The sequence below is a fragment of the Capra hircus genome, chromosome 27, assembly GCF_001704415.2.
Source record: "Capra hircus breed San Clemente chromosome 27, ASM170441v1, whole genome shotgun sequence".
Classification (NCBI taxonomy): domain Eukaryota; kingdom Metazoa; phylum Chordata; class Mammalia; order Artiodactyla; family Bovidae; genus Capra; species Capra hircus.
In genome coordinates this window covers 10,437,698-10,581,876 of record NC_030834.1, presented here as the reverse complement: position 1 = coordinate 10,581,876, position 144,179 = coordinate 10,437,698, and the positions used below count along the sequence as shown (strand labels likewise).

General features: G+C 41.8%; 2 protein-coding genes across 4 annotated transcripts; both read left to right on the top strand.

Moving 5' to 3' along the window:
• On the top strand, positions 7,323-20,063 carry IDO1 (indoleamine 2,3-dioxygenase 1). Its single transcript, NM_001314289.1, is given in 10 exon segments — positions 7,323-7,421; positions 11,922-12,017; positions 12,132-12,251; positions 12,717-12,835; positions 13,554-13,568; positions 16,104-16,203; positions 16,743-16,860; positions 18,092-18,143; positions 18,585-18,733; positions 19,699-20,063. Coding segments are annotated over 10 exon segments (1,233 nt in total).
• Positions 32,146-101,115, top strand: IDO2 (indoleamine 2,3-dioxygenase 2). 3 transcript variants are annotated; one of them, XM_005698880.3, is made up of 10 exons: positions 32,146-32,368; positions 55,199-55,294; positions 62,303-62,422; positions 67,060-67,178; positions 68,632-68,646; positions 70,568-70,667; positions 72,108-72,225; positions 89,968-90,019; positions 98,140-98,288; positions 100,374-101,115. In XM_005698880.3, the coding sequence occupies exons 1-10, from the start codon at positions 32,270-32,272 to the stop codon at positions 100,727-100,729; spliced, it is 1,224 nt and encodes a 407-aa protein (XP_005698937.1). In that variant the 5' UTR covers positions 32,146-32,269; the 3' UTR covers positions 100,730-101,115. The 3 variants fall into 3 exon arrangements, with proteins under 3 accessions (XP_005698937.1, XP_005698938.1, XP_017897623.1); XM_005698881.3 differs by lacking the exon at positions 55,199-55,294; XM_018042134.1 differs by lacking the exons at positions 32,146-32,368; positions 55,199-55,294 and adding an exon at positions 56,550-57,200.

The window sequence follows — 144,179 nt, the reverse complement described above, 5'->3', positions numbered from 1 at the left end:
TATGATTTATTTCCTTCTACTAACCCTGGGGTTCTTCGATTCTTCTTTTTATAGTTGCTTTAGGTGTAAAGTTAAGCTATTTGTTTGATTTTTCTCTTGTTTCTTGAGGTAAGCTTGTATTGCTATGAACCTTCCTCTTGGCACTGCATTTACTGAATCCCATAGGTTTTGGGTTGTCGTGTTTTCATTTTCATTTATTTCTATGCATATTTTGATTTCTTTTTATTTCTTTTGTGATTTGTTGGTTATTCAGAAGTGTGTTGTTTAGCTTCCATATGTTTGTATTTTTGGTAGGTTTTTTTTTTTTCCCTGTAGTTGGCAGCTAATCTTACCACGTTGTGATCAGAAATGATGCTTGAAGTGATTTCAATTTTTTGAATTTACCAAGACTAGATTTATGGCCCAGGATGTGATCTATCCTGGAGAATGTTCCGTGTGCACTTATGAAAAAGCTGAAGTTCATTGTGTTGGGGTCAAATGTCCTATAGATATCAATTATTTGGATGTCTTTTATCTTTTTCTTATTTGGTTGCTGTGACTCAGACTTCCCATATTATGTTGAGTAGAAGTGGCAGTTGTGGGCAACTTTGCCTTGCTCTTGATCTTAAAGGGAATACTTTCAGTTTTATAGCATTGACTATGTTGTCATCAGTGAGTTTTTCACCAGTGCCTTTTTGTTGTTGTTGTTAAGATGATTTCCTCCTATTCAGGAAATTTGTCATGTCATTTTATAATAAAATGCATGTTGAAATTTTTCAAATTATTTTTCTGCATCAGTTGACACAATCATTTGATTTTTATTCTTCATTCTCTTAATGTGGTATATCATGTTGGCTTATTTCATGTATTAAATCATTCTTGTGTTCCTGGGATAAATCCCACTTGGTCATAGTTTATGATATTTTTAATGTGCTGTTAAATTTGATTTGCTTGTATTTTGTTGAGGATTTCTGCACCCATATTCAGTCAAGAATTGAATCAACCAATTCAGTCTTTCCCTGTTTTGTTTTTATTGCACATTGCTCTGCACATTTCCTTTTACTGTTTAATATGTTGAGATTTCTAGATACAGTTATGTTGGGTTCTCTGACTGAAAATCTATTTTCTGAATTTGAAAATTATCTGTAGAGTGTGGACTCTTTGAGTTATTAGCAAATAATGACATACTAGCATAAAATTCACAGAACTGCCACAATGTGTAACTAGTTTGTAGAAATACCCCTCTGGAAACTCATGTTCCTTGTTAAAACTAAGAGTAAAAGAATTAAAAAAAAAAAAAAAAAAAAGGCAATGCTTTTTTATCTCTTCTCTTTAGAAAGTTTGTACATCATAATGGTCTTAAGATCATGGGTTCTTTTTTATTATACTTTATTTTATTTGCTTTATTTTTTAATTAAAAATTTTAATTGGAGGATAATTAATAGCTTTACAATATTGTGTTGGTTTCTTCCCTACAGCAACACGAATTGGTCATAATTATGCATGTATCCCTTTCCTGTTGAACCTTCCTCCCCACTCCCATCACATCTTCCTACATCATCAGAGATGAATCTATTTGCAAGATCATGGATTCTTGAGTCAGATTGCTTAGACTAAAATACTGTCTTTCCACTTACTAGCTTTGAGATTGGTAAATTACTTAAATTCTACATGTCTTATATTTATCATCAAGAAAATAAGGATAACATATGCACCCTTTAAGATATGTGTAAGAATGGAATGGGTTAACATTTGTAAGTTGTTTAGGAAAATGCTGTCTAAGTGTTTGATAATTAAAATGTTCATAATTATTTGATTTTCATAGCATTCTTTCAGAGACAGATTAGGGACATGTAGTTATTAAAGGAAATATTTACTCTATCTTGCAATTCTTTTTGGTTAACGCTTACAACAACAAAAGTGTGACTCAGACTCTCACCAGAATATTAATCTATTTGTAATTACTGTAGCATTGTAGTGATGTTCCCTTTTTAATTCTTGACATTAAATATTGTGCCTCTCTTTTTTCTCTATTAGTCTTATTAAGGGTTTATAATTTTTTTCAAATATAAGTATATACTTTTCTATTTCACTAATGTCTTCACTCATTTATTTCTTTTTTCATTATTTTTTCCCTTTTACATTCTTTGAGCTTAATGTGGTGTTTGTTTTCCAAAATCGTGAGACAGAAGCATAGCCTTTGTTTTAAACAATCTATACCTTTTAGATAATATAAAGTTTCCTTGAAGTATGCCATGAGCTGTGTCCTAGACATTTTGTTATTTTAAACCATTACTCAAGTAAAAATAGTTTCTAGGCTCTGTTTTGTCAGGAATTTTTGACTTGTAATTTATATAAAAATGTTTCTTCATTTTAAACATATGGGGATTTTCAGTTTTGCTATTTATTTACATCATATTTGTCTTGGTTAAAATATATATTCTTTATGATTCATTCAATCTTATGAAATTTTTGAGATTTATTTATGAGCCTGCATATATAGGGTCAATTTTTTTTAATGTTCCAGCATACTTGAACGTAACATGTATCTTGAAATTGTTGAGTTTGATAGTATCTGTATTTTAAGTAAACTAATTTCATCAATTCTGTTTCTAAAACTGCACACATATTCAGTGACTTATGGCTACCTTGTTGCACCTCCACCAACTTTACTTTACTTATTTTGAGGTTATGTTATTGAATGTACAGAAATTTTTAATTGGCAAACCCTGGTAAATTGAATGCTTTATGTTATAAAATACTCTCCTGAGATCACTGTGATGATTAGTTTTATGTTGCGTTGCCTATGCTATAGTACCAATTTCCTAAATTAAACATAAACACTAATCTAGGTTGCTGCGGAGGTATTTTGTAGGTGTGACTAACATTTACGTGTGTGTGTGTGTGTGTGTGTGTGTGCACATGCTCAGTTGTGTCCGACTCTTTGCAACCCCATGGACTATACATCACCAGACTCCTTTGTCCATACAACTGTCCAGGCCAGAATACTGGAAAGGGTTGCCATTTTCTACTCCAGGGGCTCTACCTGACTCAGGGATTGATCATGGGTCTCTTGAGCCTCCTATATTGGCAAGTGGATTATTGATCACTATGCCACCTGACAAGCTCCACATCCATTGTTAGCTTTAAATAAAGGAGATTAGGCCTAATAATTTGAATGGGCCTTATCCAATTAGTTGAAAGGTCTTGAGAACAAAAACATAGGAGAAAGTCTGCCTATGGACTGCAGCACTAGATTCTATCAGAGATTTTCCACTATACTGTCTCTACCTCTGGATTTCAGGCTTCCTAGTGCCCACAGTCATATCATATATCAATACCTTGATATGTATTTATCTATAATCTAGTTATATCTATCTAAAATATTTCCTACTTACTGGTTCTGTTTCTCTGGAGAATCCTGACTGATATGATTGTTAATGATACTTTTAGCCTTTAATGCTTAATTGCTCAGTCATGTCTGACTCTTTCTGACCCTATGAACTGTAGCCCTCCAGGCTCCTCTGTCCATGGGGATTCTCCAGGCAAAAATACTGGAGTGGGCTGCCATGCCCTCCTCCAGGGGAACTTCCCAACCCAAGAATCGAACCAGGATCTCCCACACTGCAGGCGGATTCTTTGCCATCTGAGCTACCAGGGAAGCCCTTTTGCCTTTAAGTCTTCACTAAATATTTGCATAACTATGCTAGTTATGCAAGGAAATCCAACCAGTCAATCCTAAAAGATATCAACCCTGAATATTCATTGGAAGAACTGATGCTGAAGCTTAAGCTCCAATACTTTGGCGACTTTGTAAAAAGCTGACGCATTGGAAAAGACCCTAATGCTGGGAAAGATTGAACACAAAAGGAGAAGAGGGCAGCAGAGGATGACATGGTTAGATAGCATCACTGATTCAATGGACATGAATTTGAGCAAACTCCAGGAGATAGTGAATGACAGGAAAGCCTCGCATGCTGCAATCCATGCAGATCACAAAGAGTCAGACACGGCATAGTGACTGACCAACAGCAAATGACATATATTTTTATCATTTTATTTTTCAACCTTTCTGCAGCTTTACAGTTTGGATTTTAAACAAATATAAATGTGATTTTTTAAAAGCCTTGCCTGATAACCTTTGTAGTTTTATATTGCAATGCTTAGTCAATTTACATATATTTATTGATAGATATGATTGCAGATTTACCATGGAACTATTTGTATTCTTTGTGATAGTTGTGTTGGCATCCTTTTTCCCCCTTTTTATGTCTTCTCTTATATTGATTAGGATTTAATCAACATTTTTTATTAACCAGTTTTTTCCATGTATTGGCTTATTGCTTATGATTGTAATAGTATTTATTTATTGTTTACCCTAAAGAGTAGAACAAACATCAGTAACTTTTCAAAACTGTTATTTATAAACAGTTGTCATTTATTGTTCCAGAAAATGCAAGAATTTTAATAATATGTATATCTATTCTCATATCCATGCTATCATTGTGATATATTCTATCATGTAACTATATAAATAAATAAATAAAAATTTGCTGGTGTTTTTAACCTCTATATGGATATGATAGGTGAACTTCCCTGGTAGCTCAGTCCTGCCTGCAATGCAGGAGACCTAGGTTCGATCTCAGGGTTGGGAAGATCCCTTGGAGAAAGAAATGGCATCCCCCTTGAGTGTTCTTGCTTAGGAAATCCTTTGGATAGAGATATCTGGTGGGCTACAGTCCATGGGGTCACAAGACAAGTACACAGCTTAACCACTAGACCACCACCATGAATATGATAGGCTAGCATCATATTTTTTTGTTTGTAATTGTTTTCCCTTGAATCTGATTTCAGCAGTCTTAGTCTCATGAACCATTCATTTTTATTTTTATTTTCTATTGAAGTATAGTTGGCTTACAATGTTGTGCTAATTTCTGTTGTACAGCAGCATTCTTGTTTAAAAAATACTCTTTTCTGGTATGGTTTATTAAAGGAAATTGACTGTAGTTTCCTGTGCTATACAGTAAAACGTTGTGGCTTAACCATTATCTCTATAAAAGCTTACATGTGCTAACCCTAATCTCCACTCCATCCCTCCCCCAACCACCTCCCCCCACTACTTTGGCAATCAAGTCTGTTCCCTATGTCTGTGAGTCTGTTTCTGCTTGAAAGATAGGTTCCTTTGTGTCATATTTTAGATTACACATATAAGTGATATCATATGTTAGTGTGATCATCTCAAGATGCATGTATGTTGCAGCAAATGGCATTATTTTGCTCTTTATTTTGGCTGCTGCTGCTGCTGCTGCTAAGTCACTTCAGTCGTGTCCGACTCTATGCGACCCCGTAGACAGCAGCCCACCAGACTCCCCCATCTGTGGGATTCTCCAGGCAAGAACCCTGGAGTGGGTTGCCATTTCCTTCTCCAATGCATGAAAGTGAGAAGTGAAAGTGAAGTCACTCAGTCATGTCCAACTCTTAGCGACCTCATGGACTGCAGCCTACCAGGCTCCTCCGTCCATGGGATTTTCCAAGCAAGAGTACTAGAGTGGGGTGCCACTGATTTTGGCTGAGAGGTATTCAATTGTACCATGTCTTCTTTATCCATTCATCTGTCAATGAACAGTTAGGTTGTTTCCAACAACCTTGGCTATTGTGAACAGCACTGCCATGAACATAAGGGTACATGTATCTTTTTGAATTAGAGTTTTGTCTGGAAATATGCCCAGAAGTGGGATTGCTGGATTATATGGCAACTCTATTTTTAGTTTTCTGAGGAACCTGCATACTCTTTTGGATATTAACTGTCCCAATTTACATTCCTACCAGCAGTGTAGGAGGACAAATTTTAAAGAAGAATAGCCATTTGTGTTCTTCTGGCTGTGTAATTTTAGTTTCAACTTCCTTTACCTTTACAATAAAGGAAACCTATTCTCACAAAACAAACATCTTTATCGAAAGCCATTATGTACTTAGGAATAATAATGTTTATCAAAAGCCATGACATGATTAGGAAGAATACTGTGAGAACCATTCTAGAATGGGGTCATTGCAATGCAATGTATTGTTAAAATCTATTGTAAGTACTGAAACCTGAATGACAATATTGCATTGTCTGTTAATGTACTGAACACTCACTTCTCTTTTCTCCTTTTGACCATCATAATGAACAGGATGGCTTCTTCTCTTGCTTCAGCTTTGTGTATAAGATCAAACGATCTTATAGGTAAATGACCACAGACCTCCAGACACTCTGAAAACCTCTATCAAATGCAACCTTAATTTGCATTTTGAAAGAACTATTTTCAAGATAGATTTTTATAATTTATTTCAACTTTAAGCATATTCTAGAGTCTCCAAATGTGGCCTATTGCCTTACTAGTCCCTTAGAGATCATATACAGTAGAGATGCAAGAAAATCTTCCACAGTTGGGGAGGGAGAGTGTGAAAAAAATTGAGACAGTAGCACTGAAACATTAACATACACACTACTAGGGTAAAATAGATAGCTAGAGGGAAGCAGATGTATCACACAGGGAGCTCAAGCCACTGTTCTGTGATGCTCTAGAGGGATGAGATGGGGGGTGGGTTGCGAAGGAGGCTCAAGATGGAGGGGATATATGCATACATATAGCTGATTCACATTGTTGTATGGCAGAAACCAACACAACATTGTAAAGCAACTATCCTCCAATTAAAAACATTTTTAAAAAGAACAGTATTGAGAAACTTATGGAATCTGGGTAAGAAAAATGGGACTAGAGGGGTTAAGAGATGCTATGCTTCTAAATTCTTCATGTGCTTGCATTTTTTTTTTCTTTTTTCTATTTCAGAGACACTAACTCTGGGTACCCAAAATTTTTTTTCCATGGCTGCTGAAACGAGACACTAATATGTTCAAAGAACCCTGGGGGTTTAAAAGAAAGCCAATGAATACAATAACTAAAAGATGGTTTAGGCCATTAGGCTCTGTTAAATTCATTATTCTAATTCAAAGTTTCAATAGTTCTCATAAAATAAAAATGTTCTTTCTGGCCACTTATTTTCATGTTTTTTTGTTATTTCAGTCAGGCCCTTTCCAACTCCCCTTAGGCAGTAAGGAAATGCTGTTCCCAGAAATGTTTGATATGGAGTATACACTTTCAGTTTCTTCATGTGATGAACAGTTGTGCTTTTGTAGTTTTATTTTTCATCAAACTACAAATAAAGAAAGTAGAAAATGAAACTATTCCAAAAGTGGAAGTCGTTTCCTACTGCCTATGTGGTGAGTTGTGGCAACCTCTGTAATAAATAGATGCTCTGAAACTACTCTAGCCTGAGGAGGAACAGAGCAGACTGCAAGAATGGCAGCTGACAAGTCATCTCCTGTGGAAAAGTCATGGACCATCTTTAAGGAATACCATATAGATGAAGATGTGGGCTTTGCTCTTCCACTTCCACTGGTAAGAGAGGACGCTGGAATATGGGCAAAATTATTTTCTTATCTTGACTTACCTGGACAAGTCAACTTCTACTGAATAAATGTGATTCAGTAATTTCTTTGGAGGCAGAGTTTGAATAAAGGGATCTCAGTTAACTTTTTTAAAATTTTCTTCCTAGAAACTTAGCCTTAGAGGCACTTCTTACTCACCTTACACAGGTACAGAGAGTGATGAGAGAAGGTAACTATAGAGGTATTTTAGTTTAAGACAATCACATTTCAGGGGGTATTTTGAAAAAAAATTTTTAAAAAGTAATAAATGACCCATGAGTCAAAGGAACCCACTTTCTCAGCAAAGCATGTGTTCCTGCTTTGATGTTTTTGAGGTGGGGCATCAAGCAACTTTGTGTTGTATTAATATTGTTTGGTATTTACTAAGCCTACGTTTCAGGCTTAGAGAGAGTTAGACCTGCTAGACCTGCATGCTTTTTCCACAGGTTTTGCTACAAAGGGCAAGGCATTAGAATAAATGTGTGTCTTAAGACTACAGTTTCCTAAGTTATCTTCCCAAGAATGCTGTGAAAAGCCTCTTATCTTTAATATTTTAATCATCACACACTTTTATCTCATTTTTAGCAATTTACAAATGTTAACTTACTCCATCTTTACAACCATCCTGAAAGGTATGTATGCTATTAATCTCATTTTCCTGATGAGAAAGTAAGCCATGCAGATTTTAAGTAATTAGCCAAACTTACACAGCTAGTAATAACAGGGATAGGAAGTGAGTCTAATCAGTCTGGTTCCAGAATCCATTGTCTGAAAACCATTATCTATTATGCTACACTGCCTAACTCAAGAGAAGGAAAGAGCACAAGACATTATTTTGGTTTTTGGTTATTGTTTGTTTTCCTACTCTTGGTTTTAATGAAGTTCATGAGATTCCAGGAGAGGATTTCTGGAAGCCAGTAACATGTTGTGACAATGCTGTATACCAGGATGTACCTGTTTACTTGTAACTGGAACAGAATCCAGACTCTAGAGATAACCTTTAAGTGTGACAAATACATATTTTAGTCAGAATCTAACTATATTTAGAAATCACACCTAGTAAATACCTTGGTTGATACAGGCAAATCTAAAGCAAATTCTTTGTCACAATCTAATTTTCACATGATTAAGTTAATTGAAGAAAATGAAGCAGATGTTTTAATTTTATTGCTAAAAGCAACTGGCTTACTTTATATTTTCAAATCAATAATATTCAGACTTACTCTCTCTTCACTAAAGTGCACAAGTGCCAAGACTGGATGTTTTGAGGAAATATTTATCAATGATATTAAAAGAAAAAAAACTTTTTCAGAAACTGAAAATTCTTATATCAAATTTATTTTTTATTTCCCTATAAAGTTAGTTCTCTTATAAAAGAAAATAATCACAATAATTATGTGAATGAGTAAGTGAAATTTGTTCAGTTGTGTCTGACTCTTTTCTACCCCATGGACTGTAGCCCACCAGGCTCCTCTGTCCATGGAATTCTACAGGCAAGAAAACTGGAGTGGATTGCCATTCCCTTCTCCAGGGAATCTTCCCTACTCAGGGATTGAACCTGGGTCTCCTACATTGCAGGCAGATTCTTTATCATCTGAGCCACCAAGGAAGCCACAAGTAATTATGTAGACCTCTAAAACAGAGTCCAAGGGCTAAACCCCAAAACTAAATCAAAATAAAACACTTCCTGAGCTATTTAAAAAACAATGCTGCTACTTGAGATGCCTATGAAATTAGATTTTGTATCCTGAAACAGGATGAAAACAAAATTAGAGGTTACTTTTATTTCCTCACTGAAGATCTTTCCTGGAAATTAGAGGTTCAAAAATACCCATTTCATCTTTTATAATCTATCACCTTCCAACTGTAAAGCCAAATAATTTGTCTTCTGGTTTCACGTAGATGCAAAATGCATTCTCTCATCTATCAGGAGTTGAATGACCCTCTATGTTACCCTTTATTAATTTATAATATATCATTCAGGCATCCTTTGAACCAGAAGGATATTATTGATTGAATTTTACATTTGTTGAAAATTCTGTCCAATAAGACACTAATCTGGACACATAATAAAGTACTTCTGTTATTTGGGGAAAGTAGCCCCAATAAGAATTTCAGACGTGCTACACAAACCACAGGTGAAACACAGAATAGAAAAAATATGTATGTATTACTAAAACCATCAGAGCACAGTAGTTTTGTGGTTAGGGAGAAAAAATTCAGAGCAAACACAAGAAAGGTGATTATCTAGTGAATATACTGCCTAGACCTTTCATTCCTAAGAATTTGCCCTGACTAATTCTAGCCAATTCTCTGCAGCCCCTGAACAGGTTTGAAGTTTTTATTACATTTGTCTTCATACTTTATAGCTTCCTTATAATATTAACTTGGTTTTGAAGCTTAAAGCCTCACTCACCTTGGTTTCAGGTAAACTCAATTTATGCCCTCTCCCCTTAATTCGGTATTGGTGCCCCCAAGAGCACATCTGGAAGCAGCTTAATGAAGAAGGCCTGGGGAGTTTCAGGACTCTGAATCTCATTTCAGGCTATGACTTAATTCTTTGGTTTTTATGTTTTCCCTTGAGACACGATTAGAAACAACACCCAGGGAGGCACTTATTAAAAACAAAAACCAACTGAGTAAAATTTAAAACGTCATTGGCTTCCTTCAGAGATTCATGAAATGGGCATCATCCCAACCAGCAGGAAGGAAAGTACTCTGAGGAGCTGTACAAAAATGAAAGACTTTTATAGGCTGAAGAGAGCAGAAACAAGGAAGTCATCCCCACAGAATGGATTGGTTGTATCGAGGTCACATTTCTTTAGAGAAAAGCAGGTCTCTATGAGCAGATCGGTTCACTACTGCTGGCCAGGGGATTCCGGAGTGACTGGTTTAGGATTCCACTCTGGGAGAGGCAGAAACTGTAATTAAGTATTGTCTCCATTTAGTGACATGGGACTTAAGTTACTAGATTCTGGGTTTTGGGGTCTTTTTTAAAAAAATTTTTTATTTTGTATTGGAGTATAGCCAATTAACATTGTTATAATAGTTTCAGTCGATCAGTTCAGTCGCTCAGTCGTGTCTGATTCCCATGAATGGCAGCACGCCAGGTTTCCCTGTCCAACACCAACTCCCAGAGCTTGCTCAAACTCATGTCCATCATGTCCGTGATACCATCTAACCATCTCATCCCCTGTCGTCCGCTTCTCCTGCATTCAATGACCTCAGCATCGGGGTCATTCTTCAGCATCAGATGGCCAAAGAATTGGAGTTTCAGCTTCAGCGTCAGTCCTTCCATGAATATTCAGAATGGATTTCCTTTAGTTTCAGGCAGACAGCAAAGGGATTTAGCCATACATACACATTTATCCATTCTCCTCCAAACTCCCCTCCCATCCAGGCTGCCACATAACACTGACCAGTCTTATTTATAACACTCTTTTATTTGAATTTCATTATTACATACTTGACCAAAAATTTTCCTGTTGTACCATATACATATATATACATATACACACACATATATATACATATATATGCACATATATACAACAAATATACAGCATCTCTTGCATGTCTAGTACTGTGCTAAGAAATACAGAATTAAAAATATGATATGATCCTTGCCTCCAGATAGTGAGATGTAAAAAGAGAAAACATCTTTTAGAAGTTGGAAATCCTTATGTTTGCATTACAATGAACTATGTGCACAAAACTAGCCATAAATCTGCCTGAGCCTTGCTTGTCTTATTTATGACATGGAGATAACTTTGGGGGCCATTATAATAATTAAACAAGAAATAATTAAACAAAAAATTGAAGCAAAACAGCCTCATTGCTGACATTTAATAAATCTCATTTTCCTTCTATTCAAAAAAAAATTAACATCTAGCTGAGGAGGTAAAAATATAGCAGACAGCAATAAATTACTTAGGGTTTCCCGGGTAGCTCAGCAATAAGGAATCTGCCTGCCAATGCAGAATACTTGGGTTCAATCCCTGGGTTGGGAAGATCCCCTGGAGAAGGAAAGGCAACCCACTGCAGTATTCTTGCCTGGGAAATCCCATGGACAGGGAAACTTGGCAGGCTAAGTCCACGGGGTCTTAAAGAGTTGGACACAACTGACTACACAACAACAACAATAATAAATCACTTAATGTGAAAGGGTATAATTCATAGGATTCCTCATTGAAGGCATACCTAATAGAATGGAATAGTCAGGAAGATGTCAATGAAATGTTCCAAGGGTTCTTTGCAAAGGAGACAGATGAGAGGAAGAAGAGGAGCACAGAGAAGGTCCTGAGCTCTTCGTGTGCAGGTGACAATGCCTGGCCTGCTGGCCCTAGACAGGTGAAGTGTGTGTCAGCATTGCACGGCATTGATACAGAGGCAACATGGACCATCAGTGGAGGCACCACTATTGGATAAGACCTTCCATTGGTGAACCAAAGCCCTGTTTCTTCTTTTTAAGGAGGAGCTCCCTCATCCTTATGATGCCTGGATCTCTATTGCTAGAAATCTGCCTGAACTGATCAACAACAACCAACTACGTGTGGAAGTTGAGAAGGTTTGGAAAAAATATTACACGTTTTCTATTTCAGCTTCTTAAAAGCATTAACTTGGTTTTGTGGCAATCGCATCAAATATTTTGAGTTGAGTCTATCTCTCCATTTATTCTCAGTTAGCAACGCTCAGCATTGATGGCCTCCGAGGCCACAAGGCACAGCGCCTGGCACACTTGGTTCTGGGATACATCACCATGGCGTATGTGTGGGGTCGAGGCGATGGAGACATCCGCAAGGTCTGGAGATTTTAATGTATTCTTTTATGCTAACACAACAGACTGACATCCAGTTGACATTTGATGTAAACGAACTCTAAGAGTATTGTCACGGCATTTGTGAAGCTTGAGGATCTTGTGCAGAGGAGTTGCCTAACAAATATTTGGGGAATGGATGGATGCTTGAGCGAATGGTTGCAAATGATTCCCAGGCCATTAGAAAGTCAAGAATACATCCTTGATTTCCTCTGGTCCTCTAGTTAAGCTTTGTTCTCTCTATGCCCAGATTATGTCCACATCATCACAAATCTCAAATGTAAGGGTTTAATGAGTACCGGGCTTAAGTTACGAAATGAGGAAGAGGCAATGACATTGGTTTGGTTTCACAGGGCCCTTGTGTAGAACAGTTAGTCTTTTGACACTGAGAAAGCAGAAGCGAAGGTGAGACATTTCAGAGGTTAATACTAAAAGTCATGTTTTCAATAGGTCTTGCCAAGCAATATCGCTGTTCCTTACTGCCAGCTGTCTGAGAAGCTGGGACTGCCTCCTATTCTGCTTTATGCGGATTGTGTCTTGGCAAACTGGAAGAAAAAAGATCCCAATGGGTATGTAAACAGTGATTATAACAGGAATTAAAGGTGTTCGCAGTATTTTAATCAAAAGGGAATTGGTCATTTGTTTAATCTTTGGCAGCATGTCTTTCTTCTCTGTTGTTAAGATGTAAAATATACATGCATGTGAGAGAGAGAGGTGTGTTGTCAACATACAGTGAAATGTACATATCGTAAGTGTTCAGTTTGATCAGTTTGACTGGCTTCTTTTGAGATTCTACAAATTTCAATTTTAACTATTGAGTCGAATCAACACATCTTTGGCAGTAGAAGTGGCAATGTCTGGGCTTTCAAAAGAGTCTGCTTAGAATCTCGGCCCTTCCTAAGCATTGACTAATGAATCTGCTACAATGAAGGGTCAGAGGCTTTGGGTGTGTATCCGCAGAGGCGTGTTCTAGATGCGGGAGTACCGCAAAATGAAATGATTTGATCTTGAAAATTTCTTATTAGTAACAAGGTTTCCGATTGGTTTTGACAATCCACCTGTGTTCCTTGCATGTTTAATTGTTTCTTTCACTAATAAAGTCCTAAATTAAATGTGCGTGACACCTGCTTGACAAATATTGAAAAAACACACCTTTACAATTTATGTATTTTTTTACCTTTGCTAGATCAGTAGTATTAAATGAAATAACTCAAAACCATTTAATCTTTACATTGGTTTCCTTTCCGTCTTCTAATTGATCCACGGCTTCATGGCTGCTCTCCTAAGGCCCATGACTTACGAGTAAGTACTCCATCTTTTTTACTTGAAGAATTACTATTACTCAAAGTAAATAAGGATGTATCACTACCCTCAAAGTGCATTCTTTTAAAAGACCAATTGATTTTAGGCAAAAAATACAAAAATCTTATTTGCATATGCAGATGATACCTGACTTAAGGATGGTTCAACTTACGATTTTTTGACCTTGCTGCTGCTACTGCTGCTAAGTCCCTTCAGTCATGTCTGACTCTGTGCGACCCCATAGATGGCAGCCCGCCAGGCTCTCCTGTCCCTGGGACCTTAGGATGATGCAAAAGTGATATACGTTCACTAGAAACTCAGTTTGAATTTTGAATTTTGATCTTTCCCTAAGCAGATGTGCAGTGCATACTCTCCTGTGATCCTGGGCAGGGCAGTGTAGCTCCCAGGCAGCCTCACTGTCAAGAGGGTAAACAACTGATACACTTACAACCATCACGCACCCAGACAACCATTCTGTTTTTCACTTTCAGTATTCAATAAATCACAAGAGATATTCCACACTTTACTATAAACTAGATTTTGTATTAGGTGATTTTGCCCAACTCTAGGCTAACGCAAATGTTCTAAGCACATTTACCGTAGGCTAGGCTAAACTCTGGGGCACCCAGGTGGGCCAGTGGTAAAGAATCCAATCTGCCTGCCAATGCAGGGGACACAGGAGAAGTGGGTTCGAGTCCTGGGTCAGGAAGATCCTCTGGAGGAGGAAATGGCAATCTACTCCAGTATTCTTGTCTGGAAAATCCCATGGACAGAGGAGCCTGGTGGGCTACTGTCCTTGGGATCACAATGACTGTGACCCCAGTGAGACAGACACAACTTGAGTCAGACACAACTTAGCAGGACCACAAGGCTAATATTTGATAGGCTAATATCTGATATTTGGTAGGTTAGGTATATTGAATGAATTTTCAACTTATCTTCAACTGAAGATGGATTTATTGATATATAACACCATTGTAAGTTTAAGACGATCTGTAGATAAATATGGAGAAGGCAATGGCACCCCACTCCAGCACTCTTGCCTGGAAAATCCCACAGACAGAGGAGCCTGGTGGGCCACAGTCGATGGGGTCGCTAAGAACATACATACATACAAAATGCACATACATCTGTGTATCCATGACCCCATGACCTCAGTGGCCAGAGGTAATAAAACTGTTCTTTTTGACCCAATTTTTACTATTTTTGGCCTAGGTACTTAACAGAGGCTAAGAGCTAAGGAAGCTAAAGTAAATACAGGAATAAGCTTACCCTCATGAAACTGGGTTAATCTGGAGGAAAGAAGATGCATGAAAATTATGTAAATTGTTATATGATCAAGAGAAGAATTAAGGAATTAAAGGGCTATGAGTTCAAGTCAAATAAAAGGCACAAGGAAAGAATCCTATAGCAAGGAATTTAAGCTGGATTTGAAGAGTGACTAGGCATAGGTTAGAAGAAGGAAAACCTGGGACTTCCCTGGTGGTCCAGTGGTTAAGATTCTGACTTCCAGTGCATGGCATGTTCCCTATCCCTGGTTGGGGAACTAAGATCCCATGTGTCATGTGGCCAGAAAAAGTAAAGGAAGAAGAAGGAAAAGTTGAGCATGTTCACAGTGGAGGAAACAGCAAGAATGAGGGCTTTGAAATGACAAAAATCTTAGTGCATTTTCAGAACTGAAGGAAGGCTCGTGTCACTGATACATCATAAATAAAGAAGGTAACAGTATAGAAAGGGGATGAAGAAATAAGCTATAGAAATATCATATAGGACTTTGGGCTCTGATAAGGGGTTAAAACAGTATCTTTAAAGGGGAAGCTATGGAAGGTTTTTAAAGGGAAAATGATTTCATCAGCCCCATTTGAGGCTGAAACTGATGAAATATCTTATTCAATGAGCCCCAGGAAGTTAGGTGTGGAAATGGTTTGAGACCATACATTTAACTGCCATGAAACTCAAAGGTGTACTGATGCTGAGACCATATTTGCATCAACACAAAACTTCAGTGCAAAAGAAAATAAGGTGTAATAAATTATTTGAATTTCCCAATCAATTCCTTTGTAAGGCAGGATATATCACTGAGAAATTGAGTCAGGCTCACAGATAAAAATATGGATACTATGTTTATTTAATTCAAAAATCTACTTTTGTAAACAATATCTCACAGATATCTCTATAAACCCTGAGTTTATAAATTTGTGAAAAATTGATGAGATGATAGAAAAAGAAATGCTCTTGAAGTTTCTAGTTTCAAGCTCTAGAATGGAATTTCAAGTTCCAGCTTAAAGTACTGTTAATTTTATGACCTTAGACAACAGACCTAACATTAATATTCCTAACTACATAATGGATATAGTAAACCTGCCATACTTATCTCACAAGATTATTTTGAAAATGGAGGGTAAATAAAAGTCTTGAAAATGAATAAGAATCCAACAAATAGATCAATATTGTTACTAAATTTTTCTTCTTCTTTTTAGCTTTTCTTTCTTTTATTTTTACTAAATTCTTGACTTCCTGGATTAATTTTCTTAGGAACATGGACATTCTATTCTCATTTCCTGGTGGGGACTGCGGCAAAGGCTTCTTTCTGGTTTCTCTGTTGGTGGAAATAGCAGCTGCCTCTGCAATCAAAGTATGTCAGTCCAGAAAAATGGGCATTTTGATTCACTTAAGCAGGACAATTACTTAACAGCAGATCACTATTATGCATAAAGTAACTTGATCCTGACTGAATAGAGGATTTTATGATTGAATTGGAGATTAAAGTATCCCCTGGTACAAATAAATACTTCATTTTTTTTGTCTCTTCTAAAATATAAAATGTAAGAGCCATATAATTAGAATCAAATTTGAAGCCCTAATAAGAGAGAAATATTTTCAACGCAACTTGCCATTGGAATTTTGTCTCACAGTGACAAAAAGCTAATGATTTTTTGCCTTAGAGATAGAAATACATAAAACTATATAAACTTATCTCTAAGTGATACATTAATAAAGACAAACGCAAGTTTAATTAAACATATAGAAATTAGCCAAACAATCCAAGAGTATCCAATCCAAGAAAGAAATGGAAATACCAAATTTAATGTGGGCATTAAGATTTAGAAGAACTTTATTCTATGCCAATATTTATTTATGAAATCTGAAGTGTTTGTCTTCTTTTTTTTTAAGGTAATCCCCAATATATTTGATGCAGTACAACGTGAAGACACAGATACTTTGCAGAAGGCACTGCTTGACATATCTTCCAGCCTGCACAAAGCCCGGGAAGCATTTTCTCAAATTCATGGCAAGTATTGTGTGCCTTGCAAATGCTAGACCATGCTCAGATGTTTCTGGTTATCTAGATGTAGTCTTGCAGAGAAATGGAAGCAAAATCAACTCTCACATAGTGGGTGTGCTTGTGTTTTCTTTTATCTCACTGAATTATTTTGTGTACTTTCCATGTGGTGGGTTTTATTATATTCAGAGAATCTAAATTTTGAGAGAGAAGATAAATGATGCAAGATGATATAAGTAGTAAACAGGGAAGCTAGAATTCCACTAAAAATTCTGGAACAACTTGCCAAAGGTGCAGGATATGTAAGTTCTGAAAAACTTAGCTTCTGCTTGATAAGAACTCTCTATGAATTCTGCTTTTACATAAATTAACTAGAAAGCCATCTAAAACAGCCATGGGGTTCGAAAGTTATCATAAAATTAACAGCTAAAAATGATAACAAAAAGAGTACATAAACAAGGATTTGCAAAAGGAAATGTCCCCTACTGGATGTGCCTAACAAATACGTGACTGCGTATCACTGGGCTTTGGTATGAAGACTGGCCTTCAAACCAAAGACATTAGCAGGCTTTGGAGAGGGACATCCAGAGGTGTGGTCCCTAGGGCTCCAGGAGGTTCTGTTTTATTTTCATTTTTTGTGTTTAGGTTTGGGGTTTCTTTATGTAAGTAATTTATCAGTTATGCCCCAGTAAAAACATGTTGCTGTTGTTTAGTCTCTAAATCATGTCCAACTTTTTACAATCCCATGGACTATAGCCCACCAGGCTTCTCTGTCTATGGGATTCTCCAGGCAAGAATACCAGGGTGGGTTGCCATTCCCTTCTCCAGGGAATCTTCTTGACCCAGGAACCCAACCTGCATCTCCTTCACTGGCAGGCGGATTCTTTGCCGCTGAGCCACAAGGGAAGCCCAGTAAACATATGAAGCATCCTTAAGTAAATGTTGGCAGTCTAGTTGGTCTCCTGAGGATAAGTGGTGAATGGGCCCGGGCTCTTTGTCACAAGATATGTGCTGCTCCCGTAGTAGACCCCATTCAGTGTACACAGGTGATAGAGGGCAGGTGAGTGAAAGCTTGACCTCAGGGAATTTTTCTGCACAGACTGACATAGTACCTTTCTTGTGTCCTATACTGAAATCCAGGATCAGTTGTTTATAACACCTTCATTTTTCCCAATATATCTAATTCTTCTTAATTAGGTGTATCTCATCTTTTTTGTTTTATTTATTTTTTTTTTTTTAGAATATGTGGACCCAAACCTATTTTTCAATGTTCTTCGAATATACTTGTCTGGGTATGTAGCCTTATGCTTGGTTCTGTTTCCACTTAGACAATTAACAACAAATTTCCACTGATGGAACCCACTATCAATCCAGTTTAAGAAACCATTTATATCCTAAAATACATGTTGCAAGAAACAATAGGCTATTCTCTTAGTTACTACTTGGGCAGGCACACACTGGAGTATGAACAAGAAAGCTAGTCATTTTAAAGAGAGTGAAATACCCTTTGGTAGTGAAAGGTAAGATTTGACTTATAGAATCCTTATGCTGAATTTGCTCAGAACCATATTAATTATTATTCTCTTGCTTGAACATGAGTAGAAGGAGGAGTATGGGAGAAGTACAATGAAGCCTAGCTCATTTCACGTTCCACTCATCCTCTGTTGCAAGATTTGACATACAAAAATTTGGCAATTGATAAAATACTGATTATTCTTCCCTTCCTGATTTAGTTGGAAAGGCAACCCCTTGCTGTCAGAGGGTCTGCTGTATGAAGGCGTCTGGGACACCCCAAAGAAGTTTGCTGGAGGCAGTGCAGCCCAAAGCAGCATCTTTCAGTGCTTTGATGTTCTCCTGGGCATTCAGCACACTGTTGGTGGAGGTGAGTGGCAAATGACAAACGACCAGAATCACTTAAGCTAATAGGATAGTATCTAAAAAGTGCCTTCCCATCAGCATCTTATCTGAGCTTATCAGATACTTTTAGAAGAATCAGTAGAGACTTTACTGCAATCATCTTATTACACCATGAAGAAGCAGAAACTGAAAGAGGCTCATAAACAGACTCCCTGTTTACCAACTAAAAAGCAGGGAGGCCAGAACTCAAACCAAGTTCAACACCATCTTGATCTTGATATTTGAACATGTCTATGAGGTCTGATTGAGTGGTGAAGCCAATATCACCTGAACATGTAAGGTCAGATTTAGAAAGAGAAAGAAAGTTTGCGAATGAGATAAGACCACAAGCGGAAGCTGGAGAGTGGAGAGGCTTGGCACTGTTCTAGTTCCCTGACCTACCCCACAGGGAGCCCAGGGCCAACACGTGCACCAAAGTTTAAAGATGAACCACCTTCATTATATTCCTTCTAGGGGGTTAAGGGAGCAGAGGAAGAAGCTCCAGGAAGAACTTCTTTCTGCTTTTCTTTCTTTCCTAAACTTCTATTGAACAGTCAAAGGGGAAAGCTTTGGGTTGCATGACAGTAAGTTTATTTGTTTGTTTTTTTCTGAGCTCATTCTCTTATTTTAAAATGATCCCTTTAATTCTCCTGGACTCAGCATCACAGTCTATCAAGTATAGTACATCTACCCTGTCCTTAGAAGGATCAAATCCAGTAGGAACATGAGAAAGGAAGCAAAAAAAAAAAAAAAAAAAAAAGAATGAGTTTAGCTCATACAGTTTTTAAAAGTAAGTGTTTTTTGCAGTAATTACCATTACTAGTAGCAAGATTAGTAGGATGCTGACTTGATGGTTATAAATTCATAGCCACCCACTCTGGCCCCACTTGGCCCTCCCTCCCTTGACTGGAGACTGCTTCAGACTCCTTACTAACTCATCTTTGTCTTCAGTCCCTTCAGACTTTGCTGCTGAATTTCTCCAGGAGATGAGAACATACATGCCACCAGCTCACCAGAGCTTTCTCCTCTCATTAAAGGCAAAGCCCTCGGTCCGTGAGTTTGTTCTTTCAAAAGGCAATGCTACCCTGCAGAAAATTTACAATGAGTGCGTGGAAGCTATGGTCTCCTTGAGAAACTACCATTTGCAAATAGTAGCTAAATACATCATGATTCCTGCAAGCCGGCAATCCAAGGTGGAAAGAAGCTCGGAAGAAGCTTCAGAGTCAGAAAGTAAAGGAACTGGAGGCACCAATATCATGGACTTTCTGAAGACTGTAAGAGTTAAAACTGTGAACTGCCTGTTGAAGGAAGATTAATTGTAATCCAAGAAAGTAAATTTTTGGCATATTTTGTTTATTTTGACGTGTTAATTATCACTGTCCATTTTATCAGAAATAGCATTGACATTCATCATTTGAGGAGAGAAAAATGAAACTTATGTCCATACAAAAGCCTGCACAGGGATGTTTATTGCAGCTTTATCATAATCACCCAAACTTGGAAACATCCAAGATGTCCTTCAATGGCTGAATGGATGAACAAATCTAAGTACATCCCGACAATAGAATATTTTTCAGGGCTGAAAAGAAATGAGTGCTGTGTGACAACCTAGAGGGGTGGGATTGGGTGAGAGGAAGATTTGAGAGGCAGGGACATATGTATACCTATGGCAGATTCATGATTTATTGCAGAAAATTACACAAGATTGTAAAGCAATCATCCTACAATTAAAAAATAAAATTTAAAAATTTTCTAAAAAAGAAATGAGTGTGGTGTATTTCTTCCTGGTTCAGTAAAAAATGTTGAAAATGAACTTATTTACAAAATACAAACAGACACATAGACTTTGAAAGCAAATTCTGGTTACCAAAGTGGAAAGGTGGTGTGTGGGGGGCGGGGGTGGTGATGGTGGTGGTGGTGGTAAATTAAGAGTTTGGGATTAACATATACACACTGCTGCTGCTGCCGCTGCTGCTAAGTCATGTCAGTCATTTGCGACTCTGTGCAACTCCATAGATGGCAGCCCACCAGGTTCCCCCGTCCCTGGGATTCTCCAGGCAAGAACGATGGAGTGGGTTGCCATTTTCTTCTCCAATGCATGAAAGTGAAAAGTGAAAGTGAAGTCGCTCATTTGTGTCCAAATCTTAGCAACCCCATGGACTGCAGCCTACCAGGCTCCTCTGTCCATGGGATTTTCCAGGTAAGAGTACTGGAGTGGGTCGCCATTGCCTTCTCCCAACATATACACACTGCTATATATAAAGTAGAAAATCAACATCAAACTATTGTAGAGCACAGGGAAATCTATTCAATATTCTGTAATAACCTATTTGGGAAAATATGAAAAAGAATAGATATTATGTATAAGTGAATCAATCATTTTGCTATACTCCTGAAACTAACACAACATTGTAAATCAACCATACCCCAATATAAAATTAAAAATATTAAAAAAAAATAAATGAGTGATCAAGCGATGACAAGACATGAAGAAACATAACATGCATATGACTAAGTAAAAGAGGTCACTCTGAAAAGGCTACAGACTGAGATTCCCACTATATGACATATGATTAAATCCTCTATGTGATCTGAAAGTTCATCCAGATGTTATGTTAGATGCTATATTCTGGAAAAAGGTCAAAACCATGGAGGCACGAAAAGGATCAGGGATTGCCAGGGGTTAGGACAGAGGGAGTGATGAACAGGAGGAACACAGAGGATGTTTAGTTCAGTGAAACTACTCTGTATGATAGAATAACAGTAGATACATGACATGCATTTCCCAAACCCCATAGGACATATAACACCAGGAGTGAACCCTAATGTAAGCTGTGGACTTTGAATAATCATAATCTATCAATGTAGGTTTATCAGCTGGAACAAGTGCACCATTCTAATGTGCAAAACTAAGCATGTCTGGGGAAGAAGGTATATGGGGACTCTGTGATTTCTGCTTAATTTTGCTTTGGGCATAAATAAACTCTAAAAAGTTAAAGTCTATTAAAAAGAAAACCATTCTGTGGCCTTCAATGATTCGCTTAACCTCTCTGGTCTGTTTTTGCACACCCAAATTAATGTGAGATAAATAGATTAAGGTGCTTTCCAATTCTATGATTAAATCCTCTATGTGATCTGAAAGTTCATCCAGATGTTATGTTAGTTCAGTTCAGTTCAGTTCAGTCGCTCAGTCGTGTCCGACTCTTTGCTACCTCATGAATCGCAGCACGCCAGGCCTCCCTGTCCATCATCAACTACCAGAGTTCACTCAGAATCACGTCCATCGAGTCAGTGATGCCATCCAGCCATCTCATCCTCTGTCGTCCCCTTCTCTTCCTGCCCCCAATCCCTCCCAGCATCAGAGTCTTTTCCAATGAGTCAACTCTTCGCATGAGGTGGCCAAAGTACTGGAGGTTCAGCTTTAGCATCATTCCTTCCAAAGAAATCCCAGGGTTGATCTCCTTCAGAATGGACTGGTTGGGTCTCCTTGCAGTCCAAGGGACTCTCAAGAGTCTTCTCCAACACCACAGTTCAAAAGCATCAATTCTTCGGCGCTCAGCCTTCTTCACAGTCTAATTCTGACATCCATACATGACTACTGAAAAAATCATAGCCTTGACTAGATGGACCTTAGTTGGCAAAGTAATGTCTCTGCTTTTGAATATGCTATTTAGTTTGGTCATAACTTTTCTTCCAAGGAGTAAGCAGCTGTGCTTTGCTGGAGCAGCCATGAAGAGATTCCCCATGCCCAAGGTAAGAGAAACCCAAGTAAGATGGTAGGTGTTGCAAGAGGGCATCAGAGGACAGACACACTGAAGCCATACTCACAGAAAACTAGTCAATCTAATCACACAAGGACCACAGCCTTGTCTAACTCAATGAAACTAAGCTATGCCCATGGGGCAACCCAAAATGGGCTGTTCATGGTGGAGAGGTCTGACAGAAGGTGGTCCACTGGAGAAGGGAATGGCAAACCACTTCAGTATTCTTGCCTTGAGAACCCAATGAACAGTATGAAAAGGAAAAATAATGGGATACTGAAAGAGGTGCTCCCCAGGTCAGCAGGTGCCCAATATGCTACTGGAGGTCAGTGGAGAAATAACCCCAGAAAGAATGAAGGGATGGAGCCAAAGCAAAAACAATACCCAGCTGTGGATGTGACTGGTGATAGAAACAAGGTCCAATGCTATAAAGAGCATATTGCATAGGAACCTGAAATGTCAGGTCCATGAATCTAGGCAAATTGGAAGTGGTCAAACAGGAGATGGCAAGAGTAAACGTCGACATTCTAGGAATTAGCGAACTAAAAAGGACTGGAATGGATGAATTTAACTCAGATGACCATTATATCTACTACTGCGGGCAGGAATCCCTTAGAAGAAATGCAGTAGCCATCATGGTCAACAGAAGAGTCCGATATGCAGTACTTGGATGCAATCTCAAAAACAACAGAATGATCTCTGCTCGTTTCTAAGGCAAACCATTCAATAACACAGTAATCCAAGTCTATGCCCCAACCAGTAATGCTGAAGAAGCTGAAGTTGAACAGTTCTATGAAGACCTACAAGACCTTTTAGAACTAACACCCAAAAAAGATGTCCTTTTCATTATAGGGGACTGGAATGCAAAAGTAGGAAGTCAAGAAACACCTGGAGTAACAGCCAAATTTGGCCTTGGAATACCGAATGAGGCAGGGCAAAGACTAATAGAGTTTTGCCAAGATAATGCACTGGTCATAGCAAACACCCTCTTCCAACAACACAAGAGAAGACTCTACACATGGACATCACCAGATGGTCAACACCGAAATCAGATTGATTATATTCTGTGCAGCCAAAGATGGAGAAGCTCTATACAGTCAACAAAAACAAGACCAGGAGCTGACTGTGGCTCACACCATGAACTCCTTATTACCAAATTCAGATTCAAATTGAAGAAAATAGGGAAAACCACTAGACCATTCAGGTATGACCTAAATCAAATCCCTTATGATTATATAGTGGAAGTGAGAAATAGATTTAAGGGCCTAGATCTGATAGATAGAGTGCCTGATGAACTATGGAATGAGGTTCATGACATTGTACAGGAGACAGGGATCAAGACCATTCTCATGGAAAAGAAATGCAAAAAAGCAAAATGGCTGTCTGGGGAAGCCTTACAAATAGCTGTGAAAAGAAGAGAAGTGAAAAGCCAAGGAGAAAAGGAAAGATATAAGCATCTGAATGCAGAGTTCCAAAGAATAACAAGAAGAGATAAGAAAGCCTTCTTCAGCGATCAATGCAAAGAAATAGAGGAAAACAACAGAATGCGAAAGACTAGAGATCTCTTCAAGAAAATTAGAAATACCAAGGGAACATTTCATGCAAAGATGGGCTTGATAAAGGACAGAAATGGTATGGACCTAGCAGAAGCAGAAGATATTAAGAAGAGGTGGCAAGAATACACGGAAGAACTGTAAAAAAGGATCTTCACGACCCAGATAATCACGATGGTGTGACCACTCATCTAGAGCCAGACATCTTGGAATGTGAAGTCAAGTGGGCCTTAGAAAGCATCACTACAAACAAAGCTAGTGGAGGTGAAGGTATTCCAGTAGAGTTATTTCAAATCCTGAAAGATGATGCTGTGAAAGTGCTGCACTCAATAAGCCAGCAAATTTGGAAAACTCAGCAGTGGCCACAGGACTGGAAAAGGTCAGTTTTCATTCCAATCCCAAAGAGAGGCAATGCCAAAGAATGCTCAAACTACCGCACAATTGCACTCATCTCACACGCTAGTAAAGTAATGCTCAAAATTCTCCAAGCCAGGCTTCAGCAATACGTGAACCATGAACTCCCTGATGTTCAAGCTGGTTTTAGAAATGGCAGAGGAACCAGAGATCAAATTGCCAATATCTGCTGGATCATGGAAAAAGCAAGAGAGTTCCAGAAAATCATCTATTTCTGCTTTATTGACTATGCTACAGCCTTTGACTGTGTGGATCACAAGAAACTGTGGAAAATTCTTCAAGAGATGGGAATACCAGACCACCTGACCTGCCTCTTGAGAAATCTGTATGCAGGCCAGGAAGCAACAGTTAGAACTGGACATGGAACAACAGACTGGTTCCAAATAGGAAAAGGAGTACGTCAAGGCTGTATATTGTCACCCTGCTTATTTAACTTCTATGCAGAGTACATCATGAGAAACGCTGGGCTGGAAGAAACACAAGCTGGAGTCAATACTGCTGGGAGAAATATCAATAACTTCAGATATGCAGATGACACCCCCCTTATGGCAGAAAGTGAAGAGGAACTAAAAAGCCTCTTGATGAAAGTAAAAGAGGAGAGTGAAAAAGTTGGCTTAAAGCTCAACATTCAGAAAACGAAGATCATGGCATCCAGTCCCATCACTTCATGGGAAATAGATGGAGAAACAGTGGAAACAGTGTCAGACTTTATTTTTTGGGGCTCCAAAATCACTGCAGATGGTGACTGCAGCCATGAAATTAAAAGATGCTTACTCCTTGGAAGAAAAGATGTTATGTTAAGCTATGGAAAAGTGAAAGTGAAGTCGCTCAGTGGTATCTGACTCTTTGCAATCCGGTGGACTGTAGCCTACGAGGTCCTCTGTCCATGGGATTCTCCAGGCAAGAATACTGGAGTGGGTTGCCATTTCCTTCTCCAGGGGATCTTCCCGATCCAGGGATCGAACCCAGGTCTCCCACATTGCTTGCAGATGCTTTAACCTCTCGGCTATGGAAGCTACGGAAAATTTAAACAACACATGTTCAAAAGTATAATAGCATCTCTATTATAAGGCCGGACCCCAGGAGCCATGATGGGCAGCCCCTCCTCTCCCTCCAGCCGGCGGGGGAAGTCCCTTACGGAAGGAGCCTCCCAGATCCCGGGTACCAATGACAGCACATTTCACCAGCTAAAGCCTCCCCACTCCAGCCACATAAAAGGACATATCAGCCCGTGATGCCTCGGCCTGGCGACCTATCCGAACCCCCACCCATCAACCTGACCATCCCTCACAACAAACATATAAGCCGCTTCTAACACAGTCCTGGTGCGGGCTTCCTCGACCTGCCTCGTTGGGGTCTGGGAACCACCCCCCCTCTCCGGGAGCACTTCGCCTTTAAAAAGCCTGTTAGACACTCTTTTGGTGTCCTGATAGTCTTTACCTAACATCTATTTCTTCCAGATCATAAAGACAATGATTTTGATGTAAGAATTATTTTATATATTTCTAACTTTTAAAATCTTACAACAGGTTTTCCCTCAGTATCTTTGTTTCCTGACAATATCAGTAAGTCAGAATAGGAATTATTTTTCTATTTTGTGGTGGTGGTTTTTTAAAGTGTTGGAGGCAGAGTGAATGAGAATGATTGTACTTAAAACAGTCAAGGTGACTCTCATCAGTCAGATTACTGATGACTAATTGCAAGATGATCATCAGAGTAACCTGTGCTTTTTCTGCATGTAGCCCACTCTGTCTACAAATGCTCTAACCCGCTGATTGTTGATGCGAGTGTTGTAGGGGGGCGGGGGAGTCAGTCTTTGGACAGGAGTCTGTCCTCCTGTCCTCCTGTCCCTACACCCAGTTGCTGGCATCCAAAATAAAGCAAACTTTGCTTTCCACCAAAAAGAAAAGTTTGTGGTAAGAATAGATTTTCCTAGATAAGACAATTCGTGAGATGAGTTTTAAAAGATGATTAGTATACTATATGCAAATAAAAGGCTAGAAAAGTGCAGGAAGAGAAAGAAGAGTGTTTAAGAATAGCAGCATAGCAAGGTCTACTGAGGAAGCCCACACAGCTCAATATGACTGAAGCATAGAAGAAGAAAAATGGAGATGGACTGATTAAGCTAACTTACGATTGGCTTCCAGGGCCATGCAATAAAAGAATTTCAGTTTATTGTGAGAACAAAAAGAATAATTTTAAGCAGAGAAATGACTTCATTATATTTTTATATTTAAATTCTATTTAAGTGAAGCATTGCCGAGTATAAAGGAAAGTGAAAGTCACTCAGCCATGTCCGACTTATCGCAACCCCATGGACTATATAGGCCGTGGAATTCTCCAGGCCAGAATACTGGAGTGGACAGTCTTTCCCTTCCCCAAGATATCTTCCCAACTCAGTGATCAAACCCAGGTTTCCTGAATTGTAGGCTGATTCTTTACCAACTGAGCCACAAGGGAAGCCCACTGTAAAGAAATAAGTATTTAAATGACTCTGGTAGTAGTTGGGGGAAAAATTGTAAGGGTAGGATAAAATAGGGATTGATCATAAAGGCAGGGTAATGAGCTTGTAAAAGTCATCCAAGCCTGCAATGATGGTAAAGTATTATGGGCTTAGATTTGGGGCAAAGATCAGTTTAAGGATTAGAATATATAATATTTCAGTAGTAAATGGCTATTGAAAACAATGGCAGTGAGATTGAAGATAAGGGAAACGTAAGAAATATTACTGCAGTAGGAGGTGCAAGACCAGAGTTCTGTTGGATGAGATGGAGAGACAACTTTCAGGTCTCCAGCTGGTGAGCTAGAGCCATCTTCATGGACCTTCAGCCCATGTTGTCAGATAGGATTTTGTCTGCAGAAGGGTCCATCCTTGGCTTCATGCTCAACTGTTTCTCTTGTGAAATTCTGAATAATTTTGAACAAGGGTCCTTATGTTTTTATTCTTCCCTGGGCCCCACAAATTATACCACCAGTTCTGAAAGATACCATTCACCAAGACATGGAATAGGAGGGAAAGATGAGCCTAGTTCTTATCATCAGAGAATAAGTAATAAGTAAGCCTTGAATTTATCTCTTGGCAGTAGGCTGTCTGTTCAAGACCTTGAACCTTGATGCAGGTCTTCTAAGCGTTTTCCTGGGTCTTCATGAAAAGTATACAGCACATGTTGGGTGCGTTAAGGTATTTCTTAGGAAGCTTCTACAGCAGTCCAGTAAAGATGTCTAGTAGATGACAGAAGAGATCCAACTAGAAATGAAATGCTGGGAGTCCTCAGCTGAAGATGATGGTTGAACTCTGAAGAGAGATGACCACCCAAGGAGAGGGTAATCAGGACCTGAGCTAGGGAGACCACCAGTGGTAAACTGTAACTAGAACAACAAGAGAGGAAAACCCAAAAAGGGAAGCCATGCCTTCATGGTTAAAGGCAACGATTTTGGCTCCAGGTGGCTCCAGCCCTGACATGAACACTTATGAAGAAGTATGGCCTTAGGCTCTTACTTAACTTCCCCATGCTGCAGGTTCCTCAGCCGAATGATGGGAATAATAGTGACTCACTTACAGGGCTGTTTGGGAAGGTTAAATCAGATACTCTATGGAAGATGCTTACCTTAGGACTTGGAACAGACGAAAACGATCAGTGAGTGTTAACTGTCAGTTTTTTCTTTTAATACAGTTTTAAATACAGTCCAACCAGAAGGGATACGTTTCATCCAGTTCATTTCAGTCGCTCAGTCATGTCCGACTCTTTATGACCCCATGGACGACAGCATGCAAGGCTACCCTGTCCATCACCAACTCTGGAGCCTACTCAAACTCATGTCCATTGAGTCAGTGATGCCATCCAACAATCTCATTCTCTGTCATCCTCCTCTCCTCCTGCTTTCAATCTTTCCCAGGATCAAGGTCTTTTCTGATGAATCAGTTCCTTGCTTCAGGTGGCCAAAGTGATGGAGTTTCAGCTTTGCCATCAGTCCTTTCAATGAATATTTCCTTTAAGATAGACTGGTTTGATCTCCTTGCAGTCCAAGGGACTCTTAAGAGTCTTCTCTAACACCACAGTTCAAAAGCATTAATTCTTCAATGCTCAGCTTTCTTTATAATCCAACTGTCACATCAATCAATACATGACTACTGGGAAAACCATAACTTTGACTAGATGGACCTTTGTTAGTAAAGTAATGCCTCTGCTTGTTAATATGCTATCTAGGTTGGTCATAGCTTTTTTTCCCAAGGAGCAAGTATTTCATAGGAAAGGTCAAAAGGAGAAGAGAGTTTTAAAAAATTAGTAAAGCAAATTGCCAGATGCTTGAACTGTTAATCAGAAAGGACTAAGAAGTTCCATTGAATTTATGAACAAAGGAGTAATTAATGAGCTGTACAGAATGACCTGAGTGTACTGCTGTTTGGGCTGATGGAGTTTGATAACTCAGGTTTTAGACTTATCAACTTGAAATTAAAACTAAGTATAACTGAAATTGTACCAGAAAACATGTAAATCCTAAATACTTCCATTGTGAATGCTTTTTTTCTTTTTCAGAATATTTCTTGGTGCATTTCCAAAAGACCCTAATACCCAGTTTAAGAAAAGGGGAAACTTTGTTGTATACTGAAATTATAATAATTCACCCAAAAGCTGATTATAAAACCCAGGACTCTGAAATGGCAAGCCTTACTATTAGCAAAGGAAGATCTTGAACACAGTTTCCTCTTGGTAAATAAGAAACATATCAAACAAATCTTCATGAGGTCACTGTGTTCCCTACTTCAGAGTACACCTCTGGTCTGGGACTACAATGGAGTTACAGAACAGCACAAACTTCTACTTGGCATCAAGACACCAAATCCAAAAATGAGATGCCAGGAGAGATAATTCATTTCATAAACATTTATTGAACTCTAGACACTGGGCTTGCTGCTAAAGGCAAATACAAAGTTGGGTTAAATAAGGCTTGGTCAAGGAACTTACAATCTGATAGAAAAGATTAGATAAATACAATGTTTGGATGTCAGTCGCTGTCAAACCAGGTTTGACATGATGCTTGAAACATGATGCAAAAGAGGTTCAAGGTGATAGTAGAATTTTGCACAGCTAGAGGGTATTTAGAGGTCAACTGAAGGACATCCTTGAACGCCAGGCCAAGGACATTTGAACTTTGACTTACAATGAGACGTTCTTAATGATTTTGCGGCAGAACCTGAGATGTTCAGTGACACACAGGTTCCATGGGCCTAGACCTTGGAAGTAAGAAAGGTCAAGATTGAACATGCAGACTGGAGTACATGCACATAGAACTGATGGTTAAGATAAGGTGGAAATACATAACACTGAGGTGGGGAAGTGGTTACAGTAATACTGCAAATATCTATACACCTTGACCTGAAGTGGGAAAAGAAGTTAGTGACTAAAAAAGAAAAGATCCAGTCAGGAAGAGAGGGAAGAAAGCTAGAAAAAATATATATTAAAAATGGATTTCTAGAAAGGGGGGAGAACATGAGGAAAATAGTATTTACTGTTACCCATCTGATAAGAGCTTCAGTTAACGTTCCTCATTTATCCACTGAGATAAACATTACTATTTCCTACAGATGTAGAAACAGAAGCTTAAAATTTTAAGCCACTTGTTAAAATAGCCACATAAGCTAATAGGAGATGAGATAGAAATTCCCACTCAGGGAGGCCTGGCAATTGGGCAGAGTGGAAAATTCTGGGCTGAGAGGCAGCAAGTCCAAATTCTAGACCAATTCTGATGGCAACCCCATCAGAATGACATTTGCTAAGTCACTTCCCTCCCACCAACCTCAGGATTTTCTTATGTTTCCTGAGAGTTTGAATTAGATTATGTATTCTATAATGTTCTTTTCAGTTTGAGTATTTTGATGTCAAACTTTAATAATGTTACAATAAATTCTTATGAGAATACAGAGAGAATGGATGAAAAATAGCTAGACCAGCATAAAAAACAAACAAACAAAGAAAAACCTGCTCCTTCTTTTTAATCTGAGATTGAATGAAAGGACAAGAAGATGATTCAGCATATGCAATTTGATAAATTGCATGTAGGAGGCATAAGAAACTGATCTTCAAAACTGGACGGATATTGGTCTAAGAGGAAGTAGATAGTTTTAAAGGAAAGGAAAGGAAAGTGAAGTCGCTCAGTGGTGCCCAACTCTCTGCAACCCCATAGCCCACCAGGCTCCTCCATCCATGGGATTTTCCAGGCAAGAGTACTGGAGTGGGTTGCCATTCCCTTCTCCAGGATTTCTTCCTGACCCAGGGATGGAACCTGGGTCTTCCGCATTGTGGGCAGATGCTTTTACCGTCTGAGCCACCAGGGAAGTTGGATAGTTTTTAAAAATTACTTTATTTATTTATTCATCTAATTTTTTTTTTTTTTTTTTTTAGCTGTGCTGGGTCTTCGTTGCTGCTTGCGGGCTTCCTCTAATTGCTGCCAGCAGGAGCTACTCTTTGCTGTGGTGCTCAGGCTTCTCATTGCAGACGCTTCTCTTATTGCAGAGCACAAGCTGTAAGGTATGCAGGCTTCAGTAATTGCAGCACTCAGGCTCAGTAGTTCCTGTTCATGGGCTTAACCACTCTAAGGCATGTGGGATCTTCAGGGAATTGTTACATGAATTATCAGAGTACTTCCTACGTTCAGCTTTTGGACTTATCATAGAGAAGCAGAGGGAGGAGAAGATGTGTAAGGACAAGTCAGCCTCCAACTAGGTTTGTTGACAACCTGGCAACCTAAGTTCAGGGTCCAACTGGACCAAAAGGTAGAATCTTTGGAATTTTCACAGTGCAAATCTATCATCTGGAGCTTATCACTGGGCTCCATGTTTCAGTGAATTCAAACCATCATGGCACCTTTAACAGACAGCCTTGCAGCCTGATCAAGTGAACAGAGAAATAGCTTGGAGACAAAGATACCTCAGCTTTAGTCCATAATTAGTGGAGATGCAATGGACAGGGTTATTTACATGTGCGTACTTCAGTTTACTAAGCTGTAAAGTAGATCTGGTAGTACCTGGTTCATAGGTAAAGTCACCCATTTTATAGGTCGATTTTCAAACTATGTTTAATAAACATAGAGGGTTAAACAGATGATACATTAGGCTTTTCTTGAATTTGTTAATATCTGCTACCTTGTTTATCAAACTTCACGAAACATATATTCTTTGAGTGTCATTGAAGTTTAAAAAAAAAATTAAACAGTATTTCTTAATGTCATTCAAAGTAATTATAATCTTGGAATACGCTGTTCAAACTACACACAGAACTCTTCCGAGGTTCTGATATGCCCACAGAGTCCTTGTCCCCCTCTACTCATGGCAATCACTGACATGTCTGTCTGAAAGTAACTGACTTCTGGTTTTAATAGTTTACGCCCAAGATCCAGTTGTCAAAGTTCATCATGGAACAGGTTCTGTCAGAGTGTTTGGGATCAACAAAAACTCTTGTTTATTTCCCTTTTTCTAAAGAAGAGCAGATTTTTCTCTGGGTTTAAAATCAATCTTCTTGTATACACATGTAAGAATTTGTGTGTGTGTGATGTAATTTTGATGGCCTATTTGTTTTAACCAGCAGTCTTTAGCTGTTTACTCAGCTTTGTGTCAGAGAAAGTCCATGGTAATGTGAAATTTAACCTCAGAGCAAGGTTCTCCCCTGTTCCTGAGATAACTGGACAGCTAAATGCGAGGAGGAAATGCTATTCTGAAGCTCCCTGTGTCTTTGACATATTTGGAGCAGTTGTCTCTTCAGTAGCAGTCTCGGCACAGATACTTCAAACAACATTATGGAGCCTCAAAGTCAGAATTTGAAGACAGCACCATTCTTGACTTTAGGAAGATTTCACATTTCTGAAGATTATGGCTTTCTTCTCCCAAATCCTCTGGTAAGGCTAGGGTCTTAGAGCAAATCAGCATAGTTTTCTTGAGATGCTTATTTGTGTGTGTGTTTGTTTAATGACGTAGTCATTAAGAGAGATGCAACATAAATGCCAAGTCTGTGATGTGGGATGGATAATACAAATAAGTGCAAGTTGCTCAGTCATGTCCAACTCTGCGACCCCATGGACTATACAGTCCATAGAATTCTCTAGGCCAGAATACTGAAGTGGGTAGCCTCTCCCTTCTCTAAGGGATCTTCCCAACCCAGGGATCAAACCCAGGTCTCCTGCACTGCAGGTGGATTCTTTACCAGCTGAGTTACCAGGGAAGCCCAACAATAGTGGAATGGGGAGCCTATCCCTTCTCCAGTGGGTCTTCCTGACTCAGGGATTGAACCAGGGTCTCCTGCATTGCAGGCGGATTCTTTACCAACAATACAAATAAGGCACAGGGTGATTACCAGCAAAGGCAAGTGACAGCTACAGCAGGGAGAGAGCAAGTGAAAGGTTTTAATGTCAGGTTGTTTGTTTGTTTAATGATTTCCAGTCATTCCAGTGATTTGTGAGCAAATGTGCAGTTATCAAAAGGAGAGAGAGAATTAGATAAAGATCAGTTATATGATCCCTGGGTCTGGAAGATCCCCTGGAGAAGGGAATGGCTATCCCTCCAGTATCCTTGCCTGGAGAGTCCCGTGGACAGAGGAGCCTGGTGTGCTACCCTAGTTCATGGGGTCATACAGAGTCAGACATGACCGAGCGACTAAGCACTAGGGCAAGAAATTCGGCTTATTTTGCCTGGCTGCTGCTGCTGCTGCTAAGTCGCTTCAGTCGTGTCCAACTCTATGAGACCCCATAGACGGCAGCCCACCAGGCTCCCCCGTCCCTGGGATTCTCCAGCCAAGAACACTCGAGTGGGTTGCCATTTTCTTCTCCAGTGCATGAAAGTGAAAAGTAAAAGTGAAGTCGCTCAGTCATGTCCGACTCTTCACGACCCCGTGGACTGCAGCCTACCAGGCTCCTCCATCCATGGGATTTTCCAGGCAAGGGTACTGGAGTGGGGTGCCAGTGCCTTCTCTGATCTTGCCTGGCTAGTGGCAGAGAAAAAAGAACACAATGGACCTCAGGTGTGTTTGAGGATAGTAGGAGGGATTAGATATTCACAGATATGGCTGTGAAGAGGAAAATGCCTTTGAGAACAAACTGCAACTATTTCTTAATTGTTCTTAATGCAGTTCCTTTTCAACACTGTTTAAATCTTTGAATGTGGTTGAGATAAAAAATGTTAAAACTGCAAGAGTGCTTAGAAACTGAAGACCAGAAGTGGCTTGCTCAAAGTCATATTACTGGAAAAAGCAGAAGTACTCAGGACTCTTGATTTCTTTTTTTCTACTATGTTATAAATAAGGGCCAAGACGACTCAGCTAAAAATCTAGAGACCCAGTGTTACAATCACTGCAATCATTTATTAGATGTAATTTTTCCTTCTACGGACCTAATTGGTGATTTAATCATGATTAATGATTGACCTAGAATTTAATGAACTTTTATGGAATTCCTACTTCTAAGTGTGATAGAGGAATGCAGATGAAGATAGGATCTATTTGCTGATCCCCAGTACTACTCTGTAGAGCTGTTAGTTTTGAAATCAAGTCACAGATCTGCAAGAAACTTGAGCATTAATAATGACTCCAGGGTGTTATAACAGATGACAGTTGTGGCCCAGAACACTGGACTGTGTTCTCTGACCTTGCCACTAGGCTGACCAAGAATGTCCATTTGCTAGAGGCCAAAGGGGATTCCAAGAAGCAGGATTTTCTATGCTAAGCCAGGAAAGTCCTGAACAAACCAGAATACTTGAGTCATCCAAAGTTTTACTAACTAACTCTTGTGACCTAGAATGAATCATCAGCATTGCCTGACCCTCAGTTTTCACAGGCACTGGAAGAGATCTAGCCCCACTCCCACTGGACTCCTGTGAAGCATGGAAGCACTTTCAGAAATCCAATGGACTGCTAGAAGCCAATTTGCCTGACCCTCAGTCCAGAGCTTATTCAAAATTTCATTCTGTGTATATAACTTGATTCAGGCACATTAAGATCATCTCTAGTTCACAAGAAAGAGCCAATCTACAGGCCAACACACTCTTATTGGGATTAAATATATACACTGAACTGAGAAAAATAATATTAAAATTATTGGGTTGGCCGAAAAGCTTTTTTGGGTTTTTCAATAACATTTTATGTGTGAACATTGGGTGGGGCCACCATGATTGTATTCCCTTCTTTGCTGTTTCCTTTCTTATAAATAAGAAAACCAGATGGGAAACAATAACAACAAGTGCGTGTGACTCTCTGAGACAATACAAGACCCTGTCTGCCCTGTGGTCTGGTTGATGCATACTCCTTAGAAGAAATTTCCATTCTGGAACTCAGATAGAAATTTGCTGGCAAACTGGCTCTGTTCTCACAGTCATTTGCCAGAGTTCTAAAGATTGCACGTCTTTGTTTCAGTTTTAATTTTCTCTCCTAAACACCTCCCTTTCTGGGAAGAGGTAGGGGAGAAGTGTTGACACCAGAATCTGTCTCAGGTTAACTCAGCTGAGAATCCCTCACCCACTACCAAATAGCAGTGGTGTCACAACAGATCACAGATTGAGAAATATCAGCTTGGTTTTGCTAAGGGCTTTGTTTGCTTTTAGGGAACTGATGGGGTGGCTATTCCATTATGTCAATCAGACCAAAGATGCCCTTCCAGCAAGCTTGGTTGTTTACCATAAATACTTAGAGCATGTGAGTATAATTATGTACCACAGGTAGTAAATATCATTATGTTCCAATGATTTTAATAGCATTTTTAGGTAGAGCTAATAAATACAAGAAATGGTTCTGATTTTTATCAATAACAAAGAAGAAAAGAAAGCACAGTCAAACTAATGAACAAGCAGTCATTCTGGCTCTGCGGAAAGGGGCTGACTTGGTTTAACATACTCTACCCTACTGTTTGTATAAACTCTCAAACGTCTGTAGGGTCTAACATTTCAGTGAGGAAAATGTGTCTCTTTTAGTCCCATAGGAAAGTCACAAAAATTGCTTGCCAGTCATGTAATCTGTGTGTGTATGTGCTTGGGTGGGTGGGTGGGGAGAAATTTTTCTTAAAAGAATTTGAGCAAATCACCTGGACAGAAAAGGAGGGGCCAAGATAGATGATAGCAGATTAGATTGGGGTGAGACCAAGGGAACTCAAATGTTAAGCTCAGGAATTTGGATTTCACACATCTGATAAATGTCTTATGCAATGGCGTGTGAATGTATTCCTAGCAGGTTAAGTGCAGGCAATGTTCTGACAGTGATTCCTGGATTGTGTACCAAAATTAGCTGGGGAGCCTAAATAAATACTGATGCCAGAACCCTAGCAAGGAGTTAAATCAGAACCTCTAGGCTAACTTGCTCAGTACTTGTAAGTGACAGAATCTATAAAAGACAGTGGAGGTTCACATGAGCAATGAGGGTTTTTAGAGGTTGTTTTTGGAAAGAAATGTGTGCCTAACTATGAGAAACAGTGAGAAGGGCTTGCATGCATACTAAGTCACTTCAGTAGTGTCTGACTCTTTGCGACCCCATGGACTGCAGCCCACCAGACTCCTCTCTCCATGGGATTCTTCAGGCAAGAATACTGGAGTGGGTTGCCATGCTCTTCTCCAGGGGATCTTCTGGACCCAGGGACCAAACCTGGGTCTTTTAAGAAAAATAAATATACATATACTCTCCTATAAAAATTTAAAGCACTTGTGAGAAGCAGTGGACTATATCTGTTTAGAAAGAAGAGTAAAAAAATAATTAACACAGAAGACTATCGTTTTTGAATGGAAAGTAGAGGTAGGAAGAAATCTAATATTTCCTTGAGAAAAAGCTACCATTATTTGCTAGTATCTGAGCTATATGCCTGACCATGTCAAATGAGATTTGAGGCAATGATGGTTATATTTAGCTTAGTTCAGTTGCTCAGTCGTGTCTGACTCTTTGCAACCCTATGGACTGCAGCATGCCAGGCTTTCCTGTCCATCACCAACTCCCGAAGCTTGCTCACACACATCTCCATGCTTTATTTTATTTATTACATATTATATTACATACATATACATGGTTTATTACATACTATATAGCCATATAAATGGTCATATTACCAATAGATATATTATTATATCTACTATATTGCAGAGTTACACACAAAGAGATCAGATTTCGGAACACTGAATGTAGATTAATAAAGAAAGGTGAATTTGGGGGTGGGGAGGGTTGGACAGGATGTGGATTTCCATGCCAAAGTTAAGAAACCAAGAGAAAGGTGAGGCAAGCCGATGGGGAAGTAGTTGGACAATGGGGATAAAAATGGGGAAAAAAAGGCCAAAATGGTCCTAGAAACTGGAATCTGAAACAACAAAACCGCTCAGAGTTTTTCACCCTCAGGGTATCAAAGCTGTAGAAAAGCTTAAGACAATACGGGGGGAGCTGAGCTGAGTCATCTAAGAAAGGATGAAAAAATCATGCATCAGGGAAATTACATATCTGCTATTCTCAATCAAAATGAGGCTCTGGAAGTGAATTAATTTCCTAGGGTTGATGTCAAAATTACCAAAAACATGTCGGTGGCTTAAAGCAAGAGAAATGTTCTTTCTTAGACTTCTGGAGGGAAGAAGTCTGAAATTAGGGTGTTGGCAGCACACTCCTGCCCCAGCAAAGTCTCTCAGGGAGAATCCTTCTTGGCCTCCTCCATCTTCTTGTGGCGTCCTTGCTCCCAGGAGAAGGACTCCACTCTCTGCTCCATCTTCACGTGGCCTTCTTCTCTGCTCTGCAATCTTCCTCCCTCTCTCCCCGTCTTCTCTTATAAGGACACATGTCATCACATCCAGGCTTCCCAGGTGAAGTTAGTGGTAAAGAACCTGCCTGCCAATGCATGAGACATAAGAGACATGGGTTTGGTCCCCTGGGTCGGGAAGATCCCCTGGAGGAGGGCATGGCAGTCTGCCCACTCCAGTATTCTCACCTGGAGAATCTCATGGACAGAGGAGCCTGGTGGGCTACCATCCACATCATCGCAAAAGAGTCAGACAGGACTAAAGCGACTTAGCACACATCATCACATCCATGCTAATCCAAGGTGTTCTTATCTTGTGGTGCCTAACTAAATGATATCAGCAGAGACCCATTTCCAATTAAGGTCACTTTCACAGTTTCCAAGCAGACATGTCTTTTGGGGAGAAAAGGGTTGGCACAAGCCATTCGGCTCACTATAGGAAGTGAAGCAGAAAGATGAACAGTTACATAAAGGGAGATCCTGGGTGATGGAAACCAAAGTCTTGTTAAGTTTTTTTTTTTTTTTATAATTATTGATCAATTGATTTTTTTTTTTTTTTTTTTGGCTGTGGTGGGCTTCACTGCTGTGAGAGCTTTTCTTTAGCTGTGGCAAGTGGGTTTCTCCTTGTGGCGGCCTCTCTTACTGTGGAACACAGGCTCTAGGGTGCTCAGGCTTCAGTGGTTGCAGTCCTCAGCATCTAGAGCACAGGTGCAACAGTTGTGGTGCACAGGCTTAGCTGCGTCACAGCAACTGGGATCTTCCCAGACCAAGGATTGAACCCATGTCTCCCGCATTGGCGGGTGGATTCTTTACCACTGAGCCACAAGGGAAGCCCCAAAGGTTTGTTTTGCCCTGAGATCCCCAGAGCTGACCAGACAGGAGGGTAAATGGCAATAAAATGTGAAGGTACAAAACACAAAATGATCAAGGAAGGACGAGGGGATGGTTAAATATTGACTGGTTTTGTTGGTGGATTATTAACTTGTGTTCACCACTCTATGATCTCAATGTTCTGAAAAAACTGAAGAATATTCACATGCTCTGCTGAAAATTGTAGCTTTAAGATGAGAGAAAAGCTGGAATATGAGAAAACATCTTATGAGCCAAGGGTAGACAGCTAAACTAGCCCACATGAGCTCAAAGTCCAGCCTTCTTTTTCAAATGTGAGCACAGTAATCAGGTGACCACAGTTATATTGGAAAGCAGTCTCCATGTCAGAAAATTTGGAAAACTCAGCAGTGGCCACAGGACTGGAAAAGGTCAGTTTTCATTCCAATCCCAAAGAAAGGCAATGCCAAAGAATGCTCAGACTAGGGCACAATTGCACTCATCTCACATGCTAGTAAAGTAATGCTCAAAATTCTCCAAGCCAGGCCTCAGCAATACATGAACCATGAACTGCCAGATGTTCAACCTGGTTTTAGAAAAGGCAGAGGAACCAGAGATCAAATTGCCAGCATCCCCTGGATCATCAAAAAAGCAAGAGAGTTCCAGAAAAACATCTATTCCTGCTTCATTGGCTATGCCAAAGCCTTTGATGTGTGGATCATGAGAAACTGTGGAAAATTCTGAAAGAGATGGGAATACCAGACCACCTGACTTGCCTCTTGATAAACCTGAATGCAGGTCAGGTACAACAGTTAGAACTGGACATGGAACAACAGACTGGTTCCAAATAAGGAACAGAGTACCTTAAGGTTGTATATTGTCACCCTGCTCCTTTAACTTATATGCAGAGTACATCATGAGAAATGTCAGGCTGGATGAACCACAAGCTGAAGTCAAGATTGCCGGGAGAAATATCAGTAACCTCAGATATGCAGATGACACCAGTCTTATGGCGGAAAGTGAAGAAGAACTAAAAAGCCTCTTGATGAAAGTGAAAGAGGAGAGTGAAAAACTTGGCTTAAAACTCAACATTCACAAAACTAAGATCATGGCATCTGGTCCCATCACTTCATGGCAAATAGATGGGGAAACTGTGGAAACAGTGGTTGACTATTTGGGGCGGGGGGGGGCGGTGCTCCAAAATCACTGCAGATGGTGATCGCAGCCATGAAATTAAAAGATGCTTACTCCTTGGCAGGAAAGTTATGACCAATCTAGACAGCATGTTAAAAAGCAGAGACATTACTTTGTCAACAAAGCTCTGTCTAGTCAAGGCTACGGTTTTTCCAGTAGTCATGTATGGATGTGAGAGTTGGACTATAAAGAAAGCTGAATGCAGAAGAATTGATGCTTTTGAACTGTGGTGTTAGAAGAGACTTTTGAGAGACCCTTGGACTGCAAGGAGATCCAACCAGTCCATCCTAAAGGAAATCAGTCCTGGTTGTTCATTGGAGGGACTGATGTTGAAGCTGAAACTCCAATACTTTGGCCACCTGATGCAAAGAACTGACTCATTTGAAAAGACCCTGATGTTGGGAAAGATTGAAGGCAGGAGGAGAAGGGGACGACAGAGGATGAGATTGTTGGATGGCATCACTGACTCGATGGACATGAGTTTGGGTAAACTCTGGGAGCTGGTGATGGACAGGGAGGCCTGGCGTGCTGCAGTGCATGGGGTCGCAAAGAGTTGGACACGACTGAGCAACTGAACTGAACTGAACTGTCCTGTATAAATATTGTGAAAGTGAAAGTGAAGTTGCTCAGTCGTGTCCAACTCTTTACAACCCTGTGGACTGTAGCCTACCAGGCTCCTCTGTCCATTGGATTTTCCAGGCAATATTACTGGAGTGGATTGCCATTTCCTTCTCCAGGGGATCTTCCCAACCCAGGGATTGAACCCAGGTCTCCCGCATTGTAGACAGATGCTTTACCGTCTGAGCCACCAGGGAAGTCTGTATTGGAATATAATTGCATTGCAATGTTGTGTTTGTTTTTGCAGTAAAAAAATGCAAATTATCCATATATATGTACATATATATGTATGTGTGTGTGTGTGTATATATATATATATATATATATATATATATATATGTATGTATATACATATATATCCCATTCCTTTAGAGCTGCCCACACACACCCCAATCTCACCCCTCTAGGTCATCATAGAACAGCAGGCTCGGTGCCCTGTGCTACAGCAGTCTCCACTAGCTATCGATTTTAGTAGCTATCGATTTTACCAGCTATCAGTTTTATGCATAGTAGTATATATACATCAGTCCTACTTTCTCAGTTTGTCCCATCCTCTCTTTCCTCTGCTGTGTCCATAAGTCCATTCTCTGCATCTGTATCTCTATTCCTTCCCTGCAAATAGGTTCATCAGTACCATTTTTCTAGGTTCCATACATACTTATTAATATACTGTATTTGTTTTCCTGACTTACTTCACTCTGTGTAATAGATTTATATTCTTGCATGTCTGTTCAACTGACTCATATTTGTTTCTTTTTATGGCTGAGTAATATCCCGTCGTATATACGTACCACAACTTCTTTATCCATTCATCTGTCAATGGACACCTAGGCTGGTTCCATCTCCTGGCTATTATAAATAGTGCTGCAATGAACAATGGGGTACATATGTCTTTTTGAATTATGATTTTCTCAGGATATATGTTGAGTAATGGGATTGCTGGATCATACAGTTGTTTCATTCCTAGTTTTTTAAGGAACCTCCATACTGTTTTGCATACTGGCAGTATCAATTTACATTTCCACCAACAGTGTAAGAGGGCTCCCTTTTCTCCACATGCTCTCCAGCATTTATTGTTTGCAGATGTTTTGATGATGGCCATTCTGACCAGTGTGAGGTGATACATCATTGTGGTTGTCGTTCACATTTCTCATAATGAGCAATGTACATCTTTTCATGTTTTTGTTGGCCAACTGTATGTCTTCTTTGGAGAAATGTCTGTTTAGGTCTTCCACTCATTTATTAATTGGCTTTTTTGTTTTTCCAATATTGACCTGTATAAATCTAAAAGGATAATCTAGAATCATTTTTCTGAAACTGTGGGTTGTGGAGTGGGGAGATGGAAGAGGAGTAAAGATGTGTTCCTATGGATGCATAAATGCTGAGATGTTTAGTATTGTGTTTCTAATCTCTGATTAGATATAGAAAGAAATGTTTTATATCACAGAGATAATTTGCAGTGTAAAAACATTTTCCATTAAAAAGATTTTGGTTTCCTTCTTTTTTCCAACTCAGGTCTTTGAATCTTTGGGAAATTATTCTCTGGGATTCATGAAAATTATTCCTTAAAGGCAATTTTATACATTGCTTTAGTTGAGTAACAGTAGATGATTAACATTACAAATTCTGGTTAACAGCACCGACAATACTATAATAGTCACTTTGATGTGAATTTGAAGTCTAGATAAATCTCTTACTAGTTTTAAAACTAGCAAGTCATATTTGCTCTCTTTTTACCTGCTTTGCTTGTGTAAAGATAACATGTCATGGGCATATGAGGAGGATCAAATTAAGAAAACCCCTCATAATGCTGACACTCTGTAATTTCAGTCTGAAACTAAAGACTAAGCCAGGCCCAGCTCCAGGTCCTGTTGACAACAGGATAAGTTACTACTATATAATATAGATTTTCTAAATCATGACCAATTTGAGAAGGAATATTTTATCATATTTCATACCACAATTATATCAATATTTATGAAATTATGTCCTAATTTGATTTTGAAGCATATAATTACCATAATTATCTCCCAACTGCTTTTAATCACAACTTAAGACCCCATTATTGATAAAAATATTCTTTCAATTATATATAATATCAGGTTAATATGTACTATAAATTGACCATCCTATGCTTGAAATCTTACTTCAAACTCCTTTTATTGAATATTTGTTTTATTATTAATCTTTAGAAATTAGGAGACTACTAAAATTCAGTGGCACATCATTAGTGACAAGATTTTTTATGAAAAAAAAATTTAAATGTGACTATTTTGTTACCAACTTAATAAATTCATATCAAGTTCATATTTGAAGATTCTTAAAAGTAGGAATTGATTATTCATAACTCTACAAAAAAATCAATATACCTTAGGTATCTGGGGAAAATTTATCTAAGGGTGTATATGTTTGGCTATGTATTTGTCTGTATATATATGTGTGTCTATATGTTGGCAAAGCTGCCAAGTTGTACTTCTATTGCATATCTAAACCTGCATTGTGTGTTTTTAACTCAATGCTATAAAATAAAACTGCCTGAAATTAATCAGTCTTAACAATATAATTTTAATGGTTTCATTAAATCCTATTTGCATGATAAAACATTGCAATTTAATGGCATTAGACATTTTGGTTAATTTTAATTTTCCCTCTATAAATACAGCCAATATATGAAACTTCTGATGGTTTAATTCAAACCAAGTCATTCCCACAAAAATTGCTTATCTTGTTCCTAAAATTAACTTGTAATCATGAGCTAATTTTGAGGACATTTGCTTAGGATGCTTCCCAATTCTTCATTCTAGCCTCTGGGCATTCACTCTCTCTAGTGTGAGATTAATGTACCTCCCGGAGCTAATTCACTATTTCTTCAATTTTTCTTGCTGAAATTTTTTTTATCATTTCAGCCTGCTGCATATTTTTGTACTACTTTTAATGTTTCAGAACACTTAGTTTACAGATGTGAATTAATGTGAACTCTCTGCTCCCAGCTTAGAAAACAATTTTGATGGAGGATGAGACCAGAACAAAAGATACAGTTCCCCTAGGTGGATGAATCAATTTGTCACCAATGAAAATTTTTAATTCTTGTCCAATCTTCATCATAGAAATGCCTGAGCTCTTATTCTAAATGAAGACAGGTGGGCAGAGATGGTGAACCCCTCTCTGTAGCAGCTGCTGCCCAAAGCCACAGAACCTCAGTCCCAAATCTGTTTACATCCTCCAGAAAAAAAAGAAAGAAAGAAAGAAAGAAACAGTTAAAAAAAAAAAAGAAAATTTATCATTGCCAAGTTCTGCCTTGGAGGGCATTTTAACATCCATTTATTGTTACTTTTGGGCATCCCTGGTAGCTCAGACGGTAAAGAATCCACCTACAGTGTGCGAGACCTAGATTTGATCCCTGGATTGGGAAGATCCCCTGGAGAAGGAAATGGCAACCCACTCCAGTATTCTTGCCTGGAGAATCCCCATGGACAGAGGAGCCTGGTGGGCTGCAGTTCAAGGAGTCACAAAGAGTTGGACATGACTGAGCAACTAAGCACAGCACATTGTTACTTTGGCATGCTCTCAAACAACTTATCAAAATATTCTTTCTAAACCTTTTCTATACTTTTTCTTGGCTTTTCTGATTTTATGTATCGTAACAACTTTCCAGGGGCCCCCCTGGCAGCTCAGTGATAAAGAATCCACATGCAGTGCATGAGATGTGAGTTCAGTCCCTAGGTGGGGAAGATCCCATGGAAGAGGAAATGATAACTCACTCTAGTCTTCTTGCCCAGGAAATCTCACAGACAAAGGAACTTGGCTAGCTCCAGTTTATGGGGTTGCAAAAGAGTTGGATATGTCTTAGCAATTAAAAGACAACAACAACTTTCCAGTGTCAAAATATACTCACAGTAATGCCAAACTTGGGTTGGTCTTTTATACTAATGAATTCAGTTTGATAATATCTTATTTAAGAATTACCTTTTTGTATTCATACACCGCAGTAGTGTTACAGTTTCAGGGGTTAGTCCTGAGAGTCTGTTGTCTTCACAAATTGCATTAAGTGCTTTCTCATCTTCATCTATTCTCTGGAACAGATAATATATCATCATTCTTAAGAAAGGACAGATTTTAGGTGATAAGTTTTTAATTATATTTTTCATTTCCTCTATGCTTATTGGTCTAGAAGCTTATTTCACCTAGAAGATTTCATACTTCTAGGTGAAAAAAGAACAAACAAAAAACGACCTTTTACAGTTTTTCACTTGGGGTTTCAATTTAGATTTTCAAAGTATTAGCAAAATTTATTGATATAATTCTTCTATATTTCATTAAGAATGGAATTTTTTTTAGTTCCTATGCTAAGTCACTTCAGTGGTGTCCAACTCTGTGCGACCCGATAGACAGCAGCCCACCAGGCTCCCCCGTCCCTGGGATTCTCCAGGCAAGAACACTGGAGTAGATTGCCATTTCCTTCTCCAATGCATGAAAGTGAAAAGTCAAAGCGAAGTCACTCAGTCGTGTCCGACCCTCAGCCTACCAGGCTTCTCCATCCATGGGATTTTCCAGGCAAGAGTACTGGAGTAGGGTGCCATAGTTATTTTATAGTAGCAACTATTATTTAGTCAGTGTTCACTTTGTACTAGACCTGTGTTAACCTTAGCTACATATTTTGTAATTGAGTCTTCTTGCAATGATCTTCATTATTCTCTAATGACTCCTGTGAACAAATTCATCCCTGTCTCTGAAATCTCTCTCTCGGCTGCTCACCTTTCTTGTTTCCACCCTAGTGCAATCCACCACCATTTCTTCCTGGACTGTTGCTTTGTAACCTGTCTTTATTTCCCCTCTTGCCCAACTATAATACATACCCTGCATGGCAGTCAGAGTGACCCTTAAATTAAAAAAAAAATCAAACCACATAACTCCTCTCTTTAAAACAAAATCCTATACTTTGGTGTATCCTCAGAGGCTGCTCATGATGCCTACCCATCTCTTCAAAGTCATCTAATATTTTTGTTTCCTCTTTACTTGGCAGCTATGTCACACCAGCCTCTTTCCATTTTTCCAGTCTTTTATTTCCCTAAAAATCTCTTTCAAATTCTACTCAGTCTAATAGATCACATTCTAATTTTTATAATACTAATAGTATCATCCAACTTTTCCTTACTGACATTTGAATGGTTTAATTTCACTTAAACTTTTAATTTTTTTATAGCTTTCTGTACTATTTTCTTAACCAGAAGCTGATTTCGTGAACCAGTATAATACAGTTTATGTTTCTATGAAATACATGACATCTATAAAATCTGTTCTTTTTCAGATTACAAATGTATTAAGAAGAACTATCCAAAGCAGAATGAAAGGAGGGCTGAGTTTTAGTCAATATCACCTGGAGCCCTGTCTAATTAGCAATTTCACTTTAGGATTACTTAATTACCTTCCTTAAGAACTATGCTCCTTTTTTGACATGCTGCTTACTATTGAGTAGGACTGAATCTCTGAAACTACATGTTAACTTGCAAATTTTTGCTCAAAAGAGCTGCAAGTGATTTCTGTTGAGTAGAAAATATAACCCTAAAGTTTGTGACGGTTGTGCCACAGAAGACATTAACCCATTACCATGTCTTTTAACTTAACAATTAATTTTTTAGCATTCGTTTTTTAAAAACTCTAAACACTTCAGTCTGTCAAATGCTTTTGAAGGAACTTGGCCATCCTGCTGAGTTTCTCATTAATAAACTAAATTTATTTTGGACATGCATTTCATATTTGCGTGAGTCATATTTCAACTTTTGAAAACTATACTTTGACAGATATAAAAGTCCAGAAAAAGAATAATATCAAATAGGAAATTGAAAAAAAAAATAGAAAAAAAGGCCACAGATTTTATTATTTCTGTCCATCCAATTTCTGGGTCTTCTTATCACTGGAATAAGGGGAAGAAAAGCATGTCAAGTTTCTCTGGACTTCTTATTCCCTTGCACTAAACATCTCACCATTCTCCATGTGTTTACTCTCAGGAGGTGCTGGAAAGTACACTGAACTTTGAGTCAGAAGTGGTTTGGCCTGACCACCAACGAGATGCATAACCTTGGGAAAGTTACTTAATTTCTCTGGCTTGAACTTCCTCTATTTTGAAAGTGCACTAATGAGATAATCAATCCTAACTCACAACACAAGTGTAGATAGATTAAAGAAGTAAGCATCAACAGTTACACTAGAAATATTCTAAAAAGAAGTAATATTGGGACAAAAAGAACTTTCTAAGTATAACCAAAAACCCAATGCATAAATGAAAATGCTGGCTCACTTGACTACTCTGATATGAATGGCAGTTTCATACCTGCACCCAAAATGCAATGACAAAGCATAAGACAAGATATTCAAACTCATCAAAAATTATAGAAATGTAAACAATACAATCATAACATGCAAAATTTCTGGAAAACCACACAAACTTCCGAGGGTCATTACTGCTAGATGAGAGGATGAGAACAAGAGTAATTTTACTTTCCACCTTCTAAATTCTGTGCTTTTTGACTGTCTTGCCATCAACATTGACTACATTATTTTAATCATCATTTTTGAGAAAGGAATATTTTTGGATGCTTATTTTATTATTAAATATTAAAATAACTATAGAATTTTAGTGCAAAGAATCCAATGTATGTAGCTTTAAAAATAACAACAAAAAAGTTTGGTAATGCTCAACCTTGTTAGAATTATAAATAAACTGACACTCCCATTATATATTACATATTATAAAAATGCAACTATCAATTCATGTAACTTTTCTGTAAGAAAACCAAGAAGTAGCTCTCCACCATTCCACGTGCAAAAATCTTTCATTCAGTAAATCCACATTTATAAATTTATCCTGTTAATGAGACAATACCTAAAAATGCACATATAGGAATGACTGTTTCAGATTTGTTAATGATGGCCAAAAATTGTAAGCAATTACCAATATTCATTCATAGCACATTAGGATTGTCTGCAGGTGTTGAAACAGATGTGATAGAGAAGTATTAACTAACACCAAAAGGGATGCTGTGTAGAGAAATACTCTTCAGCTGGTCCTGCCCCCAACACTGTAACTTAAAAAAGAATCTGGCAGTCAGAAAGTAATGAAAATAATTCAATATTTTATTCAGCTGCTAGAGGAAAAACCCGCAGGAAGGGTGGGTACTTAACAAAAAAAGTTGTTGGTTTATTTAAGTTTTATTTTTGGTTGCTCTGGGTCTTCACTGCTGTGCGTGGGCTTCCTCTAGTTGCGGGGAGTGGGGAACTATCCTTCCTTGCAGGGTGCTGACTTTCTATCATCATGGTGGCTTCTATGGTTGCGGAGTACAGACTCTAGGCACCCAGGCTTCAGCAGTCACAGGGCATCAGCTCAGATGCTCCTCAGCATGTGGAATATTCCCAGATCAGCAATCAAACCCATGCCCCCTGCATTAACAGGTGGATTCTCAACCACTAGACCACCAAGGAAACCCTGGTGGGTACATTTTTAATGGATTGTAAACTAGCTTTAACATCCTTCCTCCCTTCACTTTTGAGGTCCCCACATCAGTGGTTTTCAAACTTTTGGTTACATTAGCTTCACCTACAGGGCTTGCTAAAACACAGAGGCTGGGTCCCAGCCCTGAGTTTTGGGTTCAATATGTCTGGCAAGGAGTCCCCCAAATTTGCATATCTAACAAGTTTTCACATCATCCCAGTGCTGCCGGACGGGAACTGCATTTGGAGAACCCAGAGGTTCTCAAAGCTCACTGTTTTCTTATATTTGCGGGGTGATACGGGAGTCCAAACACTTGAACTGTTTGAAGAAGGGAGAGGATGAAAAAGAGGAAGAAGGGTAAGAAGCATCTAGGAGTCTAAGGGGAAAGGAGGTATTAAAGAATAGAGGGTGGCTTAGATTGAGGAACAATGGAGTATTTAAAGATTTCAATGCAAGCCCAGAAACAAAAATCCAGGATGCTGTATATATTATTATGTTATATTATGTTTTATAATATATTATATATTATAATATAATATAGTAATTATTATACTAATATATAATTTATATATGTAATTATAATTATATATATATACATATGTATATACGTATATATATAACTGAGTTCAGTGCCTAGTGTGAGAACTACAATCCCACATGTGTCACGTGGTTTGTGGGATTGTAGTTCCCACATGAGGTATTAAACTCAGGCCACCAGTGTGAAAGTACCAAGTCCTAACCACACGGAATTCCCCAGGGTGCTTTAATTCTCAGAATATAAACCCTTTTCTAGGTACCAAAGAAAGAAAGCCAGAGGTGATGACTGACTTACAGCTTTTTCTCAAAACCATTTTAAAAAGACCTCCTGAATACTATGAGTCTCCTTCTGTGATTTCCTTTGAAAATATTATATTCCCTTGTCTCTGTTGCTACATTCAATTGTTGTTGGTAAAACAGGAGAAAAACAAGTTGCCAGTTCAGAGTCAGTTAACCATAAATCTCTCTGCCTCTGTGAGTGTGAGCATTCTCGACTCCACCCCCACTCTGTAAATCCCCAAGCCTGGGTCAGTTATCAGCTTTCTTCAATTCTGCGTCACTGCTAGGGAAAATGACCATTATGCTTATAAGTGTTTTTCACTCTGGGAGACTAGGGGAGTGTAGTGGACTCTACCTTGAGAAATTGAGGAACAGAGTGAAGAATACATGAGGAGAAAATGGTACAGTTTCTTCTTTGTGAATACCCATATTGTTGGGGCCCTGGGCAAGTCACCCCTGAATATGCCTCACTCATATTGATTATTTGTCTTCTGTTCTTTACATTCTTTTTTTTTTTTTTTTGATGTGGACTACTTTTAAAGTCTTTCTTTAATTTTGTTACCATATTGCTTCTGCTTTATGTTTTGACTCTGACTACAAAGCATGTAGGATCTTCATTTCCCAACAAGGGCTTGAAGCCACACCACCTGCGTTGGAAGGCAAAATCCCAACCACTGGACCAGCAGGGAAGTCCTTCATAGTGATTATACTGAACTAAAGTTACTAAAGAGACAGTCAGGGTGGGAAGTGGGAGGGAGGATCATATATATACCCATGGCTGATTCATGTCAACATATGGCAGAAACCAACACAATATTGTAAAGCAATTATCCTCCAATTAAAAGCAAATTTTAAAAAATAAAAGAAAAAGACCATTTAAAAACAGAAAGAAACAGTAAGTTCAAACGGAACTTTGACCCTCTTTTCTGTCTCCCTAGAATCAGGAAATAAATCTCTCCTATGAAAGATGCCCTCCTTGCATATGGAAATAGGAAGACACCCTTATCACTATAGGCAGGGAATTTGAGCCTAGAAGCCTAAGTAAATAAAACATAAAACCCTGTTAGTTCTTTAATTGATGACCCCAGGACAAGACTGAATAGATTCTTCACTAAATTCCTGAAGCCCAAGGTTCATTGTCTTGTCCATTCATCACAGATTTATCGTTACTTTGTCTAAAAAGAATAAAAGGTGCCTGCTGTGGTCACTTCTCAGGTCCCATTTCTTTGGTCCCATTTCTAATAGTCTGTATGCATAAGCTATTAATAACATTCCTTTCTTTTTCTCCTGTTAATCTGTTTTGTGTCAATTTACTGTGAGTCCAAACTCAAGAACTTAGGAAAGGTAGAGGGGAAAATTCCGCCCCCCCTGACAATATCTATATTAAAAATTTTAAATTATGAAATTATGATAATCTGGTATAATTTGAGAAAGCTACAAAAGGGTGCCCCAATTTGTCCTGAATTGATAGAAGATAGAAAGCAGAGGATTAAATAAAGTCTATAATTTTCACAGGTTGTGCATTGGATGTTAAATTCACCCAGTTTTATTTTACTTTCTGACAAATAAGTGACTTATTGGTAACTTATAGACCTATAGCTCTCCAAACTAATTGTTTTCAAACTTCCCTGGGTTTTCTAAGTCATGATACTGCATTATAATATACCTACTATGCATTGTGATATATTTGTATTTTGTGTTTAATTTCCTGTTCTCCTTCTCCTACAATGAATTTAACACACACCTCTCTCCTCAAATCATACAACCTGACTCTACACTACCGTTTGCTGAGAAATTAAGTTCATAAGAAATGAATTCCTTCATACTTCAGACTTTCTTGTTCTCTTTAGTTAAAAAAAATTATTGATTTTTATTTTTGGCTGTGCTGGGTCTTCATTGCTGCTCGGGATTTTCCTAGTTACAGCGAGCTGGGCCTACTGTCTCCTTGTGTTGCACAGGCTTCTCTTGCTGTGGCTCTAGGACATGTGGCTCAGTAGTTGTGGCTCCCCGGCTCTGGAGCACAGACTCATCAGTTGTGGCACATGGACTTAGTTGCTGTGAGGCATATGGGAACTTCCCAGACCAGGGATGGAACTCTGTCTCCTGCATTGGCAGGCAGATTCTTTACCACTAAGCCACCAGGGCAGCCCTCCTATTCCTTTAACTATGTTCCATCGGGGCTCTTTCTCTCCTCCTCCCCTTCCTCATGATTCTTTTCTTTTTTATTTCCTCTCTCCTTTTTCTTTAGTCTGTGCTTCTTGAGTAGCAGACTGTAAACCCACTCACATCGTTTATTCTTCAGTGGAAACAGCTCTCAAACACAAACTTCCCCCTTGTTAATGCCCTATGCTGTTGTTTCATCGCTAAGTCGTGTCTGACTCTTTGCGACCCCATGGACTGTAGCCTACCTGGCTTCTCTACTCATGGGATATTCCAGGCAAGAATACTGGAGTGGGTTGCCATTTCCTTCTCAAGGGGATCTTCCTGACCCAGGGATTGAACCTGCGTCTCCTGCTTTGGCAGGTGGATTCTTTACCACTGAGCCACCTGGGAAGCCCTAATACCTTATGGTGCTCCCAAAAAAGTAATTCACGTATTCAGTCTCTATGCTTTTACCTCTTTAGCACACTATACTCAAACCCTGTTTCCATGACCCCCATCTGAATTGGTGTGTATGTGTTAGTGATGTTTCAGTCTTTATTTTAAACAGGTAACCTTACCTAAAATGATGCATTTGGCCATTTGATAGATAAATCACTGTTGTTGTTCACTCACTCAGTTATGTCCGACTCTTTGAGACTCTATGGACTGCAGCAAGTCAGACTTCCTTGTTCTTAACCATCTCCCAGAGTTTGCTCAAACTCATGTCCATTGAGTCAATGATACCATCCAACCACCTAATCCTCTGTTGCCTCCCTTACCCCCTGCCTTCAGTCATTCCCAGTATCAGGGTCTTTTCCAGTGAGTCAGCTGTTCACATCAGGTGGCCGAAGTATTGGAGCTTCAGCTTCAGCATGAGGCCTTCCAATGACTATTTCAGGTTGATTTCTTTTAGGATTGACTAGTTTGATCTCCTTGCAATCCAAGGGATTCTCAAGAGTCTTCTCTAGCAACCAGTTCAAAAGCATCAATTCTTTGGCTCTCAGCCTTTTTGTTGTTGTTGTTGGTTATCTATTTTTTTTCTATTTTAAAATTTTATTTTTACTTTATTTTGCTTTACAATACTGTATTGGTTTTGCCATACATTGACATGAATCAGCCACGGGTGTACATGAGTTCCCAATCCTGAGCCCCTCTCCCATCTCCCAGCCCATATCATCTCTCTGGATCTTCCTCGTGCACCAGCCCCAAGCATCCTGTATCCTGTATTGAACATAGACTGGAGATTCGTTTCAGCAGATGAATGGCTCTCAGCCTTTTTTATGATCCAACTCTCACATCCAGAGAACCCTGACTACTGGAAAAGCCATAGCTTTGACTATACAAAACATTGTTGGCAAATTGATGCCTCTGCCTTTAATATGCTGTCTAGGTTGGTCATAGCTTTTCTTCCAAGAAGCAAGTGTCTTTTAATTTCATGGTTGCAGTCACCATCTGAGGTGGTTTTGGAGGTCAAGAAAATAAAGTCTGTCACTGTTTCCATTTTTTTCCCCATTTATTTGTCATGAAGTGATGGAACCAGATGCCATGATCTTAGTTTTTGAATGTTGAGTTTTAAGCCAGCTTTTTCACTCTCTTTCACTTTCATCAAGAGGCTCTTTAGTTCCTTTTTGCTTTCTGCCATTAGGGTGGTATCTACATATTTGATGTTATTGATATTTCTCCCAGCAATCTTGATTCCAGTTAGTGTTCCATCCAGCCTGGCATTTCACATGATGTGAAATGCATAGAAGTTAAATAAGTAGGGTGACAATATTTAGCCTTGACATACTCCTTTCCCAATTTGGAACTGGTCTATTGCTTCATGTCCAGTTCTAATTGCTGCTTCTTGACCTGCATGCAAATTTCTCAGGAAGCTGGTAAGGTGGTCTGGTATTCCCATCTCTTCAAGAATTTTCCAGAGTTTGTTGTCTTCCACAGAGTCAAAGGCTTTAGCATAGTCAATGAAGTAGAAGTAGGTGCTTTTTTAAAATTCCCTTGCTTCTTCCATGAGCCAACAGATGTTGACAATTTGACCTCTGGTTCCTCTGCCTTTTCTGAATCTAGCTTGTACATCTGAAAATTCTCAGTTGGTGTACTGTTGAAGCCTAGCTTGAAGGATTTTGAGCATTACCTTGCTAGCACATGAAATGAGCACAATTGTAAGGTAGTTTGAATATTCTTTAGGATTGGAATGAAAATTTACCTTTTCCAGTCTATGGCTACTGCTAAGATTTCCAAACTTGCTGGCATGTTGAGTGCAACACTTTAACAGCATCATCTTTTAGGATTTCAAATAGCACAACTGGAATCCCATCATCTCCACTAGCTTTATTCATAGTGATACTTTCTAAGGCCTTCCCACTTGACTTCACACTCCAGGATGTCTGGCTCTAGGTGAGTGATCATGCCATTGCAGCTATCTGGGTCATAAAGATCTTTTTTGTATAGTTCTTCTGTATATTCTTGCCACCTCTTCTTAATATTCTCTGTTTCTGTTACATCCATACTGTTTCTGTCCTTTATTGTGCCCACCTTTGCATGAAATGTGCCTTTGGTATTTCTAATTTTCTTGATGAGATCTCTAATCTTTCCCATTCTATTGTTTTCCTCTATTTCTTTACATTGTTCACTTAAGAAGTCTTAAAAGATGTCTGGCTCTCCAAGAAACCCTCTAATGTCTTGACTTCCATAGGGTGGTTCTTTTCTGGCTCATTGAGCCTCTGTGCATGTCTTCATAATCTGAATTGCTGGATTTATTTTCTCTGCCTGCCTTGTAAGATTCCCCAGTGCATTGATCTAAGCCTTCCCTTTTCACTTTGCAACTTCTCCTGAATTATCTTTGTATACTCTTGCCATTTTAACCACAAAGTGGAATTTGCACTACTATGATACTCCCAATTGCATATTTCTAACGTTAATTTTCTCCTGAACTCCCAATTGTATATCCAGCTGCCCAGTATATAGCCATATCTTGACATTCCATGGATATTTTAGGTGACATTCCATGGATTTTTTAGACAGATCTAAAAATAAATTCAGTTCTAATGAGGTGGATGAAACTGGAGCCTATTATACAGAGTGAAGTAAGCTAGAAAGAAAAACACCAATACAGTATACTAACACATATATATGGAATTTAAAAAGATGGTAACGATAACCCTGTATGCGAGACAGCAAAAGAGACACAGATGTATAGAACAGTCTTTTGGACTCTGTGGGAGAGGGAGAGGGTGGGATAATTTGGGAGAATGGCATTGAAACATGTACAATACCATACATGAAATGAATCGCCAGTCCAGGTTCGATGCATGATACTGGATGCTTGGGGCTGGTGCACTGGGATGACCCAGAGGGATGGCACAGGGAGGGAGGAGGGAGGAGGGTTCAGGATGGGGAACACATGTATACCTGTGGTGGATTCATGCTGATGTATGGCAAAACCAATACAATATTGTAAAGTAATTAACCTCCAATTAAAATAAATAAATTTATATTTTAAAGTATATAGAATAAATAAACAAATAAATATAAATAAATTCAGTATTATATGCCCTGTCTGTGACTCCACCTGTATTTCTGTTTCAATTCATGGTGTTCTCACCAATTCATCCAATCACCTGATCCATGGAAATCATCCTCATTGCCTCTACCTTTTTTTTCCCCCAATTTCTTTTAAATCGGAGGATAATTGCTTCACAATGTTGTGTTGGTTTCAGCTGTACAACAATGTGAATCATCCATAAGCGTACATATATCCCCTCTCTCTTGAAACTCCCTCCCACCTCCCCCCATGCCACCCCCTAGGTCATCACATAGTGCCGGGCTGGGCTCCCTGTGTTATATAGAAGCTTCCCACTAGCTTTCTATTTTATGCAGAGTAATGTGTAAATATCAGTGCTACTCCCTCACTTGGTCCCACCCTCTCCTTCTCCTGATGTGTCTACAAGTCCATTCTCTGTGTCTCTATTCTTGTCCTGCAAATGGGTTCATTAGCACCACCTTTTTAGATTTCTTATGTGTGAGTTAATACATGATAGCTCTTTTTCTCCTTCTGACTTACTTCATTCTGTATAACAGGCTCTAGGTTCATCCACCTCACTAATGGATGAGTGACTTCCATTTGTTATGAGTCATTTGTCATTACTTTGTCATTTCTCTTAAACTTTAGATTTGAGTAATACTGAATGATCTGTAATCCCAAGAACAGATGATTTATCCATCATCTGCTCTGTTTCAAAACATGCCTTCTCATCCTCAAATTGCCAACTAGAAAAGCCACTTTCAGACCCTAATACTGGCCCCATCTGTCATGTTTCTCTGACCATTTCCCTTTAATCCTCTAGAATAACCAACAGAATTAACCACTTCCTCCTCTTCTAGTTCTTAAGTGTACTGTGCCATGTTAAGTCACTTGAGTAGTGTCCAGCTCTTTGTGACCACATGGACTGTAACCCTCCAGGCTCCTCTGTCCATGGGAATTCTCCAGACAAGAATACTGGAGTGGGTTGCCATGCTTTTCTCCATGGGATCTTCCTGACCCAGGGATCAAACCCACATCTCCTGCGGCTCCTGCATTGTAGGCAGATTCTTTACCACTGAGCCCCCAGGGGAGCCCTTTCTTAAGCTTACACACAGCCATAATCAAACATATTATACTGCATTGGTTATGTCTGATGACACTTTATTTATCCCTTAGTAGTCACATGCTCCTAACCGCAAGCACTGTATTTTAGTCACCTGTGTATCAATGCCTCACATCGGATTCAGTGAATTCTCAGTATTTGTTGAATAGAATTGATCTGAATTCTGCCTTAAGACTGAAATCTGAAAGTGGCAATGAGGCTGCTTCACAGAGAGGTCTGAAATACTGAGACATTTGAATTTTCTGAATGCAGAGAGAACTCCCTGGTCACTATAGTCCTTGGATGGAAATTGCCAACAGACTTCCCCAGCTGATTGAGAGCCACCAGCTTCGAGCTCAAGTAAACGAGGTACAACATTTTGTGTTCTTCTCCTTGACCCTTTCTCACTACCCTATTTTCATCCTCTCATCACTTTTCTTTCTCAACATTGTAGACATGGATCAGCTGACCACTCACTATGGTGACTTCATCCACAGAACTAAAACAATCTCACTCCTGGTGATGAGTGGAATAACACTTGCTTCTGGTATGATGTGTGTTTCCCTAAAATTTCCAGAGCCTACACAGAACAATTCCTGGACTATATTATATGAAGCACTCAAGAAATATTTGTTTTTTAAATAAAGAAGGCAATCTGGTTGAGAATTGTCAGGAAATTGATGGATAAGATGTAGCTGGGTCAGGATAGGCATGGAATTCTCAGTGTCCTCACGCCAAGGCCCATTGTCAGGGTTCCCCTCCCTCTGGGTGAAGTCACACTGATTTATTGTTGGAGTCCTAAAAAAGAGTTGAGCCAAGAGACTTTCTCAGTTATACAGCCAGTGTTAGCAGATTCTTCAGAAATCATTGATAAGCCTTAATCAGAAAGGAATAACAACGAAACTAGGGGACTTACAGAGAAATATAGGACTATTTATCTATGATAATAAGTACTAAAAGGTAATTTAACACCTATTTGAACAGCTAACATTTTTTAAAATCTGGCAATAGCAAACACTGGTGATGATATATGCAAAGAGACTCTCATTCACATTGCTGATGAGAATGCAAAATATCACAGCTACCCTGGAAGATGGTCTGCAAAATATCACAGCTACCCTGGAAGATGGTCTGCAAAATATCACAGCTACCCTGGAAGAAGGCCTGCAAAATATCACAGCTACCCTGGCAGGTTCTTTTTAAAAAAAAAAAAAAAAAAAACATATAATTTTGTGTTAAGGTATAGCTCTGATGGCTCAGAAAGATCTCTGCCTGCAATGGGGGAGACCCAGGTTTTATCCCTGGGTTAGGAAGAGCCCCTGGAGAAGGGAATAGCTACCCCACTGCCAGTATTCTTGCCTAGAGAATTATATGGACAGAGGAGCCTGGCAGGCTACAGTCCAAGGAGTCTCAAAGAGTTGGACACAACTGAGTGACTAACACTTTCACTTTCACTCATAGCCAATTAACAATGTTATGATAGTTTCCGGTGAACAGGAAAGAGGCTTAACCATACACATACATGTGTCCATTCTCAAACTCCCCTTCCATCGAGGTGGCAGATTCAAATAAAGAATTACCATATGACCCAGCAATCACATTACTACATATTTACCCAAGTAAACTGAAATTTTGTGTTCATGCAAAAGCTGATGTGTAAGTGATTACCTAAACCAGAAACCACCAAGATGTCCCTCAACAGGGGAATTTCAAACTGAGTACAAAGGCCTGAACATTTGTGTGGTTCCCAAATTCATACATTGAAATCCTAATCCCCAATGTGATGGTGTTAGGAGGCAGAGCCTTTGGAGGTGATTAGTCAGAGATCTCCTGAGAAACAGACTCTTTTCTTTTCCTATCTATCCAGAAAGAGACTTATTAGGAGGGATTGACTCACATGATTACCTAGGCTGAAAAGTCCCACAATCTGCCACCTGCAAGTTGGAGGAGGCCCAGGAAAGCTGAGAACCCATGAGCCAGTGGTGCAAGTTCCAGGCTGAGTCTGAAGATCTAAGAACTAGGAGTGCTAATGCTAGGGGTCAGGGAAGTGGCTGTCCCAGCTTAAACAGAGCAAAGTCATCCTTTCTCCACTATTTTGTTCTATTCAGGCCCTAAACGGAGCAGTGATTCCACCGGAGCTGGTGAGGTGAGGTTCCTTACTCAGTCTCCACATCTCTTCCAGAACCTCTCAGAGACACACCCCAAAATGTTTACCAGCCATCTGGGCTTCTCTTAACCTAGTCCAACTGATGCATCAAATCGACCAACACCCAAGGTAATCAGATCATGAGAGAAGAAGGGGATAGTCATAAATGGGATGGGTGCCCTTATCAGAGTGACCCCAGGGCTCTATGACACTCTGTTGCTGTCATGGGAAGATTCAGCAAGAAGATAGCAAGATGGTTCTCAACAGAACCCAATCATGCTGGCACCCTGATCTTGGACTGCCAGCTTCCAAAATCAAAATAATTAAATTTCCATTGTTCATAAGCCATCTAGCCTGTGGTACTTTGTTACAGCAGTCTGGAAGACACTGAGTTGTCTTCATATGATGGAATGCTATTCAGTGGCAAAGAGGAATAAGCTATTGGTTTATTCAACAATATGGATGAACTTTATGTACATTTTGCTAAATGAAACATGTCAGAACCGAAAAGTTACATATCCCGATTCCATTCATGTGACATTGCAGAGAAGGTGAACACTATAAGGACAGAACAGAGGTCAATGGTGATGAGGGGCTGAGGAGAAATGATTACAAAAGGGGGATTTTAGGATAACATGACTGTCATCTATGGTATTCTGGTGGTGGATACGTGCTTTTATGCATTTGCGAAACCCATAGAATTGTACATCACATAGTGAAGCGTCTGCAAATTTTAAACTATTAACCAGAATGTTGGGAGATGCTGGAATGGAATGCAGACAATAACACCTAGGTGAATCTAGCTGTCTTACAGATGCATAACATCATTTTAGGGAAGAGGGTAGGGAAGAGGAGGTGACCTAAGTTACTCAGGAAAGTGATGCTGTGACTGGTGCTGGGTTAAAAAAGAACCATTTGTAATCACTGTGCTCAAGCTGGTGAATTTGTTTTGCAAAGCAGTACAGTTGAACAATTCTGAAACCACTGTGTGCGTGTGTGTGTGTGTGTACACACACTCGGCTGAGCAAATAAATAAATGGCTTGTGGATGATATTTTACTGTCAGAGATGCAAGTCATACATCAGCAAGGGAGGGAAATGAGATCAACCTGCGACACCAGGTTAGAGTGGAGACATCTGACATGTTTAGCATTTTAGCATCATTTATGTGGATTCTTTGGAGAAGGAAATGGCAACCCACTCCCGTATTGTTGCCTTGAGAATCCCATGGACAGAGGAACAGACCCGGCTACAGTCCATGGGGTCGCAAGAGTCGGACACAACTCTGACTAAACCACGATCACCATGTGGGTTCTTTACCCCTAGCGCCACCTGGGACGCCCTTATATACACACGCATGCACACTGATACATAGATGGACAAATAAAGTTATGTGGATAAACAGTGTATCTAATAGGTGTACGGGCTTGCCAGGTAGCTCAGTGGTAAAGAATCTTCCTGTCAAGCAGGAGATGCGAGTTCTATCCCTAGGTAAGGAAATACCCTGGAGAAGGAAATGGCAGCCCAATTCAGTATTCTTGCCTAGGAAATCCCATCGACAAAGGAGCTTGGTGGCCTATAGCCCACGGGATTGCAAAAGAGTTGGACACGGCTTAGGGACTAAACAGCAGCAGCAGCATAACAAGTGTACACACACACAACTTGCTGCTTATTCATCCAGTCGTGTCAGACTCTTTGCAACCACATACACTGCAGCCCTTGAGGCTCCTCTTTCCATTGGATTCTCTAGGCAAGAATATTGGAGTGGATTCCTATGTCCCCGTCCAGGGGATCTTCCTGACCCAGGGATGGAACCCAGGTCTCCTGCATTGCAGGCAGATTCTTTACCCCTGAGCAACCAGGGCACACCTCCACCCCCATACACATGCATTATTTCCTAACTTTGCCCACTGTGAGAATCTAGAAACAGTGGGATCACAGTAGCAAAGAGCAAACCCAGTGTCCATTTATTTGAACTCTTTTCCAATCAATGGAAGTAGAGCTCCTTGGAGAAAGAGTTGATTATAAATCCTGAGCTAGGAAAAATAGAAGGTGACCCCAGAACATCTTGGGACTTTATTCCTTTACCTTGAGGCTGCAGGGTAGGTAGCCAATAGCCACTCATGGGCACTGAGCCCTTGAAATATGACTGGGACAAATTAACATGTCAGATATCCATTGGATTTTGAAGACTTACTATAAAAGGAGAGTGTAAAATATCTCAATATTTTTAATATTGATCATGTGTTAACATTTTGCATATATTAACCTTGATAAAATGTTATTAAAATTAATTCCAATTTAGTGTTTTTTTTTCTTTCCTATTTTTATAAAATGTGGCTGATAGAAAATGTAAAATGACACATATGGCTTTCAGATTTCCATCTGGCAGAGCACAGGGCGGTGGCCCACAGAACTGAACTGGAACCCTGGCTCAGCCCCTCCTGGCTCTGTTCAGTTCAGTTCAGTTCAGTTGCTCAGCCGTGTCCAACTCTTTGTGACCCCATGAATCGCAGCACACCAGGCCTCCCTGTCCATCACCAACTCCCGGAGTTCACTCAGACTCACGTCCATAGAGTCAGTGATGCCATCCAGCCCATCTCATCCTCTGTTGTCCCCTTCTCCTCCTGCCCCCAATCTCTCCCAGCATCAGAGTCTTTTCCAGTGAGTCAACTCTTTGCCTGAGGTGGCCAAAGTACTGGAGTTTCAGCTTTAGCATTATTCCTTCCAAAGAAACCCCAGGGCTGATCTCCTTCAGAATGGACTGCTTGGATCTCCTTGCAGTCCAAGGGCTCTCAAGAGTCTTCTCCAACACCACAGTTCAGAAGCATCAATTCTTCGGTGCTCAGCCTTCTTCACAGTCCAACTCTCACATCCATACATGACCAAAGGAGAAACCATAGCCTTGACTAGACGGACCTTAGGCGGCAAAGTAATGTCTCCGCTTTTGAATATGCTTTCTAGATTGGTCATAACTTTTCTTCCAAGGAGTAAACGTCTTTTAATTTCATGGCTGCAATCACCATCTGCACTGATTTTGAAGCCCCAAAAAATAAAGTCTGACACTGTTTCCACTGTTTCTCCATCTATTTCCCATGAAGTGATGGAACCAGATGCCATGATCTTCGTTTTCTGAATTGTGAGCTTTAAGCCAACTTTTTCACTTTCATCAGGAGGCTTTTTAGCTCCTCTTCACTTTCTGCCGTAAGGGGGGTGTCATCTGCATATCTGAGGTTATTGATATTTCTCCCGGCAATCTTGATTCCAGCTTGTGTTTCTTCCAGCCCAGCGTTTCTCATGATGTACTCTGCATATAAGTTAAATAAACAGGGTGACAATATACAGCCTTGATGTACTCCTTTTTCTATTTGGAACCAGTCTGTTGTTCCATGTCCAGTTCTAACTGTTGCTTCCTGGCCTGCATACAGATTTCTCAAGAGGCAGGTCAGGTGGTCTGGTATTCCCCTCTCTTGAAGAATTTTCCACAGTTTCTTGTGATCCACACAGTCAAAGGTTTTGGCCTAGTCAATAAAGCAGAAATAGATGTTTCTCTGGAACTCTCTTGCTTTTTCCATGATCCAGCAGATGTTGGCAATTTGATCTCTGGTTCCTCTGCCTTTTCTAAAACCAGCTTGAACATCAGGAAGTTCACGGTTCACATGTTGAAGCCTGGATTGGAGAATTTTGAGCATTACTTTACTAGCGTGTGAGATGAGTGCAATTGTGTGGTAGTTTGAGCATTCTTTGGCATTGCCTTTCTTTGGGATTGGAAAGAAAATTGACCTTTTCCAGTCCTGTGGCCACTGTTGAGTTTTCCAAATTTGCTGGCATATTGTAACCTTGGGCAAGTATCTTACCCTCACTGATCCTCAGTTCTGGCCTGTGGGTCTTGGGAAATAGATGGGATACCAACCTGAGTGAGAAGCTTTTAGCATCAAGGCTTGGACACTTTAATAACTGCCTTAGAGTAAGTACTGAATAAATAACTGTGGTTGTAATTTTCAGGCTGGCTCTTGTTAAAATGCAATATCTCAGTGGTCCCCCCAACGCTGCCTTTCCCCTCTTCCCTCCCTTCCCCGCCCACACCCCCCTAATGCACAGAACTTTCAAGATTGTATCTCAGCCGATTTTTAGGGCAAAATGTGGCATCTGGTACAAATCGGAAGACAGGGAAAGGCTGCCCCTAGCGGACCATGGAGGAAGGGGTCCCATCGCAGAGGCAGAAGCTTCTGCGAGGCGGTGGGCGATAGGACCCCTGGTCCCATCCCACTCCCCTCTCAAAGAGATACATGCCATGTCCACAACCACCCTTCTGGCGCTTGGGACCCCAGAGAGGGGCACCTGGAAGGATCTAGATCAGACTGTGTCTAGAACTGGGGGCAGGATAGGGAGTCAGAGGAAACCCAGCAGGGATGTGCAGGGAAATTAGAGCTCAGAGGCTGTTGGTGTCAACCGAAAAAGGCAGGATGGCCTGAACTAAACTGAGAAAGTGGTACTATTTGCATAGGCGTGGCTGTCAGTAATAAAATATTTGTGTACAGTGTATTGCTTTCAATGGCAACATGGCCTTCACACTTCCTTATGACTGGGTATGTCTGGCAGGACAGAGAGATGCTGCCCAAAGAGGTAAGAAGCGGTGAAGTGAAAAGACCCACCCAGGGTCACCGGAAGGGTTCGGACAAAGACTAAACAGCCTTTGGGGTCCCCTCGACCACTTCCTGGTAGGGAATTTGTTGGGTGGATTCCTAACTCCGTTGGGCTCTGTTTACCTTTTCACCTAGGAATTACACCGAGAGTTACGCCCACAGCAGCTGGGCTGCTACTGAGGTTCAACAGTACCCATTAAGCAGGTGTATGATAAGGCAGGATTGTAAAAGTTGCCCTGGGAGACTCCCCATGATACATGATATCAGTCTTGGGACTATGTTATTCTGTTTATAGAACACTCCAATCAAGCTGCCGCTTCAGTAATGGTGACCAGTGTCCAGGCACTACCATGGGCACAATTTGAAGGCTTGCATGGGATGTACATATTGGTATTTCATGAACAATATCGTGTGAAAGACCTCTCTTACTGCAGTATCCTAAGATCAGGGCAGAAATGAGTGTGTGAGAATCACCTTAACTAAAAGATAACCTACCTGTTACACCCAAAAGACCCTTCAAGCCACAAAACTCCCACGGCCATTGCACCCTCACAACTGGTAATCTCTTGACATTTCTCCTGAACAGATGCCGCTCTTGAACTGCCAGTTCCTCACAGGTTACCGAGAGTGGCGCCTGGCACACCTAGTCCTGAGCTTTATCACCATGGGGTATGTCTGGCAGGACGGAGAGACGCAGCCCAAAGAGGTAGGGACAAAGGGACTCCTGTCTTGTCATCTGGCAGGTTCCCTGTACCTGGAGAACACTGTTTACACTGTTTTCCTGAAAAATGGGTCCTTTCATGTTCTTCCCTTTGGGTCTGAGATGTAGGAAGTGTAAAGGCTTCCCAGGTGGCTCAATGGTAAATAATCTGCCTGCAATACAGGAGAGATGAGTTCAATCCCTGGGTCAGGAGGATCTCCTGGAGAAGGAAATGGCAACCCACTCCAGTATTTTTGCCTGAGAAAGCTCATGAACAGAGGAGGCTGGGGGCCTACAGTCTGTGAGGGTCTCAAAGAGTCAGACATGACTTAGCTATTACCCAAGAGCAGCAGTAAAATGAAGTGCAAAAGGCCTGTTTAAATGAAAGACCATTTCTCCCCACCTGGCCAGGAAGTTAATTTTCTTCAGAACTGGGAGCCTTTTCATTTGTTTTTTAATTTTTTTTTTTCTTTCTGACGCTCACCTTCTTCTAAGAATTTTAAACTGTTGCATTTGAAGGCAAGTCATAAGATATCATGAAACACTGAATGACTTCTATTTTACAGCATTTTGTGCTCTTACACACATCAGTAACTGCCGGGGTCCAGCCCCGGTGAATCCAGGGAATTCGAAGCAGGGACAGAGTCGGCAAGGAAAAACTTATTTACTCAGAAATATAAAGAGAGATTAGGAAAGAATAGTGCGGTAGGAAAATTAGCGGAGAAAAGAGGCTGAATAACTTGGTTTACACAGAGAACCAATAAAACTCCAAGACAAGGGGTTTGCACCGTCTACATAGGCCACCGGCGCCCACTTGAATAGCGGAGGGTGCCCCGCCTTGGGCTCCCTCTCGCGTGGGTCTTAGAAGCCAGGGCAAATAAGTAGACACGGTGAGCCTCCATGCTCCAGATGGGAATTCAGCCAGAAAAGGGAGAAAAGAACGACATGGGGGAACCAAGCATTGGTGCCAGACCCACAACTTTATTTTCAAAAGCAGCTTATATACCCCAAGTTGTACATAAAGAAATAATGGAATATGCAGTGTTATGCAGGGGCAGCAGTCCTGGCCCTTATTGAGACCAGGCTTTCCTTTTGCATACCTTCCCATATACAAAAGTTCTTAGGTGGTTTTATATCATCTTCTGGCCAGGGGGCCTGTTAACATTTTTATGGCTCTTTTCCTAGATAAATGTCTATCACCCAGAGAACTCATTTTCCCCTGAAGTGTTTTTTCATTAATCTGCATCACCCTCAAAATATAAATAAAGTTACATTCCTATAGAACAAAGGTGCAGTGGGTTATAACAAAGAAAGTACTTAACTCAAAGATCTAATGTTGCTAATTCCAGGGTTACTACCTATTTTTTCTACATACCAACTATATCAACAAATAAAAGATATGAAAACTTGGCAGCAAGTATTGGCTCAACAAATGAAACCCTTAATCAGTCCTATTCTAAATGATTTTGACTCCTCAGAAGCCGCTACATTCCTAGGATGTTTTAAGCTTCCTGTGCCTCTTGCAGTCGGGAGGCCTCAAACAATCACATGCGCAGCTGTAAGAGTCCTGCAGGCAGGCTAGAAAGTCATCAGAGGGGATTTTGGATTGAAACACTCTTATTATGCCCAGGAGACTTATTATCTAAAAGCTCTAAATTAACTTTTTCCTGAAAAAGGTGGTGGAGGGACAGCCCCCTGTTAATGTCAGAAGAGTAGGTGGAAAGCATAACACAGTAAAGCAGGCAGACTCTGGTTTGGGGGCAGATGCACGAGCAGATCCAGCGAGGCTCCCTTAAGGCCCGACTCGCCTTTGCCTGTCGGGCCCCTTAACCTCAAGACCTTTGCCATGGTGGGACTCCTCATGCTGGCTTCCAGCAAGTAACCACAGTGTTCACAATCTCATACACTAAGTATAGCAATGCTGTACCCATTTTACAGACAGCCAAGGACTACAAGTTAAATTTCTGGCCCAAGGCTAGGTAGCAAGTTTGTGGAAAATCCAGGGTCACAACCCAGACCTTCTGATTTCCCTAATGCAGCCTTCATTCCCCAGAGACACACATTACCATTTATAACACTATGCTTACTTTTTTGATGTTGCTTGTCATCTACCAAATGCTGGTCTCTCTCTTAAAATTTCATGCAATTCTCTTCTGACTCCTTGCATAACTTTTTATGATATCTATCTGAACCTCAGAACATGAAGTCTTTGAGTTTCACTTACCTCAGTATAAATTACTATTGGTTTCACTTTTTAATAAATATACCTTTTACAGAAATCAGGATGTTACCCTTGTTTTGCTTCTCCAAGCTTGAGTGAGCCACCTGTTCTTACTTTGTTTGCCTAGGTTTATTCTACCATTTGTCTCTCAAGTAAATAGAGGAGACTCCCAGTGATGAAAGCAAAGCAAAGTGAGATAGGAGACAAGAGGTAAGCAGAGAGCTGTTGCAGACTGTTTTAATGTCAGGACGTCTAACTTTAAAGAGTCGTATGTTTGATGTTGGAAAGTTTGAAGTCTAGGCACACATGATGGTACATCCCAATGGATTTTTCCTCCTCTTTCTGTTCTCCAGACCACCATCCTCAACTGGGGAAGGGATCAAGTAGGTGAAAAGGGAGGAAGACACCAGCTTCCGGTGTATCTATGACCTTCCAGATCACCATTGAGCTCCCTACACCCATTCCCACACACAACCTCAAACCATCTCTATTTTCCCTGTATTTCCTCCTTTAACTTTCCTACTATGGAAACACCTCATTTCTGCACTGTCTGTCCCTCCCTTCTCCTGCCCTCCATCTTTCCCAGCATCAGGGTCTTTTCCAGTGAGTCAGCTCTTCACATCAGGTGGCCAAAGGACTGGAACTTCAGCTTTAGCATCAGTCCTTCCAATGAATATTCAGGACTGACTTCCTTTAGGATGGACTGGTTGGATCTCCTTGCAGTCCAAGGGACTCTCAATAGTCTTCTCCAGCACCACAGTTTGAAAGCATCTTCAGTGCTCAGCCTTCTTTATGGTCCAACATTCCCACCCATATATGACTACTGAAAAGTCATAACTTCGACTATATGTACCTTTGTCTCAGATTTTTAATATGCTGTCTAGCCTTGTCATAGCTTCCCTTCCAAGGAGCAAATATCTTTTTAATTTTGTGGCTGCAGCCACTGCAGTGATTTTGGAGCCCAAGAAAATAAAATCTGTCACTGCTTCCACTTTTCCCCCATCTATTTGCCATGAAGTGATGAGACCGGATGTCACGATCCTAGTTTTATGAATGCTGAGTTTTAAGCCAGCTCTCTTTCATTCTCATCAAGAGGCTCTTTAGCTCCTCTCCACTTTCTGTGAATAGATATTTTTACATTAAGGGGGAAGGAAGTTGGAAGTGGGAGAGAGGAGGCATAAGAATGTTCTTTTGGATCTATTTAGCCTTGTTGATGGTTAGAGCCCCCCACTCCCATCCCCATGGGTCCTGGCAACTTTTCTGGATATTTGGACAAATAGAGTTTAGAGTGGCCCTCAGATTTCTCAGGAATTGAATGGGGACTGTCCTGAGGTGACTTACTTGAAGTGGCTGTTGGGTGTGATGAAATGTTCTAGTCTTCCCATCCATCTTCCTGAGAGAAGGACGCATGCACACACACACACACACATATATATAGAAACATATACACATATTTGTTCCTAAAACTAAGATTATACACAAAACACTTGTATGCAGATATCTACATTATCTATCTGGATATATATATATATATATATATACAGACAGAGAGAGGGATACTTTCCCACTGCTCATCAACTCAATCCCCACTTATGCCTCAACATTTGTTCGTGCTCTTCATTGTACAATTTTCAGAGATTATTTTATACTATATATGTACATACATGTTCCAATTTTATACCTTTCACATATATTTCAGGCCATACTCATAAATAATACATCCACTAGGTTGTTAAAGAATAAATATGAGAGTGGGATGCGTGTTATATTTATATTAATTATATGGATATATGTTAATTAATTATATATATTAATTGCATGGATTAATTATATGGATCACTCATATAATTCCATTTTTATTCTCAGGTTGTTTCTTTACCACGTGATTTTTAGGAATTAAAAACAGATTGACATAGTTGCTGAGTCATGTCCAACTCTTTGAGACCCCATGAACTGGGGCTTTGTCAGGCTCCTCCGTCCAGGGGATGCTCTGGGCAAGGATACTGGAGTGAGTTGCCTTGCCCTCCTCCAGGGGATCTTCCTGACCCAGGGGTCGAAGTCACATCTCTTATGCCTCCTGCATTGGCAGGCAGGCTCTTTACTGTTAGTACCACCTGGGAAGCTCATACACTATTGATACCATGTATAAAACAGATAACAAATGAGAACCTACTATATAGCACAGGGAACTCTACTCAGTGCTCTGTGGTGACCTAAATCAGGAGGAAATCCAAAAAAGAGGGGCTATACATACACATGTAGCTGATTCACTTTCCTGTACTAACTACACAGGAGCTAATTATACAGAAACTAACACAGCATTGTAAAACAACTATATGCCAATAAAAAGAAAAGAAACAGATTGCTTCGTCCATTGCATTCTTTCTATAATGTGCTAACTGTCTGCATTTATATCCGCAAGATTCTGCCAAGAAACCTTGCCCTGCCCTTCGTCGAGGTCTCCAAGAACCTGGGGCTCCCTCCTATCCTTGTTCACTCGGACTTGGTGCTGGCCAACTGGGCTACTAGGAACCCAGGAGGGTAAGACCTGGAGAGGGTGCTTGGGATCTGAACAAATGAGAACCGGGTAAGGGAGGGGTCTGTGATTTCTCTTGCTGCAGGAAAAGGCCAAACTTTGTCAGCTCTTTTGGATGAGCTCATATTTATTACCTGAGGTCTTCCCTTGTGGCTCAGATATTAAAGAATCTGCCTGCAATGTGGGAGACCCAGGTTCGATCCCTGGGTCCAGAAGATCCCCTGGAGAAGGAAATGGCCACCCACTCCAGTATTCTAGCCTAGGAAATTCCATAAGCAGAGGAGCCTGGCAGGCTACAATCCATGTGGTCGCAAGGAGTCAGACATGACTGAGTGACTTGTTGTGCCAAAGAAGGAGTGAACATAAACACAAGTCCAAAATCCACAGTTTGCAGAAGTTTCCTCTCCACCCACCCTGAACACGCTGGGACAAGCTGTTATAGAGATATAAAAGGAACAAGATAAATTGTCTGGATGGCCACAGGCTCAGTGTTTTGAGTCTGATACGTATATTGAGATTTGGCTCACTCTTTGTTACACCAAGACCTGTAGGGAAGAAGACTGCCCTTCTTCACATCTAGGCCCCTTGGCTAGTCTAATCATCAAACTGACATAAGACAGATGAACAGAGGGCGCTTCCCAGATGGTGCTCGCAGTAAAGAATCTGCCTGCCCATGCAGGAGATGTGAGAGATACGAATTCAGTCCCCTGGGTAGGGAAGATCCCCTGGAGGAGGGCATGGCAACCCACTCCAGTAGTCTTGCCTGGAGAATCCCATGGACAGAGGAGCCTGGTCGGCTATGGTCCATAGGGTTACAAAAGAGAGACGCACCTGCAGTGACTTAGCACTCATGTACGCACAGATGAACAGAGGAAAAACAAATTTAATTTGCACATGTTGGAACTCCATAAAAATATGAAGCTGAAGATGTGACTGAAGCAGGCAGCATTTATACCTTCTAGACAAGGAAGCAGTACATTTGTACAAACTAAACAAGACACTGGGGTTTAGGCTTGGGGTAGCTAATTAGGGGAGAGGCAGCAAAGTTTGTTTCTACAAGCTCCACAGCCCTGAATCCCTGTCTCTGGTGATAAGACTATCTCTCTACCTCCTGGTACAGGGAGGATGCCCTTCACCTGGAAGATTTATTTCCTACTTTTAGGGGCACAAAGAGATCAGAGTGTCCTTTTGGTATCTGCTGTTTCTCAAGTACCTTTAATTCAAAATAATCCACCAAAGCGGTGTATTTGGGATGGCATATTCTGCTGCCCTCAGGTCCATAGTCTAGTCACAGCCCCTGACATCCAAAGTGTGTACTGTGGGTGTGTGTCTGCAGGTTCATTTGCTCACAAATGCACATAACTTGTGTACACATGACCCTGGAAGACGTATCAAGTTTGCAAACTGATTTATTCCTTTCTTTTCTTTTTCTTTTATCAATCACTGAAATTGGACTAGACCCCTGGAAATCAGGTAAGCTATCAGAAATCCTTCACTCACTTTAGTTCAGTTCAGTCACTCAGTTGTATCTGACTCTTTGAGACCCCATACTCACTTTAGGATTTTCACTAACTGTAAAAACTTACAACAAAATAAACACACAAAAAAGAAAGCACCCCATATTGCATGAATAATATATAAATTATAGAAATGCACACACACACATAAAGACTAGAAGAAAGTATGCCTCAAATCAACAGCCGCAAAGTTAACAATAGTTGTCTCTGCTATGTGTAAGTTAAGGAATTAATTTTCTTTGCAGTACAAACATTTTCCAGTTTGTACATTAAAAAAAAAAAGTAAAAGGCACTGCAAGAATAGCAAACAAACCAACCACTCCTCACCACCCCCCAAAACACCAAAGCTTTACCAGTTCTCTAATTCTCTGTGATTTTTTCAAGTCTAATGATCTAGTGGTAAAGAACCCACCTCCGGTGTAGTAATGCAAGAGAAGTAAGAGACATAGGTTTGATCCCTGGGCCAGAAAGATACCCTGGAGGAGCACATGGCAACCCACTCCATTACTCTTGCCTGCAGAATCCCACAGACAGAGGAGACTGGCAGGCTACAGTCCATGGGGTTGCACAGAGTCAGACACAACTGAACCGACTTGGCACACATGCATGCGAAATCTGAAAAAGATCTCTGGTTTCACCATAACTTCTATGAAAGGACAAAGGGCAGGTTGTGGCTGCTACAACCTGTAGCTGCTACAGCTACAGAATCCCTTTGAAATATTACAGAGACTGAAGCTTGAGGGACAAGTCTGGTTGAGATATTTTTAGACTCCTCTTTCACTAGAGAGCACAGTTAACCTCTAAGCTGACATGCCTCTCTAATCAACAAACCTCAGCGCAATAAGGGGTTCAGCATAAAAGCTTTAGCTCAGAAGATGGAGAGATGAAGGGTGAAGACCCCATTTTGCACAGAAATGTGACTCTGCTGAAGCTATGGGAGTCCCTGACTTAGTTTTCTTTTGTGTTTTTCATTTCTTCTTGTTTTTAAAATGTTAGAGGCAAAGGTGATTTATGGAATGAAGTTTGCATGCTTCATAGACTGGATCCAGCTCTGGGGTGTTTGAATCCATGTGATAACAGGTCATTTAAGAATGATCCTCTATTAATCTTCAGCCTTCACTACTATAATACAGAATTTGGTGGGGGATGGAGGGGGGTAGACTGATTAGAGAGGGTCCCAGCTGAGTTATGAAACGGCTCTCAAGCAGGTCCAGTGACTAAGCAACTGGATGAACTTGGGGAAGTGAGTTTGCTTCTTTGGGCCATATTTTTCTGTCTAGAAAAGGGGAGTGGATTTAGCCATGGCCTGGGCCTTCCAGGTGGCTCAGATGGTAAAGAATCTGCCTGCAGTGTGGCAGACTCAGGTTCAGTCCTTGGGTTGGGAAGGTCCCCTGGAGAAGGACACGGCAACCCAATCCAGTATTCTTGCCTGGGAAATCTCGCAGACAGTGGAGCCTGGCAGGCCACAGTTCATGGAGTCCCAAAGATTCAGACATGACAGAGCAACTATCATTTTATGCTCCCTGGAGCTCTATAACTCTGTGTTCCTAACAGGAAGGGTGTGTGAAGAATCAGCCCTACTCATCGACTCATGCTTTAGTGGTTTCCTGAGGTGGAAGTTGTGGTCTGGGACCATCAAGGCTGTGCCAGACTTTGGCAGTTCAGCTCAGGTGAACTTGGGTTGGAGCAGATGGTGTCCCTTTCCTTCCTGAATGTCACTGAAGAGATGTTTGTCTTCAGTCATCTTGCAGAGATGAGAAGGTTGACTGCTGGTTCCACCTTGGACTAGCAGTTACCTGACTCGAGGCCACTGCTGGGCCCTGCATACTCACCGGGCCCAAACCTCTCTAACCACGTGATCATCTCTCCCTCCCAAGGAACTTGGACACCATTTTCTCATTCCCTGGAGGAGAAAGCCTGCGTGGTTTTATACTGGTGACAGTTTTGGTGGAGAAAGCAGCCGTGCCTGGGATTAAGGTATCTTTCCACCCAAAGCACTTTTTTTTTTTTTTTTTCCTAAATGAGAAATCTGTCTGAGCTTTCCTTCCCACCCAGACTCTTTCCCTGCAGTAACTGAATCAATATAGACTCCTGTTTTGGTTAGTTAAGCAAAGAGATAGAAGTTCTAGCTCTCTTTCCTCAGCTACCATAAAGCTTAGAATTGACCATTTGCCCATCAACAAACAAGCACTGTTCTGGGAAATGGGAGATCTGGGGGAATAAGAAAGACATTGCTCTGGCCTCCAACTGAGGCTCAGGATCCAGTGGGGGGAAGGTGGGCTGATTATAGGGTGTAACGAGAAAAAGAGTGCTGAGTTTCATGGAAAGACATCTAAAATCTAATTCAGACTCGACAGGTTGGGCAAAACTCCCCACAGGAAATGTCAGGTCTGAAAGTTAATCCCTGAGTAATGTAGACAGAGAGACAGAGATGGAGAGACAGAGGCTGATCTCTGGCAGGAAGAGACACCATACAAAGGCTCTGAGTTCAAATGAAGCATCCTTGAGAACCAACGAAGACCCACTGCATAGCACAGGGAACTAAATATGTGTGTATGTGTGGTTGAATCCATTCACTGTCCACCTGAAACTATCACAACATTGTTAATTAGCTATACCTTCAATATAAAAGGAAACGTTAAAAAAAATTAAAAAAAAACTAGCTAAACTAAAAATGTATCATCCTTGAGGTCACCTAGCCCATTGGGGTTCTAAACTTGAGTCCCTTTAAGGTTCAGGCAGGTCCCAGGAAGGTCAGGTGTCCACAGAGCATCCATGTCTTGCCTAGAGATGTTGGAGTTAGATTTCTGTCCTTCACCACCTTCCCTGATAAGCATATTTTGGGTGCCTTCCATGTCTAGAGTGGGGTGACCAGATTGGGCTACCATTATTACTGCTCCCTCCTTCACTGTGAAATTGTGGGGTCACTTTACTCCTCATCCATGTGTTTATTCTGTGTGTTTATTATGGAAACAAAATAAAATACTGGTAAGGGGTTCAGACAAAGTGGAGGCTGCTAATGAAAGGGGCTCTGGAGATGAGGGGTCCACAGATTCTGATTTTCTGTAAGACCGAGTTGAGGAGTGAAGGTGTCCCAATTCAAGGCACAGAAGTAGGAAGGATGCTCATGTGTGATAACTCCAGAAGAAGGAAGGAGAGAAATGAGGGAGGGAGGCCCCTGAGAGGGACAAGAAGGAGCAACCAGGGGAAAGATCCAGAAAGACCTAACCAGGTCCATCCAGCTGGTGACCAGAGAGACTGTCCTGTCAGGAGGATCACGGCCAATCCAGTGAGGAGCACACCCAGGGGAGCCCTGCCCCATGGTCCAGCAGGCAGAGGGCTGCTCTTCCTGGACTCCCCACCTCAGTGGACTGTAAGTGAATGTTCATGCACTGAGGGACTGAATCTTGTCTCCAGGCCCTGGTTCAGGCTGTGAATGCCATCTTGCAGCCCAGCCCAGATTCCTTGCTTCAAGCCCTGCAGCGACTGAGGGTCTCCATTCAGGATATCACTGGAGCTCTGGGACAAATGCACGGTACATGCTTCTGATACCTGAGGGCTCTCCTGGTGGGGAAAAGGGCCTGAAGGCTGGGCAGCATCCAGGGATGGTGCTGCTGTGTTAGCCTGGTTTTAAGGTAACTGCCGTTCAAACTATTGGAAAATGACCTCTCGGTTGGCAGGGATATTTTCATGCTTTTGCCCTCCTTTTCATTTGCTTGCAGTTAGGGTGAAATCCTATTTTCGGCAGTCACGTTTCTGTGTGTTGAGGTCTCATGTGAAGCTTGGGGAGAGGGGAGGGGCACACATATGACTTATGCCTGCTTTATCCAGCAATGACCCTGGTCCCAGAGAACATGACTGATCTTGGCTTCTTCAGTTCTCCTTTTCTTTGGCCAGCGAAGGGATAGTTTATCCTAGGAGTGGCCACTTGAAGGTCATACCCTTCACCAACTGGTTAAATATTATTCTGGTGATCACATCACTTGGCAATTTCTGGGCAGCTATTCAACTTCCTCTCTCAGGAGAAACTCCAAAATTGAAATGGAAAAGGATGTGATACTTTTTAACAAAGGAAAAGCAGCTGAGCACCTGTTACTTCTGCGAAACAAAATAGATTCTAGTAAAAGTGAGTGTTTATAGGAAATGGAGCAGGAGGGAGGGAGCTGGAAACTGGATGGAGCTCAGTTTTATCCATTCATTAAAAGGATAGATTGTCCTCGCAGACTCTGCGAAATTCGTCTGATTACATACTCTTTCCATTCAAAGGTCTCTTTTTACACATCAGAGTCACATCTCCCCATTTCCCTGATTTTTAATTTAATTTTTTTAAGTAGAAAAAAGAAATTTTATTTGTTATTTTTTTTTACTTTACAATATTGTATTGGTTTTGCCATTTTAATTTTAAAGCCCTCCCGATCACATCAGTAGGTCTCTTGCCAAACCAGCTCTCCCAGCTCAGTGAGATGGATTTTAGTTTTGCCAAGGTGCCCTGAGTGTGTTACTCAGGATGTGAGGACCAGTAGAGAAACGTTGCAGGTGTCCAGATCATACGAATGAGCAGAAGTGAGTGGTTCGGAAGGTCATAGGAGGCTCTCCACCCTGTCATGGGTATGTCCCAGCAAGGTAGCCTTTGCCCTGTCTGGCTCTCTAACATTTCCCTAGTTCTCATTCTCAAAGTCACTTCTACAGCCTGGGCCAACCTTTAGGTTTCTTCCTCCTACTCTACAGGAGGTCTGATGGCCTGAGAAGGTGATGGGATGATTTCTTTTGTGTCACCCCAAGGCAAATTTGCCCACACAGACATCCTATACAGGTGTCTATTATAAAAAGTGACTACTAGGCACTGCAGTGAGAGACATGATGGTCTCCACCTGCAACTTTCAAAAGCAACCCCGACAGCACCTTCCACTCTCTACGCTCCGTAACCATGTGGCCTGAATTCTCCTCTCATCAAAGGGTGAAGCCTGTGTGATGTATGTGGGCTTGTGACATGGCTGTGACCAGTAGAACTCAGCAGAAGTGACACAGCATGACTTCCCAGGCAGGGTGAGAAAACGTGATCCAGCTGCCAAGGTGTGCACTGAGTCACGACGAGAAAAGTCCACTGGGGTCACCAGGGCATCAAAGAGGATGTCAGACCATGCAGAGAGGCCAAGGGTAGGTGCCCCATTTGGCACTTGGCACAGAGGTGAATAAGCCCCTGGGAGAGTCTTAAGTTCCCACTGCCCAGGCACCTTCAGTTCCATCTCCTCAGCTGAGGACCCAAGCACTGGGAAGCAGATAGCCATCTCTGCTGAGTCTGGCCCTGATTCCTGCCCTGCAAGGCCGTGCTCACAATACAATGGTTATACTATGCCACTGAGTCTGAGTGGTTTGTTACTTTGCCGGAAGCCAGTGTGAGCAATCCCGCTCGTGACAAGGTCATGAGGAAGGAAGCTGACATACACAAGGTGTGCTCAGACTTCAGGGGCCCCTCTGGAAATTCCTAAGCATGTACCCCAACAAAAATCTGCCGGCTTTTGTGCTCTGCTTTTCCACTCTTCTGACATTCTCTGGAAAAAGTCAATTCAGGGCTTTAGTCTTCTGCATTTGAAAGAGTGTTTCAATCCAAAAGCCCCTCTGATGGCTTTCTAGCCTGCCTGCAGGACTCGCACAGCTGCGCATGTGATTGTTTGAGGCCTCCTGACCGCAGGAGGCACAGGAAGCTTAAAACTTCCTAGGAATGTAGGGGCTTCCGAGGAGTCAAAATCCTTAGAACAGGACTGATTAAAGGTTTCGTTTGTTGAGCCAATACTTGCTGCCAAATTTTCATATCCATTATTTTTAGATATAGTTGGTATATAGAAAAACAAGTAGTAGACCTGGTATTAGCAACATTAGATCTTTGAGTCAAGTACCTTCTTTGTTATAACCCACTGCACCTTTGTTCTATAGAGATATAACTTTAACGCTTTAGGGAGATGTAGATTAAAGAAAAACACTTCAGGGGAAATGAAATTAATATTCATTAAGGAAGAGAGACAAAAAGTGTTTACAAGCCTCTTGGCCAGAAGATAATGTAAATCACCTGACCTTTTGTATACAAAAAGATATACAGAAAGTGTCTGGGCTTCAAACGCTACATAATTTTGTGTTACCCATTGATCTCCATGTTTTATCAAAAGTATAAAAGCCCTTCTGAACAATAAAGGATTGGACCAGTTTCTCGGACTAGTCTCTTGGCCTGGTTTCTTGGGAATCTGGCTTCCCCATGTCTCTCTCTCTCTCCTTTTCCCTCCCTCTGCTCTTTACTTTAATTTCAGGCTGAATTTCCATCTGGGGCTCGGAGGCTCACCAGGTCTACTTACTTGCCCTGGCTGTTAAGACCCACACGAAAGGGAGCCTAAGGCGAGGCACCCTTAGATATTCAAGCGAGCACTGGTGGCCCAACGTAGATGGTGCAAATTCCTTGTCTGGAATTTTATTGGTCTTCCGCGTAACCCAAGCTATTCAGCCCTCTTCCTCCACTTAATTCTCCTACTACACTATTTCTTCCTAATCTAATCTTATATTTCTTATATCAATCAGTAAAGTTTTTCTCATGCCAACACCGTCTACCCTTCAAATTCCCTGGATCCACCGGGGCTGGACCCTGGCAGTTACTTAACCATGGTAACCAGAAAAGTGACATTATAAAAATGATAGATAATAGAAAGTTCAAGGTGTAAGGAATCACATGAAATGGTTTAGCCATTGGTTGAATTTCTCTGGTAGCTGAATTTTGTCTGCCTGATAAATAGAGCTCAGCTTCACTGCTTTCCTCCCCCAGATGGAGCTTTCCAAGATTCCTTCTTTCTGAGTTCAGCTTTAGCATGAATTGTTTCTTCCTTTTCCCCACAAAGTCCTCCTTTCCAGGAATTTTCTGGTCTGGAGTCATGCCTGAAGGAGTGCCCAAGGCAAGGGAGGAGGCAGGGCCAAGGTGGAGCCTCTTGCTCTCCGGCTGCAGTTGACAAATGAGAACCACCCTGCAGTGACTTTGTCCAGCTCACACAGGATTTCCACTTCACAGTTTTACCCAGTTCTCACTGCTGACTGGAAATCAAACCCAGACAATCCTTTTTCCATAGCCTGACTCCCTCCAAAACAGAAGTCCATTACCACGTCACACATGTGGACCTTCACACTGCACACCCGCAGGACCTGGGTTCAGCACTCTTGTTTTGGTGGTAAACAAGCAAATCAACCACGTCAGAGTTTTGGGCTCCATGCAAAGGCTAAACTGTGCTCTGATTTCCAGGCATCCAAAATACGAGTAAGCCTGGATTTCAAGCCTGTGTGATTATTAATGGCCCTTGTTCTCTGAGTTTATTTTCTCAGAAAAGCTGAGGGATAATTATTCTCTCTCAAAAGCCATGGAAACTATTGCCTTGTATTTTCTTCTGATGTAACGCCATTTCTGGCTTACTCTTTGTCAGCTACAAATTGGCACTTACCAAGAGCATTGCCAAAGAGTGAACAACAAAGGCATTTGCCATCTGCCTCTACAGACATTGAACCCCATGCTCTACAGCTGCTGACCTTCAACAACCCCAAAGGGAGTTCAGGGTCAAGTGAGGCACTCTGTGCTCCAGGGAATCTGGTGGGACAGGTCTTTAGATAGTTAGGTGTTTTTAGGAACAGATTTTATGATCTAAATCCTTGTATCTCCTCATATCTAGAGAAGCACTAAATCCCTTCATGATGACATCAGATCCTCATGACTAACAAAAACCTTTTGTAAAATGGGTGCTTCATGGCCTTGAACTCCCCCTTCACTGAAACCTTATATATTGACTTTCCCCCACTGCCGCTTTGGAGCATTCCTCAGGTATCTGAGGTGCTGCCCCCCTGGCTTCAGTCCTCATTTTGACCTAAATAAAACTTAACTCACAACTCTCTAGTTGTACATTTTTTTTTTTTTTAGTCGACATCTTAGTAGCTGTAGGGATTGTTTTATTAGTAATGAGGGGTCAAAATGTTTGCTTCTGACAGTTTGGTCAGTGTGAATGCCCTTCACATTACTGATTACTTCTGATTACTTAGTTTTGTCTAAGACATTTTCCTTCTTAATTTCTGAACTTATTTTTTAAATTTTTATACTTTAAAAATTTACTTAATTTTTAAATTAGAGGATAATTGCTTTAGAGTGTGTTATGTTGGTTTCTGCTGTACAACACCACCAATCATTCATAATTATTTATATATAGATATGGGCTTCCCCGGTGGCTTAGCCATAGAGAATCCACCTGCAATGCAGGAGATGTGGTTCAAACCCTGCGTCAGAAAGATTCCCTGGAGGAGGAAATGGTAGGCCACTCCAGTATTCTTGCCTGGAAAATCCCACAGCTACAGTCCATGGGGTTGCAAAAGAGTTAGGCATGACTTAGCGACTAAACAACAACGGTGTGTGTGCATGCTAAGTTGCTTCAGTCGTATCTGACTCTGTGCAACCCTATGGACTGTAGCCCACCAGGTTCCACTGTCCATGGGATTCTCCAGGCAAAATACTGGAGTGGGTCGCCATGCCCTCCTCCAGGGGATCTTCCCAACCCAGGGATTGAACCAGTGTCTCTCATGTCTCCTGCATTAGCAGGTGGGATCTTTATCACTTGGGCTTCCCTGATAGATCAGTTGGTAAAGAATTCATCTGCAATGCGGGAGACCTGGGTTCGATCCCTGGCTTGGGAAGATCCCCTGGAAAAGTGAACAGCTACCCACTCTTGTATTCTGGCCTAGAGAATTCCATGGACTGTATAGTGCATGGGGTCACAAAGAGTTGGACACTGAGTGACTTTCACTATCACTGACATCACATGTTCTTTCACTCATTTACCACTAGTGCCACCTGGGAGGAGATGGCAATGGCACCCCACTCCAGTACTCTTGCCTGGAGAATCCCATGGACAGAGGAGCCTGGTGGGCTGCAGTCCATGGGGTCAGTAAGAGTCGGACACGACTGAGCGACTTCACTTTCACTTTTCACTTTCATGCATTGGAGAAGGAAATGGCAACCCACTCCAGTGTTCTTGCCTGGAGAATCCCAGGGATAGGGGAGCCTGGTGGGCTGCTGTCTATGGGGTCGCACAGAGTCGGACACGACTGAAGCAACTTAGCAGCAGTGCCACCTGGGAAGCCCCAACAACAGCCATGTATATAGAGCCTCTCTCTCTTGAGTGTCCCTCTCCCCACCCATCCTAGTCCTCTAGGTCATCAACTTGGGAACTTACTTTGTCTAAATCCAGTTGGAAGAGAATGAACACTGTCAATATTCTCTTCAAATAGCATACAATTATATGACCAAGGGACCAAGCTCACATTTCTAAAGTTGTTTTCGCTCATGGACTAGTGACACGCAGTAATCTGAATAAACCCAAATTATCTGAGCCATCATCTAATCCCTTAAATCTAATTTCATCCCGTGAGTGCAGCATGTCTGAAGGCAAGCACACACACATATACACAGGGTATTGAACAGTTTTACAAACCTTCACAGAAGATTTTTTAGGGCTGTAAGCAGAAACATGCATTGCACATCATACATCGAAGACACCTAAAAATCTACAGTGATCATTACTGTTTTATACAGTGAAGGCTCACTCAGACTTGCTTATATGTATATACATATATTTTTTTGTTTTTGTTTTTTTGTTTGTTTGTTTTTTAATTTCTGTATTATTATTTTATTTTATTTTATTTTTTTAATTTTTATTTTTACTTTATTTTACTTTACAATACTGTATTGGTTTCGACATACATTGACCTGAATCCACCACAGGTGTACATGCGATCCCAACATGAACCCCCTTCCCACCTCCCTCCCCACAACATCCCTCTGGTTCATCCCCATGCACCAGCCCCAAGCATGCTGTATCCTGCATCAGACATAGACTGGTGATTCGATTCTTACATGATAGTATACATGTTTCAATGCCATTCTTCCAAATCATCCCACCCTCTCCCTCTCCCTCTGAGTCCCAAAGTCCACTATACACATCTGTGTCTTTTTTGCTGTCATGCATACAGGGTCATCATTGCCATCTTTCTAAATTCCATATGTATGTGTTAGTATACTGTATTGATGTTTTTCTTTCTGGCTTACTTCACTCTGTATAATCGGCTCCAGTTTCATCCATCTCAACATACATTTTAAATTAAAAAAAAATTTTTTTGGTTGCCCTGTATGTGGAATCTCGGTTTCCCAACCAGGGACTGAACCCGAGGCCTCTGCACTGGAAGTGCAGAGCCTTAAACACTGGACTGTATATATATAACTCTTGCTCCTCACTCTTATGTATACATTTATTTTTTTGCCTGTAGGATTTCCTCTAGTGAGAGTCTCTGTTGCTGGGAAACTCATCTTAAAAAATGCCTTATTTTTCCTTTTATTTATTTATATTTTATTATTTTTATGTTTATTTATATCTTTCATTTTTGCTAGTGACTATATTCTCAGGTGCTGAGTAGATCAGTACTAGTTTCCATTGTTGCATCTGAGAAGTCTGTCTCCTGTCTTCTTCCCTGTCTTGTCGTTTAGCCACTCAGTCACATACAACTGTTTTTGCAACCCCATAGACTGCAGCCCGCCAGGCTCCTCTGTCCATGGAATTCTCCAGGCAAGAGTACTGGAGCGGGTTGCCATTTCCTCCTCAGGGGATCTTCCTGACCCAGGGATCGAACCTGTGTCTTCTGCTTGCCAGGCAGATTCTTTTCTACTGAGCCACCAGGGAAGCACTTCTCCCTGTCTACTTGTCTTCTTTTGCCTGCCTATTTTCTGTGTTGTTCAGACTATTACCCCTTGACAATGTTATGCTTCTTTACTTGTTATGATTCATTACCCTAGAAAATCCTCAGCCATGAAACCCTCACAAACTGCCCACCTCACTCCCTTTCTGCTCCTATTGGAACTTTTTTCCTTTCTTTAAATATATCTAAAGAATTTTTACAATGTTGTATTGTCGCTCAGTCATGTCCGGCTCTTTGCGACCCGTGGACTGTAGCCCACCAAGCTCCTCTGTCCATGGGATTCTCCAGGCAAGAATACTGGAGTGGGTTGCCATTTCCTTCTCCAGTTTCTGCCCTACAACAATGCAAATCAGCTACAATTATATTAACACATACATCCCCTCCCTCCCTCCCTAACCTCCCCCACCACCCATCGCACCTCTTCAGGTCATTACAGAGCACCAGACTGGGCTTCCATAGTAAGCCCAGTGCTACACAGTAACTTCCTGTCAGCCATCTTACAGCGAATAGTGTATCTCTGTTGATGCTGCTTTCTCAATTGTCCCACTCCCTCCCTCCCTGTGTCCACAACTCTACTCTCTACATCTACTTCCTACCAGAACTTTAATTCTGGATGTTAGACCATTTCTCTTTGCCTTCCATTTTCCTAAAATCTTGCTGCTGTTTTCCCTCTCTTTCTTTCTCTGGGCTGCATTTTGGATTACTTGGACTTCCCTGGTGGCTCAGACGGTAAAGCGTCTGTCTACAATGCGGGAGACCTGGGTTCGATCCCTGGGTCGGGAAGATCCGCTGGAGAAGGAAATGGCAACCCACTCCAGTGCTATTGCCTGGAAAATCCCATGGACAGAGGAGCCTGGTAGGTTATAGTCCATGGGGTCGCAAAGAGTTGGACACGACTGAGCGACTTCACTTCACTTCTTCTGCTGATCTAATTAAATCCTTTATTCTTCAAACTGCTTCTGACCTACTAGTAAAGACACACCCTGAGTAAGTTACCTGATTTCATTTCCAGAAGCTGTTATTGTTTTCAACTCTTTTCTTTTTGTAATTTTCTGTTTCCTATAAATGTTTTCAAGCTTGCTTAAATGTGGGTAAGTGTGGTTCCTTATAATCAGTAGGTGTGATAAGTGTGACAGTTTTAATATTTGGCACTTATTTCTGTTTCGTTTCTGTTTTCTCACGGTGGTTGTCATGTCTCTTTTTTTCTGTGCTTGACCTGTTTTGCTTTGTTTTTCCACTTTATAATGTTCACTGTTCTTGAAATATCATTTGTAGGCAGGCTCTGGACTAGGGTAGAGAAATATTTGTATTTGTTTTTTTCTGACTCTTGGGAACACTAAAATTCTGGATCATCATCTTAAATAAACTTGAGCAAGTAAAGACCCATGTGTCAATCTGACAGTTGAACCTGGGCTAAAAATGGGCAAAAGCAATGGTCCCAACTTCTCAGGAACAGATTTTTCATTTTTCTAAGTCCTGTTTTGCTTGGTGCCAAAGTTAGCTCTAATGCTTTCTCCTGTGGCAAGCAGGGGTGAATTGAGGGCCTGACTCATATAGAAGTTGAGGGTATAGCATCTGGGACTCCCTGGATAAGATGAGGAGAGTGTGGAGTAAAATTCCTCACCAAGGCTGGAACCTGGGCTCCTACCGTAGCCACTAAACCAGAGCCCTGGTGAACCTGAATTGACAAATGCTTTCACGGAAAAATGTCTCTCCAGTCCAGTTTTCTGCATCCTTGAGTTTCTACTTTCTTTGCATTTTGGCTTAGTGGCTCCTTGCTGTCTTTTTGGCTCTTCAATTGTCTTTCGGATCCTGTCATATTTATCCAGCTTTTTCTGTTTGTTTGTTTTCAGTGGAAGGATAAGTCCAAGTAAAACAGTATTCTGTTACCACAAAGGGAAGTCTCTTTCAGGAGGACTGTTTGCATCTCTTCTTCCCTTGTGTTTCTGCCATCACTCTCTCTGCACCTGGCTGTCATCGTCTCTTGCCAGGACTCCTGCAGTAGCCTTCTACATCCTGTCTCTCAACTGCCTTTTTCCTAGTCTAATCCACAATCTATACAGAAGCCTGCATCTATGTTTAGGAGTGCAAAGCAGATTGTGTCACTTTAGTTCTGAAAACTCTTCAGCTTCTCTCCGAGTACAGTCCAATATTGCAGCCTGTAGCCGCCCGTGGCCACTGAACACTTGCTATATGGCCGGTGTGACTGAGGAGTTAAATTTTTAGCTGCATTTAATTTTAATTAATTGAAATTGAAATAAAAAAAGTGAATCAGTATAAAATACTTTTCTGTTAGATACAGCTTTAATGTTAGAAAGATTCACTTTCACTTAATTGTTGAAAATTCAGCATCCAAATTAGAATACACTCTAAGTATAAAATAAATTTTAAGTCTATAAGAATGTACACAGAATCTCAAATAATTATTTTTAGAAACCTCATTAATAATTTTTTGTTGGACACATTTGAAATGATAATATTGACTACAACATGGCATTGGTATTAATTTTTTCCTTTTTTTTTTTTTAACCTTTCAAAATATCTCTAATAGGAAATTTAAAACTACATGTGTCCATCAGGCTTCCCAGGTGGTTCAGTGGTAAAGATTCCACCTGCCAGTGCAGGAGATGTGAGTTCGATCCCTGTGGGAATTGCACGCACACAAAAAGATACAGCTCGGATGGATAGTTCAGTTACGCATCTGCAGTGCTTTGCTTTAGATGTCTGTAACAGGTGCTTTCTTTTCTAAGTTGTTTCAGGCCTGTCTGACTCTCTGCAACCCGGTGGACTGTAGCCCACCGGGCTCCTCTGTCCATGGGATACTCCAAGCAAGAATACTGGAGTGAATTATCATGTCCTCCTCCAGGGGATCTTCCTGACCCTGGGATTGAACCCACGTCTCTTGCATTGGCAGGCGAGTTCTTTACCACCAGTGCCACCTGGGAAGCCCCTTACTGACCTGTGTGGGACCATCATGAGCATTAATAATGTCATGTGAAAATACTGCAGTGATTCTGGTTCTGTAGTTTTAGTACTGACCCAAAGCAAGGATTTGCTGTATTTTGTTTTGTTTAAAGGCCCCTTCTCAGTATAAAACCTAAATCCTTTGCCTCTGAAACATTGAAATAGCAAGTTCCCTTTGGTTTTCCAAGCAAAACAAAAATATGATAAAATTTTCACAAAATGAGCGTGAACTAATCAAGAACAGACATTGTATTTCTCTTCAGATTCACTTAAATGCAAAAGAACAAGATACTCAACCCAAATAGTTTGTGTTTTTCAGAACAACAGCAAGGGAAGCTTTGAAAGACATCACCCCCATTTACTAAACACACCTGAGCTTGGCCATCGGGCAGAAGCTGCAGTCCAGGGGTCATTTCTCTGCTTTTCTAGGAAGACATAGGGAAGGTCATGGGGGAGGCTTAACTCAGCTGTATCCTTGGATCTTCTGTGCTCCCTGTAGGATAATGTCACTGGCTTTCAGGAACTGCCCTTCTTCATGTAAGCGTACACACATATGATCCAGAAGTAAGACTATTTACATGGCTTTCATCCCTCACCAGTCCTGTGTGAATAGATGGTCTCTGTCTGGTGTAGAGAGAAATACCGTCCATCAGCCTTGGTAGGGATTCTAAGGCTTTTCCACATTAGCGATGAATACACCTGCTCCAGTCTTCTTGCTCCCTCTTGTGGCAGAATTCCTTTAGCATTGTGCCTGCCTTCTTTCGATCTCCCAAAGCCAGGCTTGCAGCTGATATTCTTCTTTAGGTTCCCTTTGTGTGTGTATGCCCCTTCGGTTGCTCAGTTGTGTCTGACACTCTGCAGTCCCATGGACTGTAGCCTGCCAGGCTCCTCTGTCCATGGGATTCTCCAGCCAAGGATTCTGGAGCGGGTTGCCATTTCCTCCTCCAGGGGATGGAACCCTCATCTCCTGCATTGACAGGTGGATTTTTTTTCCACTAACACCACCTGGGAAGCCACTTAGCTAAATGGTGGAGTGCGTTTGCTTTCTCCCAACGCCACAGAGGCCCACTCCACCTGCTCACTACCTGGGCCCACTCTTGCCACCCTCAGGAGTGTTGCCAAGAAGGTCTCTCTTGGTGCTGAGCTGAGCTACTCTTGGAAAGGGATGATGTGGGTAAAGTGAAATATTCTCCTTACCCTCTTCAAGCATCCAATCTTAGCATTTTTGCTCCTCTGGTGCTCTAGAACCTCCAAGGAATCCTGGGCTTGTGCAAAGGCTGTCTTGTCCATGGTACTGTGTGTGCTCAGTTGCTTCAGTCATGTCTGATTTTTTTGACCCCGTGGACTGTAGCCCACTAGGCTCCTCTGTCCATGGGATTCTCCAGGCAAGAATACTGGAGTGGGTTGCAATTTTCTTCTCCAGGGAATCTTCCTTACCCAGGGATCAAACCTGGGTCTCCTGCATTGCAGTGGGATCCTTTACCCACTGAGCCACCTGGGAAGCCCATCTTATCCATGGGTGACTGTCTAAATCAACATTCTTTGTGGGGAAGAGAGAAGAAAACTCTTATTCGGCCATAAGAATGGCATCACTCTTGCATTTCCCTGATTTATAATGAGTTAACTCGCTGTGTATCTGGGGCAGAGGGGCGGAGGGGTGGAGGGCCGTGCTCGTGTGTGTTCACCATGCATGTTCCTGTTTTGTGAAGTGCATGGCTTTCCTTAGTTTTGGAAATGTCTTTTTATCTTTTACTCATTGCCTTTAGTCAGCTTTTTGGTACATTCTGGAGGGTGATTTTTGTTAGCTACATGTTGCAAATGTTTTGGATTGTCTTATTCTGCCTTTCGAAAGCAGAAGTTCTTAATTTAAACATAGCCAGAGTATTGGCCCTTTCTTTTACAACAGTCTATTTTTAGGAAGTCTTATGTAAGATATAATTTCATAATCAGAGGTCATAAATATATTTTTCTATGTTTTATTCTGAAATTTTTTATCTTTCACCCTCAGCCCTTAATACACGTTTAATGATTATCTCTATAGAGTATGACCTAGGATATACATTCAATTTCCCTTCTGTGAATCATTACGAATCTTCAATATTAGCATCGTCTTACACCAGATTTTCTTAAACAATTGGATCTCTTTCCAGGCTCCCTATTCTGTTTCATTGTTTCTTTGTGTTTCCCTATACCAAAACCATCTGTCCTAAGAGAACTTTAGCTTCACAGTATTTCTCATTTTCAGGGAAAGAACTGCCCCCCCCACACACACACCTTTGCTCTTTTTCTCCAGGGATGCTTGTCTTATCTTTGACCCTTTGCCTTTCATATAAACATAGAATCAGCTTGTCAGATCCCAATTTAAAAAAAAAAATCTGTTAAGGACTTTGCTCAAATTGCAGTAAATCTATATTCTATAATTTGGAGAAAAATTACATGATTTTGATGTTCTCTCTGGTCCTTCTGATCAGGGCAAGTGGAGAGATGGAGACTGAACACATGATGTCAGCAGTCCCAACCATTTTGGCATCAGGAACTGGTTCATGGAAGACAATTTTTATACAGGCCAGGGAGATGCTAGCAATGAGGAGTGGCCATAAATACAGGTGAAGCTTCACTGGGTCATCTGCCACTTACCTCCTACTATGGAGCCCAGTTCCTAACAGGCCACCCACCTGCACCTGTGGCCCAGGGGTTGGGGACCCCCACGTTAATGTGCTCCCCATTCATATCTTTATATTGTTGGGTATTCCTCTATTGTCCAGGGCCTAAAATTTACTCAGAGAACTCTTCTTTAGATACATTTATTCTTCTAAATGTTGATACAGAGTTTTCTTTCCCATCAAAAAAGACATTTCTTAAACTTTTTTTATTTCTTTCAAAATATAAGAGATTTAGATATCTTCTACCTTATTCATAATTACTCTGTGTTTTTGTTTCTAATGAATATTATCTTTGAATTTGGTATAATATAGTCCATTATATCTACTACTGTGGGCAGGAATCCTTTAGAAGAAATGGAGTAGCCATCATGGTCAACAAGAGTCTGAAATGCAGTACTTGGATGCAATCTCAAAAATGACAGAATGATCTCTATTCATTTTCAAGGCAAACCGTTCAATATCATGGTAATCCAAGTCTATGCCCTGACCAGTAACAGTGAAGAAGCTGAAGTTGAACAGTTCTATGAAGACCTACAAGACCTTCTAGAACTAACACCCAAAAAAGATGTCCTTTTCATTATAGGGGACTGGAATGCAAAAGTAGGAAGTCAGGAAACACCTGGAGTAACAGGCAAATTTGGCCTTGGAATGAGGAATGAAGCAGGACAAAGACTAATAGAGTTTTGCCAAGAGAACACACAGGTCATAGCAAACACCCTCTTCCAACAACACAAGAGAAGACTCTACACATGGACATCACCAGATGGTCAATACTGACATCAGATTGATTATATTCTTTGCAGCCAAAGATGGAGAAGCTCCATAAAGTCAGCAAAAACAAGACCAGGAGCTGTCTGTGGCTCAGATCATGAACTCCTTATTGCCAAATTCAGACTTAAATTGAAGAAAGTGGGGAAAACCACTAGACCATTCAGGTGTGACCTAGATCAAATCCCTCATGTCTATACAGTGGAAATGACAAATAGATATAAGGGACTAGATCTGATAGACAGACTGCCTGATGAACTATGGAATGAGGTTCATGACATTATATAGGAGACAGGGATCAAGACCATTCCCAAGAAAAAGAAATGCAAAAGAGCAAAGTGGCTGTCTGAGGAGGCCTTACAAATAGCTGTGAAAAGAAGAGAAGTGAAAAGCAAAAGGAGAAAAGGAAAGATATACCCATTTGAATGCAGAGTTCCAAAAAATAGCAAGGAGAGATAAGAAAGCCTTCCTCAATGATCAATGCAAAGAAATAGAGGAAAAGGACAGAATGGGAAAGACTAGAGATCTCTTCAAGAAAGTTAGAGATACCAAGGGAACATCTCATGGAAAGATAGGCTCAATAAAGGACAGAAATGGTATGGACATAACAGAAGCAGAAGATATTAAGAAGAGGTGGCAAGAATATACAAAAGAACAGTACAAAAAAAAGCTTCATGACCCAGATAACCATGACGGTGTGATCACTCACGCTTACCTAGAGCCAGGCATCCTGGAATGTGAAGTCAAGTGGGCCTTAGGAAGCATCACTATGAACAAAGCTGGTGGAGGTGATGGAATTTCAGTTGAGCTGTTTCAAATCCTGAAAGATGATGCTGTGAAAGTGCTGCACTCAATATGCCAGCAAATATGGAAAACTCAACAACGGCCACAGGACTGGAAAAGGTCAATTTTCTTTCCAATCCCAAAGAAAGGCAATGCCAAAGAATGATCAAACTACTGCACAATTGCACTCATCTCACACTCTAGTAAAGTAATGCTCAAAATTCTCCAAGCCAGACTTCAACAGTATGTGAACCATGAACGTCCAGATGTTCAAGCTGGATTTAGAAAAGGCAGAGGAACCAGAGATCAAATTGCCAACATCCGCTGGATCATGGAAAAAGCAAGAGAGTTCCAGAAAAACATCTATTTCTGCTTTATTGACTATGCCAAAGCTTTTGACTGTGTGGATCACAAGAAACTGTGGAAAATTCTGAAAGAGATGGGAATACCAAGCCACCTAACCTGCCTCTTGAGAAACCTGTATGCAGGCCAGGAAGCAACAGTTAGAACTGGACATGGAACAGACTGGTTCCAAATAGGAAAAGGAGTACATCAAGGCTGTATATTGTCACCCTGCTTATTTAACTTATAGGCAGAGTACATCATGAGAAATGCTGGACTGGAAGAAACACAAGCTGGAATCAAGATTGCTGGGAGAAATATCAATCACCTCAGATATGCAGATGACACCACCCTTATGGCAGAAAGTGAAGAAAAATTAAAGAGCCTCTTGATGAAAGTGAAAGAGGAGAGTGAAAAGGTTGGCTTAAAACTGAACATTCAGAAAACTAAGATCATGGCATCTGGTCCCATTACTTCATGGCAGATAGATGGGGAAACAGTGGTTGACTTTATTTTGGGGGACTCCAAAAAATATAGATGGTGATTGCAGATGGTGATTGCAGCCATGAAATTAAAAGACACTTAATCCTTGGAAGGAAAGTTATGACCAACCTAGACAGCATATTAAAAAGCAGAGACATTACTTTGTCAACAAAGGTCCGTCTAGTCAAGGCTATGGTTCTTCCAGTGGTCATGTATGGATGTGAGAGTTGAACTGTGAAGAAAGCTGAGCACTGAAGAATTGATGCTTTTGAACTGTGGTGTTCGAGAAGACTCTTGAGAGTCCCTTGGACTGCAAGGAGATCCAACCAGTCCATCCTAAAGGAGATCAGCCTGAGTGTTCATTGGAACGACTGATGTTGAAGCTGAAACTCCAATACTTTGGCCACCTGATGTGAAGAGCTGACTCATTTGAAAAGACTCTGATGCTGGGAAAGATTGAGGGCAGGAGGAGAAGGGGACAACAGAGCATGAGATGGTTTCTTGGCATCACCAACTCAATGAACATGGGCTTGGGTGGACTCCAGGAGTTGGTGATGGACAGAGAGGCCTGGCGTGCTGTGGTTCATGGGGTCACAAAGAGTCGGACACGACTGAGCGACTGAACTGAACTGAACTTATCATATCTTTGGATCTCTCTTTGTTCCTGGTTTAGGATGAAATTGATATTTGATATGAAGCTTGAATCTAGCACTTTGATAACCACTCATTAATTCTAATAATGATCTGTTGACTTTCTGGGTTTTCTACATATAAATCATATAATTTGAGAATAGCATTGTTTTGTTTTTTTTCATTTACCGTCCTTATAACTTTTCTTTCTTTTAATTTTTGTTCTTAATCTTCAGGCGAGGTGGTGCCTAACATAGTGTTGAATGGAAGTGCTGATACTTGGTTTTGTCTTACATTTTAAAAGACATTTTTAATATTTCACTATTAAGTATAATATGTCCTGAAGTCTTTCTGTGGATTCTTTTTATCAATTTAAGGAACAATTTCCTGCCTATTCCAAATTAGCTAATTTTTTGTTTGTTTTAATCATGAATGGATTATTTATATCTTGAAAATGTTTATATTAAAATTACCTCACATTTGGGAATTACCTAATGGTCCATGGCTATGACTCTGGCTTCAATCCCTGGTCTGGGAACTAAGATTTTATAAGCTGCGGGGCATACTCAGAAAAAGAAAAGCAAATTATCTCATGTTGTTGAAAACTCATTTGACTTTCCCTCCTTAAATGTGATGAGACAGGTAACACATTAAACTACCTCCAGTCATTATTGTTTCAGCAAGAAGTTGTACATAGTACTTAGCGTATCTGTGGGAACACAGCACCAAACGGAGAAGACCCAGAAACAGGGCCCAGCGAAAAGTCCAGCACATGGCACCTTGGCTCAGATGAGCAGGGAGGCTGTGGCAGCCCTCAGAACCTGGGAAGCCCTGAGGCTAAGACAAGACTTGAGTTACCTGGGGCCCGGGGGCTTCAGAGAAAATGGAGATAGAGGACCAGAGACCAGGTGTGACCGTGGAAAAGGTAAATTGATGATATGCAGATGTCACTGATATACAGATGACCCAAACTGATGTCATTCTTTGGGTCTCATCAAAAAAAAAGTTTCTGTGTTTTTTTTTTTTTTTTCTTTGTTCAGAAACAAAGAAACATAGACAGGAATCTGGATAACAGAAACAGAGAAAGAAACATGTCAGATCCCAGAGGGTCACAAGCATGAGGAAGAGAGAATCACGGTCAAAAGAGGATGGATAAAAGGGACTTTTCTGGTGGTCTAGTGGTTAAGACTTTACCTTCCAGGGCAGCGGATGTGGGTGCCCTGGTTCTCTTGGCGAAAAAAAGAAAAACACCAAAGCATAAACCAGAAGCAACACTGCAACCAATCTTCACAGACTTTAAAAATGGTCCGCATAAAAATACAGTGGATAAAAAAGAAACCCGAAGGAGCTCAGTACAAATGCAAGGACGTGCTTCCTTGCATACCAGTTAATAAACTAGTGAAAGCAGTGAGCCCACTCCCTGACTTAGGTTCAGAGCAAACTGCACAGGCGAGTGAATATAGGTCGGCGAGCCTGTGCCCAGCCAGGTGCGGCAGAGCCTGGGCGGAGCGCCCTCCATACTCTGCCTGGACACTGAGGGGTCAGAGAGCAAATCCTCTCTGCTTTTCTCCTTTCCGCTTCCCAGGTTCTCTCAAATATTATGTCTCTTTAAAAAGGTGACACTAAGTGTTTTAAAGATGGGCTTGACCTCCCTTTTTGGTTGTTGTTCAGAACAGGGAAGAAGCACAGGTGGAAAAGGCCAGTTGTGCAGCTGTTCCTGGAAGCAGCAGCGAGGGGGCGACAGAAGGGGACATTGCTCCCGCTTCCAGATTTCTCTGCAGATCAGATAGGGGAGGCGCCCGGGAGGGCTTCGGAGCCCGAGCACATGGAACCTATTGCTTTTGTTGCCTGTAGTAAAGTTCACATTTTGATTTCTCCTCTAGATTACGTAAATCCAGACGTATTTTATTCAGTCATCCGGATCTTCCTCTCTGGGTAAGTACAGTTCAGGTCTTCTCTGGCTTGAAACGTCTGTAGCCTTTCCCAGACTTTTTTTTTTTTTTTAATCATTTTTTAAAAAATTTTTTTTTATTTTTTAAAAGAATAATTTATTTTTTTATTTTTATTTTTATTTATTTTTTTAGCATTTAGTTTTTTATGTTTTAAATTTTAAAATCTTTAATTTTTACATGCGTTCCCAAACATGAACCCCCCTCCCACCTCCCTCCCCATAACATCTCTCTGGGTCATCCCCATGCACCAGCCCCAAGCATGCTGTATCCTGCGTCAGACATAGACTGGCGATTCAATTCTTACATGATAGTATACATGTTAGAATGCCATTCTCCCAAATCATCCCACCCTCCCCCTCTCCCTCTGAGTCCAAAAGTCCGTTATACACATCTGTGTCTTTTTTCCTGTCTTGCATACAGGGTCGTCATTGCCATCTTTCTAAATTCCATATATATGTGTTAGTATACTGTATTGGTGTTTTTCTTTCTGGCTTACTTCACTCTGTATAATCGGCTCCAGTTTCATCCATCTCATCAGAACTGATTCAAATGAATTCTTTTTAACGGCTGAGTAATAGTCCATTGTGTATATGTACCACAGCTTTCTTATCCATTCATCTGCTGATGGACATCTATGTTGTTTCCATGTCCTGCCTATTATAAACAGTGCTGCGATGAACATTGGGGTACATGTGTCTCTTTCAGTTCTGGTTTCCTCGGTGTGTATGCCCAGCAGTGGGATTGCTGGGTCATAAGGTAGTTCTATTTGCAATTTTTTAAGGAATCTCCAGACTGTTCTCCATAGTGGCTGTACTAGTTTGCATTCCCACCAACAGTGTAGGAGGGTTCCCTTTTCTCCACACCCTCTCCAGCATTTATTGCTTGCAGATTTAAGGGGAGAAACAGGCAGAAACTTCCCAGAGAAAGAAAGACGCCAAGTAACTCTCCATAACAAAGGAATCACCCGGGGATTCACTCTTGGATAAAAGCAATGGGGAATGGGGTGACAAACGACACTGAAGGGTGACTATTTAGAGTAATTGTCCTGAGGCCATCCCTTTAGATTCGATTTGTATTCACCTTTCTTAGAAAACCACCTGGAGGAAGGAGGGAGAAAAAGCTCAGTGTGCCACCCCAAAGCTCAACTATTTATATCCCTTTTCCCTTCCCCTCCCTCTGAAAAGCTTCCTTTTAACATTCCTGGAATAGCTACCCCATGACAGTTTTTCATATTCCTGGTATTCTTCATGATTAGATACATTTCTTATTTATAATATATTAGTCATAATTTGACATATTTTAATGAGATGGCTTCCTATTCACATCAACTGAGAGAAATGAAGATTTTAAGGATGAAGAGTAAAAGGTGGGAACAGTGGATAAAAGAGGTAAACGTGGAATAGTCATCACCTAGAGACCATCTTGGAGAAGGCAGTGGCACCCCACTCCAGTACTTTTGCCTGGAAAATCCCATGGATGGAGGAGCCTGGTAGGCTGCAGTCCATGGGGTTGCTAAGAGTCAGACATGACTGAGTGACTTCACTTTCATGCACTGGAGAAGGAAATGGCAACCCATTCCAGTGTTCTTGCTTGGAGAATCCCATGGACAGGGGAGCCTGGTGGGCTGCCGTCTATGCAGTCGCACAGAGTCGGACACAACTGAAGCGACTTAGCAGCAGCAGCAGAGACCATCTTGATAACTAGAAGGTGCCTGAAGCACTGTTGGTAGAATGTTAAGCTGTGTCTGGATGTAGCAAGAGTCACACCTAATACCAACATCAATAGATGTGCTGATTCATCAGTAGCTTTAGTGCATGGAGTCACCATGTATATTAAGTATTTTCTCTAGACTGCATGAGTGTGTGGATGTGAGACAGTTTCAGGCAAGGCTAGCCTGGGTGTGGACCCCTCACTGTAGGGACAGAGAGTGGAAGCAAGTTTTCCAGAGAATAACTTGAGAGTAACTGGTGCCTGGATTATGGGGAAAAGAGAAGGACAGGGGAAGAGCAAAGGAATGGAATTGAAAGTGTATCTCAGGATTTATACTTTCCCTGTGTACCCTTCACTCCTGAAACCCCCACAAAAGGATTATCCATCCTGTGAAAGTGTTAGCCGCTCAGTTGTGTCCCACTCTTTGCAACTCCATGAACTGTAGCGAGGCTCCTCTGTCCATGGGTTTCTCCAGGCCAGAATACTGGAGTGGATTGCCATTTTCTTCTCCAGGGGATCATCCCAACCCAGGGATCAAACCCAGGTCTCCCATATTGCAGGCAGATTCTTTACCATCTGAGCCACTGCAAACCCTTAAACTACATCCTAAAGAGGTCACAGGGGCAGTCATCCCTGGGTGGGCTCAAACCACCAATCTTTTGGTTAACAGCTGAAGACTCTTCTTGCTCTCCATCTTTAGCATGTACCATCACCAGGGAGGCTTCCCGGGTGGCGCTCGTGGTTAAGAAGTCACCTGCCAACGTAGAAAGAGACTTAGGTTTGATCTCTGGATCGGGAAGATCCCCTGGAGGAGGAAATGGCAACCCACTCCAGTATTCTTGCCTGGAAAATCCTATTAGCAGAGTAGCCGGGTGGGTTAATTCTATGAAGTTGCAAAGAGTTGGACATGACAGAGCCACTGAGCACACACACACAAAGGTTAAGACAAAGATCTGATTGTGGAATAGATTCTAGCAACAAATATTAAATAAAACATGCAGAGAAGCTTTGGTAGGATTAGAAGGGAGAAGAAAGGGCCATTAAAAACAAAGTTTGAAATAGCCTGGGATTTAGGAAGACCTAATTCTGGAAAATCTCTTTGTGCTTCACTTTTCGCTTTGAGTCTGTGTTGGTCTCCACCATTCCCTAACAAATAGCACAGTTTAGCAAGCCTCACTCATGATCTCACCTTCCTATGGGTCACAAGGCCAGGTAGGCTTGGGACCTCAAAAGGCTGAAGTCAGAGGGTCTGCTGGGCTTGAGCCCTGATCCTGAGAATCTGGGGAAGATTCACTTCCAAACTCATTCAGGTGTTCAGCAGAATCAGCTCATTGTGGTTTGGGAACTGAGGTCCCTTTCTTTACTGGCAGAGTCTGCTCTCAGCTTCTAGAAGCCTCCAGAGTCGCTTGTCACACACGTGTGTTTTTGTGTCTGCTCAGTCACTCAGTTGTGTCCCACTCTTTGCAACCCCACAGGCTGTAGCCCGCTGGGCTCTTCTGTCCACTGAATTTTCCAGGCAAGAATAGTGGAGTGGATTGCATTTCCTTCTTCAGGGGATCTTCCTGACCCAGGGATTGAACCCTCAGCTCCTATATCTCCTGTATGGACAGGAAGATTTTTTACCACTGCGCCTCCTGGGAAGTGGCAAAAGGCCCCTGCTATTCAGCAACGGCACTCCTGACTCTTCTCATAGTTCACACCTCTCAGAGGTCTCCTCCTGCCACCAGCCAGAGAAAACTCCCTGCTTTTAAGGTCTTGTGTGATTAATCTCCTCTAGGTAATCCAGGATAACGGCCTATATTAAGGTCACTAGTTAGTGGCCTTAATTACACCTTCAGGGTTCCTTTTGCTTGCCATATATCATATCCACAGGCATGCTGTCTTATAATCTGAACAGTTCTTGGAGTTAGAATGGGAATCTTGGGGCCACATTTTTAGAATTCCTTCTCCAGTAAGTCCCCTACATATGAACGAGTCCGTTCTGAGAGTCCAATCCTAAGTCCAACAAAGTTTGCCTAGGTACCCAATTAACACCATCCAATATATGGTATCGTACTCAACAGGTTTATAATACTTTTCATACAGATAATATATAACAAACACACACACAAAATTTTTTTAAAAAATTGATCTTACAGTACAGTGCCTTGAAAAGTACAGTGGTGCAGCACCACAGCTGGCATCCAGGGGCTGGCATCCAGTGAACAGTTAAAAAGAATTACTGGCTGGGGGAAGAGAGGAAGTAGGGGATGGTAGAGCTGAAGGGTCATCAGCAAATAGGAAATGGAGGGCAAGCTGCAGCATCTTTGAAAGTTAGTAACTGCAGGGTTCCTAAGTAGGGGACTTCCTATGTCATGATTAAATGGACACCAGAGGGTAACTTCATTTTCATTAAAATAAGTTTCTGGGTCAGTGATGCCCTTTATCTCTGATCTACATAAATGCCCGCTTTCTGTTTCTGAGCCTCAAAATTATTCCCCAGACAGTTAAATAAACCAATGGCCAGTAGCCATTCCTAAAAATGCTGGTGGCCAAGAACGTCTGGATGGTTGAACGTTCCTAGTAGACTTGTCTTGAAAAATCTAAATCTGTCCCTGTGTTCTTGGTTTGTCCTACGCTTGATTTATTATTTCTGTTGACTTTTTAAAAAATTGACTTAGAAGTTTTGAGAGAGTCCATCTGTAAATGAAACAGTTGCCTTTATTTCCCATTCATGTTAAATTTCTCAGGGAAGGTATCAGTCCCTTTGGAAAAAAATATCATCGCATTTCCTTCTTTCTTTGTTCCTGTTTAACCATCCCCCTCTCTGAGGTTTACTAGAAATATGCTACAAAAAAGGCTAAAAATAAACTTGCCTATAGACTTGAAAGGAAAATAATTCCTTTTCTTCACCAAGAACAATTTGGGCCTAAGAAGGCATGGGAGCAATTCTTGGGCTATTGAGAGGAATCCAGTTTTTCTTCCTCAGATTAATCTCATCATAGATGGAGAATATGGGTTTTGAAAATAGATGCCTTCTTTTTATTTATTTTTAACTTTCACACTGCTTTTCTTTTATTTAATCTGTTAAACTGGCCAGGTCCTTTCAAGAAGTACACTTGGATTTACATATTCTGGGGCTTCTCTGATGGTTCATACAATAAAGAATCTGCCTGCAATGCAGGAGGCCCAGGTTCGATCCCTGTGTCAGGAAGATCCCCTGGAGAAGGAAATGGCAACTCATTCCAATATTCTTGCCTAGAGAAATCCATGGACAGAAGAGTCTTGTGGGCTGGGCTGTATAGTCCATGGGATCACAAAGAGTCAAACACAACTGAGTGACTAACATTTTACATATTCTGGATATTTAATGTTTAATTATATAATGCTATTTTTTCATCCCTTCATTGATCAAATACTTAGTGAGGACTATGTCAGTGCCAGGCATGGTTCTATTAATAGGTGCTGGGAATGAAGCAGTAGAACAAACAACCAGTTCATTCTTGTGGAGCTTACATGTTAATCATAGCACATGTTTATTAATATATGAATAATTAATGAATAAATATATGAATTATAATTTACTATAATTATAAGTAAATAAATGTATTTTATTTTATTAATATGAATTAATGAATAAATAAATATAAGGAAGGCAAGTATCATACTCAATGTGTTACAACAATAAAAGCTATAGACAAATTTAAAGTAGAATAAGAGCATTACGGAATGTTTATGAGTGGGGGGTGAAGTTTTTATTTATTGTGGTCTGTGAATGCCATGTTCCTAAAGGATGTTTAAGAAGACACGCAAAGGAAGTGAGGAGTAAGCTACTCAGGTACCTGCTCCGTGCAAAAGGAGCAAGGTCACAGTGACCCAGGTGTGGGAGGACTTTTGAAGGAAGAGCTGCCCTGAGCCCAGAAGTGCTCTCAAGGAGGAAAGGTGGGGAGAATGAGGAATACAAGTGGTGGGGAGACCAGACCATACAGAGGTGCCTTGGTTTCCTTTCTGAGTGTGATGAACAGCACGGGCGAGTTCTGAGAAAAGTGACGTGAGCTGTCTGAAGTTTCAGGCCGTCACTCATCTTCTGAGCGGGGTAACAGAAGGGACCCAGGAAAGCACTTAGGAAGCTCCAACCGCAAGATAGCATGGTGGCCTGGGCTTGGATGGGGGCAGTAGAGACACTGAGAAACGGTCAGTTCTGAATCGATATGGATTGAAGGGAAGGTTGACAGGATCTGCTCTTGGATTGCACATAGAATGGAAGGGAAAGAAGTCCATCAGACAGGACTCTAGGTTTATGGCTGGACCCATGGAAAGAATGGAGGCGCCATTGGCTTTTCTCCGAGGGCAGAGACATGGGAGGAGCCGACCTGGCGAAAGGAAGGGGGGCTGGAGAGGTCAGTTCGGGGTGAAGCCCTTCCTATGGAGATGTCTAGTAGGCAGCTGACCACTTGTATCTGGAATATAAGGGAGAGGCTCGGGTGCACATTTGCCGATAGTCCCGTTATGGTGGCTTTGAAATCCGTGAGGTGAGATGAGATGACGCGGGAATGAGAGTAGGGGAGATGCAAGGACCAAGTCCTGAGAGTGTCCAGCACTTAGAAGCGGTCATGAAGGGAAGGGGCTAGGGAAGGAGCCCAGAGTGACCGAAGGAGACCATCAACAGGATCACAGAGAACAATCCAAACCAATACTGCCAATGTTTGGTCCACTTATCACACAATAGCCGTCCGGTCTTCAACATTTCTGCCCCATAAAATGTTGTATAGAAGTTTTATTGGACCAGTGTCCCAAACTCGGATGAGTCATCACACCTTTCTGGAATGCACTTGATGCTTTCAGCCGCTCTAGATACTAGGTACAAGTCAGGAGGGACTTCACAGGTGGCTTAGTGGTAAAGAACCCACGTGCCAAGGCAGGAGACGCAGGAGATGTGGGTTTCACCCCTGGGTCAGCAAGATCCCCTGGGGGAGGAAACGGCAACCCACTCCAGTATTCTTGCCTGGAAAATCCCATGGACTGAGGAGCTGAGTAGGCTACAGTCCATGGGGTCGCAGAGTCTGACACTGACTGACTGAGCTCGTACGCACAGGTAAGGAGAACTGAGGCTAAGAAGGGGCTTGTATAAAGTTACCAAAAAATGAAAGGAGGGAGCTGAGGTTACAATTCAGTGTGAATAGTATGATAAAATGGCTAATATTTATTGAACACAATATTTTTCAGACACCGAGCAGGTATTATTTTAATCAGTTCTCCCAACAACCAGTAAGATTGATACTAATATTATTCCGATGAAGAAACTGAGGCTTGGGAAGTGAGTTAACTCAGCCAAGGCTCAGAGTTAAAAGCTGAGACTCAATTCCACATCTGCCTAAGACAGAGTCCTCTCTCCTAACAGCCACAGCAGGTTTTGATCTTAGACTCAGACCCTCCCTGGGCTCCTCCCATTCACTCCGGGCTCTTCTGTCTGTCTGTCATCTCCTTGTGTGGTGATATTTCTCCAAATGCAAAGGCCACTATGATATTCATCCAGCAAAACTGCAGAAGAGCCGATGCAAAACAGCCCCCAAAGAAAATGAGTGTTTCCTATTCAGGGAGGTATTTGAAAAAGGTCACGGATGCCCGCTGAGCCGTCTGTCTGAGGCGTCTGCATGTGCGTGATGTGCGTGTTACCCTTCTCTTGAGCAAGATGATCTTTAGAATTACAGGAAGGACGGCAGACACCAACGTAAGTCTGCCATCTGCTATTTAAAGCACTAACAACAGGGTTCCCGCCAATAAGAGAAGAATATTTTGTTCTCATCAAAAGAAATTAACATGTGGGTGGGTGGGGTCTTGGGAAGTGAAACTAGAGAATTACCAATTCAGGGGTCAAGTTCTAGTTGCTGCGCTAAGAATGATGGTCCTGGAGATAGCGCCTTGAAACTGTTTCTCTATTCAGTGGGTTTTAAAATGCCTGCCTGGATCTATTCCAGGAAGAGTAAATGAGAAAATGTAGGTGAATGTGATATGTAAACTATATTCTCGCCTGGAGAATTCCATGGAAAAAGGAGCCCGGCAGGCTACAGGCCATGGGGTCGCAGAGTTGGACATGACTGAGTGACTAACACACATACACAGTGTATTCTTGGGGTTGCTGATTCTGTCTCATTGTGGAGTTACCCACATACACACCGAGAGTGTTCAAGACCCTCTAAAATATCAGACAGTGAAATGAGTAAAATGGTTGGGGGACTCAGAAAGAGGGAGACTCAGACAAAAAGATAAGGACATGGAATCAGGGTGACAGAAGAGGAGAGAAAAGAGAAGACAGGAAAGGGTGTTCTCTTTCTTGCTTGATCTGTATCCCGATCAGAAAAGACACTCTTAAATCCTAGTATGCACTTCCATGTGACTTTTGTTCTTATCTAGATGGAAGGATAACCCAGCACTGCCTGTGGGCTTGGTATACGAAGGTGTCTCCGAAGAGCCCCTGAGTTACTCTGGTGGGAGCGCTGCTCAGAGCACAATACTCCATGCCTTTGATGAGTTCTTGGGTGTCCGTCACAGCAAGGAGAGTGGTAAATCAGCCATTTTTCTTTTTTCTCGTTTTTTTTTTTTTTTTTCCTTATCAGAGAGGAAGAGCAGAGCTGTTTTTACCAATTGGTAAGTCCAACTCTAGGGAAGAAAGTCTGTACTCCTCCTGATTAACCAGGAGACTATGTGCCTGCCATCTGTGATTGTATCCAGACAATTCATATCAGAGCTCAGCTGAATGTTGGGTTTTACTTCTGAACTTTAAAACGCTGCTGAATTTCCAGCAGTCCCCTGTAACTTTATTTGGATCCTTAGGCAGTAGATTGCTTTTCCTAGAGTGGGGGAGTGGTCTGGGGACTGAGGCCCAGACACTGGGCCTCTGTGTTGCCAAGTCAGGGTGTAGCTGCTGATAGATGTGGGTTCCTCCACTGAAGCCTGTCCCCATGAAAATAGTGCAGCCTCAGCCCACGTCCCTCTAGACCTGAACAGGGTTCTGCCATCTTGCAGGCTTGAAAGGGTGCCTTTCCTTACCTGCCATCATCAAGCCAAATGCTCAATAGCTGCAAAAAGACATTTCCTAGTGCAAAGTTTCTAAGCTGGAATAAGAAAATAGAAAAATAAAAAAAACGACTAGAATTTGGTCATAGAATCTAGAAAGAAAGAAAGTGAAGTCGCTCAGTTGTGTCCGACTCTTTGCAACCCCATAGACTGTAGCCTACCAGGTTCCACCATCCATGGGATTTTCCAGGAAAGAATACTGGAGTGGGGTGCCATTTCCTTCTCCAGGAGATCTTCCTGACCCAGAGATTGAACCCGGATCTCCCACATGGTAGGCATTGTAGGCAGACGCTTTACCGTCTGAGCCACCAGGGAAGAATCTAGTCTTACCCACAAAAGGTAATTCTCTAGAGCTATGATCAATTTTCATGGGCTTTATTTTGGGGGGGGGGGGGTGTAATATAATTGCTTTACAATGTTGTGTTAGTTTCTGCTGTACAATGAAGTGAGTCCGCCATCCACACACATATATCCACTTCCTCTTGGACTTCCCTCCCATTCGCTGCCCCATCCCACCTCCAGGTCCTCACAGGGCACTGAGCTGAGCTCCCTATGCTCTACAGCAGGTTCCCACTAGCTAGCTGTTTTGTACACAGTAATCTACATACATCGGTCCTTCTCTCCCAGTTTGTCCACCTGTCTGTGTCTCTACTCCTGCCCTGAAAACAGGCTCATCTGTACCATTTTTCTAGATTCCATATATGTGTGTTAATATATGATATTGTTTTTCTCATTCTGACTTATTTCACTCTGTGTGATAGACTCAGAGCCCATCCACATCTCTGCAAATGATCTAGTATTGTTCTTTTTCCCGACTGAGTAACACTCCATGGGCTTCTGATTTGATGATGTTAATGATGCACCATGATTAGTATTAATCCCATAATGAATTTCCTATAAATGATCTCTCTTCTGTCTATATTTCCCATACTTACCTATTGACTTAAACAATTTGACGTCGAGGCTATTACTAAAACAATTATTCATTCTTTATCTTCTTGCCCTCAGAAACTTTCATCACCTTCCTCTTCCTTAGCGCTCCCTCTAAAATGAAGCACTTGACAAAATTCAGCAGAATATTTAGCTCCTCCATTTAAGGGTCCATGCCTTACCTTTGTGGATACACCTCGTGTGACTAGTGAGGTATTTTGCCCACATTTCAGAGATGATAACGATTTATACATTGGCTGGTAGAGCTGGTCCCAGATTAGTTATCTGAAATGGGGCTTGCTTCTTTTCCCTTCCTCATTTCCAATCACCATTTGGAGGCTTTGGGAATTCCCTGGTGATTAAGACCCTGTGGTTCCAATACAGCGGGTGGAGCTTCAGTCCCTGGTCAGGGAACTAAGTTCCCACATGCTGAGTGAGGGAACCAAAATATTTTTTAAAAAGATTAAAAAAGAGAAAAAGCTTTGGAGGATGTGATGTCTGTAAGCAAAAGAACCACAAGTTGACTGGATACTGTTAGGATGAGTAGTGAGGATCAGGGCGGCATAATGTCTTGACAGGGAGACAGGTTTGCTCATCTTTCCATGGGGAGTTACAGCCTTGTCCTGCCATCTTTCTTTCAGCTGATTTTCTGCACAGGATGAGGGATTACATGCCTCCTTCCCACAGGGCCTTCGTAGAAGAAATTCGCGGGGCTCCTTCCCTGAGGACCCACGTCCTGTCCTCTGGGAATGGCCAGCTTCTGACGGCCTATAACCAGTGTGTGGAGAGCCTGGCAGCCCTGCGCACCTACCACCTGGCCCTGGTGACCAAGTACCTCACCACGGCCGCATCCAAAGCAAAGGCCCGGAGGACCAGCCACCTCCCGAGGCCCCCTCAGGCCCTCGAGGAGAGGGGCACCGGGGGATCGGCCGTCGTGAGCTTCCTGAAGAGCGTCAGGGACAAGACGCTGGAGGCCTTGCTCCACCCAAGCGGCTGAGGGACCGCCCTCTCCCCGGCAACGCAAACCCAGCAATTCAGGAGGTCTCTCCTTGTCCTCCTCTCGCTGGTCACGAGCAGACCTGGAGAATGGGACTATTCTGTCTGGAATAATCTAAAAGGGACCTCGGTGCCATTCATGTCCTTGGTCCCCAGAACACCACCTTCTCTTTTACTGAGAACTATTCACAGAAGAGAGTTTTCATGGCCTGAAACTTGTTATTCCCTCTCTAGTTACTGTTTTATAGCGAACAGCTCTGGATTACCCCTTTAGAACCACCGCCACCCCCCACCCCCACCAGGAGCAAGTATACCCATAGTCTATTTGTCAAACAATAGAAACCCAATCTACATTTCACTAATCAAATAAAATTGCTTATGCATGGATCACTTTGCTGATTTCTCAAAAAAACAAAAACAAAACTTTCCTGCATCCATTTATTTACTCATCAACTTATTAAGTTCCTACTGAGTCCTGGCTTAGGGGTTGTGCTGTGATGTGCTTAGTGGCTCAGTCGTGTCCAACTCTTCTCAAGGCTAAGGACTGTAGCCCCCCAGGCGCCTCTGTCCATAGGGATTTTCCAGGCAAGTATACTGGAGTGGGTTGCCATGCCCTACTCCAGGGGATCTTCCCAATCCAGGGATCAAACCCAGGTCCCTCGCATTATGAGCAGATTCTTTACCATTTGAGCTACCAGGGAACCCATTAACACTGCAGTGGGTAGCCATCCCCTTCTCCAGGGGATCTTCCCAACCCAGGAATCAAACCGGAGTCTCCTGAATTGCAGGCAGATTCTTTACCAGCTGAGCTACCAGGGAAGTCTGGCTTAGGGGTTATAGCAGGGCTTTTCCAGGCCCCAGGCTACTACTCTCTCCCTGCATGTACAGCATTTGGGGGCAGAAAGTTGGACATGCTGCAGAGGATATGAGGAGGGAAGAGCAAGTGGAGGACAAGACTCTGAAATCACCAGCGTGGAAACGGGTAGTTAATGTTACAGGAACAGATGAGGCATAGCCACACGATTCAAAAGTTTGTACTTTCTACTTCGGTTTCCTTTATTTTTAAAAGAATGATTCTTTCTTCTTATGCTGAAAGTTTGTATTTGTAAAATGAATGCATTGATCCTTCTGGACTCTCCTCAATGCCCAAGACCCTTAATAAGAAGTGAGTACAATCCTTGGGGTGCCAGGAATTCCCTACATCCTCCAAGGACTTGGTCTTGCCAAAAAAATAAAACAAAAACAAAAAAAGGAAGATGTGGATGATGAAGCCAAGAGCACGTGGTCTGAGTGGACCAAGAAAAACTCTGATGGTGTCCTCTCTGTCTACAGTTTAGGTCAGAGTCTCAGCTCAAAAGCAGAGGCTCTCATCACTCATAAAGCCTTTTCTCTCCATATGCCGTCCTTGTGTTTGACAAGTCGATTGTAAAGCTTATAAAATGTGCTTGGATATATTTATTTCTCTTTGGTCTGCTCTCCTAACTACTCTAGCTTGGTATCAATAAACCCAGACCACTTGTACACCGAGTCCAAGGAGGCGGATCAGGTAGAAACACCATAGCTGGTGATTCAAAACGTCGCCCATTGTTGCTGTCATTCTGGTTCAAAAAGAAAGTAACATTTTAAATATGCCTGAATTCTGTCTTTGAATTCTGACTTCTCCATTTTTAAAATTTAGTTTGCTTAGTTGATGTAGAGTTGATTTACAATCTTGCGTTAGTCTCAGGTGTGCAGCAATGTGATTCTGTTATACATGTATTGATGGATGAATATAGATACATTGACCAAATTTAGAATATCCTTCATTCTCAGCTTCCTGTTTTTTTTTTTATGCACTTTCTTTCCTTAAAAAAACTATTTGTTTATTTTAATTGGAGGATAGTTGCTTTCCAATATTGTAATGGCTTTTGCCATACATCAGCATGAATCAACCATAGGCATACATGTGGCCCCCCATCCTGAAGCCCCCTCTACCCCCCTCCCCACCCCATCCTTCTAGGTTGTCACAGAGCACGGGCTTTGGGTTCCCTGCACCATACATCAAACTCCCACTGGCTATTTTACATATGGTAATTACATGTTTCAGTGCTTTTCTCTCAAATCATCCCATCCTCTCCTTCTCCCACTGAGTCCAAAATTCTGTTCTTTAAGTCTGTCTCCTTTGCTTGCCTGCATATAAGATCATTGGTACCATCTTTCTAGATTTCATATTTATGCATTAATATATGATATTTGTCTTTCTCTTTCTCACTTACTTCATTCTGTATAATAGGCTCTAGTTTCATCCACCTCATTAGAACTGACTCAAATGTGTTTCTTTTTATAGCTGAGTAATAGTCCACTGTGTATAAGCACCACAACTTCCTTATCCACTCATCTGCTGAGGGACATCTAAGTTGCTTCCGTAACCTAGCTGTTGTAAATAGTCTCAATTCCTGTTTCTTACACCGTTGAGATGATCTTTCAACATCAAGATTGGTCTCAGGGTGGTTATAAGTCACAAATGTTATAGTTCTTGTCACGGAGGAAACATTAATGAAAGTTTGTTTGGTTGTGGGGTGAGGCTCAGAGCATCATACAGACACCAGTACAGGAGAGAACACTGTCTTCCTCCAGCTTCTTGGATTCACAGAGTCTGCTTGGCAATAAAAATGACCATTCATCATTTATCGTTTGAGGATCCAAGGAAGCAGAAAGTGACCAAAATACGGACTTAAAGAGGAAAAAACCTGGGTCCATATCCCAGGTTTGTCACATTTCATGACAGGCAAATAAATTGTTTAACCTTTCAGAGCCATAGTTCACTCACTTGAAGGGAGCTAAACTAGAGAGTGAGTGAAAAACTGTTGGTTACGGTATTTTATTATGTGACCTTGAATTAGGGGGAGCCATGCCTAGGTCTCAGGAAACCGTGGCTTCCTAGAAGGAAAGTTGGACCTGTCTCTATCCTGCACTTGGCAAATAAAACAGGTAACATGGCCTCATAACAGGCAAGGAAAGTGAGACAGAACCTGGAATTTTCTTGAAATAATTAGGCCTGAGTGGGGAGTAATGAAGGGCTTTGAGAACTTAAAACAGAATACCAGTTCAGCCTAGGTTTTAAATCTAGGCTTATATCAATGAAAAAAATGTTTTTCCACTGAGAGTGACCAGATTCACAAAGACTCGTCTTCCCTGGAATCCTTTCCACAGATCCAAGCCCACACAAAGAGACCACAGGGCTTGATTCTGAGCAGGTTTTCAATAAATGTTGAATAGCTAGAAAACCAGGTAGATTGAAGGAAGCTGGAAGGGAATTGAGCAAAGTGTGGCCTCTCAAAGCTTTCAGAATGTTTTGTTTGTTTTCACTATACAAGGACGAAATCAGTGCAAACCAAAGTGTTCCTTTGCCAAGGAACCAACTCCTAATTCATGTTCAAGGTTTGATTTCTAGGGCTAAGTGAGTTCCATTTTCAGATTTACGGCAGAATAGGGAAAACAAAGCTTCCATAACAAAAAAGAACACATTTCCCCCCAAGAATTCTAGAGATAAATGGTGTCCACATTACTGGGGGAAAATGACTTATTGTATGGTTGAAATGATGTGATGATGATGTTATGAGAATGTTAGCACAAGCTTGAAGAAAAAGTAAGAGTATAGGCTTGACATGTAGGCTCAGAAACTCTCTGTATCTGTATGTATCCATGCTTATGTCTATACCTACATCTACATCCATACCTATCCCAAGAGGAAGACCCAGGGAGAGCCAATGCTCTGGTTCAAGTCTGAAAGCTGTCTGCTGGAGAATCCTTTCCTGCTCAGAGGAGGATGAGCCTTTCCATTCAGGCCTTCACCTGATTAGATGAGGCCCACCCGCCTAAGGTGGGGCTTCCCAGGTGGCACCAGTGGTAAAGAACCGGCCCGCCAATGCAGGGGATGTAAAAGGCACAGGTTCAGTCCCTGAGGCGGGGAGACCCCCTGGACGAGGGTACGGCAACTCACTCCAGTATTCTTGCCTGGAGAATCCATGGACAGAGGAGCCTAGTGCGTTACAGTGCATGGGGTCACAAAGAGGCAACTTAGCACACACCCACCCTCACCTCGGGTGGGGCAATCGGTTTTACTCAAAGTCCACAGACTTAAATGTTAATTTCATCCCCAACACCCTCACAGAAACATCCATAAAACAGTGTTTGACCAAATATCTGGTCATCTGGCCAAAGGGATCAATTAAATTAGTTATTCCAAACTTCCTTGAGAAGTTATGGAGTCTAACACACACTCTCCCCGTGCTCTGTACTAGCAGAAGAATCTTCCTTCGTAATGATGGAGAGGAGGTTAAAAAAAAAAAAAAAGGGCACAAAGTTGAGCCATCCTCTAAGAGAGGTAGGGAAGGGGTGCAGTAGTGAAGGAGCAGATGCCACCAGGAAAATCAAGGAGCCTCACCCAGAAAAAGCTGACCTCGTTCACATCTGAAAGTTCATTATGCTGGGGATCCATGTGCAAATGAATTACTGTCTCTCTTAATAGCAATAAAATCCCACTGCTCTGAGGCTGAGAATGTAGGACAAGTCTTCCTTCCTATATTGGTTTCTTTACCAAGGAAGTTCTTCCTTCTTCCTACCTGAGAAGGAGGAACAAGGTGTTAAGTTCTGAAACCCTGTAGACTCACCTTCCCCTTGGGGGCCCCCCACCACCCAACACTTGCTGACAAGGAAGCAGGGGGTCCTTTCTATCCTCTGCTCCTGTCCAGATAGGATGAGTTTAGTAATTTTTCCAAGAATTTAAAGATTCAGGCTTTCAGACTACAGGAACTTTTGTCTCCCAGGGAAAAAAAAAAAAAGTTGGTTATTTATTTTTGTCATGACAATTTTATTTTTTAGTTTTGAAAAATGAGTGTCTTTATTTAGACAAGGCCTTTGGGCTTCCCTGCTGGCCCAGACAGTTAAGAAACCGCCTGCAATGCAGGAGACCTGGGTTTGGTCCCTGGGTTGGGAAGATCCCCTAGAGAAGGGGAAGGCTACCCACTCTGGCATTCTTGCCTAGAGAATCCCCATGGACAGAGGAGCCAGGCGGGCTATGCGGTCAACGGGTCATGAAGAGTTGGCCAGGACTGAGCGACTAAGCACAATTGGAGCGTGAGGGATTAGTCACGGTTTTACTCAAAAGGATGCATTTATCCCAGGCGAGACTTAGTTTTCTTCACCTTCTACAGAAGAAAGAGCTGCAATTGTGCAAGGAGGACTTGAAACTTGGATGATTTTAAAAGAAGACAAAAAAAAGTGCAAAGGAAAACCCTGGAGATGGCAGAGCTCACGTGTCTTGCTCTCTATGCAGGCTGGCAAGCCTCACACCGTCCTGATTCCCAAGCTGCCTTCAGGTCAAACCTGGACACAAAGCGCTCTCAGTTTATAGGACGTCAGCCACAAAGGAGCTCAGAGACGGAGTTCCTCTTTTCTCACTATTAGTCTGCGATTCACTTTCTGTAGTTTCCAAACCGGGTTAAAGTCAAAATAAAACTAAACCACCGCAACAAAGGCACGCGTAAAACCTGTGAGATCTTATCCAGTTTAAGATTTGGGACAGAAAACTTTCTGTACCTACAAACCAACTATTCCTTCCATGACACTGGATTGCACCCACCAAACTGTGTGTTTCATTTCCTTGTGCACAGATGTTCTATTTGCTTTGCTAATGGAAGAAATGTTTTTCTCTTTCTTTGTTCACTTAACAGTAAACTTAATAAAGAAGTCGGATATCATCGCTTTCTGAAATGCCATTGCTAGTTAATTTTTGCAGTTTAGCATCTGTTTGCAAGCAACATTAAAAAACTGAGTTCTTGAATACGAGCATTGTCAAAAATAAATGTTTTTTTTTTTTGCAAAGTCATTTCCTTTGTAAACTCACAAATCTGTTGGTTCACATGGTTCTGTAGCTGTATATAGATTCCAAATCAAACTTGATTATGTATTTTCCTTTCATTGTCTATAACTAGGTTTTCTTCTTCTTCTTCTTCTTCTTCCTGAAGGTATCAGTTGGAGATTGGGCTGCATCTTTTGGGGAAGCATTTTCAGTATAACATGCGACTTCACTTTGACCCTTCACAGGCCACCTCTCACCTCACAAGGAAAGGAGAACTGGAACAAGCATGAGTGGCCTTCGGGGTAACCAAATATCTAGAGAACCAAATGGACAACCCATTCGGGTCACCCTAGTTGCACCCCAAGAACCTGCAACCATCTACTCTACAGCCACCTTCTAGATCATGCCCTGGGTACTTGGGGCCCAGAATTCTTGCATAAATGGCCCCAAGATGGCCTCTGAAACCTGCACAGCCCTCTCTCCATGAACTAGAGAGAGGAGGATACATTTTTTCCTCCTGGTTTTCTGTTAGCTCCTGTTTCCTATGGGGCCAAATTCAAACTAACTTCCAGCCATTGGCAGTCATTCAGAAAGCTAGATTCCATTCCCTGCCATGATTTATAGTGTTTGATTTATGGTGTTTCATCAGACGAAATAACAACAGTGATAAAACTAATAATGAAAATAAATAGTAATTATCCACATAGTGTTATTAATATATCACTGAAATATTAAAACATAAATCTCTACTTGAAATTATATTTTTATATTTGGCTTTACTTTTCTGCTACACAAATGCTATTATTTAAATAAAACAATTGACTAGTTAACCCTGGCATCAGTACTGGTTAAGAACAGGACTGAGTAAACCAACACCATATACTTGCCTTCAATTTAATTATCTGAACTTTTCAAAAGGGGTCGGACATGATCGCAATAGTCACAAAGCGAAAAATCAAACTCGCACTATCTCCATACAAAGAAAGCACCATAGTCAACCCGTAGGGAAAGTTGGGGAGATTGTGAACTTGGGAGTGAAAGGCAGTCTTTGGGGTGAGCATCAGCGGGGGACCACCAACCACAGCTGCCAACATCGGTGGTCAGTAGCCATGACTATGGGAGAGAGGTAATCTACATTAGATCTATTTTTTTTTTTAAAGGGTGGCCACACCACGAGGTACATGTAATCTTGGTACCGCAGTCAGGGATCCAACCCACGCCCCTTGCATTGGAAGGCAGAGTCTTAACAAGTAGACCACTCGGGAAATCCTGTATCATATCCATTTGACATTGAAAACACTATTACTTTTGGCTCCTGTTTGGGGGTCTGTCATGAGGATTTTGCACTTTTCCAGTAATCTATGAACATAAGATTGAAAAGTGATATCTTTTATGTCCTAATGAAGGGTTTCCCAAGACATGGAACTTGTCCTTTGCTGGAAGCAAGACAGAATGCAGCAACCCAGTCGGGCCACCCTAACTAACCCCGCAAGAGCTCACACCACCTCACCACCACCACCTTCTAGATCTCGCTCTGGGTGCTCGGAGCCCAGAATCCTTCATAAATGGTCCCAAGATGGCTTCTGAAAGCTGCACAGCCCTGTCTCCTGGAGTTGCTCCTGAGCCAGTGCTGTTCATTCCCTGGGCCCACAGCAAGTGTGTGGGGAGCAGGGGCTCCTTGTTACAGAGCCAGGACGTGGCTGGTGCTCTGCCAGGAGACTGGGGTGCTGTGGGCAGGAGGGCATCAACAGAGCAGACCTGGGAATTGGGAGCTATGCCTGAATCCCACAGTCTCCAGGCCTCCAGCTTTCATACAGGATTCTCAGGGGTCTGGGATGTTTAACCGGAACTTGGGCTTCCAGGTTATTACAAAAGTTTTCTCTTTTTAGGTGTGATGATGCAACACCTTTATATTTAATAATTTTCTCTCTTGATTTATTGCTTTTAAATATGTGTAGACATGGCAAGTGGATGTTCATTTACAAGGAAAGGCCCTGGCAGAATCAGGGGTAGGGATTGCTTCAGACCTGAAGTTGTTGGTGTTTTGTTTTGTTGGTTTTTTTTCTTTTTGCTGTTTTTTTTTGTTTTGTTTTCTTTATTTCTTCACGTGTAATTTTTTTTTCATTATCCTAATCAAGAATATCATGAGGCTGTAACTTAGAGTTCATGATTGAGTGACTGAGCATCAGTGAATCTCCTAAAATTATTTTCAGAATTTGCATAAGAAGACATATCTTTTTTCTGGAGAGTAGGGGTCATAATTTGAGCAGATTCATGAGTTTTCATGATACACAAAACATTAAATAGCACATCATAAAAAGAAAAGTTGTACTGCAGAACATTTCTTTTCCCTGTTTTACCTTTGCTTGCAAGTCTGCTCTTTCACCACTAGAGGGCAACAGCGACCTGCAAGATAGCATCCGCCTCAGCAATATGTAGCTTCCCAATCATCTCCCAGGTCAAATGTTTTTTCTGTTTTCCAGAATTATCTCTCTAGTGTTGTGATTCCTGCTCATTTTCTTTAAATTTAATTAAATTTTATTTGGCTGCATCACTTGGCTTGCAGGATCTTAGTTCCTTTACCAGGGATTGAACATGGGGGCCTCAGCAGTGAAAGTGGAGAGCCCTAACCGCTGGGCTGCTGGGGAATTACTGATTGCTTCCTTGGGAGAAATGTCGAACTTTTCTGCATAAATGACAGAGTATTAATAAAAGTATTCTGGTGAACAAAGGAAATATAATTATCTCTTTCTTTGTGGTAGGACTGAGGAACGTTGGGAGGTTATCACCCAGGAAAGAGTTATCACCCAGGAAGAGGTTATCACTGTTCCTCCAAACAGAATCACAGTAATCCATCCTGATATATCTGTCTGTGTCTAAAAGCAAATCCCATTTTATTTGTAAATGTTAATAAGGATATTTTGGGTGGTAGAGCTGCGGATAACTTGCATTCCTGTGTTTTAGAGCTTTCCTTATTAAAAAGAAAACACTGGTCCCTGTTGTTTTAAAAGTTGGAGGAGAATTATTCCTCCTGCCTCAGTGACCAGTGTTATCTGGAATCTTTACCTTGGGGAAGCTTAAATGCTGGCAAATTGTGAAAGGAAGATCGGTAACAGAACTTAAGATTGAAAAGAAAGAGCGCATAAATACTACAGACAGGAAAGGCCAAGCACTGCCTTGGGCTTAGAAGGACGTGAGTTGGGGCTTCACCTAGAAGGGCAGACAGATGTCATCACTGATAAACAGTTCTGTCCTTATTGCCTCCTGCACCTTCATTTAGAGCCACTGCATCCTCACCTGTAAGTGACTCCTGTGGAATTCTTGCCATAGGAAGACGTTAGTGGTGGAGTCCATACTTGCAAACAGATGGTCCACATAAAGATGTTTTGCCAGGGCAGCCACTGAAGGCGTATTCACAGCTGGAAGGGGGGCATTCTAGTGAACAGAGGCATGAGAAAGAACAGGCAATGTGATAGCTCACCCATCTGCTCAACATCACCACTTTCAACCTTCTTCTAAAATACAGAACAAGCCTAAAAAGAAAACAAACATAAAGCATCCTTATTTATCATCTCCCTAGCCCATTGATTTCCGATACAGAAATCAAAACAGAGAATAAAAAAACCCTGATATGAAACGAATGAAAACAATAAATGTAGACTCTACATTGCAAAAATGCCCTGTAGCCATGTGTTACACAAATTAGGGGTTAGCACTCTCAACACGGAGCATGAAGCCCACAGATATCTGCTCATAGCATGTTCCTTTCTATGTCACTGGTCTGCGTACAAATCCCAGTTCTCCTAGTCAATACACTTGTGACATTTCTGTGGGTCATTTTCAGAGTGATAACGATACTTACCTTACAGGGTATGATGACTACATGAGCTAATATTTCTATACATATATATACACATACATCATTTAGACCAGTAACTACAAAGATCCAACACGATGAAACTATTTACTGCGGTGATTTTTGCTATCAGCAATTTCCAGGGACTGGTAGACACACAATTGAACAGTGTAGAAAGAAACTCCCTTTTTTAAAAAAAATTTTATTGGAGTATAGTTGCTTTAAAATGTTGTGTTAGGGTCTGCTGTACAGCAAAGTGACCGTGTGTGTGTGTGTGTGTGTGTGTGTGTGTGTGTACACACATATATATGCCCTTTCTTTGGGATTTCCTCCCCAGAGCACCGAGTAGAGTCCCCTGTGCTATAGAGTAGATTCTCATTAGTTATCTATTTTACACATAGCAGTGTATAAAATTTCAATCATGCATTCCTAAACCTAAGGCATAGAGTCAAGAAGAGTTCAGCTCATTTCTGTCCTCTCAGGCTTCACCTAGAAGGGAATTTATGCTCTAAGAACCCCAGAGGAAGGCCAGTTTTCCAAATGCAGAAAACTGAGAAATTTCTATGATATTACATGGTCATCTTCTTAGAGAAATATTTTTCTGACATTGCTTGATTACTGTCTTCTTCGCTATAAAAGACCGTCTCCAATTCTAGATTCTAAACACTATAAAATGATCAGTTTTAAAATATGCAACAAAAATCATGCCATTGTTGTTGTGAAACCTTACATCACTCTTTGAAGGAAATGGAGATACTATAGATTTCAGAACTGAAACTAAAGACTCACTGAAGACTCTTAAGTGTGTTGGGAAGCGGGATAACTCTCTGGAAGAAAGCACGTATTATCCTGCTGCTTCACAGGACTGGTTAAGCTGTAAAGCAGGGAAAGTTTAGCTTCCACATTTCTAATCTCCCTTTCTGTGCTGTCCACCCCCATCTTGGTGCCATCTCTTCTATCAGGAGAATGTTGCATTTTACATAATAAAAAAAGAAAATGTCAAGGAAAGATGCTTGTTTCTCTCTCATGTTTTAAAATATCTGGGAATAGAAAGGTGGTTCCCATCAGTCATTAATGACTCAAGTTGTTCTCTCTCTGCCCTGACATCTCAGTAAGTGTCTTCTACCTCATGACTTAACATGGCTGCTCGAGCGCCTGCCTTTGTATCTGCCTTCCAGGTGATGGGAAGATAAGGGGAAATACAGACAATTTTGTTTTTATTTTAGAAGGCGTCCAAAAAATTTTTCTGCATATCTTTTACTTTCTACTGAATATGTCTTAATCACATAGCCTTCTTAGCTACAATGGAGGCAGAATAGACATGAAAGTGAAAATGAAATCTCTCAGTCATGTCTGACTCCTTGCGACCCCGTGGACTGTAGCCCACCAGGCCTCTCCGTCCACAGGAATTTCCTGGCAAAGGTACTGGAGTGATTGCCATTTCCTTCTCCAGGGGATCTTCCCAACCCAGGAATTGAACTCTGGTCTCCCACATTGCAGGCAGATGCTTTACCCTCTGAGTCACCAGGGAAGCCCCTAGCAAAAAATAGAGTTCTGTTCAAAACACAAAAAAGAAGGCCATGTATGCATTTTGAGGTAGGCAACAAAACACATTTTTATTGTACCTTCCTTAAATAGTCTAATTTTCTCCCTGCCTTTCATGGTTCTCAAAACTTTTCCTCTAGAAGGAATCCAAAACTCAGTCCATTGTATAAGAGACTGATAAAGGATGAAAGTATTAACCTGCCTAAGGAACGTGAGGTATAATAGGATTAAACCCTTCAGTCTAGTTATTAAGCATGATTAGTGAAATTTCAAGCAGGGGAGAGGCAAATGTGGGGAGCAGAGGCTGATGGGAGCAGAGTATAAGATCACATCACACGGGCAACTTGCTCCTCACCTTGTGCAGGGCAGCCTGCTCTAAACGCTATGTTATCTTCAGCTTGCAGCCACAGTGATACCGAAACAGCCCTGCCTTGATCAAAATAGCTGCTCTCAGACTGGAAGAAATATGACCTGCTCTCATAGTCAGTAGTAAATTCTTAAATGGGTTGCATTCTTTAAGTCTCCAGCAACCTATATCTCAAACTTTAGGCTTATATCAGAATTATCTGAATTTTGATAAAACACAGGTTGGAGGACTCCCAGAATTTCTGACTTGCAGATTTCAGGGTCGACCTGAACATCTGCTTTTCTAACAAGTTCCCAGGTGATGGCATTACAAGCTAAAGTTTGAGACTTTCTTCTTTCTCTTGTTAGCAAGGATACCTTGAGACATAATCTATAATTCACCTCGCATTCAATGAAAAAGAGCTTTGCTTTCTGGAGGGGAAAACTTAAGCTCTTTATTATCATCTGAATATGAAGCAAAAAGAAAAATCTAACGCTGTTTTGAAGGCCTGCCTACCCATCCCTCTCCAAAAACTTGCTTAAAATTGTTTGCCTTTATTACAAAGGGAAATACTTCTTTTTGATCATTCTCTTGGATCAGTAAATTTCAACTGAAATAGAACACAAATTCAGGTTTCAGGAGGAAAAACAGCAACATTACTACTGTGAAATGAAGGACATACTAAAAAATTCAGGATGGTTTGGGCCTAAAGACACAGGAAAGGAGACAGATGGCAACATTCCAAACAGGCTGCTGACTAACCAGGATTTTATCTGAGGGGAGACTCTTTCTGGGACCTGAAACTGGTTTGGTGTTTCTTTTTGTTTTTCTTTTTAATTTTTATTGAAATATAGTTGATTCACTACACTGTGTGGTTTTTGCGTATTTCTAAGTAATGCTAACATCACTTAGAAATCGCATCAAAAAGAGTCAGACACAACTGAGCGACTTTGACTTTCACATGTCTAATTGAATCACTTTGCTGTACACTTGAAAAAAGGTGAAAGTCACGTTCGACTCTTTGCGGCCCCATGGACTAGAGCGTCCATGGAAATCCCCAGGCCAGGATACCGGAGTGGGTAGCCAGTTCCCTTCTCTAGGGGATCTTTCCAACCCAGGAATCGAACCCAGGTCTCCTGCATTGCAGGTGGATTTTTTATCAACTGAGCCTCCAGGTGTATTTCTTGAAACAAATACACCATTGCAAATTAACTGTACTCCAACATGAAATAAATTTTTTTTTTAAGTTCATGAGAGAAGAGAGCACTGGAAAAATGTTTCATACCAATCTGGATTCTTCTGCAAACAAATATAAACAGAATGGTGGGATGGTTGTGTTCCTTTCCTCTGCCTGCCCATTGTAGACAGTTCACACCTTCTCAGTGAAACTCAGAATCTTCAGTCTTGAAGACAGTGAGCTGGGCTGGAAGGTCTGCAAGTTTTCTTTCTTTTCTAACATTCAGTGATCCGCTGATGAGTGTGCAGTTGATGAGTCGGTGCTGAGTACATGTGGAATTAACTGTCTTTCTGCGATCAATCAGCATGTATTTGAAGCTGTTGCCATTTGGGCTAGCCCCTGCTTGTTTGCAATAAACACAGGCAATATTTATCACAAATAGCATGTGAAATAATAGACCAATTAATCCTATTTGAACAGCAAAAGGTGCCTGGGAAACCCATTTTTTTTTTCTTACCCAAAATTGCCCACCTCCATGACCACCAGCTCCATGGAGTAAGCCCTCCCTGGACCATGGCTGCCTGCTCTTTCCAAACAACATCAGAGCATGTCGGCGTGGTTATTGCTATTTTAAATCACGTTATCTGAACTCCTCATAATTTAGGATAGTTAACCAAGTCATTCCACTCCACATAGTGGGAGAGCCTGGCACTCCCTGGACACCTCCCCTCTTGTCTCTTCCTGATAAGGTCCTACAAACCCTCAGAGACTTAATCAGCTACCAGCTCCTGTTTCTCCGCCTCCTTGCGCCACTAGCCTATGTGTTGCTTAACACCTTGGGTTTGCCTCCATGCTGGATTTGCTTGTAATTTTCTGTTCTACAGCTGCTTCTGAGGCAGGAGGTAGATTCCTGACCCCTCCCCACACACCCCCCATGGTAAAGTGATTGGAGGTTCATTCCTTGTGACTGAAACTCCAAAAAGAGAATAGCAGGACAATTGGGGGAGGAGGCTGGGCCCTGTCCAAACCTCATATTTCACATTCTCGAAGTCAGGAGACCTCCCTGACCACACATGCACAGCAAGGTTCCACAGAGGTCAAAGGCGAGTGATGTTAACTAATGCCAGGCTACCCATAGGCCTTTGTGGTAGAATCCATCTTTTCTAAGAGAGGCATGCACACACACACACATGGAGGGTCCTGAGAGATGCTAAATGTAGATTATGAACCAGGCAAATCAAAATGATTTGCCAAAGGAAACCTGGAAGACGTACCCCATGTAAGTGATTTAAACTACCATGGGGGCATGACTCAGGGACTCTCTCTGAGTCTGCCACGTGCCTATCCACAGGTACTGTACCCTTTCTCCTCTCAGTAGTTTCTCACTCAGTCGTGTCCGACTCTTTGTGACCCCATGGACTGTAGCCTACCAGGCTCCTCCCTCCATGGGATTCTCCAGGCAAGACTACTGGAGTGGTTTACCTTTTCCTTCTTCAACTTAATAAATGCTTTGCTTGCTTCACTACCTTCCGTCTTTGTGGAAATTCTTTTCTGCAAAGCCCAAGGGCTGGGGCTCGTCACTGACCACTGGTCTAGTGGCCAAGATTTGGTGTTCTCACCAAATTGACTGGGTTTTCCATCTCTGGCTGAGACCCCAAGCCCTGCTTCAAGCCAAGGTCACCTGGGACCATATCCTCCATCCACTATGAGCTGCATGAATTCACCTCTGTGTCCCTCATGCCCATATTCTTGGAATGAATGAAGAAGCTCAGAGAGGGTATAGAGAGAGCTCACTCGAGGCAGCCAGCAATGCAGACACAGTCTGAACATCTGGTATAAGGGGGAAACAACCTTCCCAGAAACAAGAAATCATTGTAGAATCTGTATCTTGGGGCAAATTACTTTGTGAGTCTTTCTCTCAATACACGTTCAAATCCATCAAATCTTACTTGAATTTGTACCAACACTGTTAGGACTTAGGTCAGAAGTGTTCAAGGTGTACAACAATAAAGATAACGTGGGTGTGATTCCTGAGATGCCCTCACAAACATTCTTTCACTGAGATCTGACCACAGACAGGTAAGGTGGGTGCTACTGTTTTCCCAGTTTGGGCTGGTAAAGAGAAGTCCACTCAAAGGAGTTAATCAAGCTACCTTGGTGGCTCACAGTAAAGAACCCACGTGCAATGCAGGAGACCCAGGCAGTCCCTGGGTTGGGAAGATCCGCTGGAGAAGGAAATGTCGGTCTACTCCAGTATTCTTACCTGGAGAATCACATGGACGGAGGGGCCTGGCAGGCTACAACTGATGGGGTCGCAAAGAGTTGGACATGACTGAGCAACTAACATTTTCACTTTTCAAGCTCTGATTGAACTGGAAGCTCAACCCAGGTTTTTTTGGCTCCAAATACAATGTTCTCTGTATGGTTCTTTCATGAAAGAGAAGTGATTTCAAAAACTGGATGTACGTTGTCTGGGGGTTGGGGGAGGTTGAAGGAAGAGCGAGCTGTAAACCAGTCTGGCTCCTTCCCTCTCAAGTGGTCACCAGACTCAGCGCTTTAGCCTCAGCTTTCTGTAGCTTTCTCCGTCCCAGTGCCTGTCCCTGAGAGCCTGCTGCTTTGGCTGCAGAAGCACAAAGACACAGGTCTCAACATGATGGCCTTAATGGATGACTCTGCACCACGCACTTTGGGGAGTGAGTTCGCCGCAGTGAGTCACCTGTCAATCACCAGTGAGTCAGGCCACTCAACTCCGTCTCTAATTAATGTTCCGTAAACAGCACCAGTCACTTCAGAAGTCTTTCATTAAAAAGCCGGCAACAAGGGCAAGGGCAAAGCCAGGAGCAATGGCAACACCAATTGCCAGAAGTCCCCTCACAGAAAAGGGAACAGGAAATGGATGCAGAGGTTCCTTTTTGTTCTCACTGAAGATCACCATTAATATAGCATCTTCTCCATCATGCCCATCCTCACAGTCACCTCCAGGACTTCTCGATGGTGAGAGAGGGAGTAATACAAAACACGCTTGCAATCTGTCCTCCTAGCTCTGGGATGTACCCAGGGGCAGGGATCCTCATCAAACACCCTTTATTGAAGCAAGGATAGAGGAATTCCACAGATGTGGCTTTGAAATATCTTCCCCAGCTTTCAGCAGAACTGCCCTGGGTAGAGAAAGCAGAAGATGATTTGGTGTGGAGATTCTTTACAATGCCAAAAACTCAGCCTCTGTGCACCAGTGCCAAATTGAATCTTGGAGGCAGAGTTTTGGGTGAAGCAGAAAAGAACAGCTTTAATGCTTTGCCAGGTAAAAGGGGAGTGCCTCTCAAAACCATGTACCTCCAACCCCAGGAGGATGTGGTGAGATTTATACCAATGGAGGCTTAGATGGTAAAGAGTCTGCCTGCAATGCAGGAGACTTGAGTTCGATCCCTGAGTCAGGAAGATCCCCTGCAAATGGAAATGGCAACCCACTCCAGCATCCTTGCCTGGAAAATCCCATGGACAGAGGAGCCTGGAGGGCTACAGTCCTGGGGTCACAAAAGAGTAGAACCTGACTAAGCAACCTCACTGATACATATAATAATAGCAATGGTTTGAGGACAGGTTGCTGATAGGGATCTGGCCTTGGTGGTCTTCTGAAGCATCCCTTGAGGTTAACAAACTATGACCTTCTCTCTGAAACATCTTCCATTCGTTTTCAGTAATGTCCAACTCTTTGCCATCCCACGGACTGTGGCTGCCAGGTGCCTCCATCCAGGGGATTCCTCAGGCAAGAATACTTGAGTGGGTTGCCATTCCCTCCTCCAGGGGATCTTCCTGACCTAGGGGTCGAACCCAGGTCTCCTTCTTGGCAGGCAGATTCTTTACCATCTGAGCCACCAGGGACACCCTTTAAGTTCAATTCAGTTGCTCAGTTGTGTTCTAGTCTTTGCGACCCCATGGACCACAGCACGCCAGGCCTCCCTGCCCAACACTAACTCCCAGAGCTTGCTCAAACTCATGTCCATTTTGAGTCAGTGATTCCATCCAACCATCTCATCCTCTGTCATCCCCTTCTCCTCTTACCTTCAATCTTTCCCAGCGTCAGGGTCTTTTCCAATGAGTCAGTTCTTCGAATCAGCTGGCCAAAGTATTGGGAGTTTCAGCTACAGCATCAGTCCTTTCAGTGAATATTCAGGACTGATTTCCTTTAGGATCGACTGGTTTGATAGTTCTGTTAAAAAAAAAAATTAAAAAAACCCTCAAAGATACCATTCTGTGTGTCCCTTGGGTGGAGTGAAGACCCTACCCCAAGGCTGCACTGCTGTTTCTTGGCTGCCCCTCCTTTGTATCTGCATCCCCTCCCTTCCCTGCTTAGCAACAGCTTGAAAGGCTTCCGTGCCCAGAAGCCCCACAGGGTCCTGCTTGATTTCATTTAGTGCTGATTTCTCAAACCCTAATGTATTAGTTAGTATTTTGAAATACTTTTCAAAAGTGCTTTTGAAAAGCTATATACTTTGATTTTTTGTCCAAAGAGGAAAGAACATCTCAATTTCCTGTCCTGAGCACAGAAGGATAGATCCTAGACGGAATTCTCAGCAACACAGTCAAAGAGCTGCCTGATGTGGGTGCTGCTTAAAGCTAAGGGGCTGAATCAGAGTCAGCATATAATCTTTCATAGAGAGTCAGTAAAATCATTTAGTGATTTCAGAATGGGATAAAATCAATAGACACTAGATTTTATGCTTCCAAACCAAGGACATAGTTCAGATTCTTGTCTTTAGAGTATTCACTTCTAAACCAGCTTATGATAATTTTTAGAGCAAATTTTATATGTCAAGCACAAGATTATATACATTCTATATGCTATACATATACAATGATCTCAAGGCACGTCTTCAAAGCACTGCGATCCTACCAGAAAGTCAGATGAAGAGTGTGGATCAACCACAAGTGTTATGGGGCACCTTTCAAAACATAAGAACTAACTCTGTCCTTTTCCTAGTATCTAAAGACCACGAGTTTCAGGCATAAAATTATATTTTAGCCTATGGTGCTGCTACCAGATGAAAAGCTTCAAAACATCCACCAATCTATGAATACTTACGAATTTTAATATGACTTGCTCTATGAGCTATATCCCTGGCCTGTTGCTACGCTATTTCTCCTTGTGTTTTAAGTATAGCTAAAAGCTGAAGAAAGCTGAGCGCCAAAGAACTGATGCTTTTGAATTGTGGTATTGGAGAAGACTCTTGAGAGTCCCTTGGACTGCAAGGAGATCCAACTAGTCCATTCTGAAGGAGATCAGCCCTGGGTGTTATTTGGAAGGAATGATGCTAAAGCTGAAACTCCAGTACTTTGGCCACCTCATGCAAAGAGTTGACTCATTGGAAAAGACTGATGCTGGGAGGGATTGGGGGCAGGAGGAGAAGGGGACAACAGAGGATGAGATGGCTGGATGGCATCACTGACTCGATGGACATGAGTCTGAGTGAACTCCAGGAGTTGGTGATGGACAGGGAGGCCTGGCGTGCTGCGATTCATGGGGTTGCAAAGAGTCAGACACAACTGAGCGACTGAACTGAACTGAACTGAGAAGCTATTGGGGCTTCCCTCATAGCTCAGTTGGTAAATCTTCCGCCTGCAATGCAGAAGACTCAGGTTTGATTCCTGGGTCGGGAAGATCCCCTAGAGAAGGAAATGGCCAACCACTCCAATATTCTTGTCTGGAGAATCCCATGGCCAGAGGAGCCTGGCAGGCTATAGTCCATGGGCTTGCAAGAATCAGACACAACTTAGCAACTAAACCACCAACACCAAAAGCTTTTCCAGGGCCCAGATTTTCCATTTTTTTCACTCAAGTGCTGAGGAGGATTCCAGACTGGCTTAGCACATCCATTTTACATTTCTTTCTGAGTTGCTGCTGCTGCTGCTAAGTCACTTCAGTCTTGTTCGACTTTGTGCGACCCCATAGACGGTAGCCCACCAGGCTCCCCCGTCCCTGGGGTTCTCCAGGCAAGAACACTGGAGTGGGTTGCCATTCCCTTCTCCAATGCGTGAAAGTGAAAAGTGAAAGTGAAGTCACTCAGTCCTGTCCAACTCTTCGTGACCCCATGGACTGCAGCCTACCAGGCTCCTCCACCCATGGGATTTCCCAGACAGGAGTACTGGAGTGGGGTGCCATTGACTTCCTGAATTACATGACTTTTACTCCACTTAAGCATTCCCTAGGGACAACTGTTAAGTGCAGAGACAGCCTGGTGTAGATACAGGGAAATTCAGAAGCTCCCATGTTTCCTCCTTTGACCTTCTCTGTCACTATGCCAACATGGCATCTGTATGTTAAAATTGTTCCACGTGAGTTCTCCTCCCAGGCACATCTTTTCTGACAAAACTCTGAAGTAAATGCTTCTTGTCTGCACCACTCTCTGGCATCTATGTTTACTTTTATGCCATCCTTCAAGCATGCAAATGCTTTTATGCCCAAGTCCTAATTCCTCACATGCCTAGCTCATTTTACCTGTAAGAGTACCTTCCAGTCCTCTGAGTCCTTTAGGGTCAAGGTGAGAATGGCTTTTTTTCCATTATATTGCAGTGGGTCCAGTTCCAATTCTGCTCACAAGGTGAGTAGGCGACATCATCACATTTAAACAGAGTTCTTTGTTACCCTAGCCATAGGGATAAACAAGGGACCACCAGGTCAATGGACTCTTATTTCAGATATCTGGGTGCTGAGAGAAATCCATGGGAAAGTCTGTTTAGGGATGATGGTGTAAAGAGTCTAATCTGAGGACAAAACCAACAGAAACAGGGAGAGGAGTCGAGAGTGGGAGGGATGGGGCATGAAAGAGTGGGGAGGGCAAGAGAACCAGCTCAGAAAACACCTTGCAAGACAGAGCCCCTGAGGCTATCTCTGCCATTAGGCTTTCCTGTTACCTACGCCAATAAATTACATTAAATTTAAAAAAAAAAAGAAAAAGAGCCTAGACACAATGAACTGTTGTCTATGACCATTTGTCCTCATCGTGTTACCTGTTTAGGAATGTGAACCTGGCTAGATGTGACCTCAGAGCTATCAACAGAATTTCACACTCACAGATTTCCAGATAAGATTTCATGCCCTCCCTGGCAGAAGGTGAAGAGGAACTAAAGGGCCTGTTGATGAAGGTGAAAGAGGAGAGTGAAAAAGCTGGCTTAAAACTCAACATTAGAAAACTAAGATCATGGCATCCGGTCCCATCACTTCATGGCAAATAGATGAGGAAACAGCGGAAACAAGTGAGAGACTCTATTTTGGAGGGGCTCCAAAATCACTGCAGATGGTGACTGCAGCCATGAAATTGAAAGACACTTGCTCCTTGGAAGAAAAGCTATGACCAACCTAGACAGCATATTAAAAATTAGAGACATTGTTTTGTCAACAAAGGTCCATCTAGTCAAAGCTATGGTTTTTCCAGTAGTCAGGTGTGGATGTGAGAGTTGGACCATAAAGAAAGCTGAGCACCGAGGAAGTGATGGTTTTGAACTGTGGTGTTGGACAAGGCTCTTGAGAGTCCCTTGGACTGCAAGGAGATCCAACAAGTCAATCCTAAAGGAAATCAGTCCTGAATATTCATTGGAAGGGCTGATGCTCTTACTTTGATTCTATTACTTTGGCCACCTGATGCAAAGAACTGACTCATTAGAAAAGACCCTGATACTGGGAAAGACTGAAGGCAGGAGAAGGGAACGACAGAGGATGAGATGGTTGAGTGGCATCACTGACTCCGTGGACACGAGTTTGAACAAGCTCCTAGAGTTAGTGAGGGACAGGAAAGCCCGGCGTGCTGCAGTCCATGGGGTTGCAAAAAGCCACACACGACTGAGCGACTGAACTGAACTGAACTTGTGGTAAGCAGGATTCTCCTGCTGACCGTGCCCCTGGCTTTGATTTTGCTTCATAAGTAAGTTTTACAGCCTCACTCATCCCCGTGACCTCAGCCCATTTAAGCCCACCAGGGTATCCTCATTCTGTTTCATCCTAATTTTCTTAGCTTTTCTTACTTGTCCTGAAAGCACACAGATCATATCCATGTATAGACTGATGGGATTGAACCCCCATTCAGAGTATCAGGTAACCCTTGAAAAGAAAATATCCTAATGGAAGGAGCATGTCCATATCAGTACTTTAGCCAGACATCTGCATTCTGAAACCCAAGATGTGTCACACTGGAAAGGAGTGCAGATGCGATATCAAGCAATGAGACAGGTCAGTGAATTTGGAAGCTTTCCCAGGATCTTTCGGGCAAAGCCACACTCACGATGTTGGTCGTTTCCTGCTCGGTTCACATTCCCTTCTAAGGAAATCTGCTCCACCTGCAGTCCCCACTACTAATGGGCCATGTTTTATACTGTGTTACTCTGTCCTCTTGGGATCCAGAGTCAAACAGGTGACCGCAGAAAAGCCAGGGAGAAACACCTGCATTTTCAACAGTTGACTCAGGCTGAAGGAGGAATAATGGACTATTTCAAAGAAAGTCCATGAAAAACCACTCTGAGTCAAAACATGCAGTTTGTAGATCCTGATTTTGAATAATTATGGAAAGCCCTTTTCCCAAACTACTCTATTCTAAAGAAATTAAATTCCCAACTAAACTCCTGGTGCTTACCTGGCTTGGTGACTTTCTGCCCTGGGCAGCCATGTATTAATATGTTCAGCAAGTGCTATAAAATTAGTGGGGGAAAGAAGCATAGTGTCTCCTTACCAAATGTAAGATGACTCTGATTTTCAGAGCAGATGAAGAAGGGATGGGATTTGGTGGTGAGGGAGTGTGTGTAAAATGTATCATTGTATTCAGCAGAAAGAACATATATCACATTTAACACAACCTGGCTTAGAAGACATTAAAGAAAGAGGATTTCTGATCCCTGTGTCCAATGCATATCTTCTTAGAAACCTTTTTCTTACCTCTCTTCCAAGGTAAGATGAATCATTTACATAAATTTGCATATCAGGATAATTTGGGTGAAAGCAAGGCATGCTATATTAAGCAGAAGAGGGATTTATTGAAACGATATTGTGAACTTATGAAACTAAGGAAGGGTAGTTAACCAGCACTGTCAAAACTTTATTTGTATACTTCAGTTCAGTTCAGTCGCTCAGTCGTGTCTGACTCTGCGACCCCATGAATCGCAGCACGCCAGGCCTCCCTGTCTATCACCAACTCCCAGAGTTCACTTAAACTCACGTTCATTGAGTCAGTGATGCCATCCAGCTATCTCATCCTCTGTCATCCCCTTCTCCTCCTACCCCCAATCCCTTCCAGCATCAGTCTTTACCAATGAGTCAACTCTTCGCATGAGGTGGCCAAAGTATTGGAGTTTCAGCTTTAGTATCATTTCTTCCAAAGAAATCCCAGGGCTGATCTCCTTTAAAATGGACTGATTGGATCTCCTTGCAGTCCAAGGGACTCTCAAGAGTCTTCTCCAACACCACAGTTCAAAAGCATCAATTCTTCAGTGCTCAGCTTTCTTCACAGTCCAACTCTCACATCCATATATGACTACTGGAAAAACCATAGCCTTGACTAGATGGACCTTTGTTGGCAAAGTAATGTCTCTGCTTTTGAATATACTATCTAGGTTGGTCATAACTTTTCTTCCAAGGAGTAAGCATCTTTTAATTTCTGGCTGCAGTCACCATCTGCAGTGATTTTGGAGCCAAAAAAAAATAGACTCTGACACTGTTTCCACTGTTTCCCTATCAATTTCCCATGAAATGATGGGGCCAGATGCCATGATCTTAGTTTTCTGAATGTTGAGCTTTATGCCAACTTTTTCACTCTCCTCTTTCACTTTCATCAAGAGGCTTTTTAGTTCCTCTTCACTTCCTGCCATAAGGGTGATGTCATCTGCATAACTGAGGTTATTGATATTTCTCCTGGCAATCCTGATTCCAGCTTGTGCTTCTTCCAGCCCAGCGTTTCTCATGATGTACTCTGCATAGAAGTTAAATAAGCAGGGTGACAATATACAGGCTTATCGTGCTCCTTTTCCTATTTGGAACCAGTCTGTTGTTCCATGTCCAGTTCTAACTGTTGCTTCCTGACCTGCCTATAGGTTTCTCAAGAGGCAGGTCCGATGGTCTGGTGAAATTCACATCTCTTTCAGAATTGTCCACAGTTTATTGTGATCCACACAGTAGAAGGCTTTGGCATAGTCAATAAAGCAGAAATAGATGTTTTCCTGGAACTCTCTTTAGTACCAAGCATACCTGTCTGCCTGATCATTAAGGTTCTCTTTTGAACTGCTAGTGATATTGTATATGAAATAGAAGGCTGAGTTTATTTAGATTATCAAATCATCTACCTAAAAAAATAAAGCCTTACTTCCTAGCTGGCGTTGTATCTAAGCGTGCCATGTAACTAAATTCTGGCCAAAAAGATGTAAATGGAAGTACCATATGGACTGTTCAGGAAGATTTCTGACTTAGCTGAGAGGTGCTCCACTTTTTGCTTCTGTCTTCCTGTCTTCTTCCTTTCGGACATGATAGGCGGACTTCCAGCAGATGTCTTGGACCAGGAAGTAACCAGGATGGCCGTGGAGTAGTTCTGTCAGCCCTGCATACACAGCTACTTCTTTTACATGTGAACAGAAAACAAAGCAACCAAAAAATGACTTTGCATCTTGTTTTGTTACTGTTCTGTTGGATTTTCTGTTGTAGTAAGCTGAAACTTATCCTAAATATGTATATATGAGGATCCATTCATCAGGATCCATCCACATACTTCTCTAAACATCCTTGTCATCAATTCCTTCATCAGGATTCTTCTAAGATCCTCATCCTCTATGCCGACTATCTGCCGCTGCCCCAGGATGAAGGGACGGTCTTATCTCTGCCCATCTCTCCTATGCAAAGGTGGTAAAATGCACTCTTTAGAATTCAGCTCATGAAAGAAGTTTCTTTCTTCATTACGCTTCAGGACTATGCCTGAGTGAGGTTAGAGTGATGTGGGAATTACAAGTATAATCTTATAGCAAGAGAACCTGATGGAAGAGACAGAGATTAACAGATTCCAATCATATCTCCACCACCTGCCTCAGATCATCAACATTCAAGTGACAACCTAGAGAAGTGAGATGGGGTGGGGAGGTGGGGGAAAGGAGGCTCAGGAGGGAGGGGACACATGAATACTTATGGTGGATTCATGCTGTTGTGTGGAAAAAACCAACACAATATTGTAAAGCAATTATCATCCAATTAAAAAAAAAAAAAGGAAGATTCAAGTTCCTGAAAAAAAATGTACTCTGTTTGTCAGGTTAGATGGTAGGTCTGCATTTTGTCAACATGAGTCGACTGAAGGTTAAATTTGATCCCTGAAGTTTCTCTAGTAAAAGGTAGAAACATGGGGTTCACTCTCCCAACTCCAAACACAAGAGAAGAGGTAATCCCTCCCAAATAATGCTGCATCAAGATGCTGAGAAGGAAGGGGAAACAGATGCTATGCAGACAAAGTGACGGTAGACCTCTATTAGCCTTTGGCAGTTTCCACCTTATTAGATGCAGTAGAGTGTTAGCAGCATGTTGTGCAGCTAGCTGCAAGCTCAGACAGAGTGGGTGTTGGTCAGAGTTCTACCACCTAGTTGCTGATTGTCTATATAACAAATCACACGACCTTTAGGAGCTCCGATTTTCTCATCTGTATAAAGGGGCTAGCGAATCTAGCGTATTAGGTACACAGCCTAAATTTTACATGAGACAACTTATATCACAACATAGCATCTTAAGGTAGCTGCTATTAGTCCAAGTCTCAGTTTTTTAAATGAAGGTCCTAATTCCAGCCTTCTGTAACGTATTCCTTCATGCATGCTCGTAAAATAATTAAGAGCAAAGAATGTGAATCAAACAGACTTCTATTTACCATCTATAAGATACTGATCAAATTATTTACCTCTCTAAATTCCCATTTTTGGGACATAAACTGAAAATAGCAAATGCTTCAAAACCTTAATTCAAGGAATAAATGAGATTATGCATATAAAGCATTTAGTACAGAGTCTAACACTTAGAAGGCTTCCCAGGTAGTGCAGTGGTAAAGAATGTTCCTGCCAATGCAGGAGACATGGGTTCGATCCCTGGGTCAGGAAGATCCCCTGGAAAAGGAAATGGCAACCCATTCCAATATTCTTGCCTGGGAAATCCCATGGGCAGAGAAGCCTGGCAGGCTATAAATAGACTACTGGATGACCAAGAGTCCGACATGATGGAGCATGCATGCACGTATGCACACTAACATAGAGAAAATGCTCAAAGATGGCAACTATTCCCACTATGATTATATTATTATTATTATTATTATTATTACATAAGAGATGTTGACTCAAGCTATACAACTTTCTGGAAATAGTCAGTGCTATATGAGAGTAGGAAAATTTGTCTCAGTTCTACAGTATGATTCTAAAGTGAAAAAATAAGCTTTATTTGATGTAGCACTTTGAAACAGCTTTAAGTGGATAAAGATAACAATGACTGATGTCCCTATTGCTCTATTATGGTCTTATAAAATGTATTGCATGCCCACAGTGTACTATAGATAACAGAGCTGGTACTTGCCCATGGGGACTATTTGCCCACAATTAAGATCACAGACAAACTCTTACTCAATTATGGAATTTGTCTGGAACCTAATTATAACCCTGATCTTCTCCCCCACTACCTAATTCTTCCTAGATGCCTCAAAAAACTAATATAAAACAGAATATGGGAAAAGGGCATATGCCAAAAGCGAAAGCACAATTAAAATGATGTCTGACCGGCCTCAGGAGGCAAACTGCCACAAAAATCACTTCTACGAGACTACACTCACTCAGGGATTATGGCATAAAATCTACCATCAGCAAGGTGGGAGGCAGATCCTCTGGCTTCTGTAGAGATTTATTCTTTTCTAGGCACATTATTGATCCATTAATTCACATTTATTGAGCATCCACTATGCACAGAGCTAATTATTCAGGAGAGATATGCATCGCATTAGCCTCAGTCCTTCAAACTGAAAGAATTAGGCATACATTCATTATTCCATTTCTGTGTGCACCCACAGACTCAATGCGAATTTAATGAGCATCTCCTAAGTGCCAGACCCTCTACTAGGAAATGGATATGAAGATAAATAAGAGAAAGTTACTCAGATGCCCAGAGTTTGATCCAATGTAACCTACTGCCTCTGAAACATATTTGCTTCTTGGCACCTGTGAGTTCTTCCTGTTGAGGTGGTGGGAGAGGATTCCGGGGGTCGGGCTAAGGTCGTAGAGAATGAGGAAAAGAGTTAAGTCATGCCCAGGGACACTAAGCGTGGAGCCACCCTTCTCCTGGGGGAGAGCTGAGAGGACTGGAATCACAAGCACACGTATCAGGGCAGAGGGTGTCACCAACATGCATCAGTGAAACTAGCCTTTGGAATTTAGAGAAATGTCCCTTGAAAAAACAAACATTTCAGCAGCTCTGGGAGAACGGGTTTCAGAAACCCGTTGTGCAAGGGTTGACCTGGGGCGGTTGGTGTGCCGTTCCTGGGCGTTTTGCTGTGTGGGACAGTTTTTTCTCCTGTACAGTCTCCACTCTTGTTCACAGACTGCAATTAAATGTGCACGTCTGGAAGTTAATGCTGTCTTGTGCTGCTGGCTCTGTCTGCCCCAGCTCGTGAACTGATGATGGCCGAGGTTATTTGCCATGTCTATCCTCCCTTCATGGCTTCTAGGCAGTACTTCCAGCCAGTTCTGATAAACAAAGGACACAGGGAACTGGCACAGAGGTTGGAAATTGCTTGCTCTGTGCCAGTTACCAGGCTGCCACAGGTCAGTGCCCTGAACAGCTTATAAGAACCCGGCATTGGGAAGGACAGTTTTCTCCAAGCTTGGCATTTGGTGGACAAAGCTGGGAGGGCCCAGGGTAGCATGGGTGACTTCTTGGAGACGAAAGGGACCCTGAAGGATCATTGGGTGAAGAGGCTGGTGGGGAACAGAGCAGGAGAGTGGCCTCCTTTCCCTGGCTTTTCCTACTTGTTATGGGTTTGTCAACATCTTCTCTAAAAGAAGTTCCCGAGACAAAGACGGGTGGGAGCACTTTACCTGTGATGTTGTCTCTCCATGCACAAATGAGAGAGTGATGACAGCGGGTCAGGGAGGGAGGAAATCCATTCCAAGGTGTGCTCTTGTGCAGCCCAGCTCTGCAGGAAGCTGGGGCTCCACCCAGTGCTGAAGGCCCTGCGAGGAAACATGAGGAGGGAACCTACCTCATACCTGTGCCACCGGAGAGTGTGGTGTGACTCATCCAGCAATCTCCATCCCCACTAATCAGGGAATGCTTCCCAGGCCATCGAAACCCCCTCCTCACACTGCTGGGTTGCACTGGCGTGCAGGGGAGCAGGTACATTTCGTGCTGAGAAAACCCGGAGCAAAGGGGAAGAGGCATGGAGGGGCTTTTCTTTTTTAAATTAATTTTTATTGCAGAATAATTGCTCTACAATGTGTTAGTTTCTGCAGTACAGCAAAGTGAGTCAGCAGGAAGTATATATATTTATGCCAAGCCAGGCTAAGTCCCCTCAGTCATGTCCAACTCTTTGTGACCCCGAGGACTGTAGCCCGCCAGGCTCCTCTGTCCATGGGATTCTCCAGGCAAGAATGTTGAAGTGGGTTGCTGTGCCCTCCTCCAGGGAATCTTGCCAACCCAGGGATTGAACCCACATCTCTCATGTCTCCTGCATTGGCAGGCGGGTTCTTTACCACTAGGGCCACTTGGGAAGCCTATACATATATTTATATCCCCTTCTTTTTGGATTTCCTTCCCGCTTAAGTCCCTGCAGAGAATTGAGTAGTTTCTTGTTCCATACAGTAGGTTCTCATTAGTTATTTGTTTTATACATAGCAGTATATACAAGTCAATCCCAATCTCCTGGTTCATCCCACCCTCCTGGAGGGGCTGGAAAGTTCCTCACATTCTGGAAGCTGTCTATTGGCACCACAGACAGACTCAGGGGTGGACCATGCAGACAGGGGGTAGGGCATCAGCCGTGTCAGGAGCAGTCAGCAGACACGGTGTTTGCATTTGGAGATAAATCAATGAAGACACACCTAGGGAGAAGGAACCTCCTTTATATGAAAAAGGAAGCCAAGATGCGAGGCCTTTCGACATCAACAAAGGCTCCAATAAGAGGTCACCCCATCACTTTCTTTGTGGCCCTCCCAGGTTTCCTGAATGTTTAGAGATCTCAACCTGCATATCTGTGAAATGAAATCTGTAAGATCAGTTCCATCTTGCCGGCAGAAGTTTTAAGAGAACAAAATGAGAAAGTGCTTGTGCAGATATTTGCATAGAACCAAATGTTGACTCATGCTAAAGAATCTCACTGCAGTGCGGGAGGATCCCTGGGTTGGGAAGATCCCCTGGAGGAAGGCATGGCAGTCTATCCAGTATTCTTGCCTGGAAAACCCTATGGATAGAGAAGCCTGATGGACTGCAGTCCATGGGGTCACAAAGGGCCAGACACAACTGAGAAACTAACATGAAAAGAGTATTATACCCTGAACTTCTTTATTCCACCAGTATTATCCAATGCCTGCGTACTAGAGGTCAAGACATATGCTAAGCATTAAAGATGGCAAAGTGAATAAGACCAATAATGTTCCCATTCACAGAGCTAGTAGTCTATTGAGGGATACAGGGGAAAAAAAAAAAAAAAAGGAAGTTTAATGAAGTATAGTGATAGGGGGAGTGTAGCCACCACAAAGGAATAAATACAAGGTGCTATAGGAATGCAAATAGGAGCATAAAGGAGGCTTAAGAAATCAGTCCTGAATGTTCATTGGAAGGACTGATGTTGAAGCTGAAACTCCAATACTTTGGCCACCTGATGCGAAGAGCTGACTCATTTGAAAAGACCCTGATGCTTGAAAGATTGAGGGCAAGAGGAGAAGGGGTGACAGAGGATGAGATGGTTGGAAGGCATCACCTACTCAATGGACATGAGTTTGAGTAAACTCCAGGAGTTGGTGATGGACATGGAGGCCTGGTGTGCTGCAGTCCATGGGGCTGCAAAAAGTCTGACATGACTGAGAGACTGAACTGAACTGAACTGACTAAAGGGAGCTCAAGAAAAGCTTCCTGGAGGATGTGATATCTAGGCAGAGTCCTGGAAGAAGATAAAAGGTTAGCCTGGTGATGGGGCTTCCCAGGTGGTCTAGTGGTTAGGACTCTGTGTTCCCAGTGTAGGGGACCTGAGTTTCATCCTTGGTCAGGAACTGGATCCCACATGCTGCAATGAAGATTAGAGACCCTGCCTGCCACAACTCAGACCCCGTGCAGGCAACTAAATAAATAACTTTTGTTTTTTAAGTTAACCTGGTGAATGGGGAGAGGAGTGTTTCAATAAGGGCTGATAGAGAGCCATGGGGAGAAAGCAGATGTGAAGGAGGTACAGGCCCAGCAGAGGTCTAAATGAATGAGGAGTGACAGAGGATGTGAGCACAGTCCAGGAGGGCCGGAGTGAGAAGTTAGGGAGTGAAGGGAGGCAAAGGCAGGAATTAGAGGTCCCTGGGGCTCCAACGACAGATCTTGGAGCTGTGTTAGGGGCTGTGGCTTCATCTGGAGGGAATAGGGACTCAAGGTTATGTTTTAGAGAGAGGAGGTGTGATCACGTTTGGCAGTACAGAAAGCTCAGCCTGGCTGCTGGCAAAGGAAAAGCTGATCATGGATGTGACTGTCCTGGTCCTAGGGCTTTGCACCCAAGCCCCTACTGGAACTGGAGAAGCACAGACTACAACCATCTTCTGCCAAGGGTCTCCTCCAACATCGGGCCCCCATCCCCTCCACAGTCCTCTCACCAACCCAGATCTTTGCCTTTGCTGTATGAGCTCATTTTTTTTTAAATTATGGTACAATACACACATCATGTTTACCATCTTAACCATTTTTAAGTGTATACTGTTGTATAACGATCACCACCATCAATCCATAGATCTCTTTTCATCTTGCAGAACTGAAACTCTCTGCAGAAAGTCTCCTTCACACAACTGAGTTCTGTACTGAGAGCACATTGGTACAGAAGTCCAACAGTCTAGCCTAGGTACCCAACTAATATAATCAGCTATATAGTACTATACTGTGATAAGTTTATAATACTTTTCACACATATAATACGTGAACGCAAAGAATAAAATAGTTTTAATCTTACTGTACACTTCCTTCACCAGTACAGCAGTACAGGACTACAGCTTGCATACAGAGCTGGCATCAAATGAATAGGTGAGAAGAGTTATGGACTTGAGGAGGGGAAAGGAGATGGGAGATGGTAGAGCTGATGGATTGTCAGCAATAGGAGGGCAAGCTGCAATCTCACTCATGCCCGATGTTGAGGAACGCATGTTCGCACCTTCAAAAGTTCACAACTTAAAGGTTTGTATGCAGGTGACTTACTGTACCTATTAGACAATAGCTCCCCATTTCCTTCCCCCGCCCCAGGTCCTTTCTGTCTTTCTGACTTTAATTACTCATATGGGTGAAATCATCCATTGTTTGTTCTTTCACGACTGACTTACTGCTCTTAGCATGACAAGGTTTGCTCACGCTGTAGCGTTTGTCAAACTTCCCTTCCTTAGAAAGGCTGAGTGATATCCCATTGTGTGCCAGACCACATTTTGGTTCTCCCTTTATCTATTCGTCAGTTCAGGGACAGCTTTTGCGCTCAGCTTTGGTGGCTGAGAAAGGTGCCACTGTAAACATGGGTGAGTCCCTGCTCTCAATTCTGAAACTTTGATATCTTACCATTCATCATTTTTGACCAGTTTCTACCTGGAAATGCACATCTTTTCTCCTTTACTGGAGCATATGGAGGATCTTGCAGTAGACAGAGTTCTCTTCCTGTTGGGAGTATTCATCAAAACCCCCGTCAATCCTGTTTTTCCAGCAGCCATGTAGAACAAGGAGAGTGTAGACGACACGTGGCTCCACTTCTAGTCCTTCCACTTATTAAACAGTGGAAACAGTGTCAGACTTTATTTTGGGGGGCTCCAAAATCACTGCAGATAGTGATTGCAGCCATGAAATTAAAAGACGCTTACTCCTTGGAAGAAAAGTTATGACCAACCTAGATAGTATATTCAAAGCAGAGACATTACTTTGCCGACTAAGGTCCGTCTAGTCAAGGCTATGGTTTTTCCTGTGGTCATGTATGGTTGTGAGAGTTGGACTGTGAAGAAGGCTGAGCACCGAAGAATTGATGCTTTTGAACTGTGGTGATGGAGAAGACTCTTGAGAGTCCCTTGGACTGCAAGGAGATCCAATCAGTCCATTCTGAAGGAGATCAGCCCTGGGATTTCTTTGGAAAGAATGATGCTAAAACTGAAGCTCCAGTACTTTGGCCACCTCATGCAAAGAGTTGACTCATTCGGAAAGACTCTGATGCTGGGAGGGGTTGGGGGCAGGAGGAGAAGGGGACAACCGAGGATGAGATGACTGGATGGCAACACTGACTTGATGGACGTAAGTCTGAGTGAACTCCAGGAGTTTGTAATGGACAGGGAGGCCTGGCGTGCTGTGATTCATGGGGTCGCAAAGAGTCGGACACGACTGAGCGACTGAACTGAACTGAAGCAAGTCATCTTGCTCTTTAAGTCTCAAAATCTTGGTCACTCAGTCCTTTCCAGCTCTTTATGACCACATGGACTGAAGCCTGCCTGGCTCCTCGGTCTGTGGAATTCTCCAGGCGAGAATATTGGAGTGGGTAGCCATTCCATTCTCCAGGGGATCTTCCGGACCCAGGGATCAAACCCAGGTCTCCTGCATTGCAGGCAGATTCTTTACCGTCTGAGCCACCAGAGAAGGCCAGAGTCACCAGGGAAGTCTTAGCTTATTGTTCTTTAAAATAAGGAGGCTGTATGGACTGGAAAAGGTCAGTTTTCACTCCAATCCCAAAAAAAGGCAATGCCAAAGAATGCTCAAACTACCACACAATTACACTCATCTCACACACTAGTAAAGCAATACTCAAAATTCTCCAAGTCAGGCTTCAGCAGTACATGAACCATGAACTTCCAAATTTTCAAGCTGGTTTTAGAAAAGGCAGAGGAACCAGACACCAAATTGCCAACATCCACTGGATCATGGAAAAAGCAAGAGAGTTCCAGCTAAACATCTATTTCTGCTTTATTGACTATGCCAAAGCCTTCGACTGTGTGGATCACAAGAAACTGTGGAAAATTCTTCAAGAGATGGCAATACCAGACCATCTGACCTGCCTTTTGAGAAACCTATATGCAGGTCAGGAAGCAACAGTTAGAACTGGACATGGAACAACAGACTGGTTCCAAACAGGAAAAGGAGTACATCAAGGCTGTATATTGTCACCCTGCTTATACAATTTATATGCAGAGGACATCATGAGAAACACTGGACTGGAAGAAACACAAGCTGGAATCAAGATTGCCGGGAGAAATATCAATCACCTCAGATATGCAGATGACACCACCCTTATGGCAGAAAGTGAGGAAGAACTAAAGGGCCTATTGATGAAAGTGAAAGAGGAGAGTGAGAAAGTTGGCTTAAAGCTCAACATTCAGAAAACTAAGACCATGGCATCCGGTCCCATCACTTCATGGCAAATAGATGGGGAAACTGGTTGACTTTGTTTTATTGGGCTCAAAAATCACTTTAGATGGTGATTGCAGCCATGAAATTAAAAGAGGTTTACGCCTTGGAAGGAAAGTTATGACCAACCTAGACAGCATATTAAAAAGCAGAGACATTGCTTTGCCACCAAAGTCCGTCTAGTCAAGGCTATGGTTTTTCCAGTAGTCATGTATGGATGTGAGAGTTGGACTGTAAAGAAAGCTGAGCATTGAAGAATTGATGCTTTTCAACTGTGGTGTTGGAGAAGACCCTTGAGAGTCTCTTGGACTGCAAGGAGATCCAACCAGTCCATCCTAAAGGAAATCAGTCCTGAATACTCCTGGAAGGATTGATGTTGAAGCTGAAACTCCAATAATTTGGCTACCTGATGCGAAGAGCTGACTCATTTGAAAAGACCCTGAGCAGGGAAAGCTTGAGGGCCAGAGGAGAAGGGTACAACAGAGGATGAGATGGTTGGATGGCATCACCGACACAATGGACTTGAGTTTGGGTGAACTCCGGGAGCTGGTGATGGACAGGGAGGCCTGGTGTGCTGCAGTCCATGGGGTCGCAAAGAGTCAGACACGACTGAGTGACTGAACTGAACTGAAATGAGGAACTAAGTGTGATGGGCTTCCATCTTGGGGCTTCCCAGGTGGTGCTAGTGATAGAGGATCCTCCTTCCAATACAGGAGACATAAGAGACATGGGTTCCATCCCTGGGTCAGGGAGATTCCTTGGAGGAGGGCATGGCAACCCACTCCATTATTCTTGTGTGGAGAATCCCACGGACAGAGGAGCCTGGTGGCCTGCGGGCCATACCATGGCACCATTCAGAGTCGGACATGACTGAGTGGCCTGAATGGCTTAGCACGCACCACAGGTACACAGCAGTAATTATACAATGTGCTCACAACCAACGTAGTTTAGGAACTCAACACCTAAACAGTGATATTAAAGCAAAATAGTGGCTGCTCATCTTATAGGCATTTAGTGAGACATTTTGAATTCACAAGTATAGGAGTCAGCAAGGGAACGAGTGAGGTAGCTGGGACATCAGGACTGAGCCAACTGGGGGCATCCTGACCCCCCTGACCTGGGGCAGAGAAAGCACAGCTGGGAAAGGGGCTCCACCCACCTTGCTGCAGGCATACTCCAGATCTGGGTGACTCAGGACTCATGTGGCACCTTGCCACACAGGCTCCCAAAGTCATCTCATTAGTTTGGGACACATATTTGGGCTGGAGGGGAAGAGACACAGAAGGGGACCCTTCCCATAGTCCTGCCTTAGTCCAGTAAAGTCTGGGGAGGGTTTTTCAGAGATCCTGCCTCATTTCTATACAGGCTTTTTAGCCAAGACACATTCCCCTCTCCCATAACCCACAAAACTGTCTTCTATCTCTCCCCACAAGCTCAATCTTATATTCCTATCAAAACTTTCCCTTGCAATTTGGCAAATGGCTTGAATCTTTCATGGAATGAGGCACAATCCAAACACTAGCATTTAACCATAGTACTTGGTTGTCAGAACATAAAATACATGATTTTATTTGGAGATGGGCCTCCTGCAAACTTGATGTTGTAACAGTTTAAAAATACTTTCAGGCTTTAGAAAACATTAGTGTATTTTCTGTCAGTGTTTGATGGAACCAGAAATCACCATCACACAACCAAAATGTGTGGGTAATGAACTTTCTCAAAAGGTTAGCAAATCTTAGTCTCTAAGGTAAGAAACAAATCAAGGGGAGCTTTGTTCAACTCTTGGGAAATAACTTTGCAAGGCGGAAACATGTGGCCACTTTGTCACTCCAACTTCAACATTATAAAAAAAAAAAAAAATTAAAAAAAGACATCAAAACCACAGCCCTCAGATCCAGAAGTCAATGTACCAGAAACTGTAACAGGTCGTTAGAATGTTTAGTCCAAGGCGTATTTTCTTCAAAGTTTTGAGAGCAAGCAGTCTCCAAAACAAACATCAAAGGTTTCTGCAAATGAAGGCACTTGTCTGCAGCCACTTACTTCCTTTTAGAAAGTGCAAATAGCAGGTGACTCAGCCTGGTGATTCTTCCACCAGAGTGTCTTTTGCTTCAGGAAGGGCCAGCTAACTGTGATATTCCTTCAGGGAAACATGGGGCTTTCCATTCCCAGACCTCAGTAGAGACACTTAGAAAGGGCAAATGAATGTCAGATATCTTCCTGAAGTCTCAAAAAGGAAAATGCCTCGTTCCCTCAAAATTCCCTCTTTTGAGCACAGAATCGTAATATATTGCTGCAATATACAACATGCAATGAAGCATGTCAACAGTTCCAGGCTCTGAAAAAGAGCAAGGTGAGGAAGAATAAAGAGTGGTGAGACCTAGAAACAATTCTCTCCTCTCACAATTCCAGATGAGGCTTCTTTTAGTAACCGATGTGACAAGTCATATGTTAGAGAGTTTATGATATCCCGTAGGTTGTAGCCTGTGGATGAAAGATTAATCAGCTGATCTAAGAAAGAAATTAGAAATTTTGCTGGAGCCAAATTTGAGGATTATAACCCAGGGAGAGCATTTCAGAAGGCTCTGAGAACTGTTCTGCCCATTATGTAAGTGTTTTGAGACAGAGGGCTGTACATCAAATGATGTATTATTGACGGTTCCCATAATATAGACCTAAGCATCATGGTGGTGGGTCATGTGACCCCTCCTTACAAGCTCAAGAAGGAATGTTATCTTTAAGGAGTTGTCTTATTGATGACGGGAGAATGTTAAGCTTTATGACTGACCAAATATTTCTGCCAAAGGGTGAGGTTTGCTGATGCCTAATATGGATACATGATGTGCAGTAGGGTGAGAGAGGAAGCCAAAGGGCAGAGATCTTTTTTTATGTTTGACTTCTACTTGTTTTGCCATAAGATATGAATTTTATCTTACAGTCCTTTTTTACATGCTTGTCATACGTGTATATATTGTGTGAATATGAAGGCAACTAGGGCAGGACCTGGATTAGAATACTGGACGGCGTCCTAAAGTCAAGGGTCGTGAACCTTTGAGTCAGATCTCTCTCTGTTCAAATCCCACCATGCAATCAGCTGCTCTGAGGCTCAGCTGTCTCATCTGGAATTGTTTTCCTCATTTTTCAGATAGTAACACTGAAAACAAAAACATCCAGCACACTATTTAACTCACAGTTAGCTGAAGTAAGGGGATGAAACAAAAGAAGTGCATAAAATTATACATAAAATGGCTGATACATGGGCCCTACTCAATACATGAAGATGTTCTCAGTATTACTAGTAGCTGCACAGCCTCCCTGGGCTTGCTGATCTATAGTATAATTCGTTGTGATCTTTTAAGCTTTTTTGGTTTTCAACAGTTCTTTATTGAATTGATTTGGCTGTTTCAGGTCTTATGGCAGTATGCGGGATCTTCTGCTGCAGCACGTTGAGTCTCTAGTTGTGGCCCTCAAGCTCATTAGTTGGGGCTTAGTTGCCACGAGCTAAGTTGCCCCGTGGCATATGGGATCTTAATTCCCTGACCAAGGATCCAGTCTGCATCCCCTGCTTTGCAAGGCAGAGTCTTAACCACTGGACCACCAGGGACATTCCATCTCTTCAGTTTTATAATGTGATTCACTCTTGGTCAGCAGTAGAGTACCAGAATCCAGAAGTTATCCCCCAGGCTCCTCTGAGAGCTCTCTCTAGGACAATAAGTATCAGAATAACACAAGATTAAGAATGATTTCTGTTGTGCACATCCCAGACGATGATTAAAAGTCAAAGTGACAGGTTCAAAAGTAACGGTGAGAAAACAGGGTTTCTAGAAATGAAAAGCTACAGATGATCAGCAGTTTAATGGTTCAACTCAATGTCTGAAGTCAGCTATCTTATGTATTAAATTATTTTGCCATTCATCTGACCATATGTATTTATTAAGTTCCTAATACATGTTGGGCTCTGCGTAAATAATGATGCATGAGGTGGACATTTCCCCTAATAAATGGGACTGACATTTTAAAAAGAAAGGAGACACAGAGTTGCTCATTGTGTGGTACACAATGAAGATACAGGTTTTGTAGTTCATTCTTCAGATCGGAGATGGCATCTCTGAGGAAGGTGTGGTGAGGCGGATATTGGAGAACTAAGTGGGCGTTAGTGGGCAAAGGAAAGAGGGAAAAGCATTCCAGACCCAGGAACCCACATCCTGAGGACCTCGAGGAAGGAAAAGGCATGAGAAGCTGAAAGAAGACTGGAGTGCCATGAGAATAGCAGCGTTACTGCAAATCTGGGGAGAGGAGGAGAGGCTGGGGGGTCAGCAAAGGCAAAGCACGCGAGTGGCGCTCTGGCTGCCGGGAGGGAACGGAACGCAGAGGTGAGTCCATCTTGGTGCTGGCACAATGGCGCCTCGCTGGCCAAGGGGTTCCTGACTTTGGGCATGTTTGAAAAAGCAGTGTGTCTTCCAGACTCCTGAACAAAGTCCAGAACAGGGGAGGACTGACTGGCTGCTCACTGACTGAAAGGAAAATGAAAACATATCCATCCTTAAAGGAGCAAAGAGCCGGACTACTTTTTTATAACTGGGAAAAAATACTCTTTGGGAAATGGAAGCCCCAATCTATGCTCTAGAAAAAACGAGAGAAAAAGCTGGCATAAATTTTGGTCCCATAAAGATGTACTAAGATTCTGATTTAAGTAGATAGCTAAAGTGAAAGTGAAGTCCCTCAGTCTTGCCCAACTCTTTGCAACCCCATGGATTATAGCCCACCAGGCTTCTCAGTCCATGGGATTCTCCAGGCAAGAATGCTGGAGTGGGTTGCCATTTCCTTCTCCAGGGGATCTTCCCTTCCCAGGAATCTAACCCAGGTCTCTCCCATTGTGGGCAGACGCTTTACTGTCTGAGCTACCTTTGGCCCCAAAAGGTAGCTAAAGCAGATAACTAAACCAACTGTTAATTTGGAAGGATTTTTCTCCCAGCATGAATATGCAAACGGACACACATTTCAGCTAAATAAATAGAAACACACAAAAATTACAAACCACTCAAGAAAATAATCTATCCTGAGGGGGAATCTGCTTAGATAGTAATACTAGGAATAAATTTTCAAGAGTTACAAGAAACAGGAAAACCATAAAGTATGCTTAAAATTGTTAAAGATTTAAAGATATAATAAAATTATAATAAAGGGTAACATTTTAAAAATAAGGTTTTCTGAAAGAAAAACAAAACTGATTTTAGGAAACAAAAATATAATCAGCAAAATTAGATGTCCAAAATTTTGGTTAAACATCATGTTGAACACAATTAAATAAAGAATCTTGAACACAAATGATTAAAGAATCAGTGAGCTGAAAAAATAGTCTGCAGCAATTACTACAGGAAATAATAGCTCAGTGGGATATAGAAAAAGTAAAGATTGAATGTCATGGCAGGTTCAGTTCACTTCAGTTCAGTCGCTCAGTCGTGTCCAACTCTTTGCAACCCCATGAATCGCAGCACGCCAGGCCTCCCTGTCCATCACCAACTCCTGGAGTTCACTCAGACTCACGTCTATCGAGTCAGTGATGCCATCCAGTCATCTCATCCTCGGTCGCCCCCTTCTCCTCCTGCTCCCAATCCCTCCCAGCATCAGAGTCTTTTCCAATGAGTCAACTCTTCTCATGAGGTGGCCAAAGTATTGGAGTCTCAGCTTCAGCATCATTTCTTCCAAAGAAATCCCAGGGTTGATCTCCTTCAGAATGGGCTGGTTGGATCTCCTTGCAGTCCAAGGGACTTTTAAGAGTCTTCTCCAACACCACAGTTCAAAAGCATCAATTCTTCGGCACCCAGCCTTCTTCACAGTCCAACTCTCACATCCATACATGACTACTGGAAAAACCATAGCCTTGACTAGACGGACCTTAGTCGGCAAAGTAATGTCTCTGCTTTTGAATATGCTATCTAGGTTGGTCATAACTTTTCTTCCAAGGAGTAAGCATCTTTTAATTTCATGGCTGCAATCACCATCCGCAGTGATTTTGGAGCCCCAAAAAATAAAGTCTGACACTGTTTCCACTGTTTCCCCATCTCTTTCCGATGGAGTGATGGGACCGGATGCCATGATCTTCGTTTTCTGAACATTGAGCTTTAAGCCAACGCGTTCACTCTCCTCTTCACTTTCTGCCATAAGGGTGGAATCATCTGCATATCTGAGGTGATTGATATTTCTCCCGGCAGTCTTGATTCCAGCTTGTGTTTCTTCCAGTCCAGTGTTTCTCATGATGTACTCTGCATATAATTTAAATAAGCAGGGTGACAATATACAGCCTTGATGTACTCCTTTTCCTATTTGGAACCAGTCTGTTGTTCCATGTCCAGTTCTAACTGTTGCTTCCTGGCCTGCATACAGATTTCTCAAGAGGCAGGTCAGGTGGTCTGGTATTCCCATCTCTTTCAGAATTTTCCACAGTTTATTGTGATTCACACAGTCAAAGGCTTTGGCATAGTCAATAAAGCAGAAATAGATGTTTTTCTGGAACTCTCTTGCTTTTTCCATGATCTAGTGGATGTTGGAAATTTGATCTCTGGTTCCCCTGCCCTTTCTAAAACCAGCTTGAACATCTAGAAGTTCACAATTCATGTATTGCTGAAGCCTGTCTTGGAGAATTTTGAGCATTACTTTGCTAGAGTGTGAGATGAGTGCAATTGTGTGGTAGTTTGAGCATTCTTTGGCATTGCCTTTCTTTGGGATTATAATGAAAATTGACCTTTTCCAGTCCTGTGGCCACTGCTGAGTTTTCCAAATTTGCTGGCATATTGAGTGCAGCACTTTCACAGCATCATCTTTCAGGATTTAAAATAGCTCAACTGGAATTCCATCACCTCCACTAGCTTTGTTCATAGTGATGCTTTCTAAGGCCCACTTAACTTCACATTCCAGGATGTCTGGCTGAGATGAGTGATCACACCATCGTGATTATCTGGGCCATGAAGATCCTTTTTATACAGTTCTGTGTATTCTTGCCATCTCTTCTTAATATCTTCTGCTTCTGTTAGGTCCATACCATTTCTGTCCTTTATCGAGCCCATCTTTGCATGAAATGGTCCCTTGGTATCTCTAGTTTTCTTGAAGAGATCTCTAGTCTTTCCCATTCTTTTGTTTTCCTTTATTTCTTCACATTAATCGCTGAAGAAGGTTTTCTTATCTCTTCTTGCTGTTCTTTGGAACTCTGCATTCAGATGCTTCTATCTTTCCTTTTCTCCTTGGCTTTTCGCTTCTCTTCTTTTCACCGCTATTTGTAAGGCTTCCCCAGACAGCCATTTTGCTTTTTTGCATTTCTTTTCCTTGGGGATGGTCTTGATCCCTGTCTCCTGTACAATGTCTCGAACCTCATTCCACAGTTCATCAGGCACTCTATGTATCAGATCTAGGCCCTTAAATCTATTTCTCACTTCCACTGTGTAATCATAAGGGATTTGATTGAGGTCATACCTGAATGGTCTAGCGGTTTTCCCTACACTCTTCAATTTAAGTCTGAATTTGGTAGTAAGAAGTTCATGATCTGAGCCACAGTCAGCTCCTGGTCTTGTTTTTGTTGACTGTATAGAGCTTCTCGATCTTTTGCTACAGAGAATATAATCAATCTCATTTCGGTGTTGACCATCTGGTGATGTCCATGTGTAGAGTCTTTTCTTGTGTTGTTGGAAGAGGGTGTTTGCTATGACCAGTGCAGCAGGTAGAATAAAAGTAATGTATCTAATAAGAACTCCAGAAGAAAACAATAAGGGAAAAACTGAGTAAAAACATTTGTGCTCAGTTATGTGTGACTCTTTGTGACCCTATGGACTGTAACCTACCAAGCTCTTCTGTCCATGGAATTTTCTAGGCAAGAATACTGGAGTGGGTTGCCATGTCCTCCTCCAGGGGATCTTCCCCACCCAGCGATTGAACATGCATCTCCTATGTCTTCTGCATTAACAGGAAGATTTTTTACCACTGAGCCACCTGGGAGGCCCTAAATCAACTATACTCTATCATAAAATAAAAATAAAAGAAAAGTTGAAAAGAAAGAATAAGTTGGCGATGAGGAAGTAAAGTCAGCAAGAAAACACGCTTAAGAAATGTTTGTGTGTTTTTTAACGAGGCTGCAGGAGGTTGAGAACCAGAAAAGTTCCTTTACAACTTAACATTCACATTTTTCTTCTTCTGAATAAAGACTAATGTGCCCAGTAATGTGATAAAATTACCCACCACAACATATTCTTAAACATGCACATCAAACTCTGGTTCTTACCGCAGGCACCTACTGATTGTGCACTGTGGGTCCTCTTCAGTAAATACTTTTTATTGAGCCATTTCCAATCTGGTGTTAAAGCATAATCAACCAAATCAAACTGTATTAATTCAGAAAATGCCTAACAGGTGTTCCTTTAGTTACAACATTGATTTCCTGGGTGTTGCATTAGGAAAAGAAAGCTGGTGGCCTTTATTTCACTCTGCATGCACGTGTACTGAGTCACCCCAGCTATGTCTGACTCTTTGTGACCCTAGAGGTGTGTAGCTCACCAGGCTCCTAGTCTAAGGGATTCTCCAGGCAAGAATACTGGATGGGTCTCCATACCCTCCTTCAAGGGATCTTCCCAACCCAGGGATCGAACCAGTGTCTCACAACCCCTGCATTGGCAGAGGGATTCTTTACCACTAGCGCCCCCCGGGAAGCCCTCTTTTCACTCTCCTTGGTAGCAAAACAGATGAGAAAGTTTGCACAAATTAAGCTTTAAAAAAGCTTCCTTTGAAAAGTCTGGGATGTTTGCTGACTCTAGGCATTTCTCTCTCTACTCACATGCTCAGCTAATATTTCTCTCCAACCAGCCGTGCCTAACCTTGGATACCCTTCCCCTTGCTGAGAATTCCACAAAGCAATATCCTTTTCAAGCATAACCCAGGGCTTCTGAAATGGTCCCTACCGCTTACAGTAGCTTTCTGGTCCTCACAGTGATGCCATTTGCCTCCTTGGGAGTATTCCAGGGTCCCTGAAGCCAGACTGCACAAAACAAAGACAGCTTCTTGCTTCTCTTTTTCACTTGTAGAGTCATGATTATTTGAAAATGAGCTGGGTTGAGAACACTTGGATTGGACATGCTTCCTGCTTTTAACTGTTTCTGTCACATTTGGTTAATTTCCTGGAACCAGATTGTGTGGGTGCCCCAGATGATTCTGGCTTTATTGTTGGTTCGTCTCTCAACTTAAAAAAAAAGTGCACATCATGAGAGCTGCCAGTTAAGCTTTCCTTGGGGCAAAATGAGGACTGCAGCCTGAGAGACAACACCGCAGACAGCTCTGAGAAATGGCTCCAAAGAGACAGGGGGAAAGGACAGTATATATGTGATTCTGGTGAAGGGAAAGTACCTGCAATCAAGCACAGGTTTTTCCAGAAAGTTTCTGCTCTTCTCATGAGGCTTCCTGTTAGTCACAATGAACAGTCGTCACTGTGAAGGATTTTAATACTTTTCTAGATATGAGGAGATACAAGGATTGGGCTCATAAAATCAGCTCCTGAAAATATCTGACTATCTAAAGGCCTGTTCTGCCAGTTTTTCCCAGAGCACAGATTGCCTTCTTTCTGCTGTCCACCCTGAATTGCTTTCAGGGGCGTTGAAGGTCAGCAACTTCAGAGGTACCTCATTGAATTCTTGTAGAGGTAGAAGGCAAATGCCTACAGCAAGTGCCAACTTTCTAGTTGGAGTCTTTCAGCAAATTGTGTAGAGGATACCTCTGCCCTAGCTTTCCATGTTAGGTGTGCTTTGGTACATACTCTCACTGCTAGGATATCTTTAAATTAGTCATATTCTATTTAGTCTCTCTTCTTGATGTTTGACCTGTATGCGAATCAAAAAGCAACAGTTATAATTGGACATGGAACAATGGACTGGTTCAAAACTGAGAAAGGGGTGCATCAAGGCTGTATATTGTCACCCTGCTCATTTAACTTACATGCAGAGTACATCGAACAAAATGACAAGCTGGGTCAATTAAAGCTGAAATCAAGATTGTTGGGAGAAATATCAAAAACCTCAGATATGCAGATGACACCACCCTTATGGCAGAAAGCCAAGAGAACTAAAGATCCCCTTGAATGAGGCTGAAAGAAGAGAGTGAAAAAGCTGCTTAAAAGTCAACATTCAAAAAACTAAAATCATGGCATCCAGTACCATCATTTCATAGCAAACAGAAGGGGAAAAAGTAGAACAGTGGCAGATTTTGTTTTCCTGGTTCCAAAATCACTGTGGATGGCTACTGCAGCCATAAAATTAAGACTCTCTCCTTGGAAGGAAAGCTCTGACAAACCCAGACAGCATATTAAAACCAGAGATATCACTTTGCTGACAGGTCTGTATAGTCAAAGCTATGATTTTTCCAGTAATCATATATGGATGCGAGAGTTGGATCACAAAGAAGGCTGAGCACTGAAGAATTGATGCTTTGGAACTGTGATGTTGGAGAAGACTCTTGAGACTCCCTTGGACAGCAAAGAGATCCAACCTGTCCATCCTAAAGGAAATCAACCCTGAATATTCACTAGAAGAACTGATACTGAGTCTTAGGCCACCTGATCCAAAGAGCTGACTCATTGGAAAAGACCCTGATGCTGGGAAAGATTGAAGGCGGGAGGAGAAGGGGAGGCAGAGGATGAGATGGTTGGATGGCCTCACCGACTCATGGACATGAACTTGAGCAAGCTGCAGGAGACGGCAAAGGACAGGGAAGCCTGGTGCAGTCCATGGGGTTGCAAAGAGCTGGATGTGACTTAGCAAATAAACCGCAATTCAGTGATGGAAAGACTTCCAGTTGTGAAAATACTCCTTGGGCAACCAGGGTTTGATCCCTGGGTTGGGAAGTTCCCCTGGAGAAGGGAATGGCAACCCACTCTAGTATTCTTGCTTGGAGAATTCCATGGACAGAGAAGCCTGGCAGGCTACAGTCCATGGGGTCACAAAGAGTTGGACATGATTGAGTGACTAACACACACACAGAGACATTCCTGAGGTATCTAATGTCATCCTTAAATTACTTGAATTGCTCTCTTGACTAATGATTTATCCAAAGAAACTTTGCTAG

Excerpts from the sequence above, each read along its gene's own strand:
- IDO2 (XM_005698880.3), top strand. The coding sequence starts at position 32,270 with ATGGAGCCTCAAAGTCAGAATTTGAAGACAGCACCATTCTTGACTTTA. Across the intron at positions 32,369-55,198 it reads TTCTTCTCCCAAATCCTCTG|AGAGAACTCCCTGGTCACTA; the intron begins GTAAGGCTAGGG and ends TTCTGAATGCAG. Across the intron at positions 62,423-67,059 it reads GAGAGACGCAGCCCAAAGAG|ATTCTGCCAAGAAACCTTGC; the intron begins GTAGGGACAAAG and ends TATATCCGCAAG.